The 116,383-nt window shown below is 40.6% G+C and overlaps 1 protein-coding gene across 5 annotated transcripts; it reads left to right on the top strand.

The window, feature by feature from the left end:
• Positions 1-43,366: 43,366 nt before the first annotated feature.
• Positions 43,367-113,702, top strand: gask1a (golgi associated kinase 1A). Of its 5 annotated transcripts, none has more exons than XR_014622965.1 (7): positions 43,367-43,653; positions 77,632-78,771; positions 81,211-81,648; positions 108,036-108,158; positions 110,062-110,165; positions 111,344-111,432; positions 112,834-112,922. XR_014622965.1 is itself a non-coding variant. In XM_084357566.1 (7 exons), exons 3-7 carry the CDS (start codon positions 77,722-77,724, stop codon positions 113,018-113,020), a joined length of 1,902 nt encoding a protein of 633 aa, XP_084213692.1. In that variant the 5' UTR covers positions 43,367-43,653; positions 60,165-60,527; positions 77,632-77,721; the 3' UTR covers positions 113,021-113,702. The 5 variants fall into 5 exon arrangements, 4 of the variants coding, with proteins under 4 accessions (XP_084213692.1, XP_084213691.1, XP_084213690.1 ...); XM_084357566.1 differs by lacking the exon at positions 111,344-111,432 and adding an exon at positions 60,165-60,527 and having other exon boundaries at positions 112,834-113,702; XM_084357567.1 differs by lacking the exons at positions 43,367-43,653; positions 111,344-111,432 and adding exons at positions 58,541-58,592; positions 60,165-60,527 and having other exon boundaries at positions 112,834-113,702.
• The last annotated feature ends 2,681 nt before the right edge of the window (positions 113,703-116,383 follow it).

Genomic DNA, 116,383 nt, shown 5'->3' with positions numbered 1-116,383 from the left:
TGACACCAATTCTCTAAATCACCAGATGTTTCCATCTTACAGCCATACAGCCTGCTGTCTCATAAGGAATACTATTTGTACTTTAAACTTTTTCAGATGTCAGTGATGTTATAGTACATGTACTCTTGCACCAGATCATCAGGATCCTTGTTAAGGTAGGCACTGGTATCCTTGTCTTTCATAACATGTATCACCACCGTTGGCTGCTCAATAGATCCCTGGATGAAACCTTCATGATCTGTGACCTGTAGAGTCCGAATTCACAAAATAAAACAAGATGAGATTAATTGTCAACATTCAACAATTAGGTCAGATAGAGTCAGGAATGTACACATACATAAACATAACATGAACTACATTCACAGGCCACATACAGGCTGAATGTAATCATTCCTTCTATCCATACAGTCTGTGAAGTGATATATTTATCATGCAGTGGCAGATGATAAAAGATGCAATCTGTTCATAAAAGTGATCAAACTGTCTAAACCTGGCTGTGCTGATAACATGTAAAGCAAGAATCTGTTACTACACTGCCTATTCATCTCCTAACATGCTATAAGGAACATTTTTCGTGTAGAACTTAGCCAAAATAGAGAAAGCTGGTGATTCGGAAGTCCCTGCCATTTTGTTTATGTACTATGAAAACAGAGGCTAAATAAACTCTGATGAAACTGTAGAACAAGAAATGCTTCACTTCTCTTGGCGGAGCGGCTTGGGAGTTGACAGGAGGTAGGGTGATGACATTCAGCAAGAGAACATAGATAAGCTAAAACCCTGGCCCTCTGCAGGGTGTCTGTATATGGGTCGCATGCTCTACCAACTGAGATACTGGAGTGCATTGGAGAGAGAGATCTTCATTTCATGTCCTTAAACACGCTAAATAAACATGCAGTCTTCATTTTCATGACCAAATAAACATGGTCCAGTTCAGAACAATACGTATAGTATTTCTCAAGTTATAACGATTGATGTGTTCATAACTTTTGGGCTGCAGCAGGTAAAGGTTTAAATACCTGTATATACTGCTGGGTGTCTTAACATATAATATAACCTAGCTACAACTTTAGATAATTGATATAAAATATAAATAAAGTAACCATTAGGGTTTACGCTAACTAACGAAAGCTTTAAAATAAATGTGGGATAACTGTGATATTTGCCACTGAGATGTAATGGGGTGCAACAGTATGGTTTAGGTTTAAAGGGTATCTATGTTGTCTATGTTTTTTGTGAGGGAACCGCCATCTCGTGGTGACACCCTGCAATTGAATGAATGGGCGTGTTTACAGTGGAATCTAGGCAGACCCCCAGGAGGAGGAGGGGACTCCCAGGCTGAGAACCGGCTGGCAGGCGGCTGGTAGCTGAAAGGCAGCTGGATGAGAGTGGAAAACCGAGGCGGCTGTAACTGTATAGACAGAAGAAACAGCTGTCAGGTGAACTTGTGGTCAGTAACATTAAGTTGATGTGCTACCTTGTAGTCAGTCCCTCTCCCAGTCTGTTTGTCTGTCTTGTTAACCAAGCTGGGCAGTACATAGCCTATATTTCTCTACCTGTGTTTTATTTACCAGCCACTTCCTGCGCTTCTCTGTGACTCTGTGCCTGAAAAATGTGAGACTGGCATACAACTCACATTATTTATTTCATTTGATAAATTCCAACAGGCAGCAGTTTTATGAACCGCAGCACAGAAAGATAACCCTGTTGTGCGTGTACAAGCGTTCACATGTGCATGCACGGAATGACCGCCGCTTCTCGAGCAGCAACCTCAACCATACAGACCAGACAATATATAGTTAAGAAGGTGTGCACAGGTGGTGGTGGTGCACATACTGTAGCTTATAGGCCTGTGCTAACACTGTATACCCAGAGCTGTGTAGTAGAGTAAACTGTGAGGACTGGACTAATCACCAGGCAGCAGAGCCAAAGCTTAGTGTTATATTTGATTATCTTCTACATTTTATATTTTCCACAATTTCTCATTTACGGTCAAATTTAACTTTAAAATGTGCAAAAGTTTTCCTCTGGGGGACCATGGCCTAGACTCCTAGTGTGAGGTCCACCCACCATAGTCTCATGAAATTCTGTGGGAAACACTGAGCCCACTGTTGTTTCTGACATGTTCTGGAACAATACAGTGACTGTTTACAGGACGAGCATAGTTTCAATGTCTTCAGAGAGCCTTTACTGCCAGAATTTTCACATTTCTGGGACTTTTTGCTGACAATGGTTAACACTTGTCCCACAGCGGTAACCATTTCCCGTTTAAAAGGGCCTCTCCTGATGGTCTGACTCCTCTGATTTTACATCCAGCTTGAAAATGTTCTCCACTCCCACATCTGTGGCAGTGCATGCACCGCTCATCTGCTCCAGCCTGCTAGCAGACAAAACACTTCCTCTGAACATGAGCAGGGTGGTTGGCGTAGAGGCGCGTGCATACTGGGGCTGTGTTGGAGTAGGTACTGGGGACTGACTGTGGTTGCTGTAATACTGCTGTGGTGGAATATGTGGCTGGGGTTCCCTGCCTGGCCTCTTCACTGGGGGCGGGGCATAGGGCTGTGACTGAAAGACTGAAACATAGGTTGCTGTAATGTCTCTTTAATCTGAGCTATTTCTACACTGAGACCCTCAAGAGAAGCTATGCCTGTCTTAATTTCTGCAAACTCTACTAACAGTTCAGGGGTTACTTTTGCTTTGGCTTTCTTCACGGGGCACTTTGCAGGTGGCGGATCTTCTGACTGGACCACCCTCAGACTTGTAGCTGGCTTCAGGGCACTAAGCTTCTTCTTGCTACGTCTTTCTGTCTCATTGGCACAAGCAATGTTTAACCTCTCTAGCAAAAGCTCATCTGACGTCTCAGTATCTAGCAGAAGAGGTCTGTCCTAATGCTGTCATTCTGGAGATCAGGAAGTACTGTGTGCAAACACATGTGCTGAACTAGAGCCGGGCCATACTTAAGCCCTGATTCTGACTCTTGGGACGTGAATAGTGGCGATAAGTTCAAAGGGGTCTCTGTGAGGGGTCTCTTTGCGGAATATTTTAACCATTTTTAAATTAGGTAATGCCTTTAACTGTTTTTACCCCTTGTCTGGCTTTAGTCACTCCTTATAAATGTCATTTATGGATGTATAGCCTTTTTATCCTCATCCATTTTAACATTATCACAGATCATGAATTCAGAGCATTGCTTTTAAACCTATAACAGAATTATAGTGTACTATCTTTTCCACCTGTTACACTAGCACTAACATATCGACACATAGACTGCTCTTCAGCCTGCTCGACACTGCTACACCATGTGGCACTAAACATCCTTAATTTGGCATGTTTCATACAGTTTTCCTCCTCACAAGTCTCGACGATATCAAACTCATAGCATATATTTCACTCACAGAAAGCTATTGTCTTTTGGTTTAAGCTAGTGGAGTTGTCTTTACCAGTGCCCGCCATTACTTACAGAGACGAGGCAACACACATTTTCAACCACAGTCAAATTCAATGTCTGTTTATGTCACAGTTAAGATAAGATGTTCCTTTATTGATCCCCTTGGGAGAAATTTGCAGGTAACACAGCAGTACAGAGGGAAATAACTAGCAGCACAAGAGTAAGTCTCAAAAAATAGAGACAATAATAAAGATACAATAATACAACATGCTTTTAACGTGGTTCAAGATCATTTGTATGATTTAAAACTTGTTTTAAATGCTGACAAAACTAAAGTCATGCTGTTCTCAAACACAAAGTCGAAACCACAAAATCTGCCCTCAATCCTCTCCTCTCAGGGCTTGAAAATTGAGTGTGTATCCAATTACAGATATCTTGGGATATTCATTGATGAATCCCTCTTCACAAATCATATCCAGCAACTGGGAAAAAGACTGAAACTGAAACTGGGTTTTTACTTTAGGGTTAAATCCTGTCTTTCTTTTAAATCAAAAAAGAGACTGGTTGCTGCCACTTGTATGTCTGTTCTGGACTATGGTGATGTTGTTTATATGCTAGCCTCGTCTCAAAGCTTACATGCTCTTGACACCGTGTATCATGGAGCTCTGAGGTTCATCACTGGTTTTAAAGCACTTACTCATCACTGCACACTGTACGAATGGGTTGGATGGTCCTCCTTATCAAGGCGTAGACTGAGACATATGCATATTCTCATTTACAAGGCAATCTTAGGTTTAGTCCCTTCTTACCTTATGTCCTACATTAACCGAAGTAATGCTGGGACTTACAATCTTCGGTCACAGGATCTTTGCTTGCTGTCTGTCCCAAGAGTCAGAACTGAGCTGGGTAAGACAGCGTTCAGGTTTGCTGCTCCCTCTGCCTGGAACATGTTACAAAAAACTTTGAAACTAAATGAGTTGGTCTCATTGAACACCTTTAAAGGGAAATTGGATGACATGGAGGCTGTAAACTCTAGCTGCAGATGTTTTGCCTGACGCTTTTATTATTTTAGCTGATCTTAAAATGTTTGCTGTTTTGGATGCTAAGTGTTATTAATGTTTATGTCCGTTGTGTCTTTGTGTGTATGTATGTCTATGCTGCTGCCGGTCTTGGCCAGGACACTCTTGTAAAAGAGATTTTTAATCTCAATGAGTCTATTCCTGGTTAAATAAAGGTTAAATAAATAAAAAAAAATAAAAGAGATTTTGAAAGAATAAAATAACAATTTGAATACTCTCTGGGAAAATGGCGTACATTTGTTTTGTTGTCAGTGGAAAATGCAATATTTTAAGATACTTCTGGCATTGCAATGTGTTTTGATAACATTTCTAGCGAGTAATGTGCATTTTTTGTCAAGATCTTTGTCCAGTAAATGTGTATGAGTCTTAGTTTTGCTTGCAGCAGGTCTCACAAGGTTATTGCAATGCTGGTTGCTATGTACACTGCAACGCATAGGTAGGGCGGACCTGGCGCGTTCGAGTTTTCGACTGTTTTGTCTTCATCAATTAATATTGAGCCATACCATCCAATAAAGCACTCTGTATTTGTGTGTTGGTGTGTGCAGAAACCCTTGCTGGCTAATAAAACAGATTTTGATTGAATGGACTATGTCATGATAACATAAAATTCTAAAACCAAGAATCATAAAAATACAAAAAAAAAAGAGAAAACTCCAGGGATGTGGAAAGACTAGCCTAGTCTATACATACATTGGTGTTTGACAGCTGTGAATAAGAACATGTTGGTCTTTTCGGCCCTAATATATTATTATTTCATAACCCTAAGCCTAGCTCTTCAAGCCTTCCTTCGAGCCTGTAATCATGCCCTAAATTGTCAGTAGTATTGTAATTTCTTAAGGTCAGATAAAAACTATCACTGAGCTCATATAATGGACCTTAAAAGTGCTCTCAGAAAGTATAGGCCTGCTGGCTTGGGTCCATGATGTAGGAAAATTAAAACTTTGTCCTCTACCTAAATCTAATGCATTGTTGGAAAGGTCTTGACCTGGAGAGTAACATCTGTCAGTATGAAGACCATTAATGGCTCCTGCTTTGAACCTTGGACTTGGTGTGTGTTTGAAGGTGTATAATTCAGCAACAAAAAGGGCTACAGACATGGGACCAAGTGATCTAGAGAGCTCTTGACCCAAGCTATCATGTGAGTACAGTCAACAAGTTGGGGCACAATAAAATATAGGTCAGATGTGGTCAAATAAAATTTTCACCAGTGAAACAATGAGGTGTGTAAAATCTGAAGAACACTAATACTTTCTTCAAACTACAATTCCCTGCAGCCGTGCCATGCAGCTTGATACAAATCAGTACCACAATTGTAGTTCTGAAGTCTGATCTATATAAAGAAAGTTATTATTTTGGTTTATTTCTGATGTTTTCCCTAGTATTCTGGGGTTTGATGGTTTTAATACTACCAGATTCCAAAATTGCGTTGAGAATAAGGTCATAAAATAGGTATCTACTAAACATATCAACTATATATTACAGCCAAAAAGTAACTACTTAACATTTATGTAATGTATGTGGAGAAAATGTAAGGATGTTGGTTTATCTAAGATATTCCGTTGTTTTCAGCTTCCACATGACATCATGACTGACATCGAGAGAAGCCATTGGGAAATGGGTCTTCATCTCCATAGGCCTGGATTAGGAAGCATTTCATACTAAACCTATGTTGCACATTATATCTGGCTGGTAATGACTGTAAAATCATTGTATAATTAATAATTTATGAGCTAGTTTACTTTTAAATAAATGTATTAAATAGTGTTAAATAATGCCAAGACAATAACTAAATAAATGGCTATAATTCATTGTGGGAAGGCTCTATGGTAGAGTCAATGCACATTTTCATTTTCACTGGCTAAAATTGAGTGTGTTGTCACAGTAACCATGCACACACAAATGTATCCTTTCAAAAAAACATGGTGGCCTGATACAATAATATAGTTAATGTTTATTATAAGGTTATTCATAGCACCAAAGCTGACTATACAATGAGAATTACAAGGTTTTTACAAGGTTTTATAAAGTCACTGAGACAACATCTCCAGTGTTTATTGTCCAAAAAGAGTAAGTTTAAATCACTTTTGTTGTTTGTGTAAATGGACAAGACAAATCAAAGCTCAAGAAAAGAAACCCCTTTGTTGCAATTAGACTTATCAACTGATCAGAAACACAAGCATCTATTAAACTGTTCAGTGACATTACTCACTGAACCTAAACTGCTGTCTAAGTGGTATATCGTAGGCAACAGGACTTGTTTCAGTTTCTTGAAGACGTTTCACCTCTCATCCAAGAGGTCTCTTCAGTGCTAACTAACTGGAGGGGAGTTTTTCCCGGATCCTCCCAGGCTGGAACCAGCCCTGACTTAATTGGGTCTGGGACATCCTTTTGTCACTGTCTAAACCTGTAAATACAATTTGTGTAATATTTAATATTATCTATTAATGCCTCTTTTGTTTCCCACTGAAGTTACTCCTAAATTGCTTGTTTGCTGATTTTAGATGAATTGAGAGAGAAAGCTGTCGAGTCACACATCGACCAGTGACACCTGAAGTGTAATTAGGGTCCGGGCAGCTAAGCTGCCAGGACACTATTGTATTCCTAGGAATTCTTTCTTTCTTTCTTTCTTTCTTTCTTTCTTTCTTCTTCTTCCGAGGAAGTCATACTTCCCATGGGCGAAAACTCACCAAACTTTACAGAAATGTCCGGCCCCATGCCAGATTTACTTAATTCCAAGGACATGTCAATATTCCTCCTAGGGGGGGCACAATAAGCGTTTAAATTTAAAAACTTTAAAAATACCTACAAAATCAACAGTACATGCTACAGTTTTGAAACTTTCACCAAACTGTAGCCCCAATGCTGCTCAAACTTTAGTCCACTTAAACTCATTACAAATTATGAAGTCCATCACTCAGTTTTTTTCAAAACCTGTAAAACTTATAAAACCTATCTCCTTCCACAATTTTTGCCCAATTGTCACCAAACTTGCTAGAGAGCATCTTCAGACCGTCCTCCACAAAACTTGTTTCTCTGATTTTTGATTTATCAAAAATTAAGCCTACAGTGCATCAAAATGTTTGACTGTAAACAGTACTGTAAACATATACTATCAAATTCTTGCTAAATACATTTTTAATCTTCCTGAAAAAAAATGAGAATATTTTGCAGTCATGGTTGATGGAGTTTGGCAAATATCAGAATTTTATCTCAAAAACTGAATTTTTGAGAACATTTTGAATTCTGCTCTCATGGGAACAACTGGAGTCAATGGAAGAGTGGCATTTTTAAACATCAAATTTTCTCTTATGAAGCAAAACACTTTAAGTTAAAAACAAATCACCAACATTTCCATGCTGTCAAGATGCAATTTATGTATTATCAGATTTTTGTTCAGGTAACAGAATTTCTGACAGTTTGACCATTTTTGAAATCTGCCTTGACAACAGCTGCCCAGACAGTGACTCCCTGAGTCGAGAAATGAAGTTACACAGCAGGTCTCACTTCCAGCCAATTAGCTCAGTGAGTTAGGAGCTGGTGCTTGGTGTCAGGGGTTGTGGGTTCAAGACCCAGCAAGGATGATGATGATGACAGATCAAAATATCAGATGTCCTCAACATGAAACACAAGACAATTCTCCTGACGGTGGCATCACAGCAAGCCTCTAAATTAAAAAAAAAACAAATAGCTTGGACTGGACCATGGATGAAAGCTAACCAAATTTTGCACAAAGGTCCAGTCTCATGCCAGATTACCTCAGCTGTAAACCCAAGCCAATAGTCCTGATGGTGGTGCTACAGCAAGCGTCTAAAGTTCAAAACTTTGAAAAATCATAACAAATCAACCATACTTGCTGCAGCTTCAGAACTTTCATCAAACTGTAGCCTCAATATTGAAGAAACTTTTGTACATTTAAACCTATTACAAATCATGAAGTACATCACTCAGTTTTTTTTCAAAAACTGTAAAACTTCTTAAACCTATTTCCTCTCTCCTCCTTTGATTTATGAAAAATTGAGCTGCAAAAACTGAATTTTTCACAGCATTTAAAATTTTTCTTTCATGTGAACAATTGGAGTCAATGCAGTAATGACATAGCTAAACATCAGTTATTCACTTATGGAGCAAATCAATCATTTTTAAAAACAAATTACCAACATCTCCATGCTGTCTAGATGCAATATGTGTATTTTCAGATTTTTTTCCTAATAACTGAATTTTTTATTACTTTGTGTTTGTTTTGTGGTGATGTAATTCCAGTCCAAACATAGGTGGCGGTAATGTGCTTTAATGCTGATTGACACCCTCCATTTAAACTGAAGAAGGAGAATCACTTAAAGTTGATCCAGCTGAGAGTAGGAGACAGGATCAGTGATCTAGTTCAGTGAGTGGGAAACATATATATAAAAAAATCACAGCAAAACAAAGATTAAATCAAGAGAGCAGTATTTCAAACCAATCTTTTTGGGGGGCATTTTTGCCTATATGGATAATACAGTGAGAGACAGGAAATGTGGAGGCAGAGATTTATTTTTATTTTTACAGTGGTTACAAATATGCCTGCATGACAGTGTATAGCTTACTCACTTTGTGAAGCCTCACATGATCTGTCACTAGCCAGTTAACTAAGTGAGATAGAAGATGGACTTAGGTGTCAAAGGTTGTAAGTTCAAGCCTCAACTAATGCAAAATGAACATTATGATGTCAACTGTCTGTCTTCCTGTTCTACACTTTGTTGCTCAGCCTCAGAGTTGCCTAAATTTGCCAAAAATAGCCCGGACCCGACCCATCGCTGCGCAGCAGCTATAATTTAAAGCTTTGAGTTTTGTGCATGTCATGCAAGCTATGCTGGCATGTGGTTTGATTCTGTTTGGTCACTAAATCATCATGGTATATGATAACTGTAAGTCCCACAATCAAGTGGGTGTTTGTGCTGTGAAGTGGCAAAATGATTAGCCTATGGTCATTTTAGGATCTGTGTGCAACACTGTCCAGAGTGCTGTTTCAGCTGTGTCTATGCACCTCTCTCTGCTGTTTTTGAGTGATTACTGTGCATGCTTTGATTAACAAATGTGAATAAATAAGGCTCTGTTTGTGGTGACAGTTTGTTTTCTTTAGTTTTATCTGCTAGCCCACAGGCGTTGTCCAGTGTGCTCCAGTCACTGTGGATTTTTGATGCGTTGCAGAGTAGCAAGCCGAAAGTCAACCTATATCAGATGTTTGAAATGAGCACAGAAATCCACCTATTAAGCCAATGATTGTTTGATATTATGAATAGCAAGCCGACATTAAGATCTCAGAACAACATCGGCAAGACGCAGGTGTACAATTTGAGGTAGATCAAAATAAAAATTCTGATCGAGATAATTTAAATGTGTTTTAGTTGATATTGGACTAGGAATTGAGTTCAGTTACACATTCTGATATAAAAGGCGAGAAATCCAGATACTAAGTGCAGGTCTGAAGGAAGAAATCTTAAAAAATAAAATAAAAGAAAGTTACTGATATAGAATAACATAAAGGACACATTACAATTAAAAGGTTTCATTGTGTCAAATTGAACAGACGTGGAAGGAGTATGTGCTTGCTGCATATTGCATGGATTTTGAACAGTCACGCTGCCTTCAGTTTGGTAAAATTCAACTGTTTTAATTTGGAATTATTATTGATGGTTTTGTTTAGAGCTTGTCTTTAACGATCCTTTCCTTCGGCTTTTGTTTTCTTAAATGATTTTGGAATAGATCATTTGTGCATACAGTTCATTATGTAACATACTTTCTTAAACATTGACGGATACACTAAAAAGTGTCAGTTTGTTGGAGGCAGATGAATTGACACTTTACAGGGAAAGGATCAAATCACACAAAATGCCAATTTCTACACAATGTTGCTTTAAAAAATGAAATCAACTGAACAGGCAGTGTGTCACAAACATCTGCTGCTTACCAAGGCAGGTAACATCATTTGCATTCCAGTGAACCAAAGGGAAATCAGACAGTGTGTAATTGTTTTTGGCTTCTCTTCTTGCTCCACAAAGGGGATTGACTTCCTGTCAATGTCAATAACATTTCATGGTGCATTAGACTTTACACTACAAAATACATGTGGTCAAATGAGTTCCAGACAACCTCAACAAGGGCATTTAGTGATAACATCTCTCTCTAGTGCATCTTGGTGGTCGCATTTTTATTTATGGCCGTCCTCTTGTGTTTGGATCACCTGAGAGACATGTTAATGCCAAGTATAAACAGCAGCCCACTGTAATTATGTGGCTCAATTTAGTTTGATTTAGCTTTTGGACAACAATGGAGCTGTGAATCATTTGTGGTGGTAAAATGAACAAGTATTGCAGTATGAATTTTGAAAGTATTGTCACAAATGCCAAGAATTTTGTGTCCTTGAATTCTCCTTTAAAAAACACAACACCTCAGGTTCTGTTAGAAGGTAGCAAAGAGACAGTTGACTAACGTGACCAAGCTACATCCTTCAATAGCACATACAGTAGAACATAGACAGACTGTGTTAATACATGACGTATGTGCCATCATAATGTTAACAAGCTTTCAAACTGTTTCCTCATAAGAAACGGACAAGTCTTTGATGACGCTGTCACAGATCACATATGTGTCACAGCTTTAGTCTCTCCCGAGTCCAAGAGGAGCAGATGAGTAACTGGCAGACTCAAGCTAGAGAAAAAACTTGTTTTCTCCACATCTATATATTACAGTAAAATTAGTTGCATTGCTAACATACTTTATGTCACCTGCCGATCTTTGTCTTTTTTTACTTCTGGCCGCTATTGCTGCTAGTAAATACAGTTAAGACACAATCCATTTCTCATTACTCATACTCAGAAATGGGATGATCAACTTCTGTTTCAGACAAACATACAGTATAAATACATGCTTTAAATAACACCTGAGCTTGTGCTTGAGTGCCTGAGTCATGCTCATATAAATGTCATGATCATATGTCCAAACAGATAAAACACAAATCTGAGGCTGATGAGTCATTTTAAGGATTAAGGAACTCAAGAGAATCATGACTGATTTAGATAGTTATTTTTATCTGTAAATTATGGAAAACTGTCCAAATCTGTCAAATCAATTCATATTATAAGATACATAAAACTATCCAGCTGCAGTAGTGGAAGCTGTTAACCACATCTTTAATGATCATCTAACTAGCATTGCACAATGTTTTTCAATTGTGTGCATTAATATTTAATACATGGAGCATTACTTATCACCCACCTACAATGCAGTACTGAGTTCCCTCCCCAGACAGCTGAACAACCATTCACACCTGGGCTACCCTAGCCTTAGCAACCCATATGAAGTCCGGTTGGGTCAAAGATCCACAAGTGGCCCTAACAACTCTGAAACTCGGAGCTCACACGTGTCCTTAACGACTCTGTGAGGACACTCTCACACATAATTTAAAAGCCTGCAGCTCGCCTCCAGTTAGTTAGAACTGAAGAAGCCTCTTGGATGAGAGGTTAAACATCTTCAAGAAACTGAAACAAGTCCAGTTGCCTACGATACAGCACTTAGATTTACCATGACCTGGATGACTGAGAACCTTTATCAACAATAGTGTAACTAGTTTAATATTTTCTTTTGCAATGGAGCCATTTGTTAACTTATTGGTCACATCTGTGCTTTTCCTGCCTTGAAAAGCCAAAATGTCTGCAGTAAAAAGGATCTCTTGTCATTTGGTATATTCGATGGATTACAGAAATGTGAATTTAAAGAGAATTGTATCATGAAAAACGAATGTGAAAGTGACTAATCACATCAGGATCTGTCACAAGCCAAAATTGGGAACTCATTATGTTTTTCAGAGAATTTGTAAATATAAAAAAGTAAGTTGTAATTAGGGAAAGTAAAGTTATTCAGTCCACAGATAAGATGTCATGATGTCATTGTCATGACATAAGGACAATAAAAGATACAGATGTTTTGGCTGAAGATGAAGGAATCTGTGTATACTGTGAAAAGTTGCAACTACTCTTCCAAGTTAAAAGACAAAACATGGGAAACATTGTGGTACGGGGTTAATCTTTTTTAAGTTAGGGGACCTTTGCTGTCATTTGTTCACCTTTGTTACAATAATAAACACATGGTTAAGTTAAAGGTCCCAAAAGACCAAACTGAGCACCACTAGTGGTTGCAGTTCAGCACCAGCACTCCTCCACCATTGCCCCCCACAAGGCCCGCCCTCGACCTCTACCGTTTGCAGCAGAAGCAGGTGTTGCAAAGCACAGAGGAAGCATGCCCTCAACATTGAAGATAATGGAATGAAATTACCCTTTTGTGGACTATGTCAAGTAAGGGTGTAAGTACATTAGTCAAGAGAGAGGATGCACATCTTGGCTATTAATTGCTTCAGAAACACATACTGCCTATGGCAAGAATAATTTCATCAGCATTCAGGAAGACAGTGGGTGTTTTGGATTAAAAGCAGCAGACATGGAGACCATCACAGCCCACAACATCTTTTCACCATCCAACATCAGCCGGTCATGTTGGATGGTGAAAAGATGTCGTGGGCTGTGATGGTCTCCACATTGGTTTGACCAGCTCCCCACTGACATCAGGACAGCAGTAACTCTACTCGGTCTACTCTGGTCACGGACTGAAAACTCATCTGTTCATCTATTTCTTTGCCCATACATACTTGCTTGATGCTTACGATTTAGGGATTGTACCCTCATTGTTGAATGCACCTATTGTATGTAGCTTTGGAAAAAACTATCAGCTAAATAAATGTAATGTAATGGTCAGCAATGCTAAACTGAGTATTTCAACAATGATTGTTTGAGAAACAGTGTATAAGCAGGTTACAAGCAGGCCTGGACTGACTATTGGGAACACTGGCAGAATGGCCAGTGGTCTGTCCAACTGACTCAAATAGAGGATTAGGCAAGTGTCAAAAAATGTTAAAGGGAATGGCTAAATCAGAGAAGAAAAAAAAAACAGGGCAGCTACAATAACATAGAACTGTAGAGCATAATCTTAATTATGCTCTGAACTAAACACTGAAGCTCTGAACTGCTACTAAAGTAGACCGACACAAGTCCAGTCAGAGCTCTGCAGAAAACCAGGGGCAAATCAAGGGTTGGATACAAGAAATAGTCATTGTTTTCTTTTGGTGGCTATTCAGCTCTATTTATATTCTTCAGTGTCTGGAGAAGTTGCCTTTTCTTTTTCTTTGATTTTTCATAACGTTGTGGCAAATCAGATAAACTATTATTAGCTAACTTAGTCATTAGCAGGACAGTGGGAGATTCTGACTTTCAGTAGGGCGGGAAGGGCCGTACTGGGCAGAAGGCCTGCCCCTCTCACTCTCAATCAGCAATTCAGCCAGCCTCAGCTCTTAGAAATTAAATCTTACTATAAGCCGATCACTCAGTGATCCTCATTGATAAGTCATTGAAATAAGTTTGAGTTGTATGCTTTGCCCTTGATAAAACCTTGCAAATAAACTTTCAAACTGCAGTTAAAGTAGAAGTTGTGGAATTTGAATTTATGTTTCTTTGGTGGAAGTAAAAGATTAGGTGATAGTGTGCCAAATATCTCAAATGTTCCTGTAGGTTACGCTACCCTACCAAATCAACAGACGCTTGGGGCTTACTACAAGCTACTAAACCTTATCCTAGAACCATACCAAGTGCTCAGATCATTAAGAGGAGAGCTGCTATTATTGGACATTGGCTGGTGACAGTACCTGACTCAAGGGCTATTCAGTCAGTTGCCATGCCAGAGAACGCAGGGTAGGTGTCCGAAAGAAGGCAATTAGAAGCTAGGTGTGTCTCCTTGCCAGCAGCTTAAACAGTGCCTAGTTAAACCCTATTAGTGCAATACCTTGTAGATTTGGGGACCTGACCCATTAAATGGAGAGCTGGACCAGTGCTATCTGTATGCCAAACAGGGAGCAGATTTGAAAGGTGAATTTAGGGGGGATCGTGTGATGCAAGGAGCTGACAAGATGTAGGTCCTTTGGCTACTTTGGAGTCTAAATTAATATTTTAGTGAACTTTCTGCCAACTATCTACTCTTAAAAGTGATGATGGTATTCATAATGTCTCTGGAAAACTTTTTCACTACAACTGGGTCGACTAAAAAGAAAGACAGTCATAAGAAGGGAGGAAAGTTCGCTGCTAACACTTACGCTATGCTTGCTAGCCAAGATAACGAGCATGCTGAGCATGAAGATACAGCGTGAGAGGCTAGCTTAGCCGATGCAGAGGAGTTTAATGTGGAACGAGATGACTTGATAGTGGAACAAGTGACGACCAACATCGGCAAGATGCTGGACAGTAAGTTAGCTGTCATACTCAAGCCGGTCAACGGAGAAAATCAACACTTTGTTGGAGAAAATGGACACTGTCGAACAGCAGGTCTTGGACTTGGAGGATACATCGGCAGTGACTGCGCCACGTCTGTTCTCTCTGGAAACACAACTCAAAAGAGCACTGGAGCATCTCGACAATCTCGAGAACCAAAGCCGATGGCAGAATGTGAGAATCGTTAGTCTGAAAGAGGGCACGGAGGACAGGGAGCCGGTGGCTTTCTTTAAGAAAAGGATACCAGAAGTTTTGAACATACAAGCAGACCGAATCAGGATTGAGAGAGCTCACTGCACCGGACTGCCACTGAGACTCGGTGGTAACGAGGCTCTAAGGGTCTCAGTGAGGCTACACAACTATACTGACAAACAGAGGATCCTGTTTGCGGAAAGAAACAAGGGCAGGATAAAGTGGAGGGCCGAGACGTGTCTTTCTACCAGGACTTCTCCGCCGAGGTGGTGAAAAGATGGAGTCTGCAAACGCCCACAAGATGCTGCGTGAGGCCGGTATAAGATACTCCTTTGTGTATCCTGCCATCATCAGAATCTCTCATCCTGACAGGTCGACTTCATCACTTTTAAATATGGAAGAGATTAACGATTATATTAAAAAACTAACAGTGCCACATTGACCCGGCTCAGTGCGGCTGACGGGTCAGGTACAGGTATACCGTCGCACAATCTGATACAGCTGTGTTTGCTGAGTTATTAATGGCAGGGTAGTCTTACTATATGACTGACACTTTAAGGATGGGACATTTTATATCAGTTAAATAGAATATTAAGTCAGTCTGGCCATATTAGGGTTAAGTATTGTAATGTAAGAACAGGTTTTTTTTTTTTTTTTCTGTTTCTTATTTCTACACTTTACTATTATCATTATTAACACTCCTGTTTTATTGTGGTAAGTCTTGCTGTACATTTACTGGCATTTTACTAATGCAATCCAGATGGGAAAGTTAGTTTGTGTTTTACCTTTCTTTCGATCCCCTTTAGCTTTACTTCTAGATCGTTAGAGTACGTCAAGGTTTTTTTTCCCCTCAAGCTTTAGGTTCTGTTCTTGCTTGGATCTATTTTTGTTCTTTAGAGCTCAGACAATGTTCATAATCATATATTGGTCCAGTTCATGTGAAGCAGCTGTCGTTGTTATAATACAGCATATAATATATTTTTTTAGTTTGCGGCAAATGAGTATCAAGGTTTGTACTTGGAACATTGGGGTGCTAATAATGTGGTCAAGAGGAAGTCTATCCTGAATTCTCTGAAAAAAAGATTTAATTAAAATAACATTTCTACAGGAGACATAATTAAATGATGAAGAACACAAAAAGTATCTCAGGGAGTGGGTTGGTCAGGTTTATTTCTCGTCTTACTCAACAAATAAGAAGGGTGTAATTATACTAATACAAAATCTGCCAATTACTGTTACAGCCTCATACAAAGACACTGAAGGCAGAGTTGTTCTAGTTAAAGGGGCACTGCATGGTGAAAATATTCTGTTAGGCAATGTTTATGCTCCTAATGTCCAGGATGAGGGTTTTTTCGCAACACTGTTTAGTAAACTTGCTGAAATGGACTGCTCTAATATGATAATAGCAGGGGATTTTAACTGTAGTTTGTCTCCCACATTGGATAGATCTCCTCCTTAAATCCCTCAATCCAAAAGTGAGAGGGCAGGTGCAAACATTATTAAGGAGTTTGATCTTCTGGATGTTTGGAGGCACTTAAATCCTGTGTCAAAAAGCTACACTTTTCATTCCCTGCCCCACTCATCAATGTCACTCATCGACTATATATTTGTTTCAAGTTGTCTAACTGATCTGATAGAGTGTTCGGATGTAGGCCATATTGCCCTCAGACCACGCTCCTATTACTATGCTAATGCACCACTTACACTTATAGAACGCTCATTCTCCTGGAGGATAGTCAAGATAGATATTCTTGGACAACAACTTTGTTAAATTCTTGAAAGAACAAACAGACGGCTGTATCCTCATGAAGAAAGTAATCTGGCAATGTGCAGAGGGAAGGTCTGGGTAGCTACATAGATAGATAGATAGATAGATAGATAGCTTTATTAATCCCTGAGGGGAAATTAGGTTTTCATAACAGCGGGTACATTCAAGTACAAATACAATCAAAATACAAGGGAATATATAGAAACAATAAGAAACAATAAAGTACTATATACAATATACAAAAAACAATAAATTACTATATACAATAAAATGCTTAAGTAGTTAAGTCCAAAGTCCAATCGTGACAGTATTTCCCACTTGGCTGTTAGAGTAATGACGCCAAAACTTTTTGTATAAAAATAGGAAACAATGTCTTCAGTTTCACCTAGTGTCTTGTTTCTTTGGTCCAACATGGTGTCTTGCTGTGTGTTTGTGTGTGCACATATGTCTTCATGATAGGACATATGAGGACATATGTGCACATCTATTTACTTACTTCTACATGTTCTTCCAATCATTGCTGCAAAACAGATGGGATGTTTATTTCATTGTGCTGTACTGTGTAACTGTGTGTGTCTGTTCTGGGGCGTTATCACTTTTGGTAAAGTGTTTTATGGATTTGTCATGCGTTGCAAATGGGTTTCTGTGAATGCAGTCATTGGTGTATGTGTGTGTGTGTGTGTGTGTGTGTGTGTGTGTGTGTGTGTGCGGGAGGGAAACAAACAAAGGCAGTTAAAGTGAGAGAGTGAGCATGTGACCATATTCAGCAGAATGATGATGGGCGACTCGCTGAAAGTTGCCTTAGTATCATTTATTCTCCGAAGTTCGTGTGATTTCTGGACTACAGTCGAGACTGAGTGAACACACATTTCATAAAGATAAACACAGTCATAATATTGCATAAACACACTTGTAAATCACATGCTTAGCCAAAGAGAGAGAGAGAGTAAACACATTTTGTACAAGCTGTACATTTTTTTCAGTGCGTACTGATGAAAGTGAATATATTTACAGAAAAAACATGCAGTACATGGACAGAAGTATACAGACACCCAAACAAAGCATATGGACACCCAGACATTATGTCCAAATCTGAGAGTTGAACATGTCATACCAAAACCATGGGCATTAATCTGCTGCGTTACCAGCCTCCACTCTTCTGGTCTCTGTCTTTCCACCAGTTGCTGAACCTGGCTGCAGGGATTTACTCTCATTCAGACACAAGAGTGTTAATTAGGTTCACTACTAATCTTGGGTGACAAGACCTGGCTTACAGTCAGCATTTCAGTTCATCCCAAAGGTGTTGGATGAGGTTTGATCAGTCCTCTGTGCGGGCCAGTTAAGTTCTGTGCAGGCAGGTCAAGTATGCTGGAACACTGAGATTTGTCTTATATGGACAGTATTGTGAAAGTTCACACTTGAGAGCTAGATCAAAGTTCAGTTAACACAAATGTAAAAATGACTTAGTTCAGGGGGCGCTCGTGCACAGTAATGGAGTAGACGTGTTTCCCGAACGCTCTGCATCATCTCCTCTATTTTATCTTTAAAACACTGCGCTTTATTTTCCGCTAGGTCGTCGTTTAAGCTGTGTTGGAATTGATGTGATTCAGTGTCAAAATGCCAAAGAAAGATGAGAGTCAGAAGCCGAGTGCGTCAGCTGCTACGAACAAAGCTATATTAGCAGCAATTGCTACCAAGGAGTTGAGATTGCCAACTTGAAGAAATCGCTGGAAAGCCCCCTCGACTCAATCAAAGTCTGTTTGTCCTCGCTTCAGAAGAAACACCATGAAACGCAGTGTCGTATTAACGATATAGACAAGGCCCTGACAGCCACAGATAACCGCATCACAATACTGGAAGCTACATTAAATTAGCTACAGGTAGCTAGTGGTCTCCTCAGAGCCAAAGGGAACGACTTGGAGGGCCGCTCTTGCAGACTCAAACTCAGGATTGTGGGCATTAAAGAAGGGGAAGAAAAAGACAGCCCTACTGATTTTGTCTCAAAGTTGATCCCGGAGCTTCTCGGCCAAGAGAACTTCAGCAGGCCTGTTAAAAGTGATCGAGCCCACCGGAGCCTGAGGCCCAAACCGCAGTCTAACAAGCGGCCACGGGTCATCATTGCCAAGGTCCACAACGAGCGGGACGTGATCAACATCCTTCGGCTCAGTCGTCAACATGTTCCCCTGTGCTACCTGGGCGAGAAGGTCTCTATATTCCCTGACTACACGCCGGATGTATCATCACAGCAGCACATGCTTTCAACAACGTGAAGAGGCGGCTAGCTAAAGCAGGTGCTAAGTGCTCTCTGCGCTTCCCAGCCAAGCTACTTGTCAACTACAATAACACAACTAAGACATTTGATTCAGTGGCTGATGCTGAACGCTGATGCCATCTCTTTAGGCAGCTACATAACTAATGCTCAGATCTGGCAGTTTACCACTCAAATCTATACTGGTTGAGTGTTAATGGCTTCAAAACGCCTTTGCACTGGGAAGGGGGCACTTAACCTTTTGTACTTATTTTGGAGCACTTTGTATGCACTCGGACTCTCGATATAAAACACCCATGGACATGTGTCACGTACAAACAACCGTTGTGTGGGAATAAATGCCACCCTCATGGCTTCTCTCATTATTTTATGTTGACATGACCCATGATGAGACAAGGTGGGATTTTGTATCTATTTTTTTACCTTTCGTTTTAACTATATTTATGTTGAATACTAAGCAGTACCTGAAGAGGATCCGCCATTTTCTCGTTCTCGCTTCGCTTGTACGCGACAGCCTGACCGCTACCATGTACAACCGAAAGCCAAGCACTGCTGCTCTGTCGTCGGATGCACGGATCCTCCTGTTCCGCTACATCGCCTCCCTACCAAAGAGGATATCAGAGCTAAGTGGCTACATTTCATTTATCAGAGAAACGTCCCAGCTTCAGTGAGCAAAAGTGTTATGTCACTTCACGCCGGACTGTTTCAGCAACCAGGGTCAGTGTAACGCTGGCAACGCCACAGATGATGGAACTGTAAGTATTTATTTAACAGTATAGTTTGTGTTACTTTGGCCGTTTAGCACATGAGCTAACGCTAACCGTCGATGTAAATATGAGGCTGAACTAACGTTACATGTGAAGTTATCAATGTTGAACAGGCAGAGGAGACAGTATGAAATGGTCTCAGTTGTTAGTGGTAGGTGAGCTGCTGTTCCGCCGTGAACACGCAGAGGAGACGGTATGAAATGGTCTGTTATTCACGGCCAGTGAGCTACGTTGATTAAGTAGCATGTTGTGCTAAAGGACAGTGTGTTGGATGCCCAGGAGTAACTTGGCAGTCGTACGACTTACTGTGTGTTGGTATACACACAGCTAACGCTACAGCTAACTACGTGTAGCGTTAGCTGCTGGCTTGAGAGACCAGACCTGAGAGCACCAAAACGTTATCTGCAGTAAAGCAATCACTACTTTGTTTTGGAGCTGGAGACAGGGGCTACCTGCTACATGTCTGCTGTGCTACTATCAGTTATATGCAGGCATGGACACAGAAAAGTTGCTTCGCGCTGTGCATTGCTCGTTGTTTTTTTTTCAACTTTATTGAAGTTGCTGTGTTTCGCTTGTTGCCTTGGTCATGCGATGCCGTCCTCACGTCTTCCGCCCTGCAGGAAGAGGTGGGCGGCGCACGCAGTAGCTCATTAGCATAAAAGGGAAAGGCACTCAAAACGGCCGCTGAGAGCAGGGCTGTGAAACTGGTGTGTAAACAACCCTGCTGTGCTCAATCCTTCGGTTTTTTCGACCAAAGCATGTTACTAACATTCCATTTAGACATCAAGGAACCATGTCAACAAGCAGAAATGAGCATAATATGTCACCTTTAATATTCTTGGGACTCAATACTGGCTGCCAATAGCTGGCCTGGGTGTTTTGGGATTTTTATATGTTGTCCATTGTTTCTCCCTTGTCGTTGTAGTCACTCGTTGCACTACCAGCTCTTTGTATGTCATATGTCAATTCTCACTTTTCGTCCCTCTCTTTAAATCCATGTTAACTGCTCACTTAAGTCAGGAATGAGCCACATCACTTTTACCTCTTGGAATTGTAGGGGTATGGGCAAAGCTTTTTCACACTTAAATTCCCTGTTGTCTGACATTGTTGACCCATATTCGACCTTCAGAGCAGAGGCGCTTAAGGGTCGTGTGGGTGTCTCAGGTGTACCAGACCCAGGTGGGAGGTTCATTCTCGTTACTGGCGCGGTCAACTCATTTCCGTTAGCTCTCTTAAATATTTATGCCCCTAATTTCAACTGCCCCAAATGTTTCTTTAAGGTATTTAACCTTGTTATTGAACATAATAGTCATAATATTATTGTTGGCGGGGATTGGGGATTACTTTGATGCAGATCTTCCTCGAAAGGAGCCCCGTTGTTGAAATCCATCCCCGTTCTCAATAATCTTTAATTAACTACATCTCAGCCAAGAGTGCGGATTTTCTGCACATAAATGACAATGGCGCCATCTCAGACTGTGGGAGTCCTTTAAAGTCATTATAAGAGGTCACATCATCTTGTACCAGTCGTCTCGTAAAAGGGCCAGGCTTAAGCATTTAACGGACATTGAGACCGAGCTGTAAGAATTGGAGGACTCTTACCGAATCACAGGTTCTGAAGACCTGAGTACAATCATATTCTGGTGAGCAGATCGGGAACTATATTCTCAAATTAAAGCAGAAGCATTTCGAGTTAGGTGATAAGCCCGATAAATTGCTTGCCAGGCAGCTGAAGGGGGTCCAAGCTGACAGGACAATACATAAAATCTCTTTGCCCCCTGGACAGCTATTAACAGACCACAAGCAGATTTGTGAAAGCCTTTTTAGTTTTTATAGTCAGCTATATGTCTCTAAATCTACTGCCACCGATTCAGATATTGCTAATTTTCTCCATACACTAGATATTCCTGTCCTTACGGAGCCCGCGAGACAAGAACTGGACTCTAAATTTTCGCTGGAGGAGATCAAAATCACCATCCGTTCTTCTCCTAATGGCAAAGCGTGTGGCCCTGAAGTCTTGGAATAGAATTTTACAATAATCATATAGCCCCTCATTTGCTCCGGATGGTTAATTGTTCAGGGAAAAATGGTACTTTCCCTCATACTCTGTACGATGCTCACATTTGTGTCCTCCTGAAAAAAGACAGAGAGGAAACAAATGTTGCATCCTAATGACCCTTAAGTCTGCTCAACTCCTAGCAAAAAATAATTGCCCCTGTCCTGACGAACCGGTTAAACAAATATATTGGCACATTAATTCACCCCAATCAATCAGGTTTCATTCCTGATAGATTCTCCTTCTACAACACCAGATGTCTACTAAATTTAATGTATTCAACTAAGTTGCCCCACTCAGCTGTTACCTCATTAGATGCCCAGCAGGCTTTTGACCAAGTTGAGTGGAAGTACATGTTTGCTGCTCTCGAAAAATTAGATTTTGGGTTGAAATGTATGACTATATTAAAGATGCTTTACGCTTGTCCCCAGTCTTCCGTTATAACTAACGATGAAAGGTCCCCCCCGTTCTCGTTACACCGTGGTACCAGGCAGGACTTTTGCCTCTCTCCAATGCTCATCGCTCTTGCTCTCGAGCCACTAGCCATAGCCATCAGAGCCAGCCCCCAGATTTCTGGAATAAGTTGTGCAGCATCTGAATGTACCATTGGGTTGTATGCAGATGATGTGATTCTGACTCTTTCAGATGTGAGGACATCCCTCTCCCCACTTCTGATAGATACCATAAACTGGGGAAAATCTGTCTTTATGCCTCTGTCTAATGGTCTCGATTCCAGTTTTCTCAACAATTTGCCCTTTAGAATTTCCCATGACCATTTTACCTATTTGGTCAGAGACCCAAAACTTCTTTTTAAACTCAACTATTTGGATTCAGCTGATAGGCTTAAGAGCATAATAGATAATTGGAAACTTCTTCCACCTTCGTTAATAGGCCGAGTTGACATCGACGCCCCCCACGTATTTCAAAAGCACACTTACAGAAGCCCACTGAGGACGGTGGCCTAGGTCTCCCTGTCTTCCATCATTACTATTGGGCCTGTAACGCTAGAGTATGGGATTTCTGGAATCAAACTTTGTCGTGTATAAAAGACAACTGGCTCCTGGCTGTCTCTTACTGATACTGGGCTGTTCTAATGACTCACTAGTTCTCCCCTCTGCTTTACAACAAGCTCCCATGTTTGGTGTGGTCATTGCAAAACGGGTAATTTTAAGAGTGGAAGTCAATCTCCCCTCCCTGCTTCAAAAACGGCTGAATGACATGGTTTCTTGTCTACATCTAGAGAAAATACGATATACTCTGTCTTGCTCCCACACCAAGTTTAAGAAGATCTGGGGCCCTTTCATTGAACATATCAGGAGGGAAAGACCACAAGCCGGGAATTGATTGTGCTTTACTTATTTATTTATTTATTTTTTCTCTATGTTTCCTTTTTTTGTATGTGGCTGTGATGCATTGTACTGTTCTTGTTTTCTATCTACACCTGGGACTCTGATATCCTAATTACAGCTTGCCTGCCTTGATCCCCTTTGGCCTCATCTTCCTGGTCTTTATTTCTGACCCCTTTTTTTATTTTATTTATTCTTTATCTTTTTTTATGAGTGGACACGCAGTTGTAAATTTTCTTCTCTTTGTATTGAACGAGTGCTGGCCGTTTTTGTTTGTTTTTGGGGGGTTTTTTTGTCTCTGTTTTCACTGTTTGGTTTCTTGTCTTATTTTGTTTCTTGCACAGTACTTGCTTGTCTTAATGCTGTTGTATTAAATACTTGTATAAATAAAATAAAAAATAAAAATGACATAGTTCACATATTTTTTTCTATATATTTTCTCAGTCCCAAAAATGGACTACATTCATTCCTTCCATATTCTTCTATATTGTTTTTAGCAAAACAATAAGGCATTATCGATTGAATTTGATGGTTTGGTTTATTGACTTTCAATTAATGCATGACCACCCAAACTCGTAATCTGGGGTCAATAGTGTCATATACTATATCAAAATATGTCATATTTGTCATACTAAATATCTCTGGAAAGCTGTATTTTAAGGGCTGGGTTTCTTTTTGCCCAGAGGATACTGTCATGCTAAAATTGCTCCAGTAAAATCAAATCACTTTGAGCAGCTTTGTAAGCCAGACTTGAATGAACTCTATTGTCTTTTTGGAGACTTTGTAAAATACATCCATCATGATAAATCCAACTCTAAATGTCCTCTGTGAATATTTATCCATTATTTTTGTGTTGAAAACAGTTGTTATTGTTCACATGATTCTTAGCCATCCACTGGCAAGCCGATGATGCCTTGGGTTAAGTCTGTCAACCAATCAGAAGCTGTGTTAATGGCCTAACCCAAACAATGAAAAGCAAACCCAGAGCAAAAGTATGTAGAAAAACATAAACCCTGATGTAAGTGTGCAAGGGTTCAAACTAGAAGTCTCTGGACCTGATCTGACAGATTTGAGGAAAATCCAAACCCAAAATATAGAGGCCTGATCCAAAAGGGCCCCAAGGACAGTCAGATCTAATCTGAAGAAAAAAGAACCAAATAGAGAAAGAAACCCACCAGCATGACACACCAATAACTGACTTGCAGCCATGTTCAAAAAGAGCAGCAATACATGTCATTTTTTCTGCACTGCAGAGGTGACACTGACAATCCCTGCTAACATCCAAGGACCCATTAAAGTACCCAAGGACTACAACTTTTTCAAGGCCCTCCCCCACTGCCCTAAGCACCATCACAACTCAACAATTACCCCATCCAACTCAAACATCAGCAACGCTTGATTTGGATTCAATAATGCATCGACAATCACTTATGGCTACAGTATAATTTTATGACTGTTAAGGCACCACAAAGGTACAAGTTGTACCACCAGTATCAGCCCATAATGAGTGAAGCATACCTAACACAACGCGCCAGCCTTGCTACTAGTGCTGCTGGAGGGTTCTCGGCCTTAGTGCTTGCAGCTTTGAAACAGTTTTTGCATAAACATAATAATATCATAAACAATTATAGAAAACAACTCATTATTGGGGAAATAACAACAGGCACATCATACATTTACCAAATCAAAACAGCGGCGCTAGCATTTAAATGCAAGCCGTGGTTTTCCGCCGTAGCAGCATCTATAGCAACCACCATAGCAACGAAGCAGCGTCTATAGCAACCACCATAGCAACGATATCATACGCAACAGGCCCACAATTTTCTGGCAAAACCGGCAATAATCTTTGTAAAAACAAACAAACTAAAGACCGCATACATTCTCTGAGCGAGGATTATGAAAAAATTATGAAAAATGACATCAAAACACATTTTAATGTAATACCTATCTTAAAATATTGCATTTTTCACTGGAAATAAAAGGAATGGCAGCCATGTCTTGTGTTCTCGCAACCAGAAAGTTGACGGTCACGTGACGTGGATGCAGGCAATAGAAAAGAATAGACCGAAAAAATTGTAGACATCTCACAATTTAAGAGGTGTTATTGTGGACCAACGTAGCTATCATACATTTTCATGTGAGACTGGGTTGACCAAGAGGCTCCATCTCCTCTAGCAGCAAGCCGTGACTGTGGTCAAAGGCTTAGTGGAGATCAAACACTTGCTTTAACCAGAGAAGACAAATCAAGCTCAATTAGCCCTGTGTACATAACCATCAGCTGACTGCAATCACACCACAAGGGATTGTCAGCAGAGGAAGACAGAACAGGAGAGGATTAACACAATTCTACTCTTCTCCCCTCTTCTCTTCTCTTCGCTTGTTCTTTCTGCCAGTTACATTGACTTATGACAGAAATGAGCATCCTAACATTTTGACTATATTACAGTGATATGGGAGTTTGAGGCATCTTAAGTATTAAAAAATACATATTTGGCCACCTGAAATACCTGACTTGTGCATACACACTGTGGTCAGCATTACTGTAAAATGGGGTTATTACTCAAAAGAACTAATTAATTGATGTCTAGAAGCACATAGGTTGTATAGAAACAGTGGGCAAGATTAGTGCATTTTGTTTTTTGTATTGTATTATTTATTGAGAGCATGTTATAAATGGTTTACGGTGGCACTGTATGGTGGTTGGCATGAAAATTTTACATTCACTTGTAAAGAAAATGTATATCATGGCAGTCTCCAGTTCTAGTGATTTCTACAGCTCTCATTTTTCTGTGATGGAATGAGAAATCTGAAATCTGAATTTATTAGGGTTCTGTGACCAAATCTGCTGGGTAAAAAATATACATACAACAAATTAAATGTCCAATTTTGGTGATGTAAAAAGTTGCGCTAATCAAATTTTCTTTATAGCATGGCCTCTTAACTTCTTCTGAGGGATTATGATTGATATCAGCTGATGACTTTTCTGTGCCCATTTTGACAGGGTTTGTTCGATATATCCATTAGACTCAGCCACAAACACCACAATGGGAAAGTCTAAGGAGCTCAGCGTTGATCTGAAAGAGTGCGCCGTTTATTCGAACAAGTCAGGAAAGTCACTTGGAGCCATTTCAAAGCAGTTACAGGTCCTAAGATCAACTGTGTAGTTGTAGTATAAGTATAAAGTGCATGGCACATTTGTGTCACTGTCACGATCAGGATGACAACGCAAACTATCACCTGCTGCTGAGAGAAAAATTGGTCAGGATGGTCAAGTCAACCAACAAACACCAAAAAGCAAGTCTGCGTTGAATTGGAAACTGCTGAAAGAAAAGTGTCAGTGTCCACATTCAAGCTTGTTTTGCATTGCCATGGGCTGAGAGGCTGCCGTGCAAGAAAGAAGCCATTGCTCCAGATGTGGCACCTTGAAGTTTTCTCCTGATCACATGGCAAAGAAACAAACCTGGGGGAACATGCTGTGGTCAGATGAAACAAAATTGGGTTGTTTGGCCACAATGACTAGCAATATGTTTGGAGGTGAGAAGGTGAGGCCTTTAACTCCAGATCAGACTAGAATTGAGGTTTTGGAATGGCCTTCCCAAAGTCCTGACTTCAACCCCATCCAGGACATGTGAACCATGCTGAAGAAACAAGTCTGTGCCAGGAAGCCAACAGATTTAGTTGAACTTCACCGATTCTGTCAAGAGGAGTGGTTAAAAATTCAGCCAGAGGCCTGTCAGAAGCTTGTGGATGGCTATCAAAAGCACCTAATTGAGGTGAAAATGGCCAAGAGACTTTTAATCAAATGTTAGAATTACTGCATGATTTAGTCATATTTTCAGGAGACCTATAATAAATTCATTATTGAACCAAACTTCATGAATGTTTTTTGTGACATAGTGTGTTCCACTCATTCAATTACAGAAAAAGGAGAGCTGTAGAAATAATTGGAACTGAAAAACTGCCATGATATACATTTTCTTTACAATTGTATGTAAACTTTTGACCATGACTGTATGTTTCTCTCATACGCCAGTGTCTGTCCCAACAATAACAAAAAAGTTGTTTTGCAGGTATCCTTAGAGTTGGTTAATTCCTGGAAAATTATTTTTAAAAATGTATATGATTCATCTCTCAGGAGCATTTTTTTGGAAGCTGGGCCTCGTGGACTACTGTAAAAAACACAAGCTTAGCTTGTTTAGTGGTCCTGTTTGCAAATGCATCCTTGTGGCCCCACAAGCCAAACTTAGCAAGAAACCCACCTTGTCAAACTGCCCCCCAGGGCCAGCCTGTGGCATAGGCAGAATAGGCAAATGCATTTTTACAGATACTATTTTAGTACTTTTATTTTTTTTTAAAAAGGAGCAAAAAAGCCCACAACAGCACGTAATCAATTAAACAGGCCCTATTTTCAAAGTTTCCTGCAGCATCAAATATCACATCATCTCCCTCTGAATTTGACTTATCCAGCGATGCCAATTCAGTTACCTGTGACTGAAACTTGAGATGAATAACAGCTGATTAGCAATAATGTCAAAAAGACCAAAGCCCTCAGGAAAGAGAAAGGTGTAATGTGATAAATAGTAGTAGTAGTAGTACATAGTAGTTACTACTGGAGCAGAGTATTACTTGCTTACTTGAAAAGATAGTAACTTTCGCTAATTTAATAAACAGCTAGAGTTAACTTCAGTCACTCCCATCTTATATTGATTATATGTCAGAGTGATTGGTTTGAACCTAATATTCTTCATTGGGCCAAGTTAAACTGATTCACTCTTGTTGATCTGCACTACGAACCAGAATGAATCAATTAATCAATATGAACCAGTGAATAAATACATCTAAAAATATATTGAGTGTACGCTCCTTTTTCAAACTTTTGTCTTCAGATCTATACAAACCCAAGACGGCTGCAGGTTCACAACTCCTATATAGACCAAGGGACCAGATGCAAACCAGATGCTAATTTGGAGCACTAAGGTGAGTGTTGTATAGCAGTTAGTGTCAGTTATAGTTACTGTATGTCTTTTATACAGTATTGGACAGAGCGAACATGGAGAATAAAGATACACACTCCTCTCATATTGTCTCTCTCCTCTACCATAAACAAATTTGGCAGCAGGTTCAGGGAGGAGTGCTGTTACTGAGGTTTTGTGTTGGCACAGACACTGGATGCTTCTAGAGAAAGTTTCCTTCCTCTTGTGCAAAACACGTGTGTTTTAAGAGCGGGATTTAACCAGCCATCACATTGGATAAGACACAGTGTGTTCTTGGTTTCTGTAGTTGTACATTCTGTATGATTTACACAGGATGTATAGGTTCTCCATAACGTTTCTCCTTAAATTAACCAGAATCTGTTCCATGTTTGCTGCATGCTAATGTAGTCCAGTTTTCCTTACATAACGTCATTATTTTGCAACAGAGGTCCTGTTTTCTGTTACTAACAGACACCAACACAAATTTTCTCAAGAAAAAATGCTGAAAAAAGAGAAAGTAACAAAGCATAATGGAAATGTGTTTTCTGTAGCAGTAAGGGCTGTAAGAAACACAATGAAATAATGTTGGCAGGGGTGGACTTCATGTCATGATCAGGCAGGGATCAATGATTATGATTTTGGTGTGACTGGTGGGTCAAGGGCTAGGGATTTGGGATGTGTTGGAACAGAGATGGGTGGGGACTAATAATTTAATGAATGAGCAGGGGATTAGTCATTGTCATGCTGAGATTGGTCTCGGGCATCTAAACATGGGTGGTGATTTGCACATTTCAAAGTGATCCATGTGGGTAGAGTGGTAGGTACTTGGTACTCAAAGTTATTGTTAAGAACTGGAATGCGTCAACCCACTCTGACTTGAATATCACACCAACACTATTTATACATTATTTAAGAAAAACAGAGGCTACTCCTGTTCAGTATGACACACTATACATGCTACCTTTTAAGAATAAAGACACCAAAAGTTAATGGTTTGTATCATGTTTAAAATTTTCCTCATTACTTATTGTAATGGTGATAAGAGACATCTGCTCAATTTTTCCAAAAATACTTTCCAAAAGAAATTACATCAACTTACTTCAGTGTTACATTTTCATTAACAAAGGGCTTGCAGAGAGCGACAGATGAAGTCTCTGACAAACATTTCCAAATGATTACAATAAATGTATTTATCATGTAAATACATACATTGTATTGTCAGTGATATAGGTAAGAGAGTAAAATGCTGTATTGATCCCATTTAAGAGTCAACCATAGAGCTCTGCATCAGTCCCCCAGGGCCATCTGTGCCCTTTGACCCTCTCCTGATGGTGCCTCAGGTGGCAGAAGAGCAACTACTCCTGTGAATGAATTCTGTTGGAATTCAGTGGTATGGGTCATCTCAGAAGGTACCATCAACTAGTTGGTTTTGTTCTTTGAGAGGACTTAAATATACTAGTTGATATTTTATTAATATCAGTGTATCCAATGACAATGTGAGAACAATGTGACAATAGTCAATTCCCAAAAAACTGGCAAAAGAAAATACTAATGAAGATGTTTTTCCATCCAGTACTGCTATACAAATATTAGGGGCCTGGTGCATCGAGATAAACAGCTGGTGGCGCTAATTATCCTGTCTGGTGCAATTATACCACTTAAGATACAGATGGTGAAGGGAAGTGGAGCATTCTGCATTATATTTCTTTTCAGGAGTTGGGAGAGACCAAAAAGAGAACTAAAGGGGAGTGTGGACTTGGCTTACAACTCCAAATTAATTATCATGTTGTGCTGCAGCCTCACTAGCTGTCCTGAGCAGAGAGTCACGTCATACTCTCTCTGTGTGTTGTTATTGAGCTTCTCTGTTTTTTTGTTTTGGATAGCCGGTCTGGCCACGCGTGCATGTGAGCCCCTCCCTTCAGAACTGTTGGACCACCCCGTTTATAAATATACACAGTGTGCAGGGCTGTGTGCGTTCTGTAGACTGTAGAGTGTGTGGTAGCTTTACTCATCCTCCTGTCACCATCCTGGCTCCTCCCTCATAGAACGGTCTGGCTGTCCTCTTGACACAAGCACACAAACCACCAGAAACTTTACAGTCTGCTCACAGCCCATTATTAGAGGCAGGACCTCACTGACATTGTGGTTGACTCTTCAGTTCCAGTGAAGTTGTCTGTGGGCAGAACATCAGCAGCTGTGAACTCTGTGCAAATTCTTCATCAGAACTAACATTTTAAAAACTTGGGTTTGTTTGTTTCCTGAATCAGTTGGCGTACACAGAAAGCAACATACTACACTTGAAGACTTGACTGAAAAATTGACCATATTTAATTTGCATTCAGTCTTTTTTGAATATACTTTAGCCCCTCCAAAGAGGTTATGTTTTCATCCCTGTCCATTTGTTTGTTGCCTGGTTAGTTAGTTACATTATTATGTTCATCACATTACATCACTGCAAACTAGGTAGTGGTTACACTATTGGCCAAAACTGCAGCATCATTAGTGATTAAAAAGAGTCTCACGCTTGCCATTGTAGTTCTTGCCCAAAAATGGTGGTAGTTTGTATGCAATCCTGGGTGGACGGTTGGGATTTGGCTTATTTCAAATCATGCAGTTAGGGTATCCTGTGTCAAATTAATTCCTGCCCTTCTGTCATTCTGTATTAGGTCTACAGAGTTCATTAAACGTCCCTTGTGCACTGGTGCAGTGGAGCAGCAAATATACACACAGTACTCCTCTCTTCCATGATCCAACCTTAATAATGTTTTTGTTCAGACAAGTAGCCCACCAGGCTTGAGTCTGTTCCATGCAGCCCCTTCACTCCTGGATCACTTTGATGTCAAACTTGCCCTTTCACCTCAGTTTTCTATCTATCTATCTTACCCTTCACTTTGTCATACTCCTCCTCACATCTCTGTTTACATCTGTTGTTCAGTCTGTCCCCATGGCGACCAATCTGGGCCCTCAGACTGAAGTCTGGGCTCACAAACATATCTGGGAGAAAGAGTGGAAGAGAAGATGAGTGAGAGAGAGAGGAGGGGGAGGGTCAGAGAGAAAAAGAAACCAGGTCCAAAACACTGAAGACATGGCAGCAAAAAATACATCTGTCTGTCTGTGAGTCCAACTCTCTACCAGTTAGAGAGAGGACTTAATGGACCTGTGCAGAGCACCATCTGTTTGCCAGAGAGAAACTGAGGCCTCCACCCAGGACCAGACCAACACTGAGATCATTGTTTGATCCACTGCCCTGACTGGGCTCTAGCTGTGGGGCCACACTGTGTAAGGTCCTTGGATTTTGCAGTATTTTCCACATTCATTTCTCCTCTATGAGATAATACACCAACGAGTATGATGGGAAGACTTGATGAAAGATGCAACCGATAGGTAATTACAATTCAAGTCACAAGATCACAGCTTATGATGTGACGTTGGGTTGGTTGGACTGAGTCTGATGTCTTTCAAGCAAATACTTAACACCTTATTGCAATGTGCCACAAGGACACTGCAAATCCATTGCATACTGTACCCTGAATATGCATGTGGTTCCTGTAGTAGAAACATTCAGGAACACACATACACCAGATTCAGAAAAAATGTCTTCCTTCCACCTGACATTTCTGCGAGATTAGAACCCACTTGATGTTGCTGTCTGTTCTTTGTGAATGTTTCCCTCTTTCTAGGGAATAAAATGGGCTATGAGACAGGGCTTAACTGAAGACATTGATCATTTCCATAGATATCAGTTCAAGTTCCTGACCCAGAGACCTATCGCAAAGCATTTTTCTGGATGGTAGCAGTATTGACATGGGTGGCTTGTTATGCGTTAAAATAGGTGGACACATTTGGAAATATACATAATTGAAGCAGTGTTTGGGGGTCCGTCCCAGAAAAGAAAAACATTTTTTTTTAAAACTTCCTGCATTTCTACACAACCTAAGATCTTGGATTAAGTCAAGAAACTGGCACCTTCACTACACCAGATTAGTTAGAATTATTAGAAGAATGACAAAATCACAGAGGGGATGCACTTAAACTATAAATGTCTGCTGGCTAAACTGTCCAACGTTAAGTTGGAATAAATTCACAAAAAGGTGGGTAAACTACATTTCCATGTGTTTTACCTCCACTGCAGTCCAGCTAATAAAAGCTTCACAGCTAAAGCAAAATGTTAACAGTGATGTTTGAATTTAATAAGGGGTGACTCTTGGAAGCAGCTCCTTTGGGAATGGCCATTTCCAAAGCTAAATGCTGTCCAATCGGTCCATGATCGCAGGAGAGCTAAGGGGCATGTCTCTCACCTTTGTGATCAGCCAGTCTTTTTGTGGATTGACAGCCAAAGCATGCTGTGGCCAACAGTCAGTGACGGGTTCTGCTGAGACCACTGAAAGGGTGTCGTATGATAATAATATTGATTTGATTTCCATAGCAGGAAATATCTATAGACGATATCTTTCTTCCCTTATCCACCATAATTGTCATGATTGGGACTTTTGGTGTGGCTGTGTTGTGTGTTTTTTATGTTTTCCTGCTGGCTGGAGCTTCCCACTTTCACACACCTGCAGCGCATCTGATCATCCGCACCAGTCTAAATACCCTGGTCTTCTCTCTACTTGCTGCCAGATTATTTAGTCTCTCAGATGTGGTACATGGCCTCCTCATTTGTGCTTTCCTCAGTGAAACTTGTCTCTTGTGCTACTTTGTTTGTACCCTCATTAACTTTGTCTCTCCTCAATCCCTCCAGTGCTCGACTTGCTTCCAGCTTCCAGCTTCTTGGCAACCCTACTACCTGGCCTCCAGCACCTCTGCAACCTGCCTGCACTCAACTGCTCCAGAACATTATTCAGGTGATCTGCGCACCTGTGGCTGTTTCCTTCTCCAGTGTTCTTTTGTGGTTGACCAACAACCTTCAAGCTATCCTACTGGCAAGGCCCACATTGCATATGTTATGAATCTCTTGAGGGGTAAGGCAGCTCAGTGGGATACTGCATTATGGAGAGAAAGCAAGTCTGTTATTCTAGACTCATTTGCTACATTTGTATGTGAGTTACGGAAGATAACTCACATAGGTCCAAAATGTACAGAAACCTCAAACGACTTTAGAAGTCAAACATTTATTTACTAAACTAAAGACAAAGACATGACAACAGCATAACACAAACTAAACTATGGTGGGGGGTTGGGACCAGATGTAGGTGCAATCAGGAACACAATAGAACCCTGAATGGAGGAACCTTAAAACAAGACTGTCTGCCTTGTTCAAAGCTGAGAGTATTGAGAGTAACTGGAAAGAAAGCATGGAATCTAAGTTTGAACTTAGTGTTTTCCTATCCTAGCCTACACTTATTGAACCTGTAAACCATCAGCCTTTTTCAACCCTTGGAAAGATTGTTATATCTGTAGGGGAAGGAGGAGACATTGAGTCTGATGAGACTGAAGAGGGAGGAGGCATTGTGATCTTCCAATCATTCTTTGTTGGCATGGGGTCCTGCATCTCTCTCTCTCACTTTCTCTCTCTCTCTCTCTCTCCGTTTCATGCACATCGGTGAGCAGGCGATACTCAGTTTCTTCATTCTCCTCGTGTGGGGTCAAGGAGTCAAGAGAAACTTCTGTCCGGCAGGCTCAAGGCTTTAGTCTTTACTGTAGCTTCAAGAGGAGATCATCATCCTTTAAAGGAGTCTTGAGACTGGGAGGTGATGTGTGATACTTCACTCCTCTCCTGTGGCCTTCTCAGATGTCAAACTTTCATTCAACTTAAATCTTGTTAAACATTATCAAAGTCTGTTAAGAAGCTGCTGTTTACAGATTTGACAAGGTGACACTCTAAAGCCCCACTCACACTGCCCTTTCAGTGCAGGAATCATGTGATGATACTCCGCCTCACTGTCTGTGTGAAAGTTACAGATGCGGTGAGGGGGGACAGTTTCACTGCAGCTCTGATCCGCCTCTGGATCGCAGAGGCGAGATGGCATCTGTCTGAATGGAAAAGCCGGAGGCGTGGAACCGGGGATGTGTCGGTTTGATGGTGTTCAACAGCTAAACAGATCCTTCATTCATCAAATAAAAGAGAAACGACCCACACTTCAACCCACAGAGCAACGTTACAGGACCAAACATCAGTAATGTGGTAACTGGTAGTGTCTTTGGCAACTTTTATGAGGAAAAAAATACCACATCCATATGTGGAAAAGCCTCTCTTGTCCTCTCCGTCCAACTGACTTTTCGTCACATTTCTGCCCGAAAAGCAGCATCTGTCCCCGGCAGCAGACGGCTCCCGCAGTTGAATGTTGGTGATTATGTGACATGATTTAGAGCAAATAAATTTAACTCACCATGTCTTTGTCACCTTCCACTATTGTGTTGTTGTAGTTACTTTCTCTGGCAACTTGTATTGAAAAAAAATCAGCAGGACTGTCAGCCCTCCTGACCGAGCCTTCAGTGAACTTTCCCACAGAAAACAGCATTCCTCCCCGCAAGTGAGAGTCAGACAGGGTCCTCTATCTACTGATGGTGATCATGTAATTTAGAGCAAAAAACGTAACTTTCCAGGATGCATGGTGGGTCACGATCTCAATCACAACATATTATAACAGCATTCGTATGATTATAAATAGTTGGTGGATACATGTTTAGATTAACAGGTTGAAACCGGGGGAAACACGTTGATAGGAAAACACAGATGTCACATCATGATGTGTACCATCCAACTCTTTCTGCTTGATTCAGTGTGAACAAAAAATGGCGGGGTAAAGGCGAGCCTTCGTTGCAACGATAATGCAGAGTCTCTCTGTGAAAAGGGCTTGAGGTCTCTTAAGTGATACTAAATATGAAATACATTAATTAACACAAATTACATATTGAGAAATGTATGATATACATTAATAATTCAGTATGAAATGTTTTGAAGGGCAATCATCTCATAAGCTTTAAATACATTGATGTATTGACACACTGATATCTTTGAACGGGCACATGAATGAAACAGAGAATTAAAATCAAGTTTGTCCAGTGATTGTTCCTTCCTCTCTTGAGAAGGACTGTAGTGTAAGTTAACAGACAGGCATGTAGATTAGCATCTACATGGGCCATGGCACCCTGTGGTCAGAAGTCCTGAGAGAACAGGTCACTCTCTTTGTGAACTCTGGGCCATGTCTGACAATGTAGAATTGCTGACAGTTTATCAAATAGGTTGGTTCTCTATCCTGCAATAAACTGTCTTGTCATTTGGTCTTTCTCTGATGTCCTCGAGACAATGTCCTTGCATGTCTGGAGTCATTTTATGACTCTCAGGGGGGTGTCCTGAAGACACCAGGCTGACTGAGAGGTTTCCCTGTCCAGTTCAAATGAAAGCAAGGTTGATAACCCTACAGTAGCATAATATGGCAAAATTAGAACGTACAGGTCACTCAGAATTGTCACCTTAAAATGAAAATTCTGTCATCGTTTATTCACCTCAATGCCAATGGAAAGTCAGGTGTTTCATAGTTTCATAGTCAACCCCTTACACCCTCAACTTGTGGCATGACTTGAGTCGCACCTAAGTCGCCACCAGAGGTGGGTAGAGTAGCCAAAAAATTACTACTACTACTTGAGTAAGAGTACAACAGTACTAACTTAAACAGTTACTTGAGTTGTGAGTAACTTAAAAAATAAAAACTTATTACCACAACAGACACACTTACAGCTCTCTGTCAGCGATGGGTTCTCTGATGTTCTACTGACTTCATACAACTGCAGCTACTGCACTGTGCGCTGATAATTCATCCATGTGATTTGAAAGCCATTCTCCTGCTGTAACATTAAAGTAAAGATTTTTCTCAAAAAATTTACTCAAGTAGCCTATGCATAAAAGAATGCTACATTAAAAGTAATCCAAAAAGAACTACTTACACAAAAAAGTTTCTCAAGTACATGTCACAGAGTAAACGTATCTCATTACTACCCACCTCTGGTCGTCAAACACAGACTCAATTGGACTCTCTGGATTTTTTTTTTTTTTAAGTTTGGCGAGCTGACCGTCATCTCCTCTCTTCCTCCTGTTTCACAAGTGCGTGGCCACAGATGATGAAGTAGCAACAACACTGCTCTAAACATCACAATGGCAAGAACGCCAGCAGCTGCTGTGCCATTTGTCATTACCTTTGGCTATAAAAACTTCACACGAGGCCCAAACAAAAGACTTGCCAAATGCAACGTCTGTGTAATCAAAATAAATTATGCTGGATCGACCATGTCAAACTATATCAGGCACCTGAAAACACAGGTTAGTAAGTCAGTTGTGAAAGTATAATAGCATCTATGAACGATTAGCTCAAAAAATAAGCTATCTAATGTTAGCTTGCTTGAGTGGATTGGCGGTGGCTGAATATTTTGAAAAGAACAATGTTTGCTTGCCACACTTGCTCACATAGTGCTGGCATTGCCATGATTGTAAAAATGGTCAAGTAATTTAATGGTCCACGTTCTGCTGCTACCATCTGCTGGCTTAGTAGGTAAGTAAGACCTCAATACTTGCTCTATATTGTAGCTGTAGGTACATGTTACAAGGTAAAATACAAATCCTTATATAGTTATGCAGTGTTCTAAGCAGACCAGATGGCATACAGGAAAGGATAGAACACTCATTACAGCCATAAGAGACTTGAGACCTGTGACCAAAGACTTGAGACTTGAGTTGGACTTGCACCTCAGAGACTTGAGATTTGACTTTGACTTGAGCTTAAAGACTTGAAACTTGACTTGTGAGCATCTCTGGCTCATGCACCTTCTTCAAACAGGACAGACATTAGCACTTTTAGCTTAGCAGTTACAGAGAAGATTCTGTTTTAAAAAAGGTGTGAATAATGTCTTTTCATATCAGTTTGGGATCTCTGGGTTTCCAAAGACTCCAGACGAGCTGCATGGAGCCATTGCATTATTATTGTTATTATTCTCATCTATTTGTTTTTCCTGGTCTGTTTTAATGTCCCCGGCTACCTCAGTTGTTTAGGAGAATGCTGCAAAGCTTTTTTGCTGTGAAGCTCCATAAATGTTTTGAAACTTCACCCGACTTTGCATCACCATGAGGGTAAGTAGATAATAACTGAAATTTCATTTTTGAGTGAAGTGTAATACTTGATTAAATGTACTTTGTAGTTATGTTTCACCACTGCTTCAGATTGATCCAGCACTGCAAAAGAATGCATAAGAGGCTTAGACATGAGGAGTGAGACAGTAACAATGAAAAAGGAGAGAAGTAGCAGGTGAACAAAAACAGTGTGTGAACTAACAACCTGTCGTGGTTGTAAAGTCTTGGCTGGGGTTTCCCCAGGCTCATCATAGTATTAAATTATCTTTACTCCCACTGTAAAAAAGTATTGGGGAACTTATCTGATAATGGTACAAATATCTGTTTGTGGAACAAGGCTACAGTTTTACCTCTGACTGTGACTCGTGGTCTTGTAGGTTCAAGGTGGGCGTCTCCAACAATCAGCTTCGGTAGTTACTGCAGATTCAACGGAACTGGGCTACAGTACAGTACAGTATAAATTAATGTAGTTTGAATGGTGGTGCACTTTGCTGTTATGTTTCCAAACTGCTGATTATGTACAGAAGTGTAAAGCCAAAGGAATGCTGCCAGGGAACAAAGCTCTCACTGAGTGGCAAGGAAATCTCTCTATCTGCCTCTCTGTGGTTCACAAATATTCTCCTTCTGTCTTCCATAAAGCCTGTGCAGTCTAACACAATGGAAGTGAGCACACATATGTACTGTCCTGTACTGTACTCTACTGTACTTGCATGCACTCAAATACTTTATTGGGTGTGCTCTCTGCTGCACAAAAATCCCTACACAAAGCATCCTGTTTAGTAGCTCTTTTATTTGAAATGTCATACAGTGTGTGCCGTAGGGGTCGCATTGCTGGGGGGTCAGGGTGAGGGGTCAGAGGTCAGGAGAATCAGATGAAGCAGCTGATTGTACAGTGGGACAGTAGTGCTGAACATTTGGAATGACTGAGTAGGTGGCAAGGCAGCAGAGGCAGAAAGGCTAGAGACCAGATGAGCACGATCAGCCGAGCTTTGTGCTATCACACACATGCACACACACGCACGCTCTCTCTCTCTCTCACACACACACACGTGCGTGCGCACATGGCATGAAATTGCTTTCAGACAGGTTTGGGTCAGGAACTTTTATCTAGCAGGACATGTTTTGGTGTGCTCTAGTGGTACACTTTTGAACATTATAAAAAGGAACTTTAAAGTACCCTGCACAAGTAGACAGCAGCATCTATTCCAGACCTATTCAGTTGGCAACCCACAGGCCATATCTGGCCCAGAAGCAACCTCCGAATGGCCTAACATACATAAATCTATTATAACAAAATATGTAAACTACATATATAGTGTTTATGTCCATGTATGTCTCCCTCATATCATCTTACAGATATGACGTACTTGTAAGACAACAGATAATAACATTGCTATTTCTTACTACATTCAATTGCATATGTATAAATTTGTCATTACCAAAGCAAAAAGAAAAAATGGTTTTAAGTATGGTGATGAAAATGTCTTTCCCATTTATATTTCCTGATTTCCTGATAACAGACTTAAACTCACTGTTGCATCAGTCACAGGTGATACAACCCTAGTGTTGTAAATTACTTATAAATTAACCTTTGACCTTTTAATTGTAATAAAATAGCCTTGTAATGCTAAATCAAACTGTTAACTTCCTCTTTTATCATGACAAAACATTCTTAGTTTGTGCATTCTTAATAAAGTTGTTCCTTTGGTTTTCGAACATTGACTGCTTTTTTCAACATAGAGAGAAACTTGTTGTACAACTTCCCATATTATGCAAGACAATTCTGTTTGCATAATATGGAAAGAAAAACAGAGCTGTAAGTGGGTGCATGCACAGGTGCCTGCAGTCTTTCATCAGTTTCTAACTCTACATTTTTTACTTGCATAATATTGTTGAATCTGGATTTCTGTCAGTGTTTTTGCCCTGACATGTCCAGCCAAAAACAGGCAAGTGAATGCTTTGTGCTTTTGTTAAGTTTTGTTTAAATTTCAAAAACACACCAACATCGCCACCTACAGGCAACTGTTATTCAGCACATCTGGCAGCAAGCTAAGGGCTTCCCCGATACCAGAGGAAAAGATGGGTCATTCCATGCAAACTCACCCAAAATTCTGAATTTTTCCCAGTTTGTTTCATGGATTTCTCTCAAAAAAATCATGCTTAAAGTTCTATTGAATTCATGTGTCTTTGCAAAATTCTATAGCCGTACTCCACTAAGTTTATCATGAAGTTTGGCCCTCTGACCTGAATTTCAGCATTTGAGTGATTCTTTGTATGTATAATTGAAGCCTCACCAATCGCTTATTTTTCTCTGGATTGGGTTGAAATTTGTTGTAGACATCAATTTACTGGACATTTTCAAGTTACAACTTGTAATGGCTTAGTTAGTTGCATTCTAGATGATGCCATCTTGTTCTTTGTGACTGGACAAAATATTAATGTTAGCTCCTTTGCTTAAATCACATATATTATTTCATAATGTCAAACTCTGAACTAACGACTCAAGCTAAATTTCTCCGGGCTGTCTTGTGACAGATGACTCCTTCTTCTGGGATTTTCCAATTGAGCAGGGTCAACGATCTCACTGTCAAACAATTCTGGTTATATTGCAATCTATTTTGCAGTAATCAACCCAAACCTGTTTTAGGTGGGATAGACTTGCTGTATTGTTTCAATGCTACTATTTGATAATGTCAGAAATTAGTGCAGAGAAGTTTGACATTGTGAAATAACAAGCGCACTGAGCTAAGAAATTAAGATTAATATTGTGTCCTGGCATACTGAAGAGGAGCAGGACATCATCTATGCAACAAACCATGCCATTTCAAGCTGTAACTTGTACATTTCCTGAAACCCAATGAAAAGCAGGCTCAATAGGTGTCACACACAGAAAACCTTGAAATAAAACCACTGAATGTAATATAACCAATGAAAAGTACAATCTAATTTTAAAAAATATAAACAATGAAGGAATAATATAACATCTGATTTTTTTTAATAAATATATATATGCAATTAATATTAACACTTTCACACACAACATTTTAAAGGAAATCAAAATAATTCTTCTTGGGAAAATCTACAGTCAAAATAACCCAAAACATTGTTTTTTCATCTCCAAAGCTGTATTTAACAACATCTGTGGCACTGTGATAGAATGACATAAATACTACACAGAACCAACATTTGGTTGTGAGAAAGTGAAAACTAGTGGAGAGCAACAATTATGTAATGAAAAAATGTTGCCAAGTTTCCTTAGGGTGTCTTGGACACATTTCAACCCAACCCAGTGAAAAATAAGCAATTGGTGAGGTTTTCAATACACATAAAAATAATCACATGAATGCTGAAATTTAGCACAGAGGGCCAATTTCAATAATTAACTTATAAAGTATTTGGAGTACAGCTAAAGGATTTTGAGAGGTCTAATAAATTTAATTTAATAGAACTTCCAACATTGAGGTTAGTATTCGAGGAGTTAATGTACTTCAGTTTTGTACAAACGACGCATGACATAATTCAAAATGTGACCAAGGAAACAGATAAACCATAAAAAGTTGGAAATAATATAAAAAAAATAAATACATGGCAAGTTTATGAAATATTTAGTATTTTAGTAAAGTCCTCCGTATAAAGATTTCTGCTTGAGGAAGGAAATGCTACAATTCAATGCCATAAAAAGTTATTTTTTCATGAATTTTTCAAAATTGTGACTATTTTTATTTTTATTCCCACTGAGATTCAAAGTTTCTTTTACAAGGGACTCCTGGCTAAGACAGCAGCAAAAAAAGTGTCATACAAAGGAACAAGCAACAACTTCAAATAAGCGGCAAATGACATCGAGACAATGAATTTACCAGCATTCAGTAAAACGTGAATTTAGTGGTCCTTATCCTAACTTTTATAATCTTCCATATCAAATAATCAAGTTTAAGATGTCTGAAACTTTTATTTTTGTCATTCTCTACATATTATTACCTTGTTTACTTTTCCTGGCAGAAATGGGTTTCTACATTTTCAGCATTCATTATAAGCAGACCTCTATTTTCTTTGTGCAATGCATTGTCGACAGTTATGTACATCTAAAAAATATCCTTGCTGAACACAAGAGGGCAGCCTAAACCTTCTATAAGAATTATTACCCTATGTAGGCCACATTTGTGGCAGAGGTCATTCCTGTCAGATAGCCAATTATAGTCAATTATTTGGTCCAGGTGATTATTTTATCATGTCTGTTATTAAGTTAGTACATAAAACCATAAGGATCCCTGGGATGTCAAAGCAATAGGCCAGAAAATAATGGGATAGAGGGACCGTGCTTAAACAGAGCAGGGAAAGCAGGCGAGACAAAGAAAAAAGTAGGATTTGTGACACATCATTTTAAAATATACAAAAAATAATATATGTTAAGTATGGTGATATGATGTTAGGCCTACATATGAAAAACGAATCTTGGCAGTGACATGGAGGAGATGGGATGAGGGTGTGTTCTGATGAGCCACCATTCATTTGCGTGCGCTGGGGTTTCCTTCCTCGTCACCGGCGCTACCTTTCAGTTGCTCATTGTGGTGCACTAATCAGGATGGAGGTTCCAGATGTATCAACCTCTAGCATGAATGTCTAGCTAGCAGCTATTTATGCCACTTTGTCTGGTTGCACTTCACTAGTACAGTGGGATTTGAGTTACAACCTATTTTTTATCTATTTATATTTTTCCTTAGGCTACGTGAATTTCCAAAAAGTATTTATTACAAATAAAAAACAATGTTTAGACTTAGGCTATCCACCATTTATTTAATTTGGTTGTTTTCTTCGCAAAAGTTACAAAGGAAGGCTTGCTGGGACATTTTTTTGACCAATGGCCTTGCTTGCCCCCTGTTGTGATAACAATCTAGAGACATGCATCAACAACAGTGACATCAGATGAAAATGGCAAAAAGTAAAGGAGGAGCTGAAAAGCTTTAAGTGAAAGGGAAGCAGGCATTATAGCCTCAGGCTTCCAAACAGAAAAAAAACAACTGTTTGGCCATCATGATCCTCAAGTGACAAGCAGTGTTGATTTGGAGGAGCACACAGAAACGGTAAGATTGAAGTTTAATTAATTATATTCTGTGGCGGCTAAGTGTTCAGTTAAAATTTGCTTGAGCTTACAAAACGATCCCACCGACAGACAAGCTGGTATTAGACCCGACTTGACGTTCAGAATCACCTGTCATTATAAGACTGGCAACCAGCAAGTAATACGGTGCTGAAGAAAGTGGGCTGTGCTGTGTCCTTTAGAGTCTGTAAGCCTATGTATTTAAAAAAGACTATGTATGAATAAATACCTCTTTAGTCTTCCCATATCATGCCTGTTTAGTACAAACATGATATATCAAAGGTGGACCTGCCAATTCTGAGGTTCTCTCGCGAATACCAATCGAGCTGCACAGTGCTAGGCTGTGAGCACAGGTGCCAGTAACAGATGTCGGGCCCTCACGCCACCCTCATGGAGTCTGTTTTTGACAGTTTGGTCAGAAACATGCACACCAGTAGCCTGCCGGAGGTCATTTTGTAGGGCTCTGGCAGTGCTCCTCCCCACCAAAGCAGGTGAAATTGATTCACAATCACTTGTGCTTCCTAAATAGACAGACTGATATCCCTGAAGTTTAACTGACTTGGTGTTATACTGTCACGATTAAGTGTTCCCTTATTTTTTTGAGCAGTGTATAATTATGTTTGCCTATCATGGATGACAGCAATGTAAGCCATAGCCTACAGTTACCAGTAGAGGTCAGTGACACTCCTTGTCTCAAAGGAGATAAAAACTGTTTTTCTCAGGATTTGTATAGGCTAACTGAATGCGATGTGATACGTTCAAGTTATTTTATGAATTATGATAGCCAAACTTTTACCTGCATTACCTTAAGTTTTATTTTCATTACAAGGAGAACAACTTAAAATGACCTGCGTTTTCTGGCAGCTGGGAGAAGCGGTATTATGTAGTGGAGGAAGAGTTCTCATATTTCTCTCCAAGCGGAGTCCTTCCTCCAGACACAGGGCTTTTACTTTGAAATCAGCTTTCCCAGACGCCCGCGTGGAACAGCGCGTTCCCCTGGGAAGTGGAGCTGGGCTCGTGACAGCCTGCCAATCAATGTTACGTTTGCAGCGTAGAAAATGACCGTATGGTCATGTTACCCGTTTCACTTAGATTACTTTTCAAAAACAGAAAGTTGTGTTTACTTCCCTCTGGAAAGATTTTCCAAACTAAAGTTACTGAGTGAGTCGCGCGCTGCTGCAACTTCAGGACCACCGGCTGTCCGTTCTTGTGGAGATTTATCAGCCTCCAGTCGACGGGATGTCTTTGCGATAAATGACTTTAAAGAGGCTGGATCGGAATGCACTGGAACTGAGATATAAACCATGGTAAGACTACTAATGTTTCCCCTTCAGCCGTCTTAAACAGTTTGAGACAAGACGGGACACGGTGAGAAGGGACCTATAGATGCGAGTTCAGTTATGACTCAAACTTAAAGGATGTCAGTAGTTTTCACATATCTTCTCCTAGTGTTATTGTTGACATATTTTGACCTATATGTTTGGTTTAAGGGATGCAGGATAAGGGACTGTTTTTATAGCATTTGTTGTGTTGCATTAGAACAAAGGACATTCCATATTTGGACAATAAACCAATCACAGTTTATCCAGTCACAGTGTGTTTACAATAACTTCCGGGTAGAAAATCCTGACATCACTCTCTAGCTTACTTACAATTTAATTTTTTTTTTTTCATGGTGTTATTTCCAAGTGTATAGGCTACATCTCGTTCATCTAATTTTAGATGTTGTTATATCTCTCATTAATAACAATACTCTCACTAACGTTATGTTGGAAACTTCAGAGCAAACGAGAACTTGAGTTTATCCAAAACTAGCAGTTAGTCTGAGATGTTGCTGGGGAGCTAATATTAAACATGCTAGCAAAACAACACGAGTACATAAAATAAGCACAGTAGGGACGTCAAATAGGTCAGACCACCATGTATTACATAAATGCATTACATTAATTACATTAATTGAGAAAATATTCGGCAGATTAATTAGTGAATCAGTACATAATAGTTTTACATACATAGTTTTTAGTTGTCAAGTCAAAACAGTGTTTTCCTATCCCCTTTTGGGTGACCGTCTGTCTTTCGAGCTGCCCTTATAGTCTTACATTTCAAATTGGTTCCATATGCAGAGCAGACAGGCTCCACGTTTGAACTGCCACATGGAAACCAAGAGGGAAACTCTCTGCCCATTCCTCTTCTCTTCTCTTCTCTCCTCTCCTCTCCTCTCCTCTCCTCTCCTCTTCTCTTCTCTTCTCTTCTCTTCCTTCCTCCTCTTTCCTTCTCTCTCCTTCTCTTTTCTTCTATTCTTCTCATTATTTTCCTCTTTCCATCTCTTCTCAGGTTTATCTATTTTTTCCGACTAAAGAACCTCTCATTATACTGTAATTCCCACTGTAGACTGTAGTGGAAATGCAAAACATACATTTAAGTTGATTTAGGTTGTTATTGCACTTGGAATTCAATGGGAGCAACAGATAGATGTTTCAGAGTAACTTTTTAACTGTGAAATGCTGTTCGTTCACTGCTGCTTTCCCTTCTATGATTGTAATATTTGTTTAAAACATAACTGTACAGTCCTCTGCAGATCTCAGGTTGAACTTCACTGTTCTTCAGCCGCTGGGCCAACATTGGAATTCAGTGCTGGGCACACAAACCATACAGGCCGACAGTATAGTCAGTGTTTGCATGTTAAACACCAGGGACTGTTGCCCTGCTGCTGCTCATTGTGTTCTCAGCTGTGCTTTCCTGTTCCTTTGCTCCATGTCTAAATCTGTGTGGACCAAGAAAGAAAAATAGAGGGTAGACATGCTTTAACTGATTTTAGTGAGCAGATGAGCTTTTTCAAACACACTCCTGTAGATTTTTGAATTGAGAACAGTGTGGCTTGGAGCTCCAGGCTGAGTCAACCAATCTTTCTGTTTTTTCTGTCTCAGCGTCTCACTCTCTCTCTCTCTCTCTCTCTCTCTCTCTCTCTCTCTCTGTCTCTCTCTCTCTCTCTCTCTCTCACACACACACACACACATACCACAACCATGTCTGACAGTAGTAGGACCCACAGCCCTGCAGTCACTTCAATTTTTGGTATCTTTTCACGAGGCCTGCCAGGGTAACTTAATGAGTGCCATCTGACCTCAATGGTGACACTTAATTTCCCAATTTTTAAATGGTAAGTAGGTGGTAATCATAAACATAATTTATTTATGTTAGGAATCAAAGTATGTCATTTCTTTAATACATTTCTAGGAAACTTCCATATGGTTTCTGCTTAACTTCTGCTGATCATGTCATTTAAATTTTTCGGCTAGTATTTGTCTAACTTCACTTCAGCAGGCCACTAAATTGAAGTAAGTTGTTGCAGCTTAGTTAGTTAGTTAGAAAATGAGTTGGAAGTTTACTGGAAATGTATTAAAGAAATTACCAGCTGTTTATACACTGCTTATTGGAAAATAACAGAATATTATTACTTAGTAAAGTAGAGGTCATTTTCAACTCCCTGTGGTAATTATTGTGTATATTAATTGTAATTGTATATTAAAAATGTGGGTAATTTATGAGACATTTATTATTATACACACACATATATAGAGCAGCTAATCCATCATTTATAATGGATATTATAGGTGCAAAAGTAAAGATCGAAGTGGTCAATAGTTTACATACACTTGTAAAGAACATGTACTACTCTACTCAACTCTATTCAACTCTCATTTTCTGTGATGGAATGAGTGGAACGCATACTACTTTGTCACCAAAAAACATTCACGAAGTTTGGTTCAATCATGAATTTATTATAGGTCTTCTGAAAATGTGACCAAATCTAGAAATATACATACAGTACTTCCTACGTACGTGTGTTATTGTATATACTTCGCACTTTGTTAATGATATGTTGTAAGGTTTCGTGACGGCAAAAAAGTCATCACAAACGTGTGGCCTGCTTAATGTTCGTCTTGCAAAGGTAATTATCCAGTCATTGAGTAAATGAAACACTTGCAACCACTGCTTTGTTTGAGGATGAACATCAAGGTAACTCTAGAGTGTGTGCGCTTGTAAATTGCTGCGTTACCCTTGCAGTTTAGTTCCGCCTTTTTCTTTCCGTCAACATCCAGCTGCTAATTAACATGAAGAAAGTCGATTTTTGACAATTGTGAACAGATTCTGAATGTCGATTCTTATGTGAATTGATTTTCTTACCCAGCCTATTATTAAATTACATGCACCTTCCTCTGGAGCCCAAAAAGGTTTGATACTACTTTTTTACATATGGGAACTCTTGGTACTCCAAGAAGTGTGTTTACAGGTCTTGGTTCAACATTAAGAAAAATAAATCATCATCTTGCACCTCTTCCTGCTAGCTCAATTTGGCTAACAACCTCCATGGCAAAGACATTATAGGTTTAGCCCATACAGCAGTGGATCCCCAGGAGACTCTTGAGGGACCACTACGAGGTGTTGAGGGTCACATGACTGAAGCATAGCTGAGCTAACACTCTTACCAATAAAAGCTCTCAGCCATCAGTGCTGTCCATTCACATGACACTTGCCTTACACGTCAAAGCAGTTCCTTGTAAGGTATAAATGGGGTTAAAGGTTCCCAAAATACAGAAAAACATACCTTTTTACCATTTTTTTTGTAATTGAGCATTCAGTTTGCTAGTGTCAAGTTTTCTGTACCAACAAATATTCAGGAAAGACAGTAAGAGTAATAAAACAGGTTGATAAAGGTTTTATAATGTAGAGGAGGAGTGAGGGTATTATTGGAATCTAAGTGTAAAGTGTCCATTTACCCAATTTAAAAAATAAATAAATAAAAGCTTGGGAAACAAACTTCCTGCTCCAAGTGATAAACAAGGCTTTTCATTTAGTGAATGCAGGCCCCTTGTAAGCTGGCGTCCTGCTGGCTTTAAAGTGTATTTGACATGTTTATGATAAATAGAAGCAAATAAAACATGCTTAGTAAGCACATTTTGCAAAAGCAGCAGTCAGTGGGAAGATGCAGACGCATGCTGTCTCACAACTTCTGGCATGAGTCAGCTGCTGCCATCTGAAACTTTGTGACATTGGATTTGTCCATTACTAGAGACCAGGCAGGCAGAGATAAAGAGAAGGTAGAGAGGGGGGTGTTAACAGAGAATAAACATAATGATACGTAAAGGCAGGAATAAGTATGGTAACACAGTGTTTCAGTCAGTGCTGGTGTTTATTGTTGAGGTTTTTTAACAGCTCAGTGCTAAAAGTCATTTGCTTTTTGATGCCTGATGGGCTGGAGGAAAGAGCAGAGGTGGATGAAAGGTGTGAAGAGCAGACAGGCAGAGGCCAGTGGTCTTTTTTTACAAACAATGTACATTTTTAAATGAATGGTTTGGTAGTGGTGGGGCCTGCCTGTCAGTCTGAGCAATTTATCGTGATATTACTCGCCTGCTTGAAACTGATTTTTTCCCCCAGGAAATTGCTCAGCAGAGGCAGTAAGCATTGACCCCCTTTCCTTTCCCGTGGTGTAATTTTCTACTTATACATAAGAAATATGAAATGCTACTGGCTGGAATTCTCAGAAATATACAGAGCACATTTACAGTTCCCTAAGGATAAAACCAATTCTATATTGAACTTTTCTCCTCTACTGCCAGTTTTGCTCCAAAATGTTTGAGAGTTTGAGAGTTGCATGCAACAGAGAGAGTTGTCAAACTAAATCGAGTCAGTGGTGGTTTTAAAGTAAAGTTAAAGATTTCTCTATACTTTCTTTGTATAAAATCCTCTTCTTTACATTCTGGATGGATCCAAATAGGCAATGTTGACTGTAAGTAATTTCTGCTGTATCATAGAGCACCAACATACAAACATAGTCATAATGCCTGGCAGTCAATCTCTTACTTTGATCCACAGTAGCTATGTTTACATGGACAATATTTCTTCGTCCCAATTGAGGATTTCAGGTCAACTGTTTACATAGGATGGGATTAATAGGGCCTGGTGTTTACATGCAACAACAAATTTAATCTGAATAGCTTGCCATGTGCAAAAGTGACGTTACACCATGCATTCTCCTTACTCGTTGGATATTTTATCTCTTTTGATGTGTGTTTGTTCAGTTCTCTGTCCTGAAGATGGTTATCTATCATCATAGATACTCAGTCCCCCCCTCACCAGAAGTAAAAAGCTAAGGCTAGGCTATAAACAAACTACATTGCAGTCACATGACTTCAATATCATCACCTCTAAGTCTCACTACAGTGCTTATAAAAAGTATTTAACCCCTCTGATTTTTTTTCCCTTTGATTTAATTTTATGAATGGAATCATGGTCAATATACAAAATAAAATGTGAAAGTGAAAACAGATGTCTACAGCATTTAAAGGGGAACTACCGTTTTTTACAACCTGGACCTTATTTCTAGCATAAAATATGATCATTTACTCACCCAGATAACTTTGGTGTCATTTGGAGTCGTTCGGACAAAATTAGATCAAGTGTAGCGCCGGTATATGCATATAATGCGAGTGATCCGGGCACCGAAGTGCAGCCTCTATAACGCATTATCTGCCACAAAACTAGTTCATTTCACCAATATTTTGTCATGATACGCTAGTGCTATTCCCCTCTGAGTCCAGGCTTGTCTGTTATCAACATCCGGGGTCAAACTAGCAGTAGCAGCTACAGGTAAACAAGCCGGCTGTCGCGGGTGCGTGCGCAGCTCAGAGATGACCAGGTCTACCAGGTCAGAGGTAGTAGGTCAACCTACAGACCCTGGATGTTGATAACAGACAAGCCCGGACTCAGAGGGGAATAGCACGAGCGTATCATAACAAAATATTGGTGAAATGAACTACTTTCGTGGCAGATAATGCTCACAGAGGCTACGCTTCGGTGCCCGGATCACTCGCATTATATGGATATACGCGGCGCTCCACTGGATCTAATTTTGTCCGAACGACGCCAAATGACACCAAAGTTATCTGGGTGAGTAAATCATAGTATTTTATGCTAGAAATAAGGTCCAGGTTGTAAAAAACGGTAGTTCCCCTTTAATCAATTAAAAATGTAAATAAATAAATTATTGCTTAAGTATTCACCCCCTTGAGTCAGTATTAAGTAGATGCACCTTTGGCCACAATAACAGCACTGAGTCTGTGTGGACAGGTCTCAATCAGGCTTGCACATCTGGACACTGCAATTTTACTCCATTCTTCTTTGCAAAACTGCTCAAGCTTTGTCAGGTTGCATGGGGATAGGGCTTGAACAGCCCTTTTCAAGTCCAGCCACAAATTCTCTATTGGATTGAGGTCTGGGCAACTCTAGAACCTTACTGTCTTTAAACCATTTCTTTGTAGCTTTCGCTGTATGCTTCAGATCATTGTCTTGCTGGAAAATAAATCTTCTCCCAAGTCGCAGTTTGCTTGCAGACTGACTCAGGTTGTCTTCAAGGATTTCTCTGTATTTTGCTATATTCATTTTACCCTCTACCTTTACATGCCTTCCAGGACCTGCTGCCAAGAAGCATCCCCACAGCGTGATGTTGCCACCAGCATGCCTCACATTGGGGATGATGTGTTTGGCGTGTTGTGCAGTGTTTGGTGTCTGCAAAACATAGCGTCTAGTCTGATGGCCATAAAGCTCCATTTTGGTCTCATCAGACCAAAGAACCCTCTTTCAGTTGACCTTGGTGTCTTCCACATGCCTTTGGGTGAACTTGGGCAACAGTTGTTGTATGCAGAGTCTCTCACATCTCAGTTGCTGAAGCTTTAAACTCCTTCAGAGTAGTCATAGGTATTTTGGTGGCCTCCCTCACTAGTCTCCTTCTTACACGGTCACTCAGTTTGTGAGGACGGCCTGCTCTAGGCAGATTTAAACGTGTCATATTCCTTCCATTACTTAATGGTGGATTTCACTGAACTCTGGGGGATGTTCAGTGACTTGGAAATGTTTTGTATCCATCCCCTGACTTATAATTTTCAATAACCTTTTCACAGAGTTGCTTTGTGTTGTAATTGTAGCCAGGAATAATGATTAATTAGTGACTGGACCTGGTGTCTTTGTACTGCAATCACTTGAGACACATTCACTGCACTCAGGTAATCTCCATTTTACTAATTGTGAGACTACTAGCACCAATTAGCTGGTCCTCTGTTGAATTAGGTCAGTCACTTTAAATGGGTGAATACTTATGCAATCACTCATTTTACATTATATATTTTTAATTAATTGACATTACTTTGTAGAAATCTTTCGTATATTGGCCAGGATTCCATTTATAAAAGCAATAAAAGGGGAAAACATCCGAGGGGGTGAACACTTTTTATAAGCACTGTATAACACTAGTATTCAGCTGAAGTCGGCCTTTAAAGGATTAATGAGTACATGAGTCTCCATGTTCGGTGTGATGACATTTAATATCTCGAACAACTTCCGTAGTCTCATTTAGTCACTTGTTAGCGAGCGCTTTATTTTAATCTAAATTAAATATAATAAAAAAATGTAAGAGAGTACTTTAGAGTATTTACTAATGTTTTTTGTGTCGTAGAACAAAACATGAAAATCTCTCAAGCGTGTGTTAACCCGTCTCCAAACAACTTTGTGTAATAGACAGCTAATGATGAGGTGTCATGCTTCCGCCATCAAAGATCTTCAGAAATGAACAGCCACAAGGTATGGCTTGGACTCAAGCACGGAGGGTTTATATCCCTGTAAAGGTATATTAGTAGATTCCAAAATACAACAAAGCAGCAGTGGTGACCTGTACATCCACTGACCATCTAGATTTAATATTTCAGTCTCAGGAGAGGGGCTAAGCGGGGCTGTGGTTTTGGCAGCTGTGATAGTCTTCCTCCAGCCTTATTCAAAAACTGACATGTAGCCATGATAAGGTTGCTCTATTCAACCAGAAAATAAGAGAACATTTTGCTATTTGTGCTTGAATTATTGTGTGTAATTTTTGCTTACAGTGGGTGGATGTGATTTGGCCGGCCCCCAAATTAGTCATGATTCATGTTTGTAAGCAAATGATTGGCAATGTCAGCCTCAGCTATCTTTTGGCTCCCATTTTTCTCAGTAAATGTTTCCTCTCTTGCTGCACCTTCCTCTTAGTAGAATGGAATGTGCAATGTGGAATAGATTCAACCACATGTGCACTCCTGTTGCAGCCACATGAAGCGAGGATTTTTGTGCCACAAAGTAATTACTTTCAGAGATTTGATCTGATGTCTGGGTTTTGTTCTACACACAGAGACGAAAAACGTAAAGCACGGCATCCTTTATTCTTTTGCCAAAGGAAAGAAACATCAAGTCGGTTCACTCACAACAAAGTTTTTTAACAAAGCTTTTTTCATTTCAAGGTAAGATTGGTTTGGTGTGCTGAACAAAAAGAGATGTTTTGTGGCTGTGAGATACATATTTTATTATGAGGTAGTGTTTGGAAAATGAGAAACAGGCAAAGGAAGTGGAAATTGTTTCAGTTGGACTACTACTAAATTTTTTCCAGGAAGACATGTTTTGAAAAAAACAAGAAATGTTCCCCCAAAGTAATAGAGGAACAGGACAAACCTTGAGCAGGCTTGGTGTGCAAAAAATGTCCCTGTCCATCTGCGCATGTTCTTTAGTATAGTCTTAGTACACTGATGACGATTTCAATGAACGATGGACAAGATGTTAATAACACATCGAGTCAGAATTCCTGAACTTGATGATCCATACTGGCTCGTGGATCCAGGATAACTTGAAGCTGCAGGGCCCTGGTCAGCTCATCACAGCAGCTTATAAAAATGTGAAAGCCTTCTCCACAAAACTGAGATTGTGGAAAAAGTCAGTTGTCTGCAAAAAACGTCTGTCATTTCAGAGGATACAGATGACTTGTGGAAGATGGCACAGCTTTCAGAGGTGATGAATATGCCTCTGCTATTGCAAACCTACAGCAGGAGTTTGATGGTTGAAGTGTTATGCTGACTTCAAGGCGTGACACTTTGCAGCTATTTGCAGACCCTTTCTCAGCTGATATGGAGTGTCCCAAATGGTTTGCAGATGGAACTTATTGTCTTGCAGTGCAACAGTAAGCTAAAACCTAAATTCAGAGAGGCACAGGGAAAAGCAGACCTGACTGGACAATTTCTGAGAGAATTCCCTCCATCTTTCCCAGAGCTGTCCAAAGTGTTCAGTCACATAATGTGCCTTTTTGGAAGCACATACTGTGTGTGAGAAACTGTTCTCAACCATGAACTTTAATGAATGCAAGTACAGGTCAAGGCATACTGATGCCTATCTTAAAGCTGTACTTACGGTTTCAACTGTGACCATCAGGAAAAATGTGGCTCAGCTGTGTGAGCAAGTGTGTCTAGCAAATGTTTTCAGTGATTTCATTTGTCAGTTAGTGCAAGGTTAGAGCACATTATTTATACGGAAAAAAGATTTGCACAAACCAATGTCTATACAAACGTATACGTCACATTTTCTTTTTGTTTAATGTGAAGAAACTATGAGCAGAAGTACTGCCAGTTGTCTGGCAATAAATAAAGTAATGGATGGGACCCTTCTGGTCGTTCCAAAGTTGTGGCTCAAAACTAAGGGTGACCAGGCTTTTGCCATCAGGGCCCCTCATCTCTGGAACGACCTTCCTGAGGAGATAAAGCTTGCAGAATCAGTAACTTGTTTCAAATAACATATTATTAACATAATATTAAAACCCACTTTTTTAGACTTATGTGAAAATGTAAGCCTTTTTGTATTGATTTTTCATTTGTCTTTCTTTTTATTCCTTTTACTGTTCTGAGTCTATGTATCTGTGTCTAATTGCTCTTATGTGATGTGTTTTTCTTACCATCCTTTCCTGCTTTTATGTATTTATTTTTAATGTATTATCCTTTACTGTTTATACTATTCTTAATCTATGTATCTGTACTTCATTCCCCTGATGTGATGCTGCCTTCTTATTGTCTTCTTATCATCCTTTATCTATTTTATTCTTTTAGTTATCTCTTTATTTGCAATACTTTTTCTCTGTGATTTTGCCTGTTTTTGCCGCTTTTATTCCTTTTACTTGTATATTGACTTGTGTTTTTATATTGTGTTCCACCTTCTTGGTTTAACTCCACCTTAGAATATGTTTCCTTGTGTTTGGCTTGACTGTTGAGTGTAAATGTAACGTAATATTGTCTTCCTGAGTTTCCTGTTTTTGCTTGTTTGTCAAAGCACTTTGTAAATTCGTTTTTAAAGGTACTATAAAAATAAAGTTTATTATTATTATAACTATTAGTTTAAAAATGTATACAAACTGCAGTTCGCATTTTTGTATTATTAGGTTGATAATGGAATTAAAAAACTACATTTTCAGAAATATTACTGGTACGCTTTCTTATAGTATGTAAATGGTGAAGCGGCCCTCCTATGAGATGCAATGTCTCATGGGAGTGCACAGCATTCGCCACAAGCTAATTTGAGCTTGAGACCCCTGCTCTACAATGTGCAAATGAGGGCCTATTATAATTTTGGAGTCTGACGAATAAACCACATCCAAATTTCTCATTTTAAGGCCAGTATTGCAAATCACAGTGCAATATGGTCTAAATGTGAATGTAAATGTGCTTAATCAATGACTTCAAATGGTCTGTGAAAAAACGTTAATGTTTTGAACTTGGTTTACAAATCCAGCAAATATGGAGCAACTTTTGTATCTCCAGAGATCAAGATCGAGTTCTGTTTCTGGCCACTTGGTGAATTTAAATCCAATCATTCCTCTCTTTTAAGCTCTGTTTTTGGTCTCCACCAGCTCCTAAGAAAATTATCGCGCTGTTTAGCTGTCAAGTGCTCCACTGTGTTCATAAGCTAGATGCTAACTTGGTAGTTGATGAGAGCATTGAGACTGAACCAAACAGAAAAGTTGTGTGTTGTTAAATCAAAACAATGAGCTGAGCTAAGTAGCAATGCTAAAGTTAAAAATTCGTAGGGGTCTCAAACTCAGATAAGCTTGGTGCCACTGCCGTTTTTGTCATCTCGTAGGGGGGTCACTACACCTTCCCAAATACTATAAGAAAGCGCAATATTTTCTGAAAATGTTGTTTTTAAATCCATTATTAACTATACTAAAATGCAAACAGCAATTCATATACATTTTTATGATTAGTTTTAACAGTGCAAATGTTTTTTTTCCCCCCAAGTCTGAAATAACTTATTGAAACCTTGCACTGAACTAACAAATGAAATGAATCTGTACTTTATTTCTTGCCAGACACCTGGCAGCACTTCTCATATTTTCTTCATAGTTAACCAAAAAAATGCAAACAGAAGTAGACATCTCTTAGGTCATTATTCATTAGTTTTTGACAGTGCAAATCTTTTTTCCTAATAAATAACTAATTTAAACCTCGCACTATGCTTGCTGTGGAAGTCGGCTATCCGGTTAACCACAGTGTTGGGGCTTCCACCGATTAAATTACTTGGCCATCGCCATAAATCAACAGTCCAACGACGCTCTGACCGGAGGTGTCTACTCTGTGCAGCAGCAGCGTCAGCAACAGAGCTGCAGCACAACAGGAGTCATATTTAACTTTTAGTGTGGAGACAGCTGACTGACAAGACAATGGCAGAGGATTTCTTGTCAAAGAGATAAGCAATCGCGCCTGTTTGGTAATATGTCAGATTTCAACTCATAACAGGTAATCTGATAGCATTAATGAGAGAAAACTTACCTCTCTGATAAGTTGGAGATGTGCAGCCTGTCACCTACAGCTCTTCATCTAACAGTTCCTTGTTAGATTAGTCACAGACTAAATAAAACTACTCCCAGACATATTTAAAATTGATCCGCTGTCTACAAATGCCTAAAAATGACAGCTGTTTTGCGCTGTAGATGCATTTTTGATGAATGTCAGCGTTGCTAACTGAAGACATCGCATTTCCTGTGACAAGTCTATTTCAAAGTAAAAGTCAACTTGCATTTTTTAAAAATAGAATTGTGTTGTCATTTCATTTGCTTATGTAAGCGTAGTTTAAACGTGAAACAACTAAGAAACATAATTAAATAAAAAGATAATTTTGTGGGTCGGATTTTATTATATATAGGTCGAGAGCAGGATGGAGGAGGAGGGGCCCATGGGCCGGTAGTTTGAGACCTCTGGCTCTATAAACTCATCACTTTACAAATTACATGTAGATTTGATATTAATGGTGTAAATGGTGTAAATGAAAATTCATAACATCTAACCAAAGCATTGCTTTCAGATGAGTCAAATAGGTCAGTGACTGCAGTATTAAACCACTGATAAATGTGGGTTAGTGCATTTTGAAGAAGATTCACCATAGCTGATGACTGATACTCACACAATGGATCTGCACAAAAGAGTAACTAACTGATGTCATCACATATCAACAACACAAAACTTGTATCTGACCAAGCAGAACCTCCTCATACAGTTTGCATTTCTCAATTTTCTCTGTCTATTTGAATAACAGCATACCCTGCCTGTTACCATGTAAGCTGAACTAATAAAGGCTCTAGGAAAGGGCGAAGGTGGAGGAAGATGCACGCATCTCTTTGCCTCAGTGTCCCAGCAGATGTTCCAGGTTTCTTCCATCAATCAATCAATCAATCAATCAATCAATCAATCAGTTTTTATTTGTATAGCGCCAATTCACAACAAAAGTCATCTCATGAGCATGAGCAGGTCTAGACCATACTCTTGATTAATTTAAATTTCAAGAAAACAGGCTTTCAGTATCCTTTCAGGGCTCATCTTTGCTTGTATGCATGAGGATCAGCTTTCTGCATTTGAAAACATTTGTATACAGTCTTCTATGAACAATAATCCCTGATGATGTCAATGAGGTCATTTTACAAGGTACAAGGTAGATGTAGTTGTCATTTTTTGAACAGCGTTTCAGAAAAATGAAATAGTCCCTAAGTCCTGCTACATCTATTTGGAGTGTTGAGGATGGAGGAAGTTTAAGACTTAAACAGCCTGAGGAATGAAGCTGCTCCGTAATCTGGTGGTATGGCAGCGGATACTTCTTCTGCCAGAAGGCAGCAGGGTAAACAGGTTGGGATGGGTGTTGTCTTTTAGTATCCTTTGGGCTCTGTGCAGAGACATCTCACTTCACCAAGGAGTACCAGTGATGTTTTAGGCAGTTTTAATTACCCGCTGTAGAGCCTTCTTGTTTCTTGACTTGTGCACGAAACAATGCCAGTTTGTGATGTCAGTATGCTTTCTATTGCTCTTGTGTAAAAGTTTACCAGAATTTGGCTCCAGAATATAGCCATCCTAATTTTCCATAGGAAGTAGACCCTTTTCTGTGCTTTTTTAACCAGGGTGGTGATGTGCAATGAGGTTCTCAGTGACGGTAATTCCAAGGAATCTGTAACTCTTCACCTGCTCCACCTAAGCTCCACTAATGTAGATGCGGGGTGTGTCTTTGCCTCCTTTTTTCTAAAATCAACAATCAGTTTCTTTGGTTTTGCTGATGTTGAGCAATAGCTTGTTCTCTGTACACTACTCTGCAAGAATGTTGATTTCCTCCCGATATGAACTCTCATTGTTGTTTGTAATACCGCCGATGATGGTGGTGTCATCCACATACTTCACAATAGAGTTGTGAGTCATGCAGTCATGGGTGTACGGTGTGAACAGGAGGGGGCTGAGCACACAGCCCTGGGGGGCTCCAATGTTGAGCACTAACATAGAGAAGGTGTGACTACTGACCCAGACTTACTGGGGTCTGTTTGTGAGGAAGTCCAATATCCAGTTAAAGAGCGTTGTACACAAGGCCAGAGTGTTTAGTTTTCCAAAAAGCTTCATAGGTGGGATTGTGTTGAATGCTGAGCTGAAGTCAACAAACAGCATCCTGATGTAGCTGTTCTTATTTTCCAGGTGTGTGAAGACTGAGTAGAGGCCAGTAGATATGGCATCTTCTGTGGATTTGTTGGCTCTAAAAGCATACTGGTGGGGGACCAAGCTGGCAGGGATGTTATCTTTGATGTGCTGGAAAACCAGTTTCTCGAAGCACTTCATTAGGATGGGGGTGAGAGCCACAGGGCGGTAATCATTTAGACTGGACACAGCAGACTTTATTAGGTACAGGAATGATGATGGCTTGACATCTCACTCTCCTGTGAGAGTAAGATGTTCAGTAATAACATAAGCTAGCTGATCGGCATGTTTTTAGTACACGGCCAGGTATATTATATGGAAGAGCAGCCTTTTTTGGGAGCTCCTACTTTTGTAGCCTGTGACATTTTGAATCATCTGCCACATATCTTTACTGCTGTTGGTGTTGAGGTCCCTCTCCAGTCTCTGCTGATGTATCCTTCTTGCCTCCTTGATGCCAGCTTTCAGTCTTGCTCTGGCTGTGTTATATGCTTCCTTGTCACCTGACTTAAAGGCAGCTTTTTTGGCTCTGAAAAGAGCCCTCAACTCTCCATTCATCCAGGCATTAGAGTTGGGGAGTAATTTTACTGTATTTGTGATTACCACATCATCAAAACATTTGCTGATATATGATGTCACTGAAGATGTATATTCTTCAAGACTGACGTTGTTATGCTGAGTGGCAGCATCTCTGAACATATGCCAGTTTGTGCACTCAAGTCCTGTACGGCTGCTGTAGCTTCATCTGTCCACACTTTAATAGTTTTTACTGATGGTTTGACCCTCTTTATAACCTGAGATTATGTTGGCAGAAGAAGCAGATAAATATGATCTGACAGGCCAAAGTGAGGACGTGGGAGGGCTTTGTAGCTGCCAGGAATATTTGTATACACATGGTCAAGGATATTTCTTCCTCTGGTGGGGATCTGGACATGCTGGTGGAATTTAGGTAAAACAGTTCTCGGGTTTTATGTGATTAAAATCACCAGCCACAATGTAAATTCCATCTGGTTGCTTAGTCATGTTGCTGCTGATGACATCATACAATTCGTGCAGTGCATTTTTTGAGTTTACGTCTGTGGGAATGTATACAGCAACTATAAAAACACTGGTTAATTCTCGGGACAGAAAATATGGTCAATGTTATCTTAAATTCGAGCATCAGAAATTCAACAGCTCACCAGCTGTTGAATTTCTGATTTCTGATGAAGGCATGGAAAAATATATCAAAAAAGTAGCAAAGATTTAAGGAGTTACTGGTCGCTGCAACTGCATGCGCTGCCGTCGTCATAACAACAGTTATGTTATTTAGTCTGTAGATAAAGGTTTGAAATGTCTGAACCTGCCTCTTGCTGCATTGAGTTTTATCATTTCTGTTTACCAATGCTAGCAGCATTGCTTGAGGAACAGTAAGTTTGTCTCTTGGTCTGTTTTTTGGTCATTTCACCATTTTGGTCCTGACTGAAATATCTTGGCAACTATTAGATGGATTGCCTTAAAATTGTGAGACATTTAGTTAGACATAGACATTAATGGTACCCATCAGGATGAATTAAAATAACTTTAGTGAGCCCTTTTTATTTTATTTTATTTAGATCCCCATTAGCCACTACAAAGGTAGAAGCTATTCTTCCTGGGGTCCACACACTTCACTCCTCTAGCGCCATCATCAAGTCGAATTTTAATTTGTCCAGTACTTTGGTTTGTAACAAAATACCTGTTTTTAAGACAACAATAGGTGATAAAGGACTTGGTTCCACAGCATCTTGACTTTCGAAAGATTTATCCTGATTCAAAGAATCAGACAAATTGTTATGCTGAAGTACAGCCTCAAAGAGCTGCAAACATGGTAACTCTATCTCTTGCAAGTCCAAGTGACCCCAACTTTCTGGAGAAAATCAATGGAGTAACTATTAAAAATGTGTGGGGAGCTGTGGTTTAATTACGTGTATGGTTGTTTTTAAACACCCCTGAGGGACTATGAGTTGTTTAAAAATGGTGTGAGGTTTTTATGAGGTCTTGGTCTAGGAACAGAACGTGAAGATGGTATGTTAAAAAGCTGAGTTTGCTGAGGTCATATCTGTCTGATATGGGCATTGATTGAATGTTTGGATGCTTCTGCAACACTAAAACCAAAATGAACGAACGTCAGCCCCAGAGGGAAAACCAGGCCGTTAAGTCCACAGCTTTTGTGAGGAAAGTAAACTAGAATTTTAAAAAATGTGAGTGTTCAAAACCATGAGTTCTTTTAGAAGATGTAACCCCGTTATAGATTTCTCTTTATTAGAAACCTTCTTCATAAAGATCATCATCTGCTAATTTAGATCATTTTTCATTTTATTTTTGTAATTTGATCTGAGGAGAAAGTCGCTGACTGGAGAGCAGCACGGAGGACTGCTCACGTTTCTCTACAGGAAGAGCAATGTAAGGTTGCTGTAGAAATCATTAGATATATGCTTGTTCACAGGAGAGTACTGAAATACATAAATCAGTATGCACCATAAATTGAAATATCTGGAAACGCATACAGGGTGGAATTCATACTGTCTGCTTGCCGATGCATTTGCTTATCCACACGTGCAACTGCCTACATGCATCATTTTCAGCTGTGACACCTTCATTCCATTGTGTGTGTGTGTGTGTGTGTGTGTGTGTGTGTGTGTGTGTGTGTGTGTGTGTGTGTCTGTCTGTATGTGTGTATGTGTATCATACTGGTTCATATTACTTCAGCTTTTCCACAGCTTATTGATGCATTTGTCTGCCTCAGGCATGTTAGCCTGTGGAGTAGTACATTCCTTCGTTCCTTTTTCTTCAGTGCCTTACATATATTAACAACACGTGCTCTTGTATTTAATTTCTGCAATTTAAAGGTGTCATCAAGGTCTGACATTGAGATGCACAAAGCTTATTATACCTAGCACTGCACTATATGCGTTTCACTCCTGAGCCGTGAATGATTTTCTCTTGTGTCCCTACCGAAGGTGTGGCTTATCCCTGCTTACATGCACAGCAAAGAAGAGGATCTGGTTTGATTGTCAGTAATGGAGCTGAAGATGTATGTTCAGTGCAACACTAAAACCGAAATGAACGAATGTCAGCCCCAGAGGGAGGTATTTCAATAGCGTCACAACCCCGAATGTCGTCACCCAACCTACCACTACCAAACCTGAACCTGGAACCAGTGGTGAGGATGCTTGTAACTCCTCCACTGTGGAGGGTAGGGAAGCTAGCCCTGCCCCATGCACTGACAGTTCCACACACCGGCAAGCACAGAAAGACAAGCTCTGACCCGTCTTGGCTGTAAGAGAGGAAATACTCCTCCTGGCACTGCAAGACAAATATAGGTAAGGTTTGGTGTAAAAATAAATAAAAACGTTCATTTTTAATCCATATATGGATATGTATGTGCGTGTGTGTGTTTGTGTGTGACTATATATAGTCACTCAAATGACTTCATTCAGTGCTTCACAAGCAGTATATCTATTTTGATTTGTACATTAAAAATCCAGTGATAGTAACAAGGGTATATTGCAAACAGGAACTGCTATAACGCAACTAATTCAGCATACTGTGAATAAAATATAAACATAGGCAAAATGGGTTTAAGTTGTAGACCACAACTATCTCACTCACTCCCCAGTAAAATGATGCTTGTTTTTTCTTTGCTTTTTTCCTCCCTCTAAGCCTTCCCTACAGGAATGATGCCTTTTCCTTCTGTATTGCAAAGCCTAAATTGAAAATACAGACATTTGAAAATAAAGTAAGACAAGATCTTTAATCCTCGTCTCCTCTTCCATTGGCTGCAGTGCTCTATATTCTCTATAATCTCTGTAATATTTTCTATGTAGAAAAACTGTATCAGGCAGTTATCTCTGTTGATTTCTCATTTAAAACAGGGATTTCATTGATGTTAACCAGGGAAGAGGCAGTTTCTGCACTCCCACGCTAAGAACACCAAATCACAAGTCATTTAACAGCATAAACATATATGCAGCTCAATCAGGAGAGAGTGACAAGCATTTATTGACATGTGAACAATAAAGATGAGAAATGTTAAAAGTCTTTGGCAATTAGATGCCATCGTGACATCATCGTATTTTAAATTGGTAATGAAGCCCTGTGTGGTATAGGATAGGGCTGGGTATCATACTTCTTTTTTGGCACCAACTGAATTGACTTAATACTACTGAGTATCAAAAAATGGCTTGTCATCCCATACCAAATTTCAATAACTTGGGTGTTAATCTTATGACAGGGCGTATGCAGGGTCTTAAAATATATTTAAAGTTGATAAATCAATTTCACGAAAATTAAGGTCCTTTAGTATTAAAAAGTCTTTAATGCCATTTTCCAAGGTATTAAGTTTTATAGCTTGATTTCAATATGCATATCTATCCAAATAGGTAAAGTTTGCCTGAATTTAATCATTGTGTGCCCATGAGTTGTTACCAGACATTGCCCCTCTTAACTCCTCATATAGGGCTCTATCTTACGCTCTGCGCAAAGCAGTGCACAGCACAGCGAAAGTGTCATTGCTAGTTTCAGACTGACGCTGTTGTCATCCCCTGGGCTTGTTGGTCTTAAAGTGAGGTGTGGTCAGTCATTGCTATTTTGAGGCAGCAGAAAGTGACAGCCCCATAAACCAACAAAAAGCTGATCTATAGTCAAAAGTGCAGTCTGTTTCCTGCTTTTTAAAGGACACATTAGATGCACCTACACAGGCGGGTTCACACCGTTCATACACTGATTTTATGATTTGAGAGGCTGCTTTCAGTTATTTTAAACATTTCCATGAACGCAGTAATGTACTGTACTGTAACAAATATCGTGGCACATTTAATCAGCAAAACTAGAGGTTGTAGTTATACCCTCTCCAAAGGAGTTCTAAATAATCAATTAAGTTCATCAGCTGTTCCTTGTGCACAAATGCGCATGTTAATGTACAAATACACATATCGATTCTGCTGCTGGAGGGTCAATGCAGGTAATGTCATTAAGATTTTCCACATTAAGGACATATTTCCCCCCTCTCATCCCACCCTTTATTGATCAGGATAATACTTTTTATGACCCCTGATCCACGGACTGAGAATCGTGCACACACACTCCTTCTCTGTTTAACAGTGTATTTTTTATATGCAGTTAAACAGAGTTGTTGATGGGACAGATGATTGTGAAATGGTGGGGCAGAGGGTCCAGCAGCCGAGGATCACATCCCTTTCCCTCAGCCAAGATGAGTGCCACTGTTTAATATGTGTCAGGCCCTGGCGCACCTGGCTCTAAAAGGAATGGAAGATGATACTCAGATTGGTTTGATTTATGTTCCACCCAAAACACACCCATGACTAATTCAGAGTCTAAGTACCATCTCTTTGCATCATGCGCCGCACTTGGAGCCCAGATTATTCGCCGTTTAACTAACAAAATTAGATATGCCCTAAACGCACTGCACTTTAGACCATGCGCTATAGACCATCTAAATAGGGCCAATGGTTTAATTTAAATAGATACCCGAGGCTCTTCGAGGGAAAAATCTGAAATATTTCACAAAAAAGCCAAGATTAGATTAAAGTTCCGTAAAAAATAATACAAATTTGTGTAGCAGAACATTGTCTCTTATTTTCTACCCCGTTTAATAATCTCAGCACCCCTCAGATTTATCTTTGGAGGGGCCCAATCCCTAGGTTAGGAACAACTGGATGTAACTACCTAATAGTATATAAAGTAATTACAGCTACAACAGAATTGATGCAATATTAATAATCTAATGATAAATGATCTAATAATATATCAGTCACAGGGCCAATATTTTTCAGAATGAGTTTTACTTTTGAATACTTTTAGCTAATTATATTGCACTTTTACTTAAGTAGGATTTTGAATGCAGAACTTTTACCGGTTGTGGAGTACTTTAACATTGTTGTATTGCTTCTTTGACTTGAGTAAAATATTTTAATACTTCTTCCACCACTAGGTATTTGTGATAACATGACCCTCCTGAAGCTCACCATTAGCTCAAGTTTAATATATTTCATTTTTAGTTTTTGTTCCCACCCTGCCTATTTGAATAATGTTGTATTTGTTAGCACAAACTTGGGCAAATGTGTTAGACTGTTTAGTTGTGCTATCTTACAAGCAATATCTAGTAAATGCAAGTCTGTCGCTGATGTAACCGGTTGGAACTTGAAGTGGGGATGATGTCTTAAAATGTATGGAAAGGGTCTTAAGAAGGTCTTAAAAGGTATTAAATTTAACTTAAGGATTTCTGCACATACCCTGTATCAGCGTCAGTGACCCAGTGAGCATACAGCATGCTTGTTGTGCTGATAGAAAAAGACTAGGTTATGCCAAGAGACAGGGCTAACCACATGTATGTGTAATGTAATCTTTTGTTAAAATGGGTTTCATAAAATGAGTGTTGAAAAATGTTTTGTTCAGGAACCAAAGTCAAGGTATTGGTATTGGTATCGTTATCAACATTTTTTAACAATACCCAGCCCTACAATAGGATATCTAGATAGAGTCTAGACACTATGGAGAGAGATATTTCTCAAAAGTATTTGTAAATGCACATACCATGATCCACAAATATTCCATGATTTACAAATGAGTTTTTCTATCCACAACCACTAAATTCCTCACTTGTGACTCGTATGTTGCCATTTAAATGAATGTGCTATGATTTGTGAAAATGTGTCTTTTTGTAAATTTATTGTTTGTAAAATGTAAAAACATTTTTTGCGTGTGCATTTTTTATGAAATGTCATTTGAACATTTGCAATTATGTGTGTCAAGTGTTGAATCTGCTTTTGTGGATCGAGCAATACATGCATTCATTCATTCTGCCAATGAAATAATTTTGAAACGTTCATTTCGCCTTTCTACGATCCACACGTGTGCCAGATCCAGATCTTCGTGAGGTTTCTTCAGTTTTTTTTCCCCGTGCTAAAAGGGTTTCTTTTAAATCAAGGGTCTAAGGACAGAGAATGTCATTCACTGTGCAGATTGTACCCACTAAGGCAATGTGATTGTGATTTTGTGCTATATAAATAAAATTGATGTGAGTCAACTCAATCCACAGTCCAGGCTACATTATTCAGGAGAGACAAAAGATTCATTACAACACAGTTTCAGATTTGTGAAATCTTTACTCTATCTGTGGAAAATCCAAAAAAGGGAACATTTTCCGGATTTTCTTCACATGTAGGCCGCATTAGACCAGGTCTTCCTCAAAAACCACTATGCATAGACTTGTCAAAACTGGTCTAGAGTACATTCACATCAAGACAACATTGGACATGGTCTCCTTAAAAAACACACCATACTGTACCTAGACTTGACTATATTATCCTTTCATATTTGGAAAACCTTTATTCTATTTGTTAAAATACAAAAAAAGGGACAATTTAAAAAAAAAAAAAAAAGGCTAAAGAATCTTGCAAACTCAGTTTTATACTTATGAAAGCTTTATTACATTAGTGACAATGCAACACATTTGATTCATTGTCCTTGCCATTGATGTCTCTTCTTTCTCACTTCAAAACAAAAGCAGAAAAGTTATCTTTTCCTTTTGAAAAACAATCAGAATATCTACATAGGTTGTTCAATTGGTGAATTCATGTTGTAATTCTTTAAAAACATTACTGTTGTTCACTCACCTTTCCTCGAACTGGCCCTGGTCAACCTGTCCTGCTGCCTCTGCCGGTGTTTTCATCCTACTACAAAGCCTGTTCCTTTGCCTGCGTTAGAAGTACCATAATTCAGCCATTAGTGTGCTTGTTCTTCATTTGACCTATACTTTATATGAAGACATGTTTATTTAAAGTTTTCCTTCAATACTCCATTACAGTTATCAACATTTAATTGAGGAGTCATTTCATTTAGCCCTCTTGTTTTGCTAGTATCTGCCTGCCCGTGCTTGCGATTTTGAACAATACTAGTGTTTTGGCTTCTTTTTTTTTGCCTGCCTTAACCCTTTCCCCGTTCATCCTGTTTGTGTAATGTGTTCTGCCTGCTGACAAATTAAACCCTGTTTTGAGTTTCCCAGCTTTTTGAGCCTGTGATTGTGCTTTTTGGTCAAAAGCAGTGTTTCTCAGTTTTTACTGTCACTATTGCTAGAAACTACTGCTACATCATTTGGTAGCATTCCTAAAATAAGTACTACTACTTTTATTGTTTCAAGTACCTATGGAGTCCTTTAACTTCTACTGACACATCCATATATAAGTCTGTCTTTTTTTCTTCTTCTTTTCCTCTTGCTCCTTTCTCACCAACTGTCATTTGCATGCCCAGCTTTTGTCTCAATTTCCCTCTGTTTTATTTTCTGTCCCTCTTATATTCTGTAAGTTAACACCTATTTTACTTTCCAGACATCTTTACTTTTTTCATTCCTTCTTTATAGTTATACTATATATATGGTTACCGCTGTGCTTCGGTATAGGAGGTGGAAGGATCGAATCCATGTCCAGGTGGGCCCTAACGCTAAGATTCCACTGGATGCATGTCCACTGCGTTATGGCTCCAGTACGGTTTTGCTGCATCGTCCGTCGTCCGGCACCCCCCACCAGCTGTGTTTTAAGTCCACCACGGCGCAGCTCCACTGAACAGCTGGAGTTACAAGACCGAGGAGTTCCCGCAATAATTACATAATCACCCACGACCGCAGTTATAGGTATGTGTTATAAACACAACAACACAAAGTGTTCCCGACCGAAGGTTTAGAAAAAGTGCTTGTATTTGTCTCTTTTTTTAGGTTTTTGGGCTGGCATCAACACGGAGTGTTTTATTTTGAAAATGAACCAGATGTCATCTTGTTGTTTTGTGTTTGACTTCCTGTCTGCTCTGTGCTGAATTTGGCTGAATTGCTGCATCGTGCGCCGGCATCCGCCGGACATAGAAGTCCTGCGTATCTGCTCTGGAGGGCTGCGGACTGCTGGAGCCGGGACGCAGCAGACATGCAGTGCAGCGGACCTGGTGGAAGTTAACACATAGACTAAAGTGAAACCGATCAGCTTTGCTGCCGTGGCGGAGTTGTAACGCAGCGGACACATATCTGGTGGAATCGAGGGGTTAGGCAAGGTCCTTCACTCTCCCAGCCTACCTCGTTTTTGAGTGGGCCCCAGTAACAACAAGTCCCAACACGCTTAACATGAGCAGCTGACCAGAGATCATGACGAACCTGGAACTTCCAGTGCCGACTACCACGTTTAAGTGATACAGTACCCTCTGAAAGTCTGCTAGAAGATGTGAATGCAGCACTAAACACCATAACACCTACTGAGTCCATAACTGAAACCAACAAGTTGATATACACTACAGCAGCAGTCATCCTTGAGATGCTTGGCCACAAAATGAACAACAGTAGCCACAAGACACAGGGTCCTCCATGGAAATAAGTTCGCAGATCATCAGAACTGAAGAAAGGGCTATTGTAGAAGTACAACAGGCTGTCCATATCTGAGGCACTGGAGACTGCCATACAAAGACTCCCAGCCTTGGCTACCCGCCTGAAGAGATACACTACAGAAAGAGTGTCAAGTATGGAGACAGCACCTGGTCCTGACACGATTCATACCTACTGACTTACACCATGAACGCCTGGCAGCACAAATGAACCAGAAGGGCGGCAATCCTATCCAACTACTGCCCTATAACCTGCCTCTGCACAACATGGAAGCTCCTGTTAGGCATCATAGTGGCTCGGATAGGTAGGCGGATGGTTCAATACATGAGAGTGCAGAAAAACCAGAGAAACATCAGCTGCTGGTCGACAGAGCGGTCAGATTGTAAGACCAGACAGTCAAATCTGCTCCTGGATTGACTTCAAGAAAGCCAACAACTTGATGCCGCACACATGGATACTGGAATGCTTGGAACTGTATAAGATCAACAGGACACTAAGTGCCTTCATCAATAACTGTGAAGAAAGGACTGTGGAAGAAACATCTAGAGAGTGTGGAATATACCAAGGAGATGCTCTGTCCCCATTGCTGTTCTGCATAGGCCTGAACCCCCTCAGCCAGGTCAGCACAAAGAGCGGCTATGGATACCAGTTTCAGAGCAGAGCAATCATCAGCCACCTCTTCTACATGGATGACATCAAGCTATATCGACTCACTGATTCCCATCATAAGGATCTACAGCAACGACATCAGAATTTCATTCAGACTAGATTAGTGTGGTCGAAGAGAGGGAAGATGATCAGAACTGAAGGGGTTGAACTACCAGAAGGCAACATAGCAGATGTAGACAGCTACAAGTACCTTGGGGTCCCACAAGCAAATGGAAACCATGACAGTCAAATACCTACATAGAGTAAGCCAAGTCCTGAAATGTCAGCTGAATGGTAAGAACAAGGTCCAAGCAATCAACACCTGAAACAACAAACATCAATGAGTACATCAGGAAGATGGACCCAAGTGATGAACTGCTGAGTTACTAATTCTCTGAAGATTTTTTTTTGGTGTGATGAATCAGATCTCTTTAATACATGCAGCATGGAGAGAAGCCCCACAGTGTTCTCTCCTGTCTTTCAAATGTTTCTGACTTAAATACAACAGAACAGTGGTTACATAATTTACGACAGTTGTTTATCACTCCTTCCCCAAACAATGACCCCCCTATCTTTGTGTTGATCATGCCTTTCCCAGGGCAGTGACCCTTTAATGTTTTATTGGACGGTAAGAGTAATCCTATCTACCACCCTGTTAACACCTTAGGCGAAGAGAATTGCCCCTCATATGACTTCCTGACCTGTTCACTGACAACTTCCCACATCTTAGGTGAAGGGGAATCTCCCCTCCTCCTGATATGTTCTCCACCATACATTGATTTCTGAATCCAAAACTGTTTAATCCCCACACACACCAGACAGGACCCCAGATGCAGGCTGTGGAAAGATGCCTCTGAGACAATCGAGCACATAACAGCAGGTTGTAAGATGCAGGCAGGCAGGGTGCTCATGGAGAGCCATAACCAAGTGGCTGGTATAGTGTACAGGAACATCTGTGCTAAGTATGGGCTATGACCCTAGGTCAAAATGGGAGACACCTCTGAAGGTGGTGGAGAATGACCAAGCCAAGATCCTGTTGAACTTCCAGATACAGACCGACAAACTGATGATAGCTAACCAACAGGACATCGTTGTGACAAACATCAGAAGAAGGCAGTGGTGATTTATGTAGCAATCCTAAGTGACCGCAACATCCGGAAGAAGGAACACGAGAAGCTTAAGAAATACCAAGGGCTGAAATAGGAGCGCTTGACCCTTTGACCCCGAAACTGGGAGAGTGGCTCCAGCAGATTACAGGAAAAAACATCCGAGATCTCTGTCCAGAAGAGCGCAGTCCTAGGAACAGCGAAGATACTGCTGAGATACATTTTACCATGTTCACTGCAGTAACTGTGGTCAGTGCAGGTTAATTTCCTCAGTGACATTACCCACTCTACACCCAGGTTACACTAAACATCTTGTTAAATCTACTGTGTATCTGCCATCATATTTCCTAAAACATTTTGTGATCATATATATGTAACAAAATGGTTTAGTTACATTCCACCACTGAGTACACCATTCTGAATTATGTGTACTGTATTGCAGTCTCCATTGCATATAAACGGAACTGAAAATAATTGGAGAAGTGGCAGAAAAGCGTAGTGAATGCAGAAGAAATGTGGGTTATCTCTCAGTTCTGTTGAAAATACAACAAAATACATATGCTAGCCATATTTAAGGAGTTCAGTTTTCTTATTGGAATATTGGGGTGTGAGCAGGGATGGCTGTGTGGTGGCATGGCATGTCTGAGCAGTTGTGTTGGGGAGGATGCAGGGTTATATTGATGATGCAACAGAAATGTTTGAAGAAGTATTGGCTGCTCTTATTATTGCAGTCAATGAAGCCTGAGCCATAGTCTCCACCAGTTTCTGTAATCAGAAATTAAACCTCACATTCTAAATGTTATTAAAAACAGATATTATCTTTTCAGTCTAATCTAACTGTAATAACAGAGCTGCAAACTGGGATTTAACTCTACTGTTACAATGCATCTGCCAATTTAACTTCTTAATCCACCTTTTTGTTAACGAGTAGCTTTAGTGTTCTAGAGGTCTGGGTTAGATTCGAACCAAGTCACATAATAACACAAACATATTATTTATTAACAGATCGAGGCTGCGGTAAACCAGCAACTCCCTCGTTCTGAGCTAAAATCACTGTTTTTGTCAATGGAGTTTGGTGGCTGTAAAGAGAGCAATATAACGGCAGTTTGTGATTAAATTAACAATCTTAGCCTTTCATGAAAGGTCCATCTCTGTACGGATCCTTTTCATTATGTTGGACACTTGAAAACCTGAAGCTATCAGTGGCAAAAACACTTTCGTGGACGTAACATTACTTTGATGGGCACACTTGCCCTCAAGCATTATGTTGCAGCCCCGGATACCAGCTGAGGCGATATACTGGACCAATTTCAAACCTATTTGTACCTATAAGTCATTAGGGACCAAATTGTGTAGGTTTAAAAATACCAAAGTTATTCCTTAAACTTGGCATTGTTAATGGTAACTAGCTAACATTTTAACTTGAGCCAGATTAACATATTTGAGTAAGCTAAAGCTAATGTTTTTATCAGCATTTGCAATCACTTCTCTTTTAAAGTAACTGATTTAATGAATCAACTTTTAAGCATTTTCAAATGATTTTTCCTTACTAACACAGGCACAGCGGGCGAGTCTCCTTGCCCAGCTATATTATCAACATGTTGTCACAGGCTCACTGAAATCCCTGGATGCACTCGTGCCATCGAGGCAGAGAACAACACTGCTGCCTAGTCGGGGTGGGGGGCACACGTGTGGATCGCAGAAAGGCGAAACAAAATTATGTCTCAAAATTACGTCATTAGCAGAATGAATGAATATGTGTATTGCTCGATCCACAAATGCAGATTGAAATGACAACTCATAAGTCACGACTAAGGAATTTTGTGTTTGTGGATAGAAAAACTCATTTGCAAATCATGGAATATTTATGGATCATTGTTTGTGCATTTACAAATACTTCTGATACATATTTCTCTTCATAAAACACCGGTGGTGGTGGTGTTGACGGTCGTGATGGTGAAGGTGTTTGGATGAATAGAATGGCTGAGATCTGGATGGATGTGAAAAGGAGCGGGCTTGCTGGGCTCAGACCTGGGGCTCTGGAGGTGAATGGGGTGGAGGAGGGTTTGCAACGATTTACACCTTTTAATGTTGCAACATGCATCTTTGTTTAGGAGCAGTTTAGTAGAGCTTTTGAGAGAGTTTATGTCCTATGATACGTATTATTACTGTAACTCCTATTCTGGTTAGGATAATTAATACAGTGTTCAGTAAATTATCATTCATGGAGTCAGTTCCCCTCTCTTTTTTTGGTCTACTCTCAGCAATTTACACAATTTACACACACCAGTTTGCGCTTTGGAAGAATGTACTGAGTCTCTTTGTATCTTTGTTCTAGTTTTATAACAACAGCTACAGCACAGATGGTTTGCTAATATACTCCTAACCTGATGGCCACTTCCCTGTTGTTGATGTGAGGACCTCCATCTGGTGTATTTTAGCACAAGCGCAAGTTCTGACATATAAAGTGGAGGTACTTTGCTTGAGTTTTTCAATCCACGCTTCTTTATACTTAAACTCACTACATTTCAGAGGGAATTATTGTACTTTTTCCTGGACTGCATTTGTTTAACAGCTTTAAATACTAGTTACTTTACAGATTAAGATGTACTTTTACATACAAAACATACAGAGAGCTTAAATTAAACTACTACACCTAAAAATACATACAAGTAGAGCTAAATCATTTGGTTAGTAATTGATTAAAGCTGAATGGCAACTATTTTGATAATGGTTTAAATGATTTTTCATGAAAAAATGCAAAAAAAAAATGTCATGGTTGAAACTTGTCAAATGTGAGGATTCACTGTTTTTTTTATCTCCACCAAGGAGGTCATGTTTTCACCCATGTCCGTTTGTTGGTTGGTTTGTCAGCATACATAAAAACTTTGAACTTGGGTGGCGGATGATTCATGGCCCAAAGTAGACCCTGTTAACTTTTGGTGCAGATCTGGATAAAGGGAAAGGTCCAGGAATTTTAAGTTTCTCACTTTGTGCACAAACAAGTGATAGGGGATGGAATGTCTGAGACAGAAACACCATTCACACTATTTGAAGCCACTGTACCATCAAAATGATTTTGAAGCTGTTATTATAACGTAAAAATAGTTATACAGTGTTGCTGTAATTAACATTTTCAATGCAGGACAAGTATTTTAACAGTGTGGTATCAGTTATTTTAAAAGTAAGTAATAGTACGTGCTTCCTCTGTCACTGATGAAATGAAATGTAGATGGCGTATGAGAAAGTTTGCTGCCTCTAGACTTTCTTACCCCTCCTCCTCTTCCTCTCCTCTGACTCCTTGTCCTCCTCTTCTTTTCCGTCCTCTCCTAAGACTAGCTGGCTGGCTGCAGCACCTGTTGCATGTCTCAACCTTATGCTGCATACCTCCCCTCCAGCTCTCAGCTGGGAGAGAAGAAAAGCAGGGATATTAAAGGAAAAGGGAAGAAAACAAAAAAGAGCTGGAGAGTAGTCAGACACCTGGCTTGTCACAGCTGGCAGGTTATACAGTACCAGTCAAAAGTTAGGACAAACCTTCTCATTCAATGGTTTTTCTTCTATTATTTTCTACATAGTAGATTAATATTGACATCAGAACTATGAAAAAACACATATGGAATTATGTAGTAAACAAAACCAGAATATGTTTTTTTTTTTTTTTTTTTTAGATTCTTTAAAGTAGCCATCTTTCGCTTTGATGACAGCTTTGCACACTTCTGGCATCATCTCAATCAGATTCATGAGGTAGTCACCTGGAATGGTTTTCAATTAACAGGTGTGAGTTATTTTGTGGAATTTCTTGCCTTCTTAATGTGTTTGAGACCATCAGTTGTGTTGTGAAAAGGTAGGGTTGGTACACAGTTCTATACAGTGAATAGCCCTATTTGACTCCTGTTCTAATCCATAGTATGGCAAGAACCACTCAACTAAGTAAAGACAAACGACAGTCCATCAATACTTAAAGACATGAAGGTCAGTCATTCTGGAAAATTTCAACTTTGATACTTTGAACTTTGAATGTATCCTCAAGTGAAGCCGCGGAAACCATCAAACACTATGATGAAACTGGCTCTCATGAGGACTGCCCCAGGAAGGAAACACCAAGAGTTACCTCTGCAGCAGAGGATAAGTTCATTACACTAACCAGCCTCAGAAACTGCAAAATTAACAGCACCTCAGATTAGAACCCACATAAATTCTTCACAGAGTTCAAGTAGCAGACACATCTCAACATCAACTGTTCAGGTGTTGATGAAGGTTCTCAGTCGTCCAGGTCATGGTAAATCTAGGCGCTGTATTGTAGGCAACTGGACTTGTTTCAGTTTCTTGAAGACGTTTCACCTCTCATCCAAGAGGCTTCTTCAGTTCTAACTAACTGGAGGGGAGTTGCAGGCTTTTAAACTCTGTGTGGGAGTGTCCTTACAGAGTCGTTAATGCCCAAGTGTGAGCTCTGAGTTTCAGAGTTGTTAGGGCCACTTGTGGGTCGTTGATCCAACCGGCCTTCATGTGGGTTGCTGAGGCTAGGTGAGCCCAGGTGTGAATGGTTGTTAAGCTGTCTAGGGAGAGAACTCAGTACTGCATTGTAGGTGGGTGATAAGTAATGTCTTAGGCCACCTCCTCTGTTCAAAGACAGTCATTCCAGTTTGACATAGATCAAACTTATGGTTTGAGATGGTTTGAAAGAGGATGTAGATCATACATCCTCTTTCAAACCATCTGTCTTCTCTGGCCAAGATGTTTACATTGTCCTCAGAGGAATGATTTTTTCTCCTTCAGATGTAAGTGTACAGCAGGACCTGGACCTAAGGAGTTGGTCCTCCTGTGTTGTGCCATTCGTTTATGGAGAGGTTGTTTTGTCTTCCCAATATAGACATCTGTGCAGTCTTGGCTGCATTGAAGAGCTTAAACTACATTACTCTGTTACTGCCTGGGTGTTTAGTCCTTAGGATGGACAAGTTTCTGCCTCAGTGTGTTGGTAGGTTTAAAGTGAACTGGGACACAGCCAACAAGTGCTCACCATCTCTGGGAACTCCTTCAAGACTGTTGGAAAACCATTCCAGGTGACTACCTCATGAAGCTGATTGAGAGAATGCAAAGAGTATGCAAAGCTGTCATCAAAGGAAAAGGTGGCTACTTTGGTGGCTACATATGTGTCCCTTAATAGTTTTGATGTCTTCAATATTAATCTACAATGTAGAAAATAATAAAAATAAAGAAAAAACATTGAATGAGAAGGTGTGTCCCAACTTTTGACTGGTACTGCATGTGTGTGTACATATATATACACAGTACCAGTGTGTGTGTGTGTGTGTGTGTGTGTGTGTATTGAGAAGCTGCTGGCTTACGGCTGTTGTCAGAGCAGCACAGTGAGAAGACCTGTCAGAAAGAAAAGAGAGAACTTGGAGCGATTACAAGTGGAAAGTATCTTTAGCCTGCCAGTTATAGTGTCATGTTTATTATTGAGAGAGAAGAGAAACTCTAACAATAACTTAGACTCTGTATCCTTACATCTTTAAAGAAAATGTGATCCTTACTGCAGCAGAAAGAGCTGTGTGTGTGTGTGTGTGTGTGTGTGTGTGTGTGTGTGTGTGTGTGTGTGTGTGAGAGGGAGAGAGAGAGAGAGAGAGAGGGGCACACGTAACAATAGCCAACCACATCACATGAAACATTGAGTGTGTTTTTTCATGTGAGTGCATCATGTCCCTCTCTGTTGAGCTTACTGTGGCATGGTTGTGTATGTTTGCTGTAGAGAAGTGTTGAAGGCAACACAGTTCCACCAACACATTCTCATGTTGACACATTTGTTACACTTTGTTCAAGGTGTGTGGACCCAGAAGCGGACACGGAGGCAGGGAGTAGAGTTCAGGGTAATTTATTGACTTAACAAGGGAAGTAGCAGCTGATGATGTGAAGTGTCCAAGGCTGGAATCATCGGAGACTGTGTAGGTGAAGGTGAGGGAGCTCACGGTGGCACTGGTGAAAGGCACAGGGTAGTGCAGTTGGCCGCAGAGAGCTGGGCGGCTGGAGCAGGATCACTAGAAGCAGGAGTGCCGGTGAATACTGAGCACAGAGATAACACACCAGACAAGTTAGATTTCCAGGAGAGACAAATAAACACACTAGTAGACTTAACAATAATCGATCTAGCTGGAGCCATGTACCACATCAAGAGACGAAATCATCTGGCAGCAGGTAGCACAGAGAGCAGGGCTTATCAGCTGATTGCCAACCTGCTGCAGGTGTGTGTGAGTCTCAGCTGCTCCGGTAAATGGCCGGCTCCACCCAGCTTCTCAACGCACCTCTGCAAGCACAACAGAAAACAAAACACCAAAACACAAGTATCTGCCACACAAAGTGACGGAATATGACAACATTCACACTAAGCTGCAATTGTTTGGACACTAATGTAGTGATGCTCAGCCAAAACAAGTACTAACAAAGAGGGAGATGTAGTATGAAAGCAGAGACAGTACACCACTGGGTATAAGGGAGTGAAGCGTTAACACATTACTGTGCAGTGACTCCTTGGTGTAAGGATGAAGAGCAGAGGTGAGTGACTGTAGGGTGTTACATGCAGAGGAGAAGTCTGCAAACAGGAGTCTGGCTGTGGTGATTCAGTGCAGTGACAAATGAATCAGTGTGGGCTTGTAACTGGAGAGCAGGGTTGAAAGTATACATCTCTTTGCACAGAGATGCATCTATTTATAGTAACCAATCAGGATTGTAGGGGACTGACATTATTTTTTAGCGGTTATGCATGTCAATCTATAGGTTAATTTGCTGCTAGCTGGGGAAAGAAAGTGTATGAGAAGAAGAATGATTAGCTAAAAGTCAAGTTAGCCAGGGCAGACAGGCTAATATTAGCTCTGACAAGCAACTGCTGGGCAGCTCTCACAAACAAAATTAACTTTACAACTACCTGTGACTATGTCAGTGCTGACTGGGAGATGCAGTCCAGTGTGCCTCCATTCTCCAGCCCTGACACAGCAACTAAAACAAGTGTTAAAATAAGTCCTCTAATGTGCTCCTCACTCAGAGCCTCTCTGTCTGGCACATGTCACAGTCTTGCTGGTGGCTGACATGGTGCACCAGAGCTCATTGAGACAGTTGTAGTGCCTGACTTAATGGAAATTACTTCTTGTATTTCACATGTTTTTTTGTTTTTTTTGTAATTAACTGGTTAGGTGCTTGACACTTTCAAAAGAAATTAAAGAGCAGTGTACCATTTTCAATTTATGCTTCGGTGAAAGGTGACAATTGTCTCCTTGGTAACTTGATGCTTCCTCCAGCTTGCTCCAGCTAGCCTCAACTCTTACCCAGGTATGCAAGAAAAATGAAAGTAAAGCAGTGTTTAAAATAGCGCATTTCCACCGTAAACCAGGCTTGTGGCCTGTAGGCTATAATTTCTGGGAAAACATTCGATGATACATTATGTCACAGTGGGGAAGGAAGTCAGCGAGGGTGACTAAACTAAACGTGACATTACCTTGTGCATTGATAGATTTTCATTAAAAATGGTGGTTGTTTAACAATAACGACAACACCCACCATGATCCCATGCTATTTCATGACGTCATCGAGCTACATCTTTTGTTTTCATTGACTGTTAACTTGTCATGCCCCTGCTGTGAGGCAGAGGCAGATTTGCTGTGAAATTCAACTCAGTAGTGTGAAATATAAAAAGCCATTTAGAGGGCAGTAGTGGCTGCCAATACTTTCAGCAGTGACTACGTTAAATTTGTGTGAATTACTTAAGTCTCACACCAAGTTGCGTAGTGATTGAATGACATTAAAGTCAAGCACCTTTGAGCAGTTGTAGACTGATTAGTATTCATTGTGTTGCCTCAGTAAAGTATTGTAGATTCCATAGTATCAGTGGGACAGCACTATTCATTATGGCATATAAAGAAACCCCCAAGAGGCTAGACACATAGCCTGTCTGAATTATACTTATTATACATACTGTGTATGTATAATTTGTCAGGCTGGCTAAGTATCCTGGTTCAGGGCATTCCAGTGCAGAGGAAGAATAATAGGATCCTTTCACTGGTGGAGGGATCTGGGAATGTTGTTAACGGCTCTTAGGATGGGGAGCACATCTCATGGGTCTGAGACATTCATTCACTTTGCGTTCACCCAAATGGAGGAAAAGAGAGGAGGACAGAGAGGGAGAGAGCAGTCAGGGGCAGAGAGGAGAAACATCCATTATCTGGGTCATCCAGCCTTTCACCTATTGCTTTTCTTACAGGTGGGGATATAAAGTGGGGCATTGGAATAGAGCTTAGACTGATTCAGAAAAAAAAAGCTTTGTTATTGGGAAAGGTGGTCTGAGCTTCCTCTAGTGTTTATCTTTCCAGTGAGCATTAAGTGCAGACCACCCTGTCTGTTGTGGACCTGCCAGCATTCCTCACACATTTTTATTTGTAGTTTCTGTTCGGATGGTTGCTGTCACATAGAATAAGTGTTGCTATAGAGGCTTCCTCCAACACAAACCCAGGAAGACACAACAATAAATATTCTGAAGGCCTTATTTTGGTTTTATTATTTGGATGTCAGTTTCACAGAGCGGCAGTTTTCTCTTTTTATAGGCATCAAATGGAGAGGCATAATATGTCTACACAGCCTGACTCCACAGTAAATAAAGGGCTAGCACTTAGAATTCCTACAGCAAAATCACACTTATAGAGCCGTCAGTGAGTATACAGTAAGCCATGTTGGGGCAGTGACAGCACATTGTGTGAAATATGGCTTTTCCTCTCGTTGTGCATTGCATGCATAAGGCAGCACTTAATTATGGGCACGCCACAATCATATTGGTCTCAGCTTGATAAGTCCAATTCTGCTGTAAGCTACTGGAAACACAGATCTGGCTGACACAAGCTTTATATTCTGCCACTCACATTTGTGCAGCATAAACAGGACATTTAAGCTTTGCTCCCTCTTTGTCACTAGATTCCTGCTGTTTCTTTTCATTTCCATTTTAGGCAATAAACTCAAAGTTTACACATCACTCTTGTGATATCACAGAATAGAATAACGTGCCAAAGCAGCTTGTTTTTTTTTTCCTCTTTTTTCTTCCTTGCATAGTGTGAATCATGAGCACATTTGCTTTCCACATGCCTGGAGCCAAGATATCGCAGTGCAGCCTTTAAACCCCACAGGAATCTGAGCACTCTATTCTGTTTAGTGAAAATGCTATCTTGCAATTTATGGTTCCACTCTATTATAATCATGGTTCTGTTGGTCTCCCACTAACTTCTGTTTCTGTCTTTTTTCCATTTTTTCTTCCAGGCATGGCGAGTGTGGTCAAAACTCTGCATTGGTGAAAAATGGCTGCTGGTCCTCTCCCCCATCTTCCTCCTCTTCCTCACGATCTCTGTGATGACAATTACTCTCCCACTTCCTTTGCCGCTCGCTGACACCGACCGACAGTCGTCCCGTGCCCTGAGCTCAACTGGGGAGTTCAGAACCGGGCCCAGGATCATGGAGCTCCCTCCAGACTCTGCCTTCCAGCAGCCACTCACTCATATCCAACGCAGCACCTGGAAAACATACACTGGGAAAGAGACGTCTAGACACTCAGTGGCACCTAAACCTTTTGGGAATGCTGCTGGCGATGACAAAAACAGCTTCAAAGGGAGAAGTCACACAGAATTGCGCAGAAATAAACACAAAGGCGTTGCTTCTAAAAGAAGAGAGATGGCAGCCGCTGTCCAGCATTCAACCCGTCATCACCGCCCCAGTCTCCCAGAGTTTACAGTCAACAACACAGGGCCAAAGCATAGAATTAAGCCAAGCAACCACAGTGCTGTGGTGAAGCACACTGCACTGACATACATTCATGCTGAAAACAGCAAATCAACAGCAGCACATATCCCTGTTTCGGAAGACACCCTAACAAGTGACAGGCGAGCTTCAGACAGACAGGCAGGCAGATGGAAGGATGGAAACACAAACAGGAATGCAGAAACACAAATAAGTGGCAGAAATACAAGTGCAAAGCTAGAACATTACAAGGATTTGAAAAAACACACACAGCACTCTGGGAAATCTGACAAAGTCAGTAAGGAGCAGCAGGCTGTGAAAAAGCCCTTCGGGGATCTCAAAAAACAGCATCATCTCTCAGAGGAGCACTTTGAAGTGAAGAAGAATCCTGGGTCGTTGGACTGTAAAAAGGCTTTGTCCAAACAGGAGGCAGCCACAAAGAAAGATGAGGGTGGCTGGTGTCTGAGCTTCACAGAGCAGGACTTTCCAGACGCTGACCACAGGAAGATCAGGATTAGTCCAGATCTCCGGCCTCTTCCCTGGCTCAGTGAGGATGACATCCAGAAGATGGTGCTCCTGGCTGGGGGTGAGGTGGTCAGTAAGGCGAGGGTGCCTGCACATGGACAGGTGCTTCAAGTAGCACTGGATCATCCTGCACACCAGCAGGTACATAGTGACTGATTTGAGTATAAGCTTAGGAGATCATTTGAAATGTCTTACAATGTGGACATAGATGGACGCAAGTGACTCAAAAAGTCACTTATGACCTGGCAGTGTCCTCAAATTAGTCATGTCAGGTCAAGCCAATTTTAATTATACAACCCAAAATTACAAGCTTCTCTCATATGACAGTCTCTTAGTTCTTTACCTAGAAGTAGTCCAGCAGTTAGCGGCTATGCTGCCCCCTATTGTTTTGGAGCTACCTTCAAATCCTGGCTATTTCTTAGAGGGGTGTCACAATCTCGATTGAAATGACGTCACAATCTGGACCTTCAAAATCAAAGGTGGACACGAGGATTGAGGGCTTTAATTTTGAAATTCCACATCAGAACTTCCTGGTATTACCTGAGTGACTCTCTGAGGTGGAGTATTATCATTCTGAACTGAAATGACTGATCCTAGACTAGTCTAAAAATGGCATAGCCATCTGTGCTAACAAAAAAAAAAAAAAGAATTGAACCGTGACCTTAAAATCGAAAATCTAATAGAATTGTGGATTTGGAGAATGGGGACACCCCTATTTCTTACAAATTAAACCTTTACATTGCAATGTTAAACTGACAAATTTGAATTCAGATGATTAGTGTGTCAGTTATATAAATATAAACATATGACAGATCTACTCCTTGATTTTTGTACTGTAAAGAAAGTATTAGAAACAAAGGAAACACTCCTAAAATACAAATCTGTGTAATACACATTTTAAAAAAACACAGGGAGAAGTTATGTGTACATTATTTGTAGTGAAAGAGATACAAGTCAAACAAATGGTATGGACTTTTAAAAGGTGGGCCGCATACAGTTGGTCCCACAAGTTCCCCAGCTGCATATTAAACCCTCCTCTTTGTGTAGAAGGTTGGGGGCAGACTTTAGTGTTAATAATTACATGCTCATTTTAAACATATTAAAATTATCATAAGTGAGGCCAACAAAACAATTCTTGGCTGTAGCCTGAGCCTAGATCATTGAGGTTTTCTTGGGGCTGTTAGTTTAGACCAGAAATTCACGACAAGAGGAGTTGAAACTTGCATACTTGCAAATGGGGGCAACATTCCCCCATTTTTTTTGGGGTGCTGCAATATTTGCTGTGTTTTTGCTACTTTCAATCCAGGAGAGAGAGCCTTCCTCCTCATCTTTCATCAGTGTGCTGTGCAAGGGGCAGGCCTCTGTGTATACATGTAGGTTGAGAGAGCCCAATTGTGACAACAGCACACTCAAAAGTCTGGTTAAACTTGAAAAATCTCAGTGTCACTGACACAATTATTTCCTGACTGTAAGTTCAGTAGTTGTCTGGTGTTAATGGCTTCTGCTCGTTTCACCATAGGTTAGAAAAGACAAACTGCCAACAGTGAAGCTGATGCAGCAGATTGTGAGCAAGCCGCCAGGAAGAGCGCCAGGCTTTGAAGCCTTTAGTGTTGTAGTGGCCAAACTATGTAATTACAACGTCATGTGGTGCACTGGAGCCCAAAAATACTTTTTCCTATGAGCTTACATTTTGAAAGAAGCAGCTGTAAAATAACAGATACATTTCTGTGAGCATCGCAACCCCCAGGAAATGACTCGTTTATTGCCATAATTTGGGCCATATAGTCAAATAAAATTTAGTCTAGAGGAGCAGCAAGATTATTACGATTATTTTTCCTCTATTCAAGTTAGTCGGGCTCTAAATCTGAAGTTAGCTGGCTCTGTCGGCGGAGGTCTCTCCCTCCAAAACTGTATCCAGGTTTTAATGTAACGCCCTTGATTGTGAGCTGTAGTTGCCCAGGTAAACACACCACTACTTTGCCTATCTTAGCTGCAGTGTCTGCAAAACTACAGCTCAGAAAACCACCAAAAATAGATATTACCAGAGCTACTTTGTGAGTTAACAGTTTGAGTTATGCATTAAGCACGGAACTAACAAAGCCAAGTGGAGTAGGGCAGATCTTTTGAGAACTCAGGACGGCAGCCTGCCTATCAGTGACCTGGGGGGGACGGAGAGGGACGGCAATTAAAAAGGGGGACGCATATTGGTAATTTTGCTAACTATCAATCACCTACTGCTCGTAGTTCATCTGTCATTTCCTCATCCGCCTCGGGTGTGTTATGTTGTTAACTATGCAAACATGGGTTAATGATTAAGTGTTACCATCAGTCCACTGATTGTTTAGCTTTGAATAGCTGGTTGTTCAGAAAGTCACAGTTCCAGAGAGCTCAGAGCATCCTCTGTAAGGGAGATATTTTTGGTCACTATTAAAATATGCATAGGGCATGCGCTGGCCCTAAAAAGGTTGAGGTTGAGAACCACTGCACTAGATATTGGGCGTGGTGTCTAATATAAAATGTTGTGTTACTGTATATATGAAAACTAACTGTAAGCATTATAACTGTATTTCTACACCCCAGCAGATGTCACTAAACAGGGATTCACCTCAGCATGGACTTGGCCAACGACATCCAGAAACCCATAGTGAGCGCTGCCAGCAGGGACGCTGCTCCCTGGTCAAACGCACTGATGACTGGTTTGAAGTATTTGCCTTCCACCTGGACAGGGTGCTGGGATTCAACCGAAGTCTCCCCACGGTGCTTAGGACTTTGCACAGTGAGATTTTACCGTATCGATACATCAGTGGCACCCCCAGACCTGTAGTGTGGTGGGATCCAGATATTCAGCACCTTGTGGATAGCGAGAATGACCAGAACTCTGTGCCACTCAGATGGGTCCAGTACCAGAAGCTGCTGCAGGTCCACTGTGGAAGTGAAGCAGACCTGAGGTCAGCGCCATGTGTGGGAGTAGAACACTCAGAATGGGGGAGACTGGCTCTTTTTGACTTTTTATTACAGGTAAGTGCTTTTTTTCTCATGCTGTGTCTTCCTCAGATAGGACAGAGACATAACAACAAACAAACAAGTGTAACATAACCTTTTCATTTTGCAGAGGGGGAAATAAATGTTTTTCCATCCTACAAAGGGTAGGCTAACTGGCGAGAGGGAGGAATCCTGCATGAAACAGGAAAGAATACGAGAAATCAGGCTGTTTTCATTTTAGTGTTTACAGTAAAATGCATCTCACACATTTCTAAACAGTTCATTGTGGGGTTTGAGCAACAGCACAGCAGCAACACTGCACCAGTTACATGTGGCACTACAGTGTGTATGGGAATCTAAAGGTCTGGTCAAGTCAAACTGTGGAACACTAATGTACACATCCTGGCAGAATAGGTGTTGCTACTACTGTAATTGTCAACATGGGGACTTACCTGCAGGACTAGTTGGTGAGCCACTGTAGTTGCTGAGTTAACCACTAACAAGCAAGGCACCTAAGAACATGCTAGTGCTAGTCAGTCACATTAACTCTGCAATTTAGCTGGGACACTGTCGACGGACAGCTACAACTAAGCCCCCAGGAATAGCAACCGTTTAATTTTAACATCATGTGATGCACACTGGGCCAAAGAGACTTTTTCCCATATGCTTACATCGTGAAAGAAGCAGCTGTTAAAGGTGGATTCATGTTTTCACAACCTCCACTAATGACGTACAACTCAGCAAAATCAAGAGGAATAAAGCAGAAAAATTATGCTAGGAACAACAAACAGAAAACATACCATGAGGAGAAATGAGGAGACACTGGAGGACAATGGAGGAAACAGGCACAGGTCAAACACGGGAAACACACAGGAGAAAACTGAACGAACTGACAAAGAAAAGAGGGAGCACAGAAGACTATATACACACACGCTAACGAGGGGATGAGGTGCAGGTGGAGTGAGGTGGAGCAACACAGGTGAGGGAATAAACGGAAAAACACTAAAGACGGACTGGAAAAGCTAGAGAGACAGGAAGGAGGGAAAGGCAGAGCAGATGTGGACGGCAACAAAACAGGAGGGAAAATGACAAAATAGGAGGAAATGAAAAGCAATACACGATACATGAGGGCAAAATACTAAATAAAACAGGAGCCATAAACACAAAACAAGAATCATGACACTTTCACGGTACACACCGTGACACATGCAGCAATACCGACGCAGGGCAGTGACAGGCAGAGGGAGAGTTGGGAGATTTTTGCAGCTTAAATAGACCGCCAAATTGACAGGGTGCGCTTGGTAGATGATGGTGGGGATTGGGGCATGGCTAGTGTATGGCAGTGCAACTCGTGTTGCCTGCCTAAACTAGCTCGCAGGCGTTGCTCCATTTCAGTCAGACAACTCACGTTTCATGTCTAGACTCCGACCTCATCACTGCAGATATATTTACATAGAGATATTGGGGAATGATGAGCAAAACATCTTGAACCCCCCAAAACTGAACAGTTTCAGAGCCTAACGCTCTGGTGTGAGTTAATATTTATTACTCCATTCAGGGGGAACAGGAACTCATGAGCTTTTGTGCGGGTAAGATCTCCTAGTTGTGGAGCCTGAAGTACTGTGGTAGGCAGAGGAGGACCAGCGACCAAGGGATTTTAGTGATGAGGTAGATAGATGGAAAGCTGCAGTTGCAGCTGCGGCATTTCTTAGGGAGTGAGGAGGGTAATGATCAGGGGGATGCAGCTTGTAGGAGAACCAGGATCTTGTCATAGGTTTGCAACCATCATGGAAGAGAAAGGACAAAAGGTTGAGTTGGTTTTTGCAATTATAATTTGAGCGCCTTGGCAAGATCTGTCAGTCCGAGTGTTGAAGAAATATGGGACTGAATTTCAGTTGGCCAGACATCTGCAATCTGTCATTATTATAGAATCCCCCAAAACCAACAGATGGGGCTGCATCAGTGAAGAACTGCAGAGTAAGCGTGAAACAGATGAACAACCATGAGAGGATGGTTAAGATGGCCTACCAGAGAAAGAAGATTCCTTTTTGGAAAGAATGGCAGCAGTAGACAAGGATTTGATAGTTGCACTAATGCAGGACAGTTTGTCTTGTGGCAGTGAAGTTTGCATAAGTACACTATCAAGGGTTATGCCAGGGAAATCTAAACGTGTGGAAGGGTCCACAGTTTTCTCTTGAGAGGGAAACCTAACTCACAGAGGAGGCTTTTGACTGCGGAGTTTATGGCGGAGCAGAGGGAAAGTCAACTACCAAAAACGTCCAAAAGATGCAAGACAAAGGGGAGTTTGGAGGTATTGTAAAGAATCCAGCATAACGCTTTTGACAAGGTGTCATAAAAGAAAATTGCATGGGCTACTACAGCAACCAAAGGTCAATTTAACAGAGAGATAGAACTTTGACTGCCATAAAACACTTAAAAGATGTCATTGTGAGGGGTGAAGCCTCCTGCAACACACAGACACTGTCTGCACACCAACTACACACATGCATGAATTTACAATTTGGAACGTACAAATGTTCTCACCGAAATTAATACAGATAGGAGACTTATGTCCTGACGGAAAAGGTACCTGACACTGTGGAGGATGGCGTAGGTCGTCATACACTGGATATTTTAGCTGAGGCTGATATCTCAACATGGACAATTCTTGCATTGCAGTTCTTGGACAGATGGAAGTCTTGTGTGAGTTGTGAGTCACAAATGGTATCTCCAAAGACACCAAAGGCAATGTTGAATTAAGCCATGGTAAGAGTCTGGGATCACTATCTTTAAGAACAACAGAAAAGACCCGTTATTCCACAAATCTTTTGTCGGCAGATTCAGAACCACACAAGAGAATCTTCACTAGATTTATGTCATGGCCTGTCAAAATGAGATTAAGTAATTAATACACATACACACATAGAACCCCTGGTTGGAGTTAGGACTACATTTCCCAGGGTCCTTTGGGGTATGACGTCAACAGGAAGCAGGGCTGAGAGGCATCTCCAAAGTTGCAGAAGATGGCCCCGGGTTGTTTACATTATAGAGGAGATCGCATTGTTTTCTAATTTATTTATCCTGACATTAATGACAGAGCCCATTTCCCTTTGAGGACAGAGGACAAGATGGATGCTTGAGCAAAGGAGCCTCATCTAATTGCTTCAGCCTTTTTGAGGGAATGAGCTCTGGTCTAGGAGATGCAGTAACTGTTTAAGGAGCAACGCGCTTCTTTGGCAGAATTTTACTTTTACCTTTGGGAGGACAGCTGTTAGAATTACCAGCCTCAGCTCTTGGGCATCACTGAAGTTTTCCTGGATCAGGTGGTAATCGAAGAGCTCCTCCTGGTCAAGGCCAGCTGGAACTGTAACGTTGTAGGCGTTCAGCTCCTCTTGGATGTGATGTTTGTGCCATCCGGCTTGTCGTTTGACCCTAACCCTGCTCTTTATTCTTCATCATTCTGCTTTAAAGCTTTGCCGGCCTTTTCTCAGTCATCGATTTCTGCCTTACAGGCTGAAAAGACTAGTATATTAGTTTCGCATTGACATCATGGAACACAGAGTAGACAGTTGTGTAAACCTGTGCTTTGATTTGCTCAGTGAATGGGAAGACAAGACATAGAGTGAATAGAAATTACTCATATCTGGTCTCACACACACACACACACACACACTCACATGCACACCAGATGTGTTTGTGAGCCAAGCTATTAAATTTAAGATGTGATCAAAGATTCAGTTTTAGGTGTAATTGAGACAAGATGCAATCTGATCTCAAATATAAGAAGCATAAAGTTGTTTGTAGCAATCCTCCGGCTCTTCAGAAAGTTTCCCTATTCCCTGTGAGGATTACACAAGATAGAGCAACAATTCAGTAAGAAGGTATGTGGCTGTAATAATGTGAAGGAATAAAGTACTATCCCATTCAACAGATTATTACATTCTACAGTGATAAAATCATCCAGTTGCTTGTGAGCGAAAATTTGATTGATGACCTGTAATGATTTATAGGTCATAATTACTGTAGAGTTTTGGTGGTGTTAATGTAAAATATGTATAATGTACATTCATTCAGAAACACTCTCATCATTGATTAAAACCATTTATTGCAAAAAATGGCATACAGTTAGGCTGGGCACTGAAGGCTCCACTCCAAAAGCTCCCTGGATTTGACGAGCAGCATGCTAAGTCATTCCACGGAGCGCAATGAATACCCCCCGCAGGAGTAGAATCGAAAAACTTCTTGTCCAAAGGTGGCTGTGGCCTCTTGGTCTTAACAGGAAATGGCTGATATATTTTCATGACATTGTTTTACTTTAGTTGTCTACTGTTCGAATTAATATATCAAAATCCTCCACTCTGGAGATGTCTTCACACGCAGCAGTGCAAATAAAGAACTAAAGAAGGCAAGTTCTGAAGAACTTGTGGTGGTGAATGCTGGTTGTTGAAAAGCTGACACCAAATATGCATTGCTGCCTGTAAAATCTTACAAAACAAAATATGCACAAAATTTGGAATATTTTAAGGTTCATTGTAAAACTGACAGCATATGCACATTGATGGCTTTAGAAACTTTAGATAATGCCAAGAATATATGAAAAATGTGAAGAAATTTAGGGTCGGTTGAAAAGGTAACGCCAAACTGAATTGGTGGCTTTAATTTATTTGAAATCACATCTGAAGAGTATGAAGAGTCCTAAAAGTGGAACGAAGGATTCAAAATATACTACAAGCTTTGAGTCGCGAAGCAGGTGATGGAGTATGAAGAGATGTTACAGTGAGAATGAGTCAAATACTCTGAATGGGACTGAAAAGTTGAATAAGTTTCATAATTATCAAAGATGGGCAACATTTAAATATTCAAATGAAGTTTACCAATAAAAAAACTGAATGATATATACAACATATTTGACTTTATTTGTGCATGTGTGGGCCACTGTGTTTTAAACTTTGGAATCAAAGTTTGCTGTTGGTCGTGGTAACAGGCGGAGAGTTGAATTTAATTTGAGATTTTAGCTGATTATCATGCTTCTCCCCCCATACCATGCAGCTAGTAACTGCTATCGCTTAGATGATGATATGGTATAAACTATAAGAGTCTACTGAGCTCACTGAAATTTTTGTGTTATTAAAAATGTGGCTAGTTGAGTAATTAAGAAAAGTGGATGTGTTTGCCTGTCTCCAGATATTTACCTCTCAGTTTAGTGGGACTTGTGTGGCAGTTGGTCAGTGCTCCTCCCTCACTTCAGGCTGTATTCCAGCTCCTTTCAAGACAGCTACAGTAAAGCCACTCCTAAAGAAACCCACTCTAGACTCAGCTGACATTCAAAACTACAGACCTGTATCTCTTCTTTCGTTCCTCTCTAAAACCCTGGAACGTGCTGTCTTCAACCAACTGTCTGCTTACCTTTTACAAAACGACCTCCTTGACCCTAAAGTCAGGCTTCAGGACTGCTCACTCCACTGAGACGGCCCTCCTCGCAGTGACTGAGTCCCTCAAGGCTCAGTACTCTGACCGCTTCTGTTTTCACTATACACTACATCACTAGGCTCTGCAATCACATCACATGGATACTCTTATCACTGTTATGCTGATGACACCCAACTGTTCCTCTCCTTTCCCCCATCCTCCAACACCCATGTTGCCACACGCATCTCGGACTGTCTGGCAGACATCTCTGCTTGGACAACTGCCCATCATCTCAAGCTCAACCTTAGACTGAACTCCTCTTCATCCTGGGGAAAGACTGCCCTCACATGGACCTGTCAGTCACTGTCGAGAACGTCACAGTATCGCCTTCATCGACTGCAAAGAATCTGGGTGCTGTCCTCGACGACAGACTTTCCTGCACCCCCAACATTACCGCGGTGGCCCGATCCTGTAGATTTGCCCTCTACACCATCCCCAGGATCCGGTCCTTCCTCACAAAGGAAGCAACGCAACTCCTGGTTCAATCGCTGGTCATCTCCCGCCTCGACTACTGCAACTCGCTATTGGCTGGACTCCCAGCCTCTGCAACTAAACCTTATCCAACTTATCCAGAACGCTGCAGCACACCTCGTTTTCAATCTACCCAAATTCTCCCATGTGACCCCCCTACTCCGTGTCCTCCACTGGCTTCCGGTTGCGGCCCGCATCAGATTCAAGACCATGGTGCTGGCCTTCAAGGCCATCAGCCGAACTGCACCTGTCTACCTCCAAACACTCCCACACAAAAAGCAAAACAAAACAAAAGTACTTATATGCACTTGTATGTTCCTACCTTCAGCACTTACATCATAGCACTTATCGAAGGTATCCTTGATGAATAAGCAACTACTTTGCTCTGACGAGGGCTTGAATATTGTTTCTATCCTTTCTACTTTATCAGCAGAGATATGTTGTGGTTTCTTTCTTGTGACAAATGTACTTATTGTAAGTCGATTTGGACAAAAGCGTCTGCTAAGTGCCCTAAATGTAAATGTAAATTTGAAAGAGCTGGGGATCAAACCTCCGGCACTGTGATATGCAGACAAGCGACTCTACAGGGCCATCCACACCAAGATCAATAAATAGGCTATAACAATAACAATGTATACAGTGGCACCAAGAACGCACTGCGCAACTGTGTCAGCAGCTTAGGAAAATTAATATTGATGGATTACATGGATATTGATGACCTTAAATTGGCATTTACAAAATATGTAGGGCCTACTTATGCACATTCAAATGACCTAAGTAATTTTTTTTCATCAGTTAGATACTATAATAACTAACTGAGCTCCTTCTTAAACTTAGTTCACAAAAGAGATGTTAAAGTTAAATATCAGCCCAAGCAGTCATATCAACATACTACATAATCTGCTTCCTATGGAGTCAACCAGCCGAAATACAGACAGCGCCACTCTGCTATTTCTGAGCACGTTGTGGTCAGACGGGGCATGAGGTAAAATCCTGTCATCAGGATTTTACCATCATCTTTAGGATCCAACCACTCCACTGCCACCTCGCTTCTTCACTTATCAGGTTGAACTCACTATCCATGTGTCCAGGCGACGCACCGTATTTTATCCCTCTTCTCTGTTCTGGCGCCTAAGTGATGGAACGAACTCCTGACCAATGTCAGGACAGCAGAGTCACTCGCCATCTTCCGCAAAAGACTCAAGACTCACTTGTTCAGACTTCACCTCGACCCCGCATAGTATGACTTTCACTTTTTGAAAACAAAGTGGCAACCTTAGTGTTGTGACAGTGAAACTGTGTTAAAGTTGGAAAACTTGTTGTTGTAAACCTTAAACTCAGAATCAAACTTCTATTCAGCCAGGATCTAGGTATGAGGAAAGAAAATGCAGCATGAGCAGCAGTGTGACAAGCTCTTATATTAACACAAACAGTTAATCATTTTCACACATGTAGACAATTTAGAGTTCCCATTTCCTGCAAAGGTCAACTACACATGTATCTCTGCAGGAAATGGGTCAGCCTAGGAGTGAAGTCATTAAAATATATATATAAAAAAAAAAAAAACATTTGTTAAGGCTAAAAGAGCTAACTGAACCATTCTTAATAGAAATAATTGTAAGAGTGTATTAGAGAAGTAAGCCTGACTTTCTTTTGTCATTCTTGAGTGTAATTAGATATCAGAAAATTCATTTCTGACTGATGAAAACGTACAGAGGTTACGGGAGGCCAAAACTGCCAGGATTATTTTTACATAATGGTTCCACTTAATGAGCATTACCTACAGACTAGATGTGTGTATGTGTGTTGTATGTCTTTGTGTGTGCAGAGGAGTTTGTGTCCGGGTATTGACGTGTCAGTGTCTGTGGGTATGGATGTGGGCCTGCCGGTTCAATGAAAAATCCAATACAGCTCTCATTTGAGATGTTTGTGTGTGTAGTTGTGTTTCTTTGGATTTACATTTTGAGTGGAGCTCGTTTATAAGGTGTCAGCTGCTATTGATTGTGTCAGAGCAGTTGTTCCTGTGCTAAATGTGATGATGGATGGATGGATGGATGGATGGATGGATGGATGGATGGATGGATGGTTAGGTTGCCATGGTGACAGGGAAATGTCGACAATCAGACGTTCTAAAGAGAAGGTGAGATAGAGAGGTGTAAATAATGCCAGATCATCTCTTCCACAGCCAGAGGAAAGACACATTTTTCAACCCACTGTCCAGAAAAGAATAGACAACATTATAATACAGGACAGTATTATCAAGGGAGAATGATTTTATATCCATCCACAATCAATAACCGCTTCAAATTGCAGTGCAGTACTGTGAGCATATCAACATGCTCTGGTGTGAGGCTGGCTCTCTTCTTGGAGGTTATGTTCCCAGCAGCTGAGAACAGTCGCTCAGAAGGAGTAGAAGTAACAGGAATGCACAAGAATGACTGGGCTAATGATGCAAGACTTGGATACTTCATGCTTCATTTGACTTCCACCAAGATAGGGGATTCTCTGTCTTTGACAGAGGGTGCTCTCCAAAGTACATCAGTACCTGCAATGGGACAACAGATGAAAATTAGGCTTGTGAAAAAGTATGGCATGTTACAGTTGATGTTAAATGTTAAATTAAATTAATAAGAACTGTTCTTATTTAAACACACAAATCTTGCCTCGTTGGTGATAGCTTGGTTGTGAGCATCCTGTTCAGCAGTCACACTGTCGAGGAGTCACATCCAAACAGTGAATCAAGAGACTCATTTGAAGTTCTCTTAGCACATGTAATGGCTTCCTCATTCTCACTGGCACACTGCTTCTTTGTAGTTTCTTCTTGCATGGACTGTAAGGCGAGAGATTGGACTTTACTTTGTGACACTGAACACTGAACCTCTCCTCTGGTGTCAGAAATTTCAGTTTCTGAAAACGCGAGTCTAGTGCAGCTGCAATGATCTGTGTGTTTGGGTTGTCATCTTTGACAGTGACTTCTCTGGACCAGAGTGCAGTGGTCTCCTGTGAAGCAGCTGCCTGGAATGCCTGCACATGAGCTGTATCATAGGCGGTCTGAGTGGACTTCTGAAGCCCTCCGACCAGAGGAGGCAGGGCAGAGACGGTAACATAGGTTTCGCCACTCAGGTAGACAGTGGCACTTTCAAAGGCCTGAAGAGCTTTTGCCAGTTCCTCTAGCAAGGCCCACTGGTCTGGTTTCAGGTCGAGATGCTGTTTCCCTCTCTGTGTTACTGTTGGGTCAGACAACGTTACAGTCAGCGGCCATCTCTGTTCTAGCAGATGAGTCACCATGTAAAAGGTGCTAGCAATTGGTGATCAGTCATGCTCTGAAACATCCTCAGATCACTAAAACACTAGGAGCAGCGAGGTGTCTTGTAGGGCACTTCAAAAGAAGTTAACTAGCCTCAAAAACTTTCATTCTGGCTCCCCAGAGAACGTCTTTTAGACGTCTTGGATGTCCATAAATGATGTCTAAAAGACGTGATCTAGACCACTCTTTGCTCCGTCATTCAAACTTAATAGAGGCGACTTGTGAGATCAATGTAGATCGTCGGAGAACAGTTGGCTGATGTTTATTGACAGATTGTCACACTCTACAGCCAATGGTATCGTTAACAGCGTGTGCGCGCCTGACCAATGACAGTGTAGTGACCCAAACAGGGCGGGATCTCAACACGGAGCGGCACTAAAGTTTAGCTGCTTAGCTAGCAAGGACTCGTCGCGCTGCTACGTTTTAAAATGAGTTTACTCGTCTGACACGGAGAGTCTCCTGTTGTGTGCTACATTTGTGAATTAACAACTATAGTCTGGACTTTGTCTGCAGTGTATCTGTGTAAACGGCTTCATTCAGCGTCTCTCCCTCCCCTCTGGCACCGTGAGTTACCATGGTTACAGGAACGCCCTCAAACTTTATAATGATGATCAATAAGATGTGTTTGGTTAGTTTGACTGTACAGAATCATGAATGTTGCTTGATTGTAGCTCAATGCTTAAATCTTGTATTATAACATATAGAACAAAGCCTCAGAGCGTCTTTGATTACTAACAGTCTGTTAGTGATGACAGAAAGTGATAACTCGCCATCAGACTGACAAGGCTGCAAAAGTTGCTGCTTGTATGATGTATTTTTCTGTTAAATGATAAGAGGCTCACTTTAAACAATATTATTAATAATAATAATTAATGATAATGATGATGAAGAAGTAGAAAAATAGTGTACTGAAAAGTTCTGTAGATGGTTGATTATTTGTTTTGTCTGTTTGCAAGACATGCAACGGCGAAATTCCAAGAGGTGGTAACCAACAACGACAATTTAATACAACTAACCTCATCCGCCATTTGAGAACGTGCCAAACAAAAATCCATTCTGTGATCAGTGATCGGTATCGGTATCGGCAGATTTATGATTCCTGTGATTGGTGATCGGATCGCCCCCCAAAAATGCTGATCGGAGCATCCCTACCAATCACATGTTAGTTAGCGAGAAACCGGCAGCTGATCAGGGAGCAGTATTTAGGTTAGAGGCGGGACTTCTAGCAGAGACCGACATTTAACCCTTTGTGTGCCATAATCATTGACTAAACACTACGGACAGCGGTTGTATTGATAGTGACTACACAGTAGCGGACACCAAAACACCAGACATTCTCCTAATGCTCCCGTTGAGAAATACTAATGTACCAAGGGTCTTGAAATAAGTTTTTTAAAATGTACGTTCATTTGGAAGGCTTTATAGGACTCCATTGTTAAATGATGATATATGGGGGTTATTTTTGGTTGTTGTTGTGTTCCCCATGGATCTACTGTAACAAGTGGTTTTCCTACAGCATAAGCCAAACTAGTTTTCTGCCTCCAAGGTTTGCGTCCACATTGTATGTGTCCCATGTGCATTGATGTTTCTCCCACTGGGTCTACCTGCATGTTCCCGCTCAGCCCATTGACTTTACATTAGGATACCCACATAAATATGTGTTGTTAGTCCCCAAGAAAGTTTAACAAATATATCTTCCTGGATTAAATAGTAACTCAAAGAGTAATAATTACCTTGTTTACACATGGAGTTGCCCTGTTCAACAGACTTAGATGACTCTTTTATAGTCGCAGTTTAATCAGGAAAGACTTTTTGGCACACAGGGAATTTTTCTGATGCAGACAAATTGGTAGCATGGCTGAACTCGCTCTATAAAACAATGTGTTCCAAAGAAAGAATTAGGGTTAATCACCAGTAATGATTTCATTCATTTTAACTGAAAAGTACAGTACAAGTCCCGTATGGAGGGAAGGTCAGCTCCAGTTATTTTTTCTGCAGACCTGATTGTCAGATGCAGGCTGTTCCTTTGCTGTTTGGTTGCAGATCTGACCCAGACAGTGATGGAAGTGCAGAGAACAGACTGCATGATCCTGGTGTAGAATTGGATCAGCAGCTCCTGAGACAAGTTGAACTTTCTGAGCTGTCGCAGGAAGTACAACCTCTGCTGGGCCTTTTTCTGGACAGTGTCTATGTGTACCAACGGTTCAGCTCCAGATGGTTCTGACCACACCAGAGGGCCAGCTGTTCCACCCCCCATCTGTATGCAGACTCATCACCATCCCAGATGAGACTGATGACTATGGTCATCTGCAAACTTAAGGAGTTTCAAAGAAAGGTGCAGTCATTCGTGTAGAGGGAGAAGAGCAGTGGAGAGAGGACACACCCCTGGGGGGTGCCAGTGCTGATAGTCCGGGTGCTGGATGTGATGCTCCCCAGCCTCACCTGCTGCCTGTCAGCCAGGAAGCGAGTGATCCACTGACAGGTGAAGGCTGGCACAGTGAGCTGGGTGCACTTCTGGTGGAGAATCTAAAGGATGATGGTGTTGAACGCCAAGCTGAAGTCCACAAACAGGATCCTTGCGTAGGTCCCTTGGAAGTCAAGGTGGTGCAGGATTTAGTGCAGTCCCATGTTGAATGCATCATTCACCGACCTGTTTGCCCGGTAGGCAAACTGCAGGTGATCCAGCAGGGGGGCTGTGATGTCCTTTAGGTGGCTCAACACCAGTGTTTCAAAGGATTTCACGACCACAGATGCCAGGGCGACAGGCCTGTAGTCACACAGCTCCAGAGATCTGTTGAAGATCTGGGTAAAGATGGGGGCCAGTTGGTCCGCACAGACTCTCAGGCAGGAGGACACACCGTCAGGTACTGGGGCCTTCCTGATCTTGTGTCTCTAGAAGAGCTGACACACATTACACCATATTTCAAGAACGCTTTGGGGGGTTTTCTTCAAACCTTGCACAAATGTTCACTCTGACTCAAGGATAAAATGCTTAAATTTTGGAGATCAAACATGAAAGGTCACAAGAATGCTTTAAGGGATTTCATAAGTTTTGGCACAAACCCACACTTGGACTCAAGGATGAACTGATTTTGGAGGTCAAAGGTCACTGGAACCTCATATCTTGTGAACACGATATCTCAAGAACACTGTGACGAAATTTCGCTGTATTTGGTACAAATATCTATACACACTCAAAGTGGTCCAAGGTCAATGGTGAAAGCAACCTCATGTTTCCTAAACGCAACATCTCAAGAATGCCATAAGGGAATTTCTTCAAGTTTGGTACATAGGTCCACTTGGACTCAAGTATGAACTGATTCAGTTTTGGATGCCAAAGGTCAAGGTCACTGTGCATGGTGAAAGCAGTATCTCAAGATGCCTTGAGGGAGTTTCTTCTAATTTGGCACAAATGTTACCTTCAACTCAAAGATAAATAGATTGCATTTTGGAGGTCAAAGGTCAAGGTCACTGGGACCTTGTGTATTGTGAATGCAGTATCTAAAGAATGCCTTGAGGGAGTTTCTTCAAATTTGGCACAAACCTACACTTGGACTCGAGGGTGAACTGATTAGGTTTTGGAGTTCAAAGGTCATTGCAACCTTACCATATTGTAGCTTCTTAGGACCTTTACCTTCTTTAAATCATTATTTTTTAAGTGGCTATAGATATGTCTTTTACCAAAATTTGCTTTATTAGGTTTTTGTTTAGCATGTTAACTAGTTTCTCTGTTGGCATTCACACAGGTTGTTGAGACTGAATGACATGTAAAAAGCAAAAAAAATACATAGTGATAACATGCAAATGACTTAAGACACTGGCATGTAGATCATTCACCATTTTGTGAGACCAGGCTGGAAAAAGTGAGTGCAAAATCTGTTTATATAGAACACCTAGTTGTTAGTTTTGGTAGTATATGATTGGTGGTTCGTATGGAACATGTAACTATAAAATGGCTTCTATGACTGTCTTCACTCTTATTATGCTCCACGCATGCTAATAAACCAAACCAATAGTGTGATGAATGGCAAAAAGGAACCAAGCGTGTTTAAATCAAATAATTCGGGTCTTTTAAAAACATGTCAGATAAATACAGCTTAGCTAAAAATATTGTTCAATTAATTCACGTGTCAAACTCAAGGCCTCAAGGTCAACCTCAGTTTATGTGGCCCAGGAGAGCTTGCAAAGCATATCATTTGCTTATAATACAATTATTTGCCATTAACAGAAGTATGATGTGCATAAACTACATGTCCCACAATGCATCTCAATTTTGGTTCATGCACACTGAAGGCGTCCAGCCGCTAGATGTCAGTGTCTCAATATCAGCCGTATCAAGCAGCAGCACTCTAGCTGAGTGATAGGGTTGGGGAAAAAATATGACTGGTACAAAAATGTCCAAGAAAAGAAAAGTTGATGCAGAGGGAAGGCAACTTCATAAGAGATGGGAAAGAGAAATGGCTTGGTTGGACATGTGAAGAGAAAATGCAAAAAAGTAACTGCTACACACCCCTGACAGCTTACTATTATCCATTATCCACCAAGAAGCTCTGTGTGGCAAGATTCTGGATAACATATGACCACAGTCATGAAATGGTGAACACCGTCAGTTCCAACTATTTTTGAAGGAGGTGGGTACTGAACATGTGCAGTACCATACAGAATTAAGGTGGCTGAGTATGAGTACCTCCCTCGAGTGATTTTTTGAACTACGGGAAGAAAGTGCTTTTTTTCATGGAAAGTAACGAACTGTCAGATCCAAATTGGCTGTGTGATTTTGCCCTGTTGTGTTACATAACAGAGCATCTTGCCCAACTGAATTAGAGGCTGCAGGGCCGCAAATATATCATAACTGTGATGTATCATGCGATCACAGTTTCCAGCTGAAACTGCACCTATGGAACTCCAACAGGACAGTCTTGCCAGGTGCTTTTTCGCACTTGATTGGCTACCAAAGTGAACCAGTTGATTAATGAATTTGATCGACACTTTTCTGACTTTAAAGTACTGCACTTAACCTTTGCAATCTTTGCCAATTGGTGGTGAAAGGATTGTTTCACCACCAACGTCGACAGTGCACCCTATCACCTTCAGATGGAGTTAATAGAATAAATGCAATGCATTCATTGCAAAGGTAGCCTGAGAGTTCCAGGATGCTGCAGTCGAGGACTTTTCTACCCACTGCTTTGATGCCACAGCTCCGACTTCAAGCTGCCTGTGTGTTGTCCATGTTTGGAAGCACCCTGCTGTGGGAACAGATGTTTTCAATCATGAATCTGAACAAGACCAAGCACAGATCATACATCAGTGATGTAATATGTGTGCATTGTAATGGTTGTGCTTGCATTTTGTTATTTTTGTGTTTGCTGTTATGTGCAGGGGTTGATCCATGGATTAGGATGGTGTTTGATATGGTGTCTCAGGGGGAGGAGAGAACTAACTGGTGTGTACAGAGCACGGCAGCATCACTTTTACATCCCACTCTGTCCACATCATGTCGTAGTAACCTCAACCAGAACCTGACGAGAATAGTTATGAACTGAAACCACCCTTATTTTGACTTTATTATGTATACTACTTTGTATATGCACTCAGTAGCCCTTTTCACACAGAGACTCCGCATTATCTCGGAGTCTCTGTGTGAGGGGCGACTGTAGCTCAGGAGGTAGAGCGGGTCGTCTAGTAATCGGAAGGTCACTGGTTCGAGTCCCGGCTCCCCTCAGTTACATGTCGAAGTGTCCTTGGGCAAGATACTGAACCCCAAATTGCTCCTGATGAGCAGTTGGCGCCTTGCATGGCAGCCTCCGGCATCAGTGTATGAATGTGTGTGTGAATGGGTGAATGTGCCAAGTATTGTAAAGCGCTTTGAGCTGTCAGTAGACTGGAAAAGCGCTATAGAAATGCAAGACCATTTACCATTTACCATTTATCTCTGCGGCGGAGGTTCACCAATTCTCTGCCTTTGTTTGTTCACACAGAACCAAGTAGCTCTGGCGTAAAGGCGCACCAGTGTGTCAATTCATACAGCAAGCCAGCACTGCGGATCCAAAAGAGGCGTGACGGTACACGTCATGATGATGAACCCGTTTCCCTCGGTGTCCTCCTGTTAATCTAAACATGTTATTGACAATTATTGACTGTTTATAATCATTTTGATGCTGTTATAATGTGTTGTGATTGAGATCCTGACTCACCGTACATCCTGGAAACTGACAAAGTTATGTTTTTCACTCTAAATAACATATTTACATAATCGCCATCAGTAAACAGGACGCTGTCTGTCTCAGGGAGGGATGCTGTTTTCTGGGGGAAAGTTTACTGAAGTCTCGGTCGGGAGGGCTGACCATCGACAGAGACAGTAACTACAACAACACTTGAGTGAAGGAAACAAACACTTGGTGAGTTAAAGTTTTTTGCCGGGGACATATGCTATTTTTCGGGAAGAAAGATGACGAAGAGTCGGTAGGACAGACAGGATGACAAACAGGATGACAGACACTTCTCCACGTATAACTGCGATATATTTTTCCTCATATAAGTTGCCAAAGACACTACCAGTTACTATGTTACTGTTGTTTGGTCATGTAACGTTGCTTTGTGGGACATTTCTCTTTATTTTGTTGAGTGAAGGACGGCCACGGCAGCAGAGCTAATAGGTTTCACTCTAGTCTATGTGTTAATTTCGGAGATACGCAGGACATCTATTTCTGGTGGATGCCGGAGCACGACGCAGGAATTCAGCCGAATTCAGCACAGAGCAGACAGGAAGTCAGACACGAAACAACAACATGACATCCAGTTAATTTTCAAAATAAAACACTCTGTGTTGATGCCAGCAAAAAAAAACCTCAAAAAAGAGACAATTACAAGCTCGTCTTCTAATCCTTTGGTCGGGAACACTTCGTGTTGTTGTGTTTATAACACATACCTATAACTGCGGTCGCGGGTGATTATGTAATTATTGCGGGCATTCCTCGGCCTCGTAACTCCAGCTGTTCGGAGGTGCTTCGCAGTGGAGGACTCGAAACGCAGCTGGTGGGGGTTGATGGACGACGGACAATGGAGCAAAACCGTACTGGAGCTGCAACTGCCCCTTTGAGGGCAACCATAATGCTGATGTGTCCTTAGATTAAATTGAGTTTGACACCCCTTAATTAATTGATTGGTCAGCTGATAGAGAACTAATCGTAAATAGTTAAGAATCCACAGAATTCACAAATTGACTTATATAATATTACAAATACTAATGCATATTTGGGTTTTATTTGGGCTCTTGGTAAGAAAAAATAAGGACTTTGAAGGGTCACTTCAGTCACTGGGAAATTAGAAACAAAATTATCAATCTTTTCATTTGAGAAAATGTGACATTAATCAGTAATAATAATTATGTCCCTTTGTCATTTCCACTCCTCATTTTAAGTGACCAAGAGATATAAAAAAATCTAAATGATCAAGAAGAATTGAACACTAAATGAGAGGCTCATTTTTTTGTTTCTTCTTTTTCAATCATATCTGTCTTTAGATTATGATATTCATGTATTTAGTGCCACTGTGCACATGAGCTCATGCTGTAAATGTACTTCTGTCAGGTCAGTATTTAAACATAAATATTGTTGAACATTTCACAGTTATTTTCACATTTCACTTCCTCAGTATTGAGCTCAGTTTGACACACACTTTACTTACACTACAGAGACTGCACCATGTCACTGATTTTACAATCTCCAGTAGTAATTGTGTACTGGTTTGTTCTGTCTGCAAACTGAGATGGTATGTGTATCTAACACCTATCTACAGTGTGTGGGGGGTGGAATATGAATAACCCATGAGGCAGCTCTCTTCCCCTCGCTACCAGAAGTCGATCCCTGCAACAGGGCCAAGCTCTAATAGCCTCCTATTGATCTGCTGAGAGCCAATGAGTGCGCCTCTGAACACTTGTTCCTACCTGCTCCCTTAACACCTCCCTGGGCTCTGATAGCAGGGAACCAAACACCAAAGGTGCAGGAAGAGCAGTGTGAAGGACACACCCCCACTTATTCACACACACACAACGCAGTAAAGGACACCCTGGGGAAGATAAGGGAACTGAGGATAAGGTGACAATCTTATTATGATTTTCAGAATGAAGGTACACTGCTTCAAATTGCTACCTAGCAGTTCCTGCAGCAGCTGTGAGGAAAAATTGACCAAAAACTCAGCACGCTCAGCATGTTGGTGATAGACTGGGATGGATTACGTACAGTACAGACCAAAAGTTTGGACACACCTTCTCATTCAAAGAGTTTTCTTTATTTTCATGACTATGAAATTGTAGATTCACACTGAAGGCATCAAAACTATGAATTAACACATGTGGAATTATATACTTAACAAAAAAGTGTGAAACAACTGAAAATATGTCTTATATTCTAGGTTCTTCAAAGTAGCCACCTTTTGCTTTGATTACTGCTTCGCACACTCTTGGCATTCTCTTGATGAGCTTCAAGAGGTAGTCACCTGAAATGGTCTTCCAACAGTCTTGAAGGAGTTCCCAGAGATGCTTAGCACTTGTTGGCCCTTTTGCCTTCACTCTGCGGTCCAGCTCACCCCAAACCATCTCGATTGGGTTCAGGTCCGGTGACTGTGGAGGCCAGGTCATCTGGCGCAGCACCCCATCACTCGCCTTCTTGGTCAAATAGCCCTTACACAGCCTGGAGGTGTGTTTGGGGTCATTGTCCTGTTGAAAAATAAATGATGGTCCAACTAAACGCAAACCGGATGGAATAGCATGCCGCTGCAAGATGCTGTGGTAGCCATGCTGGTTCAGTATGCCTTCAATTTTGAATAAATCCCCAACAGTGTCACCAGCAAAGCACCCCCACACCATCACACCTCCTCCTCCATGCTTCACGGTGGGAACCAGGCATGTAGAGTCCATCCGTTCACCTTTTCTGCGTCGCACAAAGACACGGTGGTTGGAACCAAAGATCTCAAATTTGGACTCATCAGACCAAAGCACAGATTTCCACTGGTCTAATGTCCATTCCTTGTGTTCTTTAGCCCAAACAAGTCTCTTCTGCTTGTTGCCTGTCCTTAGCAGTGGTTTCCTAGCAGCTATTCTACCATGAAGGCCTGATTCACACAGTCTCCTCTTAACAGTTGTTCTAGAGATGTGTCTGCTGCTAGAACTCTGTGTGGCATTGACCTGGTCTCTAATCTGAGCTGCTGTTAACCTGCGATTTCTGAGGCTGGTGACTCGGATGAACTTATCCTCCGCAGCAGAGGTGACTCTTGGTCTTCCTTTCCTGGGGCGGTCCTCATGTGAGCCAGTTTCTTTGTAGCGCTTGATGGTTTTTGCGACTGCACTTGGGGACACTTTCAATGTTTTCCCAATTTTTCGGACTGACTGACCTTCATTTCTTAAAGTAATGATGGCCACTCGTTTTTCTTTACTTAGCTGCTTTTTTCTTGCCATAATACAAATTCTAACAGTCTATTCAGTAGGACTATCAGCTGTGTATCCACCTGACTTCTGCACAACACAACTGATGGTCCCAACCCCATTTATAAGGCAAGAAATCCCACTTATTAAACCTGACAGGGCACACCTGTGAAGTGAAAACCATTTCAGGTGACTACTTCTTGAAGCTCATCAAGAGAATGCAGAGTGTGTGCAAAGCAGTAATCAGAGCAAAAGGTGGCTACTTTGAAGAAACTAGAATATAAGGCGTATTTTCAGTTGTTTTACACTTTTTTGTTAAGTACATATTTCCACATGTGTTAATTCATAGTTTTGATGCCTTCAGTGTGAATCTACAATGTCAATAGTCATGAAAAGAAAGGAAACTCATTGAATGAGAAGGTGTGTCCAAACTTTTGGTCTGTACTGTAGCTAACTGAGCGGAGAACTGACGTCAATACATTCACCAACAAATTCCATGGTGTTGATGGAGAGTACAAGCGCGTTCACTGCGATGTCACATGTCATACGCCATGGTGATGTACCAGATGTGCACTCACTGTGCACGTCTGGAGAAGAGTGTGATTAAGATACAAGTGGATTTGCGCCTGTATGACGTCTGTGCGGATAACTTCTAGCATGACATTTGTCCGCTTCCGTTAGCACAGTAAAAGGTCAAAATATTACACTATATTAGTCTATTAGCAGACAAACTAAACCCTAAAATACATGCAATTAACAAACTGGGCATAGTAGTAAATTCTGAAGATGTTGCAGTTCCAATGATCCAAATTTCATATGTTTACAACAAGTTCTAGTTAAACTTTGTAAATTCAGAGCTATAGCATCAGCTATAGCATTTATCCCCTGTCAAACAACACATAGCTTCTCTGACGGGAGGGGTGGCAACTATCGACACGGATGACCACATATCATGTACCTTCTCTGACGGGAGGGATGGCGACTGTCAACACAGACGACCACAGAATTGGCTACTTAGTTAGCAAAGAAATGTCAGTTAGAACACCCCATAACTGGGGTATAGTCTAAAATCAGGCAAGAGTGTCATCATGATAAAACAAGTCTTAGAGCTTAGTGCTGGCAGCAAATACATTTTTGTCACAGGGTCCCACCTCTGATTTGATTTAGATCAATCAATCAAACTTTATTTATTTAGCACCTTTCAAACAAATCAAACTACAAATCAAGTGTTTTACCAGTGATTTACAAAAAATTAGGATGTTTAAGGAAGAACAAAAAAATGATTTTGAGATAAATACATACCAAGACAATAAAGGCACCTTGTCCAAACCCTGCTTTCTGGAAACTGGTGTCCCTCAAGGCTCAGTACTAGGACCACTTCTGTTTTCACTATACACTAGATCACTAGGCTCGGCAATCACATTACATGGATTCTCTTACCACTGTTATGCAGACGACACCCAACTGTTCCTCTCATTTACCCCATCCTCCAACACCCACGTTGCAACACGCATCTCGGTGTCTGGCAGACATCTCTGCTTGGACAACTGCGCACCAACTCAAGCTCAACATTCATAAAACTGAACTCCTCTTCATCCGGGGAAAGACTGCCCTCGTATGGACCTGTCTATCACTGTCGAGGACATCATAGTATCGCCTTCATCGACTGCGAGGAACCTGGGCGTTATCCTCAACGACAGACTATCCTACACCCCCAACATCACTGCTGTGGCCCGATCCAGCAGATTTGCCCTCTACAATATCCGCAGGATCCGGTCTTTCCTCACAAAGGACGCAACGGAACTCCTGGTCCAAGCGCTGGTCATCTCCTGCCTGGACTACTGCAACTCGCTCTTGGCTGGACTCCCAGCCTCTGCGACTAAACCGCTGCAGTGTATCCAGAACGCTGCAGCGCACCTCGTTTTCAATCTACCCAAATTCTCCCAAGGGGCCCCCTCCTCTGTGTCCTCCACTAGCTTCCTGTTGCAGCCTGCATCTGATTCAAGATGATGGTACTGGCCTTCAAGGCCATCAATGGAACTGCACTCATCTACCTCCAAACACTGGTCAGAACACACACCCAGCGCAAGCACTTTATTTCATTACATCAGCTGGCTGGCTGGTACCGCCATCGCTGAGAGCAAACAAAGGTCACACAGCAAAGTCACAACTCTTCTCTGTTCTGGCGCCCCAGTGGTGGAACGAACTCCCGACCAATGTCAGGAAAGCAGGGTCACTCGCCATCTTCCACAAAAGACTCGGGACTCACTTGTTCAGATTTCACCTCGACCCTGCATAGCATGACTCCCCCCCATTTAAATGTAAATGTAAATCTAATTTAAAAAATTTAAGATAGACAATAAAAGATAATACAAGCAACAATGAAAATACATTTATTAAAAAGATGTTTAATTACATAGAGTATAAAACCCATGATCAAAATGGGCATACATCCTGTCACACTGTTGTGTATAGATGTATTTGTTGTGAAAATGAAGCTCTAGCAAAAGTTCAGACTTCGTATTCTCAGTCCTTAATTTATTTCTCATACCATCCTTTAATTCACTCCTTTCACTCATGCTCACTCATAATTGCTTGTCATTATCTGGCATGGTTACCTCTTGTCATCACATATGTCATCACAATGGAGAACAACACAGAGAACATGACTTTACTGACTTCTTTGTGGCTAATTTTGTGTTGTTTTGGTCATAGACTGCCCTCTCACATTCCTGGATTTCTTGATTAGGCAAGGTGGCGTAATAAGCATGATGATACTTAATGTCCACATTGCGCAACCATGCTTGCATTCCTGCATGAGCAATTGCAGTGTGCCAAAGCAAAACTCTTCCAGCTGTGCCAGGGCCAAGGACGTATACCATGCTTGAGCACGGTAGTGCACAGAGCGTCAAACCTGCTTGGGTGCGATACAGATTGCCTAGTGTGAGTGCGCCCTGAGACTCACAACAATCTGGTCGTCTTTACAGTAGCCCCATTTACACTGCCCTTTCAGTGCAGGAATCATGCGCTGATTCTCCACATCGCTGTCTGTGTGAAAATTCCAGATGCGGAGAGGGGGGAAAGTTTTGCTTCAGCTCTGATGCGCCTGTGGAAGTAGTATCAGAGCCACAGCAGAGGTGAGCCAGTGTCTGTGTGAATGGAAAAGCCGGAGGCACAGATCAGGGGTGTGTCATTCTGATGGTGTTCACAGTCTGATAACTAAACAGACCCCTTCACTCATCAAATAAAAGAGAAATGACCTACAAAGCAACGTTACAGGACCAATGTGGTAACTGGTAGTGTCTTTGGCAACTTATATGAGGAAAGAAAATGGAAAAGTGTCTGTCCTCCTGTCTGTTGTACTGACTCTTCGTCACAATTCTGCCCGAAAAACAGCGTCTATCCCCGGCAAAAAACTTAAACTCACCATGTGTTTTGTCTCCTTCCACTATTGTGTTGTTGTAGTAACTGTCTTGAAAAAAGTCACCACGAAGATCAGCCCTTCTGAACAAGACTTCGGTGAACTTTCCCCCCGGAAAACAGCATCTTTCCTGAGTGAGACTCAGACAGCGTCTGCTGTTTACTGATGGCAATTATATAATTATGTAATTTAGAGCGAAAAATGTAACTTTGTCACTTTCGTGGGTAAGAATCTCACAACACATTATAACTGTATCTATATGATTACATCAGTCAGCTTATACATGTTTAGATTCACAGGTGGACACCGGGTGAAACACGTTGAAAAAAACACACACATGTCAACATCATGATGTGTACCGTCACAACTCTTTTGGATCCGCAGCACCAGCTTGCTGTATGAATTGATGCACTGGTGAAGCTTTACACCGGAGCTGCTTGGTTCACTGTGTGAAAAGGGCTACTGTTATTCAAACAAGGTAGAGGAAGGCTAGCTGGATTCCCCTGCTGTTACTGTTTAAGCTAACCAGCTCCTGGTTGCATTATCGAACAGACATGACAGTGGCATCAATCCACTTGTCTAAAGCTCAGGAAGGAAGCAAACAAGTGTATTTACCAAAACTTAGCTTGCTATCATTCTAACCTAAGATGGTGATCATGTTAAAGATTAAACCTGCTAAATATCAGCATGTTAACTACACACTACACAAAACCTGGAGTTAATATGCAGCAGGATTTTGGAGCAGTTAAGAACTGGGTTGTTTGATTTTGTAACTGTACTAGCCAGTGGCTGAAAAGCAGAGAGAAGAGCAGCACCTACAAAGAAATTCCATTGTAAAATAAAAAATAAAGGCAGGTCATTCTGCCCACACTGTTTGACTGACTCGTGAAAACAAAGAAGTTCAATGGTGAAACAGCACTGCAACAAGCACTCTGCACATAAACACTGAAACAAAGAGGAGTATGTATGCAGTTAAGGTGAAATAAAGATTGAATTAATTAAAAGAATAATGTTTACTATCCTACAGAACATCAGATCATGCAGTAAGTAAGCTGTTGTGCTTAAAATGGAGAAGTGCGGTCCTAATGTATTTGAATAAATCAGACTCCCCCCACACACTTTACAGTTTGCTCCATCTAAATTCTGTGTTGACTCTGACCACAGACAATCACCAGTCTTGTCTCTCCCTGAGGCTTGCTGGTGTTCAGTGGTAGTGTAAGTCAATATTGGCTCAGTCTCCACAAGGCCACTGGACCAAACTCAAAATCACTGTATTCAAGTGTGGGATAGAAATGTGGCAGCAGGGTGAGAAGGCTACTGAAATCACCACACAAGTGAGAAGAAACTAAGAAGGTGCAGATTTACTGCACAACAGAACACACAAACATCTTCTCTATCACACACACACACGGCTAGCCTGAGAGCACCAGGGTTGTGTGACTCACAAAAACTTGCACAAGTGTGCTGATGTACACAAAACACATACTACATATAGACAGAGGGAGAGCAAACACAAACCCTCAAAACCAGCCGAACCCTGAGGGCAGATATTATCAAATCATATCTGTTTGCTTCTCAGAGCGTCAGCCTCACACTTAAACACCAGGAAGTAAATCACAAGGCTCTCACACTGACAAGATCCTTACATTACGATCCTTAGGATAGGCAAATTTATTTGAAAGAGAAAAATGAAGGAAAAAAGGAAAATTATAAAATTATAATGGACATTATATAACTGTCCATTGTAAACATAAGTGAGAAATGTATTGTTTTGTAAGTCTCAAGGGAGTCTCCAGTCTGGGCTATCCCAAGTCAAGACCAACAAGTCCAAAGTCTTGTCTTTCCAGTACAAAGTCCAAACTGTGTGTTTTGAACATCGATTGTATAAGATACAGACAGAGTTTCCGGATCTGAACAATGAAGCGTCTTAAACTTGCATTCTATCTAATGGTCAGCAGGAGGTGACTCTACTGGTTTCTGAGAGAATGGGCCTACTTCTCACTTGATTTAGTACCTCATTAAATTGTTTGAGTTTATGGTCTCAATCACTGGTTCCAAGTCTTTCATCAACACAGCATGATGTTCATTTTGTTAATTATGGAGTGAAATAGACGATGGAGCAGCCTATGCTTTAGTGCTTGCTTTACACACCAAGATGGCGGTGGCCATAAAGTCACACTCAAGGCTCAATGGATGACATCACAGTGGGTTTAGACTGGGTTCATGTCCCAAACATGTCATCATGCAGACAAACACAATGTCATTTTAGATAAACTGTATTACATTCAAATTAACTTCATGACATTTCAAAGCAAGTTGAGCCAGTGAGCCTTGGTATATTATTCCTGTGTACAGTCATTTGTCATTTCTGAGACAAGTGTTTTGATTGTTGCTGTCTGTTTTGTGATTATCCAAAGTTTGGATCTAAACAGACTATAGCTAATTAATTAATCAGTCAATCTGCAGAAAATCAAATTCGGAGACTCTTTTCCTATAAAGTCATTTTTCAGGTACAATGCCAAATTCACTTATTCTGTCCTCTCAAATGTGGATTTTGAGTTGATTTAGTGCTATACAGTACATAGTACAATAGTGAACTGAATAACATTGGGTTGTAGATTGTTGGTCTGACTAAACATGACATTTGAAGATGTCCCCTCTGAGAAACTAAGATGGACATTTTTCATTTTTTTCTTGACATGGACCAAACAATGAATTGATTAATTGCTGAAATAATGAGCAGATTGATCAATAATGAAAATAACATGGTCGCCACAACTGTCTTCCCAAACAATCAGAATCAGAAACAGATTCAACTTTATTTGCCAAGAATGTTGACATATACTGTAAATGGGACTACAAGAAAAGCAAAACTAAAATACAGACCTATTTAACTACTGACTATACAAAGACTGAATTTGTATGGTATGTGTACCGTCTATGAATGCAGTTTAAAGTGAGTCTACTGCAGGAATTTAATACTAAACTGTGTAGTCAAAATGATATATCAGTAGAATTGCAAATCTCTTGAGCAAATGTCATGCAGGGTGGAATTTCCCCAAATCACAGGCATGTCCTGAGACATCTAAAAAAGATTTAAGTATATTTTTAGCAGTGCTTGAACAGTAGGTGATGTAGGCTTTCATCTCTGATGATTCAGGCTATGAATATTGATGTATAATTTCAGTTAATCCAAAATCATTACCGACTATCCTGTTTCACTTGATATTCATGTGATTGCACACACAGGCTCTAAACGTGGGTTTCATCTGTTTTCATCCTGGTAATTTCATGAGATTACCTGTCAGACTGGCCTCCACAAACAGATCACTGACTGAGATGATGAGCCAACACTTTCTACATGATTTACAGTGGAAATTGACAGATGGGAAGAAGACCATCATGACAGAGACCCTCAAACTGAGAATGATATTTCTAGCAGTTATATCAAACAAGCAAATAAAATATTGTGATCAAATCAAGTATCATGCTTCTTATAATAACTGAAGTTTAACAATTGGAATTTCTAAGTAAATTGCTTTGTTATTTTTCCACTGACCCAACCTCGCATCACCTTTAGACTGTATCCAAATTTCAACCCTCTAAGATGTAAGGACCAGGGTGGGCTTCAGTCGTACATACCATCACTTGTTCACTGTTATCACGTCAAGTTTGTGAGTGCATGACACTGCAAGGCAGATATAAGCCACTGATAGACAAAATGCATTTTGATTACCTCTACAGTCTATACTTCTAAATATTTCTGTATAATGATGTGGTTGAATATTACTTTTGGCCAACACAATTCAAGTAACGTTATACTAAAGTAATTGGTTTACACATTCATAGGTACATCTGTATTGCGATGAATTGTGGGTAATTAAATCAGTAAAGTCTGGCGAAGTTAGCAGCCCAAGCAGACTCCCTGGAGGTCTGCAGAGGGTCTGCTTGAGGGCCCTTGTGGACTGGATTAAATTGGCAGAATGCGCCCCCGAAGTCAGCAAGTCTGCAAGTGCAGTGAAGTCTGGAGATTTGGATGCAGCCTCAGTTTCGTTGTTCATAATGTATTTGCATTTTACCAAGAAAGACACTGCCTCATCTTTGATTGGTGTTAAATTCTCGTGTCTCTTACAACCCAATCTTCCATTAAGAAGAGAGTTAGGGTAGCCTATATGCAGCCTGAGAGGCAAAACTGGACACAAAAAACTCCACAAATGTAGAAACCTGCTGTAAATTATGCCCTTGTGACAATAGCTTCAACAACAATAAGAACCAACACTATATCTCACTGTCAAATGAATGACTTTGTGTGTGTTCTTTGTCTGTTGGTGCAGGTTAATGACCGGTTGGACAGGTACTGCTGTGGTTTCACACCTGATCCGACAGACATGTGTGTGGAGAACCTGCTGCACGCCAAGTGTGGCAACACTGAGGACCTGCTGCTGGTTCACATCCTGGTACATATTACAAACAGTACTAATGTTAGTTCAACTCCACAGATAACACAGATTTATTGTCTTTGTGCCATTATCAAAATTATTTCTGTCCTGAAGGCCTTTGGGATGTTTTCTTTTTATTTGCAGTGCCGGAACAAAGACCAATGAATTATTCTCTGTCAAAGGACAAGTTTACTGATTTGTGCTTTTTTCCCTTGCCATACCAAATTTTTGTGTGATTTCCAAACTTTAAAAGTCACTGTAAATATTAGTTTTTATCTGAGGGAATGAAGGAAATGAAATCCACCTCCCTGGCCCTGTTTTTTGTTGTACATTTTGTTGCTGCGATTCTTCCATGGCAACAGAGGAGAATGGATCTATAGTTAAAAGATACAACAGATGCATGTATTATACATTCAGTAGTGTTGATGTATGTCTTTTTCATAGCTAATGAAAAACCTCAGGCTGGCAGGTGCTGGTTGCATGTGATTTACTATTTGTAAAAAAAGATAAAGCTGTTTGTGCGAGAATCACAGAAGGAGTGTTTTTCATTCTGCAGTCAGCTTAACGGTTCCAACATCACTTACCTGCTGAAACCTTAGTGAAATAGAATTTATGCCTTTTTAGAACCTGACCAATACTTGGTTTTTGAGGCTGAGGGCGGTGCGGATACTGGTAGTATTGTGGCATAAAAAATTCAGACATCAATTTATCCACCAATACGCACATTTTTTTAATTGATCCGTCTACTTGTATTTACAATGCATGGCAGGAGAGAAAAAACTCATTTGTGTGCACAAATTATCAAATAATAATTAAAGCACACAAACTAGTAATTAGTGCTCTCAAATTAATAGTTTTTGCATACGCTTGGCTTGACTTTTTAAATATATGTTTAAGATCACACAATGTTTAAAGCAATTTTTTTTTAGCATCGAGCTGTACACACCACACTGACAAATGATTAAGGGAAACATGTAAGTAAACAGTAAGAGCTGGGCTTTGCTAGAAAAGAAGTTTGTGCAATGCATTGTCTGACCACTTCAAAAGCAAGTGTTAAAGTTCTTCTACAAAAGCCAGATGCTTCCTGAGAAAGTGACAAACAAGAGAGAGAAGCTTAAACCATGTCTCCTTTTCTCACCTCCACACACATGGCCAATCACAGTAGGAAGTGTGTGTGAATCTGGAATTGTTGGTTTAAGTAACAGAGAGTTGCTGAAATCTTCAGATTCCAGTGATTGAAAGCTGTGGGGAAGGGGATTCATAGCTCTTGTTCACATTCATTGACATATCTCAAGATGGATGACATGACAAGGTCCTGTGAAGCCAAAACATCTGGATCATCCCCCTGGTGGCTTGCTGCAGTATAGGTCATAAATACTGCTGCCCACATGTTAGTAGATGGGACATTGGCCAACTAAAAACAGTATATGTCAAATACATTTTTCCCAAAGATGATTTCTGTCATTCTAGGTAGTTCTTATCACATGATGAATGTTCGAGAGTTATTTTTCAGATAAGTTTGGTTTTAATTATTTAATTGATGCCAGATAAAAAGGGGATGGGACATCTCAGCTGAGCCCTGTTCATGATTAAGTCGGTTGGGTGTATGGGTGGTAGTGTTGCCAGAGGGGAAATGTCAAACCATCATACGAGAGGGTTAAAATGATCCTGTTTTATAGGTTCATATATATATATATATATATATATGTATCAATGTCACATGTCAGTGGGGTCAGGGTTAAGGTTAAGTTGTTATCCATAATGGAAAAATACAAGAAGTAATAAAAAAAAATTTAAAATTTAAAAAAGATGACATTCTAAATTTGTTAGGAACAGCAAAATTCGTCCACAAACTACATTTTTGAAATGTTCTCATGTATAAACTATGCTTCCTGCTGACAGTGTATATGTTTTTGTTCAGGTGAGGAAGGCAGATCCCTCAAGACTGGTGTTCATAGACAACGCTGGCAGACCCCAGCAGTCCAGTGACAACCTCAACTTCCGGCTGGTGGAGGGCATTGATGAGTGAGTACAAAGCACTATTTTAAAGCAGTAGCAGTATGTAAATGTAAGTTAGTTTTTGCTCCATTCTGGCACCCAGGCTTGATAAATTACACCATACAGAGTCCAATACGTATTTGGGCTTGCAGCAGGCATAAACACTAATGTAAGGAAATGCTTCAAGAAAATAAAACACATCTAACAACATATTTCCCTGGTGAACAGCACTCAAATCAGCAGCACAGAAATGTCCACTGGAAGCTTGTTAGGTGTTTGTTACAATGACTGTCAGATTAGATTAATGTGCATTCAATTAGCCAGCTATTCAATATGCTGAATGAATCAGGTCTGATAAAGATTCTCCTTTGTCTGCCACTTAGGATTACAAAGCTGCTCTATAACATTCTCTTCATCATCTTAAGCCTGGACATTAAACTGAATGAAAATAGAATGTTGTATTATTTCTCATTGCTGAGTAATATGGAGCTTCTTGGATTGAATTTGGGTGAACTTTGCTCAGTAGTTTTTTTAATTTTATATGTTGTTTGCATGAACTGAAAAGGAACCATTCACAGTTACTTACCATGGTGAATAAAATAATTTCACAAGAATCACGATTACACTACATTACTTGTAGGGAAGGTTTTAATACTTTCAGGGTAATTACAGGCATTCAGTGTTCTGCAAGTGCAAGTACCATTCATTTTCTGCATAAAGAATGTCAAGTTACTGGAACCTAATATTATATTTGGTTAAAAAGCCAAAGATACAAGTCTGCGTGCATAAAAAGACTAATTTTGGTAAGAAAGAAACATCCAAATTTGTAAAACATTGAATTGAATTGAATTGAATTGAATCCAGCACAACCCAACATACCTCAATGCTACTTTGCACCTCATAGCAATACTATGAATAGATTATTTAGTTTAGTCTATTTTATTCTATCTGACTTGTTTGTGACTGTGTACAACTACTCCACGTGCCTTTAATTGCCCCCCGGGGACAAATAAAGTATTTTGAATTGAATTGAATCCAGTCAATTATCTTCGAATTTATATGCTCCACTAATGGCAAGCAAAGGTTTATGATGGCATGTTGTAAAACCTGATCAGCAGTTTAAAGGTATACGATGCATGATTTCCCTAAAAAACAATGCATAATGTCTGTATCTGCCCTCTGCCTTTATTTTTTCATTTTCTTAGTATTTTGCTGTGTTCAAGATGTGTCTGAGGCTTTGACCTTTGGGCAGTGATGTGTAGTCCCCTGCCGACAACAGCATGCAGGGTTTGAGGTCAGGACTCTTAAAAAATTTGGCAACCAGGTTACATCACTGTCTCCATCTCTCTTCTCTGCGCTTTGGCTGTAATGGATGTATAAAGATCTGCTGTGTTGTTTGACTGAGGGCGGAGCTACAAACACACACAAACACAGAGCAGAGAGGCAAACAGCTGACAGGATGTTGTGGGTGTGGGAGTGTTTATTGTGCTTTGGAACTGAACCATTGTGAGACAAGTACAAAATAACATTTTATTTCTCTGATTCACAGCACTCTCTCTCTTCACTCACTCTCTACCTCGCTCAACCACTGATATTTTCTCTCGCAGAGTATACCTTTAAATCACCAGCAGTTTAAATCACTCCATTGTTTGATGTGCTTGATTTCAGCAACCACGGCATATGTTTGTTTCGAATTAGTGATGTTACGTCAATGAACAGTACGATTCTTTATAACTATTTGGAAAAACCCTAGGGAACCGAGTAGTACTTTGTGAGAGCCATTCTTTTTATCATTGAACCAAAAATTCCACTGCTTGCCCTAAAGCCACCCTCTTTTACGTGAACAGTGAGAAATTAACACAAGTGTTTCATGAATTGCATTCAAGTCAAGGCAACTTTACTTACATAACACATTTCATACAGAGGGTAAATAGTAAATTCACACAAAGCAGGGAAAATTGGTGTCACCTTGTGTAATGTTCACAACGCAGATCAGTAAATTATTAATGCTAAACCTGGTTCACACATGCAAGTGGACATTTTTCTAAATGGATGTCTAAGTTTGAATCTGATCAAAATCTTACCCCATCATTACACCAGTATATACCATTATTTCACAGATAAACCAAATAACCCCTACCCCCTAAAAAAAAATGTATAAATAAATAACAATTAGATTAGATTATGATGAACAGAGCCATAAGATAAATAACCATAACTCCCCATCTCTATTTCCATTGCTATACCAGGTGTTACTAATTTGCTATAGCTCTGTAGTAATGTTCTGCCCAGAGGATGAACCTTTTTACTGACACTGACACCTGTCCTCCAGCACAACCCGTACACTTATCTCATGGCCTTTCTTGGGGTAGCAAGCACAAGACAATCTTTACATCTTTAACTGTGAAGCAATTATAAATGTATTACACAAATAAAGTATTTTAATATTACGTTAAGCTACTCTAGTGATAAGGCATATTTAGAAGTTCTAAGGTCAATGCACCTGGACTTGCCTGGTAATCAAATAGTGTTAAAGACAAAAGTGTTGTTTGTTTTCTGTCCAACAGTCCTATATTGCGATGTACAGAGATCATTACAACCTGTAGGGCTGCTAGAGAGGCTTTACGCTTTTCTAGATTTTAAACAAGTCAGTGAAGCTACAACACATCAAATTTAATTATGTTTCTCTTGTCAGGTTTCCAGAGAGAGCAGTGTCTGTGCTCCAGTCAGGCTGTCTGGAGAGTCTTCTTCTGCGCTCCCTTTACACAGACAAGGAATTCTGGGATAGCCAAGGTGGGGCCAGCGGTCTCAGGCTTCTTATCCACGCTGTGGAGCAAAGAGGGAAGATTCTCCTCCAGCACATCAGGGACAAGAAATTATAGCTCAAGAGGGACCTGTGACGGAGCTGAGCAGACCAAAAAGGAATAGAAACCAGACACATCAATCGTCACACTGTTTAGATGACATTTCTTCAGTGCAATCCAAGAGAGATTACTCTGATGAGAAAGTCGTTCTGAGTCTATAGAAACCCAAAGAGTTGAAATCGTTTGGCTAATTTGGGAGTACAGCAGACAAGCTTTGATGTAATTTTTTTTTAAAGTCTTTTATGAGGGGTTACAATAAATACACCAGTCCCAGGGACAAGCACAGGGTCCATGGACCAATCTTTTACATATTTAAAACCCAACACTGGTGAGATCAGAAATGTTCCTTCAGCCTCTAAGCCTCTGAGTGGGTGTTGCAGTTTGCATGTCTGATTGATGGCACCAACCAACACACAAACACAGTATAACACTTAGCTATTAGCTGTAGCTTGCAAGTGAAGCACACACAGTGCTCTGTTAGCAGTGGTGTTGAAGAACACAGACAACAGCACTTAGTTTTAAAATTTTAAGCTTGTAAATGTTCTGTAGTTGACGAGCTAACAAATTAACTGGCCCACAGTGTGTATGTTTATGGACATGAAATGAGAACTGGATATAGCATCAGAGATGGGTCTGTGTTCATTGCTATGAAAGCTGCTCAGCAAAAAAATTGGATTCCTGAATACAAAATTAGCCAGTTCTTTCGCATTACTTCTGCAGTGTGGGGCTCATAGAGTATACACACCAGATACTCTTGCTGGTCAAGAGGATTGCATAATTTCTTGGCTCTTCTAGACCTTCCAAATATTATCAGACTAAATGGCTCCAATTCTGACAATGAAACATGTCATAAAATGTATCTACCATTTTACAGCCACTTTTTTTCTCTTTCCTGGGGCATGGTTTCCACTGGTGGAACTGGTTAGCTAACATTGATTGGCTCGTTTTGTGTTGTGTGTCATCCTTGTCCCTGTTGGCCTCAGAATAGAGATGATTGCTATTTTATGCAAATGTTTAAAATAAAATGGTTCGATTGAATCTTTTTTTAAATTCAATAAGAAGACAGAGAACCAGTGGCATTGTGACAGGTTAATGCAAAGACGGAGGACACTGTCATTGAACCAAAACATAATATATATAAAATTCTTCCTTTGGGGTATACATTTTTTTTTTTCTTTTTCAAAAGAGAGCACAGGATTTTAAGAACACTCTGCTAAAATGCTCCTTATAACAGATTCATACGCTCAAACAGATTTATTGTTGTTTAAGTGTTGTTTAAGTCATTCACAAAGGATTTTTTTTTTTTACATCAGATTTGCTGTGAATCTTGGCTGGTTTTATTAACATTGAAATCATTGATAAATGTTCATGAGTTTCTCAATAACCCATTAAGAGGCAAGTTTTGTGTGTCAATAAGTCAGCAAATAAACCATGAGTCTGCATTTACAAATGTTAGAGGTCATATTGAGGGTTTTTTTTGTTTTTACCTTTCCTTTATTGTGTTATGTAGTATTTTTGCAGGTAAAAGGTGTGAAAAAAGCCCAAAGTCCATGCCAAAGGGAGTTACTCTCTTGCTTTATTTTGTATCACACTACCTTGCTCAGCATTACCTGCCCTACTCTGCCTCTGATTGGCTACATCCCGCTCCGTTAAGTAATGAGCATGTGCGACTCTCACCAAAGAATGAACAGAGGCGAGATGCCTCACTCCATGGCTAAAACGGAGCGTTCAAGACACAGTGTGAAAAGGGTGCTGGAGCAGTGCACCATATGAGAAAAATAAGTCAGAGGACAAATGAAGGAGAATTTATAATAAACTAGGATTAAAGTGCTATAGCAAAAGAAGATAAAGCAGCCGTCCTGCAGGAGGAGGACTAACACCAGCCCCCAAAGTTTCCTTTTTTAAGTGCTCTTAACTGATCCATAAAGGATTAGTTGATGATTTATTAGCCAAGTAATAGAGTCATTACAAACAACTTGCAAACTATTTACAGGCCTTACAGGATGCCTTACAGACATGAGCGGTAATCTATAAAGCTGATGTGTTTGTGTATTGGGACAAAGAACATTACTACAGAAACATTACCATCTTGCCATCAAAGTGCACACAGAGGGCAAAATGCATCTGCTCTGGAAACAGAATCAAACATAAGCCTCGAGGTAACGAGTGTGTCAGTGAATCTGTTGGACTGGCATGAAGCAACAAACACACTCAGGCCCTCATGTGAATTCATGCTAATTGTTTGATCATCTGCACCAAATGAAATGTCCCTGTAGCTCTGTTGCTCCATTTGTTGATAAGGGATGCTTGTCACTCCAAACATATTCGTGTTTTTCATTCAGTCTTCCAGCATCTCAAAAAATGTCACCTCACAGAAGGGAAATGAGACAAATTATTTCCCCGCTCCTCTGCAACAGCCAATAGCTGACTTTTTTCCCCAAACAATTTGGTGAAAATAAGCTTAGTCTATCTTTTTTTGTATTTTAATATTTTACAGAAAGCCAACAGCATATCGAGTGATTGATTTGGATGTCTGTTTTTGTGAGATAAGCTCTTCTGCTTTTAATAGAGGGATTAAAAATGGCTGTCAGCAAATAGCTTCTGGACCAGATCCTGGAAGCCTTTTGATAAAAATTGACCAAATGTATGTAATGTCTATACACACACATACACACACACACACACACACACGCACTTATATATATATATATATATATATATATATATATATATATATGGTAGTCAATGCATTAATGACATTTTCAGTGGTTTCCTCTTTCATCGCTGAATAAATTACTCTAATGAGAAATCTCTTTTACATTAAATGTTTTCATGTGTGCTGCCTACCACTGGTTTTGGATTGCATTAATTTCTCTGCTTCTATTTGAGCACACTTTTGGTCTAGCTATCTTGATTAGATTGGATTTAACATGCCTTCACACATACTGTACATTATAAACAGAGCCAGTCGGTCCTATACTCACACTATGGAAGTTGTGTAGGGCCCCGGGAGGTACACAAGGGCCCCACCTCCCCCTCATTAAAGCAGTTGTCAGTGTTTACAACTGGGAGATGAGGGTATGAAGTCCTTTCTGGTCACGAGAAGAGAAAAAAAACAACAACATGAAAGTGAATTGCGGGAGCAGCAGTACGGTAAACTTTTTCCCTCTCCAAGTGTGATATCAGTGATTGACAGCAATATTAAGCTTATGTGTGCTAGCTTGCAATGTCAGCGCATCTCTCTGTAGTCTGTCTTACTAATGTTAGTTTGGCTGGGCAGTGCATGTTGTCTGTGTTTTCCTAATCTGTGTTGTGTGTCTTTGTGCCTGACAGAAGTGAGAATGAATACAACTATTTATTACATTTGATAAACGGCGACGG

Source organism: Pagrus pagrus, assembly GCF_965226575.1.
Source record: "Pagrus pagrus genome assembly, chromosome: 7".
Classification (NCBI taxonomy): domain Eukaryota; kingdom Metazoa; phylum Chordata; class Actinopteri; order Spariformes; family Sparidae; genus Pagrus; species Pagrus pagrus.
The sequence above is the reverse complement of the archived record's forward strand: the minus strand, read 5'-3'. Positions and strand labels throughout refer to the sequence as shown.

Coding starts and splice junctions, on each gene's coding strand:
- gask1a (XM_084357564.1), top strand. Junction 78,772..81,210: donor ATCATCCTGCACACCAGCAG/GTACATAGTGAC, acceptor TCTACACCCCAG/CAGATGTCACTAAACAGGGA. Junction 81,649..108,035: donor TTTTTGACTTTTTATTACAG/GTAAGTGCTTTT, acceptor CTGTTGGTGCAG/GTTAATGACCGGTTGGACAG.